At 34.8% G+C, this 144,179-nt stretch overlaps 1 protein-coding gene across 3 annotated transcripts; it reads left to right on the plus strand.

Annotated features, from left to right (window-relative positions):
- The first annotated feature begins 7,614 nt into the window (after positions 1–7,614).
- LOC149561182 (BTB/POZ domain-containing protein At1g01640-like) lies at positions 7,615–110,756 on the plus strand. 3 transcript variants are annotated; one of them, XM_089825008.1, is made up of 4 exons: positions 7,615–8,106; positions 8,188–8,662; positions 8,855–8,907; positions 110,398–110,756. In XM_089825008.1, exons 1-4 carry the CDS (start codon positions 7,861–7,863, stop codon positions 110,473–110,475), a joined length of 852 nt encoding a protein of 283 aa, XP_089681134.1. In that variant the 5' UTR covers positions 7,615–7,860; the 3' UTR covers positions 110,476–110,756. The 3 variants fall into 3 exon arrangements, with proteins under 3 accessions (XP_089681134.1, XP_089681133.1, XP_089681135.1); XM_089825007.1 differs by lacking the exon at positions 110,398–110,756 and adding an exon at positions 59,637–59,856 and having other exon boundaries at positions 7,616–8,106; XM_089825009.1 differs by lacking the exon at positions 110,398–110,756 and adding an exon at positions 46,349–46,396 and having other exon boundaries at positions 7,617–8,106.
- Positions 110,757–144,179: the final 33,423 nt, after the last annotated feature.

The following is a 144,179-nucleotide window of genomic DNA, read 5'->3' on the forward strand; positions in this document are numbered from 1 at the left end:
AAAGCTTCTAGAATTCATTCAATAAGATTTTTGAGAGTGGAAATGTAGTGCCTATCACGTTTGCAGTTTGTATCTCATTGTTATTTTGATTTGAGAGATACTTGATGCTCTTATTATATGTACTTTGAAAAGACCTGAGGGTCGGATGTTATACTTTGATTCAGTATCATAGATGCTATACTGCTATGATGTTCAGTTTATCATATTTAAAAGTTGATGCCATTTTGAGATAACAATAGACCTATGATGATATCTGATTATCTGGTATTTGGTCATATTTTCTTATTATGTTATGTAATGAAGTTTATGCTATGGTGATTTACATCATTCTTGTCTCTTTATGTGTAAGAATTTGGTATAGCTCTGATACCATGTAAGAATTTTCCTTAGGGCAACATTCATCCAAGATCGTAGAACTTGAACACAAGCACAACTGTAGACCAAAATGGAGTATGATCAATATATTAGAGTATGTCCTCATACATTGCTCTATATTGTATGTGATGATTGTACACACTAGGAGTGCCTGTAAATAAAGGCCTCTTAGGAAGCACCTAGAATGTCTCTAGAAAGAACCAAGAGATGAGATAAGCATGACAACTAAGCACGCGTCTTATCCATCATTCTAGATGATAGGATAAGAATGATGAGGTGTCTCTCAAGTGGAGATGTTGTGGACACCATGTGCATAAAAGAGGTGCGAACTCATGTGTTGTCAACATGGTAATTCACAAGAGTGCACATACTTCTAGGTGACTAAATAAATAAATATTAAAATAATGCATTAACCTAAGTAAACTTAAGTAAGTGTAAATAGTGAATAATTATTTACACGAGCACCCCCCCTTAAGTGCAACTTAGGGGAATGCCCTTAAGCTTACGAAAACTAGGATGAAATGCATGATGGGTCTTGGTTACTAGGCCATGTTAGGTACGCATGTTTATAATGATATGCAATCTCTCATAAAGTGGAGAAAGAGGCAAAACCTTATGGGAAAAACCCTCCCCCAAAAAGAGAGATGGAAAGATAGGATGAATGGATGGATGGAGTAATCAAGACCCCCCATAATGACATACATCAAGTATATACAAAAGATAAATGGGAGAAGGACAAAACCCAATAAGAGGAAAAATTCTCCCCCAAAAAGGAGAAGAAGGAGACGAGGTAGTCCCCCCCTCCCTCAAGGTAGTGTGCTGACCAGTGAGAAATGCTCCAATATAGAAGTTGATCTATGACCATTGAATGGTGTTCCTCCCCTTTGGAAGAAACAATGGCAGTGGTACTGGTGAGATGCTTCACCTGGGTGTGGAAAGAATCTCAAGATGTAAGGTATCTCTAAAACTTGTTCAAGTGTTCCTGTGTCAATACTGATGATGGCTCCTTCCAAAACTATTGAGAAGAAGTGTAGATCTAGCAAGGATTGCTGTAGAACCTGTTTCAAAAAACCAACAGTCTCCTCAAATGATAGAGAGACCTCCTACAATTGTTGTACATAAGGATCCACAATCACATCAGCCTATAAAGATTGATCATGTAGAGAATGGATATGAGGGTTAGAGTGAGCCCTTGCAACAACTGCAAAAGGATTGTCTGCATCAAAGAGAAGTGGTATATCATCAAAGAAGTCTCCCATATCTACTGTGTGTGACTCTACAAAAAGAGCTAAAATGTCTGGCAAGAAGTCATCACTTGATGCGAGAATTCGAAGACAAAGTGTACCCTGCTGTGTTGAAGTACATGAATCTGTTACTATGGCAATAGATGAAGAATTTCCTCAAAGAGAAGATGAATATCATCTAGGATGTCTCCTACATATTCAATGTGAGACTCCACAAACAGGCTGGCGATGGTTGGAAGGAAGTCATCACATGAAGGTAAAGTACGAAGACATGAAGTGCCCTGCTACACTAAATCTAAAGCATCTGTTGCTGGAATAGGATCAATAGGAGCAACATAAGCATTTGGAGGTGTGATCTTATTAGGAGTTGAAGAAACCAGAGCTAGAGTGATTGGATGTAGAAGGTCCTCTAGAAATGGAGGAACACACAGATCTCCATATGCTTCCCAAATAGACATCCAAATATCATAAGGAAAACTTGCCATTCTAAGGGGAGCAAAAGATTCCTTACTTGTACTATTATATAGAAAGCAATGAAGTTGCACAAGATGTGTCCAATTAAAATGTGGTGGTAATAAATAGAGATAAGGGAGAAATTCTTGATGGTCTCTTAGATGATCAAGTATCAAAGCACTCCATTTGTGATAGTTCGTTGTTGTCAATTGTGGTCTAATACCAAATTGACAAATTTGACAAGACTCCATGAGATCAATCAATGAACCCCCAAAGAATCAAAGAACTACCCCCCCCCCCCCACCACCACCAATGACAGATTTAGGCACTTGGTAGCCACTTGCCAATTTACGGCCTATTTCTGAAAGCAGTATTTCTGTCCACAAAACCTATAATATGATTACAGATCTAGAAAGTAGACAAAAAAATACACTTTCAAAAAAATTGAACCTGATTTAGAGTCTAGATGAACTCGTACTAAGCATTTAAGTGGAAAAAATCAAGATTTGCAAGCTGTAGAAAAATTTAGGAACGGAGATCTCAAACCATTTGCACTAATGTGTAGGTCACAAAATTCTAACCCAAAACAAAAAAATTGCTCACAAAAAGGAGTCCGTATGAGGGAGATATCACTGTTTGAAAATTGCTGCTACTGATATTTTTTTTGAATCGCCGTCGTCGCACCTCCAAAAATCAAATGAGTCTAGATTTTGCCTCAGATGTCTAATTTGGATTTTAAAAAATCCAATTTGGGGGTTTTTGGACCTTCTGAATGTGATGCAAGTATCTGATTTGCACCAGCATGCACTAATCTTCACTTGCAAAAAAATCTCTTCTACAGCTCGATGGCCAAAGAATTTCTAAAAAATAATGCGAATCTAAAAAAAAGCAGAGATGTAGATGAAAAAAATGAGGATCTAAAAATTAAATGTACAGACCTAAAGTGATCATACCAATTCTGCAAATCGGTCCTTCGGGTGTCAATTTGCAAAAAAAATTGCCTCAATTTTGACTATGCCTAGGGTAGGTGAAATTATAGTCAAATTTCATCGAATCGACGTTCCAAATGCAATGGTGAGGTCTGTTCTGGCTCTAGATGCTCCTAATGACTGCAATACTCTAGATTCGAAGAAAGAAGATGGTCTCGAACGACTATGTGAAGAGAGATTCTCCAAGAGCTTTGATACTATGTAAGAATTTGGTATAGCTCTGATACCATGTAAGAGTTTTTCTTAGGGCAAGATTCACCCAAGATTGTAGAACTCAAAAACAAGCACAACTGTAGACCAAAAATGAGTATGATCAATATATCAGAGTATGTCTTCATACATTACTTTGTATTGTATGTGATGATTGTACACACTAGGAGTGCCTGTATATAAAGGCCTCACAAGAAGCACCTAGAATGTCTCTAGAAAGAATCAGGAGATAAGATAAGCATAACAACTAAGCACATGTCTTATCCATCATTATAAATGACAGGATAAGAATGATGAAGTGTATCTCAAGTGGAGATGTTGTAGACACCATGTGCTTAATTAGTGTGCTAACTTCTATGTTGTAGACACCATGTGCATAAAAGAGGTGCGAACTCTTGTGTTGTCAACATGACAAGTTGCAAGAGTGCACATACTCCTAGGTAACTAAATAAATAAATATTAAAATAATGTATTTACCTAAATAAACTTAAGTAAGTGTAAATAGTGAATAACTATTTACACCAACATTATGCTTTATGCGAATGTGAGTGATGTAAATGGATTAATTAGGTATTTAATGCATTATTGCTTCGGCTATGATATTATTATGCAATTGCACTTGATCGTGTGTTTTAGTGTGCATGAATTATATTCCTGGCAGTGGGCACATGGAGTTAGTGATTCAACTATTTGAATATTTTACCAATGTCATTCTTGTATGGTCGACATATCCTTATTTTAATTGTTTAAATTAAAACCTTTTAGTGATTATTAAATTTGAATTCATTTGCATTCTGTGATTAGACCAGTGAGCATGTCTGTGCATTTAGAGGTTCACATTGTCGCGAAAGTTGTTTAGTGATTTATGTGATTTTGGGTTATCAGGCTTAAACTCTTCTCGAATTTAATTTCTGGCAGCTTTGCCTTAGGTGAATTCCCGTTATGAGGAATAACCTATTTTCGTTTGGGTTGATTTGGAGTCTAGCTAGTCTAACTAGCTATTTACCCTAATTGACTATTCACTCGAAAGGTGACTATGTATTGAAAAAGGGATTTTATTATTCACTTCTCACTTTTTGAAAATAGAATTTTGAGAGCTTTTTCGAGAATCCTCTTCTGGAGGATCACATTTATGTTCGTTCTAGGAGCTATGAGTGTGGGATCTTTGTGAGGTTGGTCTTTTTTGGATCTGACTCGGGTAGACCTTGCATTGACGTGATTTCTAGTAGTTTCGGCAAGCATTTTATTTTATTGTGCGGGTTTTGGTTTATGTCCCTTTTGCTATCAAGTAGGGCCTTCCCATTTTATTATTTCAGCTCCTGTTTTTGGTAGCAGTTTGTTAGGAGGTTGAGAACTAGTGTTCCCCTCCATCTCTATTTACTTGTTTTGCCTAGTTGGTTGGGTATGAACATTTTTCCTATTTTTGGGATGGGGGTTTGGTGTTTCACATTGTTATGCTAGTCATTGTTGCATACGATTTCCAAACCCAAATATTATTAGATTTTCGAGGGTTTTTGTACCCAAAGACCAAATGGATTTTAATTTTGAAGTTTTCCAATTTTTGGAGTTTTAACCTCATTTTGCGTGCCACCATGTTTTCTTGAATTTTCTTGGCATGAGTTTGGTCGTGGACTTGGATCATCCATTTAAATGTTAGTCAGACCTTTATTGCACTTTTATGTCACATTAGGATGCATGCTACATTCATCCTCTTGATTTTGTTTTTGGTTGAGTGACTTTCTGCTTTGCATTCTCATCCAGTCCTTGTATTATGGTCTTCATGATGGTGGTGCGCCACACATGAGTACATGTGCATACATTTCTCAGGTGACTTGTGAGGCTCGATCTTACATGGTACTTCTGGAAGTTATGATCATTAGGGTAGGGTTGGGAATTTGCATGCCTACGGGCACTCATCATTAGATGAGCATGGGTCGGGTAGGGTAGCATATGGAGGGGGCTTTTACCTTGCAGCCTGGTGATCATTGTACCCAGAGGGTTGGCGGAGAAATTTTTAATTAAGTGATAGCTAAATAAAACACTAGGTGGTAATAAAACTTAAGATAATAAAAAGATGTGGTGTGCTAGAGCCTTCCATCGAGGAGTTGAATTTGCATGGTTTGTGCTTGGGCTTTTGGATGCCAAGTGACTCTCCATGATGTCAGCCCCTACTTAGTAGCCCATTGAGTGTCTGACCAAGACCTGTGGTATATGCATTGTCTTTGTCTTGGTTCCAGTCATCATACTATCTGGCATGTGTATTAGCCATGGACGTTTTATTTGTGTGTATTTGTGGTTGGATCATTATCTCCATCAACACAACGGGAGTGGGCTTGCAAGTTCCACGTGGTTGGGAGGCATAGCTACCTATACCATTGCTAGGGATCGATGCACAGAGATGGTCTTTTGTCCTAGTGCGACTTTTGTTGGATGTTTTCACTTAGTACTTTGGGTTGTGAAGTATGCTTTCTTGTGACTTATGCTTTCATTGGGATGCTTGTATATCATGTTTAGATGATGTTAGTTATTGACACATTTCCTTATTGTGATGATTAGCATATGATAGATGATGTTATCTGTATTCGTAGGATTATCTTATGCTTTACTTTTAGCATGTTAGATTTCCTTATGCTTTCATTATATCATGTTTTAGTAGTGATGTCCTTATATGGTAGTGCTGACGATCTATTTGGTAGCTTGGGATGTTATGCACGGGGGTTGGCTAGGGCCTATGATGGTCTTATGATGTTATTATGGTTGGGAGGAATTGCGTACTTAGTTTAGTTGTTTTGCACATTGCAATGTTATTTTCAGTTATTGTGATGTTGTTTTAAGTACATTGCGATGTTACCTTCCTTTTTCTACTTGTTAGATGGTTAGATGCTATTTTCAACTTTTAGTATAGTATTCGGGTATTTACACCTCAAATTGTGGATCCAGTACTCCCCGGTGCGGAGAAACGCTATCCCTTAGTTTTGTTACCTTTTTTGGTTTTGGTGTGCTATTTTGGGACTTTACATGAAATTGTGCATCCTCACGCGAGGATGCAAGATCTTGCGTGGTGTGTTGGGTTTCTTCATGTGGCCTTGGCACTTTCTCACATGAAATCCAACACCAGTGTTGGGTGCTTTGGTTGTTTGGCCAAGCACTTTCTCATGCCGCATGATGCACATCCTCACACAGAAGGCATTTTCTTGCGGGGCATATTGCACATCTTTGCTCAAAATCCTGTCAGTCTGTGGTCCTCGCGTGGAAACCAGGGGGCATCTCCAATGGTTTTCGCGGATTAGCTTTTGGCATTTCTAGTACCCTTTGGGTTGACTTAAATTATCATGCTTTGACATATTTTATATTCCTTGTTTTGTTGTCATTTTAGATTTCAGTTTCCAGTTGTGTGTGTGTCAATTCAGCTAGTGGCATTTGGATATTCGTTGGTTATCGGGATGGTGGCTAAATCTTCCATTACGATCTATGTGATTCATGTATGATGTTGTCATGTGCACCCATACTTGTAAAAAAGATAAATCTTGGCTTGTATTTCATTCTTGTTCCAAGGATCTTTGGGCAGGGCATTACAGGAGAAAACCCTTGCAGAACAAGCTAGGTATGTAGATTGTCATCAAGTTAGAATCACTAGATAATAAGAATATTGCACTCATTGTTTGGTGGATGTAGCCTAGGGATTGGATAAACCACGTCAAATCTTTGTATCTTGTGTTATCTTTTTGTGCGTTTTATTCTTTTCTGATATTGGTTATATTTGCATGTAATTGTTATTTCTATTTCTCTAATCCTAACAAAGCCAACAAGTTGTTTGACCAACCTTGAACAACAAATGAACTTGTTTAGAATTTTGTTTATCTTTAATTGATACTAGATTGTCTAATGGGTCGATGTAGATGAGATTCGTAGAAATGGTCAAAACAAGAAATTATAGTATGCATTTGAACAATCTTTGATATAGCTACACATATTAGTATGCATTTGAACAATCTTTGATATAGCTACACATATTAGTATGCATTTGAACAATCTTTGATATAGCTACACATATTAAGAAATTTGGCATCCCTAATCTCTGTATCCTTAGCTCCTTCGGTAACTAGAAAATCAATTTAAAGACATCCATCAAATGAATACCATATATCTTATGAAGGTGAAGGAGGTTTCACAAGCTTTTATGTTTCACTGTAGATACAAAGTAGTGTAGAACATACTTAAGAATAATTTATTTGGGTCCTAAGTTAAGAATATTTCCTTAAGTATCAAGCCATTCCATAAATATTTATTCATTCTTTAAACATGTGGAAGAATACTATGGGCTTCACCTTGCACCTAATCCGATGCAAGCGCTTCTGTTTAAAACGGGGGAAAACTCTAACGTGCGAGCTATCGATTTTAAAGCCTACTCCATTTCTCCAAAACACTATTTCTAGCGCTACTTTTATTTCCCTTTTGTTCATCAACTAGCTGTTCTCTGTTTAGCGTTTTTCTCTGCCGAGATCCCCTGTTCGATTAAAGAAATCGCTCAGTGTTCATTCTTCTTTGCATCCGAATAATTGCCTCCATTCGTCTTTTCCGTGCGACAAATGCAACATCTACAGGCCAATTCTCATCTTTCGTGCAATTCATGCGGTCAAGAATTAGGGTTTATTAGGCGTAATGTTAATGTCGCACACTTTCTTTACTGTGACGAATGCGTCGCCGCTAAGAAATTCAACCCTGACCATGCTTTCCTACAAAATTGGGACAAAGATGTATTTCTTGAACCTTTGGCGGATTTCACCCTGGAAGGAAGCGATGGAGGAATTTTGAGGACACATAAGGCCGTTCTGGTATGTTAGAAACCCTCGCTGTAAAAAATCCCCAAATTTTTGCTCTGTTAAATGTTGTATTTATATGTGCCTTTTCGACAGGCAGGGAAGTCCAAAGTTTTCAAGACAATGCTGAGGGTAGGAATGTCTGAATCTATCAGCGGTAAAGCGAAAATATCAGATATGACATCAGGAGAATTGCGTCCATTAATTCATTTTCTGTATTCAGGCAGAGTCGATCAAAGAAACTTGGAATGTCATGGCGTTGCACTTTACAGGGCTTCTGTTAAGTATGATCTGCCTCTTTTGACGGCAATATGTGAGCGTTTTCTGGAAAGTAATGTGTTTAGAGATGTTCGAGGGGTTTTCGAGCTTGCTGTGGATTATGAAGTGGAGAAATTTCAGGAAACTGTGTTGCCGTTTATTTTCAGCGAAGGTTTTGTTGAAAGCAACGCTCCCGGTATAGTTTTGAAAACCGTACGAGCGGCTTCCAGGTTCGAATGCTTCAGAGAATATCGAAAGAATAATTTTAATACGGTTTCATTCCTTATGGAGCTCGCTTTATATCGAATGGCAGGTACACCAAATGCGTATTTCTCAAGAATGGTTTTTTATTTGTGAGAGCAACCAATATTTTTTTTTCCCTTTCGGTCTCGGATCTTCTTTCGATACCGTATTCATGGTTCATTGGTAAGATAAAACAGTTTTAGTTATGTATAAATTATTTCGTTTATTATAATTATTTTTGTTTTCTTTTTTCGGTGTGTAGATTATCTTGAGGATCCACGTAAGGGGGTGGAAGAACAAAAAGAAGTTGTCATGGTAAGTTGGAAAATCACCTTTTCTTTGATTTTTTGTGTGTAGAGTATCTTAAAATTATATTTTCATTAGATTTGAAATTTAGTTAATTTCTTTTAAACTATTTGATTTAAATTGATAATTTAAGAAATTATTTGAGGTAAAAAATTTAATGTATATAATGATTGTAATTTATATTTTAAAAAGAAGAAGAAATTAAGATCGATAAGTATTAGTAATCAGTATGTGAGATTGATATTTTAATTGATGTTTTAATAAAAAATATTACTTAGAAGATAGATGTATATCTTATATTTTAATTAATATTTCAAATTTAATGTTTTTAATACCCTTTTTTTTTTGTCTTTAGACTTATTAAAAATTAAAAATTGGAGTTTGGACAGAAATCAAGATTTTCTTATACTTGGTATTGACCTTATACTTAGTAGGATTTGGAATATGAGTTATTAATAATGGTAAACTTATTGGAAAATGTTGGAGTTTTGTAATTTAGGAATCCTTCTTAGAATCACAATTTCTAACTTATTGCTCTAAATTTGAAATTTACATAAAGTGTTTTGTTGAAAACTTTGAATGAACAATATTTTTTTGGAGTTATTTCATTTCGATATACATGTGTGGGGATCATGGCTCTTACTCTAATACTTTTCCGCTTGAAAAAATGAGCATGTGAATATCATATACTGTGGTAGTGATGAATTAAATGATTTAGGATAGAAGAACATGCTAATGGAAGTTGTACAAATTTGTATGAGGAATTTTGGGATTTTTTTTCCGATGAATTTGTGAGCAAGAACAAATCATGGGTTCATCTTTTCTAAAAATCATTTTTGTTTTACTTCTTTGAAACATCATTATAATTTCTATTGGAAAATCATGTCTAATTTGGAAAGGATTATGCTAGGGTTCTCAATGAATAATGCACCTCGACTTATCGATAAATTAAGTTCTTTTAGTACAAAAATTGGTGCAATCATTTTTCCCACACATATCACCATTTTTGTTGCTACAAATTCTAGAAGTAGAATAGGATTTATTGGATCACAAAATTGATTTTTCCCCACTAGAGTCAATTTTCTTAACTTTTTAAGGCCAAGATGACATGCCCTTAGCGTTTATTTAAAATTGTGGGCTTGTTGTTAGAGTTCTATAACATTTATCTCACAATTAGGGTTTTTATGATTTATTTTTCAAAATTACAAGAGTGCACAAATGGAAGTTTGGTGGCCAGGGTTTTAGTTATCTTTAAGTCATAAACCTCTAGCTTTGATTTTGTATGTATCTTTTTTTGTAATGTTTTGGAGCACACTTTTTTATCCATCATTAGGATGTAAGAGAGTTCAATTTTATTTTTAACATATCAACCACTCTCTGACATCCTAATCATAGATCACACAATGTGATCCAAAAATTTGTTGCAAAAAATATATACTCAAATTAAAATCATATGGATTGCGAAAATTAGATAAATTTTAGTTAACTTTTCAAAACCATCCAAATTTTTTCTTATAGATTTATGATTTTTATGTTTATTTGAAGTGAGCTTGGTGTTAGAGTTCTATAGCTTTTATATCTCGATTAGGGTTTTTATGATTTTCTTTTACAAAACAACACAAGTGAATCTATGGAAATTTAGTATTGGCTTTTATACAGGATACGAGTATATCTTGTATATGATCCTCCTGTTTTAAAAATGATATGTTGAATGATTTAGTTCCATGACTGTAAGCAATGTCCCAATGTTTATAACTTTTGCATATAATCTCTCATCACTTATGATGCGTCGTGCAACTAAGAGAGATTAATAATAACTTAATCAACCTATCATAAAGAGAATTATACAGATTAAAGCATATACTATTCTTAGAGTTATAACATAAAATAATATTAATTACATAAAATTCTTGATCAAAATTCAAGGATATGAAAAACTTATCTTTGGATTGTCTTTCTAGGCTTTGATCTCCATATCTTTCTACCAAACTGTTGAATCTTCACCTCACTTGATGAGCATTACCCACACATAACACAACTTACGTTGATTCTGTTGGCTTAAGAAAAAAAATGCAAAAACATTCTAGTCTAAAATAACCCAACATAATTATAGAGGACATAGAGACTTCATATATTTGAGCGACTCAATCAATAATATTGGAAATTTTGCTAACGTTCGAACACCTCTATTCTATAAACAAACTCGAGTGAATGTGAATAAACCACCCACATAAGACCAAGATAATTTCCTATCATGCAAATACCAAGATGATGAAATGGAAGACTGTACCCCTTTCATGAATGCAACTTGTAATCATAGGAGGACCCACTGGTTTTGAGTCTTCCAAACCAATTTTTTTCAATATTTCCTTGATGTACTTGGTTTGATTGATGTATATGCCATCTTTGAGTTGGTAAACCTACAAACCTATGAAGAATTTGATCTCACCGATCATAGACATTCAAATTCCTTCTTCATTTCTTTTGAGAATGCAACACTCATCATATCATTGCCTCCAAAGTTAATATCATCAATAGAGATTTTTGCAATCGGTAGCTGGTCTACACTTTCTACCTTTAGGTATACATTACTGTTATCACTTGTCCTTGTGAATCCAATCTTGATTACGTATGAATGTAACCTCTCATACCATGCTATGTGAGCTTGTGTGAATTCGTACTAGGCCTTCTCTAGTCTACAATTTATGTTTTTTTCTTCTAAATTTTTTAACCCTTTAAGTTGTTCTATATATACCTCTTCTTCCAATATACCATTTAGGAAAGGTGACTTGGCATGCATTTGATAGACCTTGAATCCTTTATAAGTAGCAAATGCAAACAATATTCTAATTCTTTCAAGTTTGGCTCTAGTGCAAAAGTTTCTCCATAATCTAGTCCTTCCTCTTGTGCATAACCTTTGCAAACCAGCCTTGCGTTATTCGTAACCACTTCATGTGTTTCATCCATGTTATTCCTGAAAACCTATTTTATTCCTATCACATTTTTGTCTACTAGTCTGTTCACTAGAGTCCGTGTTTGGTTCTTTTCTATCTGTTCTAATTCCTCCTTTATGGCCTTTACTTGGTCATGTTCTTTTAAAACATTTTTTACTATTTTTGGTTCAAACTGAGATAACAAACCTGTACTTTCCCTTGCTTTCCTTTTAGTCAACAAACTAGCATCTTTATCACCAATTATAACACTAGTTTTGCTGTTGGAGCTTCCTCAATCACTTGAACTAGCTCTTGTATGTTTTTTTGTTTTATGACTGGTTGTGCCTTGTCATTTTGTATAATAGGTTGCATGTAGACAAATCCTTTGTAATCTTCTGGTTGTTTGTTTCTAGACTTGTCATTCTGTTTAGAGTACTCATCAGTCCTAACACGAGCACTTTCTATCATCTTATTTGTTCTTTTGTTAAAAGACTTGTAAGATTTTCTCTTTGTGGAATAACCTAGGAATATTCCTTCATCTCCTCTTGAATCAAACTTTCCTGAGTAGTCATCTCTTTAGATTTAACATCTACTTCCAAACACTTTGAAATAACTCCCAAAAGGTGATTTGCCTTACCATAACTCATAGGGTATTTTGTTCATACCTTTCATTACTTGTAGTTGGTTTTGTGTATAGATCGCAGTGCTCACCGCTTGTCTCCAAAAAGGTTTGAGCTACAACTTTCTACAACATTAAAGTCCTTTAATTTGTTTTTCTTTCAACTACTCCATTATGCTATGGTGTCTCGAGGGCTGATATTTGTGTTCTATTCCATGTTCCTTACAGTATGCAATGATTTCATGTGAAATGAACTCACCTCCTCTCTCTGATCTCAAGCATCTTAGGTTTTTACCCATTTCCCTTTCAACTCAAGCTTTGAAAAATTTGAGCATGTAGAATGCTTCTGATTTGCACCTCAAAAAGATAACCCACATCATTCTAGAATAATCATCAACAAATGGCATGCAATACTTGGCTCCATGAAAAGTTTGAATTCCTATGGACCCACATAGGTTTGTTTGAACTATGTACAATATGCCTTCAGAAGTGTAAGTTTTACTCTTAAAGCTAGAGCTGGCTAACTTTCTAAGATGACACCCTTTGTACATAACATTTTCTGATTTTTCTAGATATTGGAATCCTCTTACTACTTTCACCTTGCTTATTTTGATAGAATCATCAAAGTTGACCTGGCATAACCTTTTATGCCACAACCAACAATCTTCAACTTTAGTTACCTATCACTCATTAATAATAGAATTCAGTTGGAATACGTTACCTCCTTTATGTTCACTAGTAACAATAACATCTCCTGATTTTCCAATGATTTTGCATCTGTTATCTCTTGAAGTCCAATCTCTAACCTTGGTTGTTTAGCCGAGCCATAGTTAACAAGTTATACTTTAGTCATTTAACAAAGAAAACATCTTCACTCTTTGTTTTGTCATTTAGAACAATTGTACATTTTCCTTTCACAATACTTGTATCGTCCATTTCAAACTTTATTGCACCTCCATCACATTCTTTCAATTCAATAAATTTGCTCGTCACTGATCATGTGATGTGGACAACTAATGTCGATTGTCCACTCATCATTATTGTTTATTTTCAATGCCAAAACCATTTTATGATTTTTTGTAGGATCTTCCTTGACCACAATGAACATAATTTCTTCTTCATCTTTTTCATTAGACTCATCATCAACAACACCTTGTTTTGCAACATAGCATGTCCTCTTGTTCTCCTTGTACTTATTTTCTTTGTCATTCTTCCTTTTCTTAGGACAATTGACAGAATTGTCCAATCCTTTTGCTATTGAAGCACTTCAAAGGTAGGATACCTTTTTATTACAATCAACACCTCTAATTCTTTATGTTATCTTTTCTCATTTAAAACATAATCTAATTCTTAAGCAAATGATGCATAACTAAAACTTTCTTGTTAGAGGCTGAGATAGAGACCCATTTCATCTTTCGCTGCTCATCCTACTATAAGATCAGAGGGAGGTTCTATTGCCTATTCAAAGAGTGTAGTTTCCTCACAACTTTCTTCATGTATACAGATTAGAGATGCCTGGCGCTCTATCTCAGGGAGGCGATGCAGTTCTGGGACTCCACTTTATAACTCTTGACCCCCCCAGAAGGTCACGGATCAACCCCTCATCACCACCTTCTTCTTCTCCCCCTTGTCTCCAACGAGGGGGGTGAAGTGGACCTCCAGTGCCAATAGTACCCCCATGGTTGGCCACTCTAGATCAATGAGACACTGCACCAGGTTTGGTACTACTACTACTCTTACTCCTCAATGACACCACTCCTACAACTACAGTGACAGACCAGAGGTCCTTCAGGCCCAGATTCATCTCTTCGATGTTGGAGTTCTTTTAGGGGAGGAAGGGCCCCTAGTTCTTGCCTCCTTGTTGGCCCATTTGTTATTTTGTTCTTGCTTGCTTTTTCCCAGACACCGTTTGGTGTCTTGTAGTCCGCTGCTTCCTTGCTTATATGATTTTGGTCCCTTATACAGTTGGTGGTCTTTTGTTGGACATTAATAGATTTATCTTATCTCCCTTTCTTGTAGGAACAAGAGTCATAAATGAATTAAAAGCACCTTCTATCTTTGGCATACTATCACCAATGTTACTAAGCTCAAAAGTTGTTGACTTCCCTATCAATGAATTCAGTGTGACTACACTAGTGCTTAAAGATCTAACCTTTTGAATAATAGATACTCTGATAATATATTTGAGGGTTGAAGTTCTTAGAATTTTGCTTACTTCATCATCATGAAAAAGAAGTCCACCAATGCTTGTGGTAGGAACAACTACATCCTTGTGTTAGAAAGTAAAGTCCACCAATATAACTGAGGTGGGGTGGGGTAAATCCGTTATATGCTTTAAACAACTTTGATCAACTTTAACAATTCTAAAACATGTAATCAAAAGATAGCAACCATATGATAACAACCATGCAATGCGACACACGTTATGTTAACTAGGGAAACCCTTGATTGGAGGGAAAACCCTGGTGGTAATGATGCCCATAGGATGATGTATTGATATAAAAGTTCCTTGTGAAAGGATGGGACCATGTTAGGGGCAAAATGTATACAATAAATACATATAAGTCCATATTAGGAGACTTTGAATCCCTATTAGAAGATTCCAAGCTTGTTGGAGCTGTGCCAACTCTGTTAGGAGTTGAAAGCAAAACAACTGAACCAACTGTCTAAATTGCTTTAGAACAGGTACTAAGACAAATGAACCCACTATCCAAATTACCTCAAACAAATCTTCAGGATATTAATTCTAATAGATGAACTGACTAAACAACAACTTCTTTTGCCAATACAATTCCTTTGAAGTCCACACTAATCATTAACATCAAACACTTCTCCGACCTTCACAAATTCGCATCCAAAGCTTGTAAAATATAACATCAATAACATATGATCTCACTGATGATTACAACCAAGGAAATATATATCCTTTATATCGAGTCCTAATAACTAATTGAGTAGGCCTTGAGGCTTTCCCAGTGTACAATGAATAATATCATACCACCATGAGATATTACAATTAGGTTCCACACGCTATGATTCAAGTTACATCAATTACACATCTTCATAGAATGATCATCTGATTTCACCTTGTTAACAATAGGTTCACGAACATGCCTTCAACCAACATCCAGTCCTGTTGAACAAACTTTGACCTCTCTAAAATGATACAAGCCAATTACCAAAGTTTTATTTCTTGTGACCTCATTTGAAAGCTGTCGCCAAAAAACTTTGCATAACTCTATCCAGTCTTTGCAATTCTCTCCACGACATTAGTGACATTATTAGAACACATTCCTGAATTCTTATATAGCTCTACTTAACATAATTATCAACCCTCTAATTGCACAAAACAATTCTTCCTATGGAACTCTGACAATACTCATCAGCGGGCTGATATGTTGACATCAATGTCAAAACAAGTTGTAAATGCAACACGTTAGCACCCATCATCTCGAAAATATTCCATACAATCTCCCATAAGCATTCATGCCAACAATCCCCCCATTTGGTAGTGATGGCAACATATGATGAAAAACATCAAAGTACCATGAATACTAAAATACATTTCTCCGTCATCTCCCTTTACTCTCCCATTCATGCTGCTCATGAATGTAAACTAACATCTTCCTATAGACAAGTTGTAAAGAGTTTGTCCTGTTCTAATCTCCCTCATTGATCAACAATGAATATCTCTCTCATGAGAATCTCTTACCCATGAGCTTGAAAAAAGGTGTTTTTCAAGTAATACTCCCCCATTGACATTAATGACAAAGGTGTCATGATGCCAACAATAATAATTTCTAAAACAAACTGAAAACACTGCAACTTGAAAATTCACTTGATGTGGTACAAGTGTCCAAAGACAATGTTTGAATACCTTTACGAAGAGTCCTCAATGATTCATCTTAAATACAAATACTCCCCCATAGGAGAAGCATGAAGTTTCCAATCCAAATAAAAGATAATGCTCTGATCATATTGGACTGATGCAATCTTGCATCAATTACTCTAAAAAGGGTTGGGGCATAACCCCTAGCATACCTTGCAAGTACTCAAATGTATCTATAAGCAAAGATTTTGTGAAAATAATTGCTATTTGCTCCTTTGTGCTAACAAACTCCAGTTTGGTTTCTTTCTCTCTTACCTTCTCTCTCAAGAAATGATACTTTATTGCAATATGCTTTGTCTTTGAATATAACACTAGATTCTTTGACATATTAATTGTGCTTGTGTTGTCATAATGAATAATAATAGGCCCAGTAAACTATATATTGATTGCTTATTACATCTGCTTCATCCAAATAATCTGATTATAATTATTTGTTGCTACTACATATTCTACTTCTACTGTAGATTGTGATGTACAATTTTCTTTATTAGTTAGCCATGAAACAAATCTTCCTCCCAAGAAGAATGCTCCACCACTGGTGCTCTTTCTGTCATCTACGTTTCTTGTCCAATTTGTATCTTTGTATACCACCTGTCTCTTTAGGATCTTGCTTGCAATGTTACTACAATCACTACTTCATTAGAGATATTAGGTGTTGTATGTGTCAAATGTTGCAATCCTCTTATCATAGTTCTATACCTTGTTTGTTTTGCACTAGGGGATTCATCCTTACTAGACAATTTGCATCATGTAACCATAGGTGTTCCTGTTTAGGGAAGATGGGAGACACTTTAATAGGATTATAGATCTACCAATTCTTGGGTCCACCAAGCCATTTAAATATGTGTGAGGGAAATAGGGGAATTTCCAAGTATGATTCTGCTTATGATCCAAATTAGAGAAGGTAGAACCTAAGGCCCCGTTTGGTTGTAGGAATTGGACGAGAATAGGAAAATCTAAATACTCGCATTTGCCAATTTGATGTTTGTTTGCAACATACAAAATTGAAATTAGAATTTGCCTATCCTAATTTGACCCCAAAATGAGCATAGCAGAATTCCTAAAAAAAGATGGAATAAGAATAGCTTATTCTTATTCCAGTTTTGAATAAACCCAGTTTGATGGGTTGTCGGGTCCGTGACTTTGCCGTTTGATTGTATTTTGTCACTCAAACGTATTTTTGGACTATCAACATTATTTAACATTTAATGTGTTTATTTTTTTAAATGATAAAAAAGATTAATATCATATTTGATATCTTTTTAAAACTTTCATAAAATTATCTTTATTAAAAATATGTTGAAAGATTATTTAAATATCATATTAATGATCTTGACTTATTTGTATTTTTTATTCTCTTTAATATATTTAAAAATAAAATAATTTTAGTTTTGATCTTATACTCATTAAAATAATTTTTAAAATTTAGAATTAAATTTATAATATACAATACAATGTCCTTTGAATTTTGATGAATTTCAAAGGTTGTGGTATATCTTTTACTTATAAAGTCAATTTTGTTTAAAAAAAAAGGCTAATTAAAATAATTTGGCTTTTTAAAAAATTAATAAAAAATGAGTTTTTATAAATAAAAAATCTTGTTTATTTAAAATATTACGAAACTAAAAGTAATAATTTAAACATTAAAATTTTAAAATAAAACTTATTCCAAATCCTATTTCAATTGTTGCAACCAAACATAGAATATGCATATTTCAACTCCTCTTGCAGGTCAACCAAACAGGTCCAAATGATATTCTAGAACTTATTTTAAGAATGCATGAATAGTAGAAGAGAGCTTATTTTAGTATAGATGAATGCAACATTCAATATTTGTCACAGCCAAACAGGGCCTAAAGGAAGAAGGGAGCTAATACTAAGTTCAGATTACAAAGAGGAATATAATACAAGGAAATGTACTCTTTGGCCCTTGATAGGATAATGTGATTGTGGAATTGAACTAATTGCTTGAATAATGTAAATCTAGATGCCATATGAAAACAATTAGCCTAATTAATATATAAATATTTGGTAAAGATAAGAAAGGAAATAAAAAATGAAAGACTCACCTTGAAATACGTAGAGGAAGATGTATTTTAGCTCCAAAACTAGCATATTTGAATTGTATTTGATTTTTTTTTTGTAGATCTTGGAATGAAACAACGAAAGGAATAAAACCCAGAAATACCCTTGAAAATGAAGATTGAAGGACTATGTCCACTTGGGAAGACGTCCTACAACTAGGTTGACGTAGTCCAACGAACTAAAACTGACTTCTCTAGAAAGCTCCTAAAAAATAGGTTTTAGATTAGTAATCTTTTCGTTGATAACCTACAAATCAACGTAGAAAAGAAAGGTTTTGGGTTGGGGTTTGATGAGTGCTTGCCTTGGTCAAGTCCTAGGTTAAGGAATTAATCATAATTGAGAAATGTAAATGTAGATGACTAAAAGGCAAAATAAATGTTAGGATTCACCTTGCTTGAAACCCTTATTTGTAAGGATTTTGTATGTAAATGTAATGCAAATCTTAAATTAGGAATGTAGGGTATCTCCACTCTTTACAATGGATCTACCTTAATCCCATCATGGTGCCATGGATGTAAAAATGTGTCAATGAAGAAGATAAATAATGTTTCAATGTAGATCTCCTCCCTTGATGGCGAACAATAAGCTAGATCTTGAAGAGGAAATGCTCACAAAGGATCCTTCAAGGCTAGATAGAAATCTCCTTGCTTAAATGCTTGAAAATCTTGAATACTTGAACTCATTGAATGCAAAAGGGCATAAATTTGGACTTAAAAGAAAAAGCTTGAGTGCTTGAATGAATGAGATGTTTGAGATTGATGAGATGAGATATGAAAATAAAGAACTAATTAAACCCCTAGGGACTTTCAAGCCCTGAGCCCTAAAACCTCTGGAGACTAGGTCGACCTAGTCCAAAATGGGTTGACCTAAGTCAACATGGTCCTAAAGATCATTTCTGAGAAGCCACAGTGAGAAGGGGCAAATACTAAAGAGATAAGGGTGAAAGAGGAAGAAAAAGAGGGAAAAGGAGATTGAGCACATGCATATCCATAGTTTGAAGAGGGTATTATGAAGAGGGAGTTAAAAGGTCTTAAAAGGCAAGTGCGTCCATTTTAAGATGGTACAGTTCACCCCTAAACTCACGGTAAAGTAGATCAAGAGAATTTTTTTTCATGATTTAGGAGGAAAAGAAATCATCAAGCCCCTAATAGACTTGGGTCTTTGTCACATCTAGAATCATAATAATAGAGACATGCGCTACAAAAAAGGGGCGTAGTTACTCTCCTAATAAGGTTTGTGTGCCTTATTATGAACCACTCAAGAAAAAGTAAAAGGGGGAAAGGTCTCTGCAAAAGAAAAGGGGATGTCGTTGAATAGTCTAACAAGTGTGTGTGGCATGCTAGTTAACCCATCGAAGATAAATCAAATGGTCTAGCAAATGTGTGTGGCATGTTAGTCTAAGTTTTACTAAGTTTGCCAAACTTTTTTTTTGAAAGATAATAACCTAACAACAATAGATATAATATAGCGGAAGCAATAACATACACACATACATAAGCAACACATAAAAATATTACATCTCTTAAGGGTCCCATGACGTTGAATCACATTTAAGTTTAATTAATACTAAATCCAATATATAACAAATCCACATCAAAGTATAACTGCAAGTATGAATCCATTTAAATAATATACAATTACAGGATGCCACTTGGCAATAATCAGAATGCACAATCATCCACTGTACAAGTTACAGGGTATGAAAGGCTGAAAGAATATACATCATAAAATAGATCACATCATCTCGTAAGATCTATGAAATCAAATACAATTGAGTATAACCATCCATCGTAGTACACAAAATCAAAATGAAAGGTAATACAAAACATGGAACTCTAGCAATGAGATCGCACTGTTGGATCTCAATGGTAAAAGTTAAAAGCACTACCACCCGACCTCGTGGTCACCTAAATGGCCCACTCCCATTGTGCTGAGGAGATAATCTCAAGTCCCATACAGGTATCAATCCAGAAAGTCAAATCCAACATCTAGGTCAAGGAAATCCTAAAAGCAATCTATCTCAAAGGTACTAAGACATAAATGACATCTAAAACCAGAGGAACGAAAGACACATAGGAAATCTACTATGTAAGTGGGCAAGTGCCATCGCAGGAGCCAACTCTAAGGTTACCCTGGTAGCCTCTTTGGATTGCGGCCCCCTAGTGTCTCTATGTGGCACCAGTATCCTTTCGTACAAGCAAAGCATATTAACGAAGCAAAGTTGCAACCAAGCATCCTCTCTACTCCCATCCTAGTCTGTACTAACACTTGAGGCATGGGCGAGGAAAAACAATGATTCTTATTAATTCATTTAAAAACCCATTTAATGAAATGTTATCACTTATTAAAACAAGTTATAATGGGTTACCTAGGCAACCACTCTAGGCTCTGACCTCCATTGCAAGCCACTTCCCAACGTACACATAGATTACCTACACTAGGCTCATAAAAGTACAAATCATAAAAGCACAGTTTTCACCTCAACCCTTTACAAGCGATTGGAAAGAACCTATAGATAAAACACAATATTCACCTCAGTGCTTTACAAGCAACGAGAAAACATCTAAAGAAATCATAACAACCACCTCAATCCTATACAAGCAATTGGAAAGCACCAAAAGATAAAACACAACAATCACCCCAGTCCTATGCAAGCAACTGGAAAGCATCAGAAGATAACTAATTGAAGAATCAAAGTTTATATCAGGAAAGACACATTATTCACCTCAGTTCTACACAAGAAAATTGGTAAGCACCACAAACATCTGAACAAACTCATCATAGAAACACGTGACACATCACCATGGCTAGGTATAAAACATCGTATACGTAACATCATCATAGAACAAAACCCTCAAACCTTTGGTAAACATCCTGATCGGTTAAAGTACTAAGTCAAACTTGAACCACAACATCAGTAAACCAAACATCACATAAAGTGCCAAACAATGTTGCTTTCATAATTAATTAGGTTTTTGAAAACACATAAGTTCAATTTTCACTATAGGTTTTCAAGTTTCCATTTCATTTTCAAGTCACAGGTTTGCTAATGTTCTCGAGTCCACACGAGCCTCAACTCTCAACAAATCATTAAAAATCTTTTAAACATAAAACCCCAAATGTGAAACCACACACATCTAATCAGGGTCTTTTAAACATTTGTTTTCATAGTTCGTTAGATTTTCTTCAAACATAAGAGTTTAGTATACAAACAAGGTTTCAATTCTTCTTTCCAAGTATTACAGTTTATAGAATTTTTGATTACAATAAGGGTTCACGTTTTCGATTGTACAATCACGGGAAAACCCCTTTTCCTTAGTTACTTTATTATATTTTAATTTTCACACACCAACTTTTGCAATTTAATAAAAATAATCTTCATTAATCAATTACTTTTTCTCTCTTATTAAATTACGAGATGTTTTATATCAAATATTTATTAATTTAAATTATTTAGAGTTTATTATTAAAATGAAACTCTTAAATAACAATTATTAAATTAAATAAATATAATTACTCCAAAATTTAAATTTTAATTAATTCTTTAAATTTAATTCTTTTATTTAATTAATTTATCTATTAATCAAATATAATTAAATATTGAATTTTCTTTATACTATTTCCATTAAATTATCTTTTAATTTGATTTAATTATAACTAAAAATCACAACAGACCCATAAGACTAAATACAACAACTCAACTGAAGACAAATAACATAATCAAACTCTAGGGTCAAAATCACGAATTCACATCACTTGATGAATTCAGACGAGCAAACAACTTAGATACTTGTCCTACTTTCTAGGACAATTGGCTTAAGGTTAGGATTTGGACTCAAGAATTATCTCCGCACTTATACCATTGAGATAATGCGATAAGGCATACTCATCTTGGCAATTCAGGGAAGTCGATGCCTGGTACCTACAATCTGCATAAAATCCAAGTATGTACATACGCATTTAATCTAAACTAAACAAAGAATGGCAGGGAGTGGTGCATCGTGTAGATCCCGACTAGTAGGTGACTACGACTCCCTCCCTCAACCAGATCAGAAATGTCACACGTAAAGTAAAACATACAAGTTCACCATACACATGCAAGTATGGGGTAAGTATCCATAGAAACTGCATATAAATCATTCCTCTAACTAACATCGTGAAATAACTAAAAGTCACTAAATGAACATACATATATCATCATCGAAATAATCATGAACACTTGAAATAACTAAGTAACTCAACACATATATCAATTGAATATGAAATACATCTAATCAAATCTGGTAACCAAGTGCCGCTAATCATAAAACATAATCATAAAAATGGCCTAAAAGACTCCGATAATACAACATGAAAAGTCAGCTAGGGGTAAGCATTACAATCCATCGAGGGATTGAACTTCAAGGGAACTTCCATGTCACAAAAATAAGGATTGAAAAGTGACCCAGGCATAAGGATTTGTGTTTCCTTAGGGGATCAAAACAAGACCAAGCTTCCCAGACTGTTAGTAGTCAAAAGAAGGGTCAAAACAATGATCGAGCGTCCCAAACTGTAAATAGTTTAGAGAGAGATCTAAAAACAAAAGAGACCAAGCCTCGAGGAAAAATTCCTAGAAACTAAAAGAAAAAGCGAGAGAGAGGATAGACATGAAATAATAATGCACAGATTTGGGTATACTCGAGAAATAATACCAAGCACTAAAGGGTGAAGTATTCTAAGTCATACACGAAATCCGTATTTGTATTCCATGGACAAAGGATGAGCGAAGTGTATGCTCCCACGTTAAAGGTATTGCAGACACCTTAATGGGAGCAATGGCTTTAACGAAAGCGTACATGCATCCACTGAATAACGTTTCCACCATGACATGCCCCCAAGAAGAGAAACATATCAAGGGAAATAAGCACATAACAAGAAAAAACACAAAAGAGATCTACTAACTTTGGGGTTAGTAAGATCATATGCTAATATATAATATTATATCAAGTATGAGACTATCATCATTCCCCAAAGGAGTTAGAAGTATGCACAATGTAGAAAAGACACAGAAGAGCTAAAAAGAAGTCTTTTTGGGCCAATAACATGGAGACCAAAAAGAGTTGGTGCTACCATATCATAAGTAACCAAGAAGGCTATACAAAACCATTGGTACAAACAATAGCACAAACACGACATAACATACAACAACATAGGGAAGAGAAGAGATACAAATAAAAGAATGTATACATAAGGACGATTACATTATCCTCTTCAGCTAAACGAAGCCACAAGATCTTCAAAAGCAATCAAACACTAGTAAATTTGGACCCAATTATCGGTGTGGGTTGGTTGAACTTTCGACCAAATCCTTCATCACTACTTTTTCATTGAAATTTTGACCAACCTATTTGACCTCATTTACCGATGAAGAATGTCGTCGAAAAATAGCCCAACTTTGCCAGAAGGAGGCATACAAAATGATTTGATTCGACAACCATCTACGTCAACATTGTTGAAAATCTACCTTTTTATGCCAAAACTTCGATGAAAATAATAGTTTTTCCAACTAGGATGCCATGTCATCGATGATAGTCCCCGTCCAAAGATCTACGATACAATGTCAACATATTGACGAAAGCCCATTAGGTTTTCAATGATGATATAGTAGAGGATGTCCAAACTTTGACAAGTTCCCTATATTATATATATATTTTGATAATGGATCCTTAGTATAAGAAACAATAAAAGACTCAATATTTCAGTAAAATAATACCTTCCTATTGTGGCTATTCTGATCCATAAAATATTAGAAAGATCAAAATATATCAGAGGAATCACTTTAAATGGTCACAAATATTATAAATGATAAAGACAATATGGTTAATGAAATTAGCAAAGAAATATCATAATTGTCCAAACAATTTACTAATCACCTTGAAAATTTTACAAACAACAATTGTTTGGATAGTTCCATCCTAATGACAACATGTAGAATTTGAAGTTAACAATTCACTATCTCTCCATTAAATTCAAGAAGGACAAGATAGTGAAGGAAATGAAGCTTTCTTTGTTTGTGTTTCTCACAAACATTATACTTGTACAATCTTCAATCTCACGTGCAATTTCAAGTGTGAATTGAACCTAAAGTTTAGTCAACTTCATCTCTAATTCTCTGCTAATTAAAAAATAAGAAGAGAGGAAATATTGTTCAATTTTGAACTAGAAATACCAATTCTTACTGGACATTTCCTTTTGATTTTGCATATCTTGCTTGGTCCTCTCCTTCACAAACGCTAGGGTCTTTGCAAATAAGAAAACATTTAAAAAACAATCATAGCACTTGTGCTAGGGCCTCCAAGTTGTACTCATATACAAGACCATTTAACTCAAAGCATGTAGAAATTTAAATCTTATACTCGAAGAACTACCAAATAGTAGATTAAAAAAAATTGGATTGTGATAGCTAGAATTGTATCAATACATCTACAATACCCCTTACTAGCCCTTTGGTTCCTGTAGGGTTGACGGGCAGTCATGCATATTTATATCAGTTGAATGCATAAAGTAATTGTAATAGGTATCAGAGAGAAAGATTGGATTTTGAACTCCATCAATTTTGTAACTAAGGGTTTGTTTGGTTTGTGGAATTTAAAAAACTTGGCTTTCTACAAACCTTGGTTTAGCCAAATCAAGGTTTTGTATATCTTCTTTCCGATTTTTGGGATTTTACTGAAAGTGTTTGTTTCACTCGGAAGATGCATGTGAAGACACATTTTTATGCATAAGCTTGGAGTTGAAGGTAAATTTCAAAAGTAGTCCAATCTATTGTTTTTACACTCCTTAAAAAACAAAACCAAGTTTTGATTTTCAATTCCTACTTTTTTTAGGGAGTTGGAAAATCTGGTTTTGAGGCAAAATTGGATGTCCCGTATGCTAATTCCATTTTGCAAATTTTAAAACAAATGCACAAATTTTCAAATCTGGGTTTTGAAAAAGCCAATTCCTGTCATCTTCCAGGAACCAAACAGACCCAAATAGTTTATTGAATGCGAAGATAAGTTTTGTTTGAATTTCCTTGAATATACTTTTCTTAGTCACATTTTTCTATTGTTATTGAGCATTTCTATATAAGAAAATGGATTAAATGCAACTTGAAATCAATTTGGAATTGAAAATCAACGAGTCTTCCTTTGAACCTAATATTGCATTGGGTCATGAGTTATGATGCAAATTTACTGAATTTTTACAAAAGTGGTTAAGAAACCTTGAGCATAGTGTTTTTGATTAAGTAAAATAGGTTTTGAAGGGTGCCTGAAACCTTGTACAAGTCTAAAGATTTTCAATAAGCACATTTGCAAAAGTACAGTAGACAAAAGAGGAACCGGTCACCCCCCAAACAAAGGTTAACCATGGTGACAAAAAAGCCTATCACCAGCCAAAACCAAACACCTAGCTAGAAGGCTAAAAACAACTGAGAGATCAACCTCCAAAAAAACCAGTCACTAGAAAGGAGCTCATGATTTGCCCTTTGATTTAGAGCCTCCCTTACATGACTAGAGGTTCATTTCTAAATGAGGAGCAGAGGGCGTAGCTTTCTTTCTTTTTACCGTGATCCAATCATCCTCTACCTTTGCTGCCTCAACAATCCAATCCCTAGAAGTAACTAAATAGTAGAACCGAGGGGAATCAAAAGCAACAACATTCTCCCTAGGAGAGCTTGTAGACGGCTGGCCCCCAACAGGACCAGGAGGAGCATCTGATACAGGGGCAGAGGCAGGAGAGGGAACAGGGTACTGACCAGAAGTCCGGACTTCCTTTGCTACCATTGGCACCAAATGATCGTGAGTAGGATGATCATCTGCAAGGGGAGAGTCATCCACAGGATCTAGAGGCGCATCCATGGACTTAACCACCGTATAGTGCTCAAAAGAAGCCCCTAACCACCAAGGAGGTGGTCTTCTTGATTTGGTCTTCACAATAGCACAACAAGTAGCAATGTGACTTGTCATATGACATTTTCTACAACGAAAATGAATACCTTCGTAATCCAACATTTGGGTCCAAGAACCCCCCTAGGATTCCATACAAATCTTCTCTAGAAGGCCTTTTGAAATATCCATCTCTACAAGAATTCATGCACACGTAGAATGGAGAATATCCAAAATGTTTGAGTCCACATATAAAAATCACCGATAACATCCCCAATAGCTTCGTAAGCATAATCTTGCCAGAGATGCATCGAGAGACTCAAAAGCGGGACCCAGATAGGCACCTTGTTAGAGGATTTTGTAAGCGGATCGAAATGCATATGGCACGGTTTGGCCATAAGTGGATATCTGTCCTGCCATGAAAAACTGTTATCACACAAAATAGTCCTCCTTTTTTTAGCAGTTTTGAAATTTACTATGAAAAATCCTTTAGCATTCAAAAAGATGTGGACATCATGGTCTAAAATTGGTTCCCAATATTGTAGTTAATGAATATTTCAAGGACGATGCTGACAAGACTAATGCTTGTGTGTAGATAATTCATCCTTGGAACAATTTCCATAATTTTTTTCAAACATTAGACAATTAGCTTCCATATCTCCTTGCATCAATGTGATGACTGATTTAAAAGTCAAATTTGTGTTTCCTTGTGGGATAAGTATAGGAATTCACTAATTCATTCATGGAAGTTATGTAAACTAGTATCCTTTTAGGTTGCTAAAGCCAAAAACACTTCCATAAGTGATGAACAATTTAGACAACCACTTGCGAGGAAAACTTTTGGAGCTACAAAAGCTTGGTGAAGGTCTATCCTAGAATTAGGATTGTAACTCATATAGACTAGATGGTACTTTTTTTCCTATGAATCAATTGAAATAAAGGTTGCAAGATACAAACAATGACTCTTATCAAATACACCCTAACATGCATGAATCTAATGCTTAAGGCATATTGACATGGTATAGGATGAATTGGATTGTAATTGTGATTCAACCTTAAGATAAGGACATCACTACCTTAAGACTTCATTACCTATGTAAATGCAATTTCTATTTTTGTTTTTGGTTCCAAGGTACAATGACCAACTTAAATATGTATAAAAAATAAATGCATCCTTGCTTCAATGCCTAATAATGATTTTTAAACTAATTTTTATGCTGCTTGTAATGACAGAGGTAACTTGCCTCAATTAGTTCATTTCGAAAAGAAATCAACATAGATAGATCACAATCATTTTTTAAATTATTGTTTAACTATGTCTTCTACTCCACTATGAGCATACATCAATTGTATTAATAAATAACTATTACTCGACCAAGGACTACCATAACTTGGGCTGATTAATATTGTGTCTAGGAATGACAATAGAATGAGATAAGATTATTTGGGACTATCAAGACACAAATAAGCATAACTAATCAAAAGGAAAAGTACATATTAAAGAATTGAAATTGTTTATTAAGTGCCACCAACTACATGCAAGGAAATTACAACAAAGAAATGAGTATGTCTGATTGGTTTTAGCTTTCATCAAGCATGTGACTGAACATTTACCATGATAATATGATATTATGACTTATTTATGGAATATCATGACTCAAAGTTGATTGAAATCTTTACCAATAAGCTGGGCATTTTCACCAACCACAATATCATTCCGTATGAGGATCTTTACTTATTGGTTCGAGTGTGCTTCGTTCTCGACCTTGTTAAACCACTATTGCAAAGCTTGATTATCCATTCCAACACATGACTAAGATCAAAGGATATCAAAGCCAAGAAGATCATAAGTGTCCCTAGTAATCGAAAAGAAGATGATACAAAGCTAAGGATGAGATTTAGTTTGTGATCAAGGATGGAGAAGATGTCTAAGACATCTAGAGATGAAGAAAACGATTAGGCATCTAAGAGGGAAACTTGGAAAATTAGACCATTGCTAGCATGTGTACCCTCCATCATCATGACAATTGAGATGTGGCACTAGAAAGAAGGTTGGGCTGAAACCTATTTGTTGGGATGGCTTAGAAGACTAAGGAAAGATGAAACTTTAAGGAGAAAAGTATCAGGAAATTTCAAGAGATCAAGCACTTGGAAGGATGAGACATAAAAAATAGAGTAACTAATGATTTCTCATCAACAAGTTAAGGGGGTATTTATCAAGTTTAAATGATATATTTGTTTTCTAAGGTGGCAATCCTATCCTCAATCAATAAAAGAATGCGAGGTGTCCCAAGGAGATGGTTTCCTAAGATGATGTCTAGGTTCACTATTAGTATGAACACAAAGACCCCTCAATCCTCCATACTCAATACTCACAAGATCTCTATTATCAAGGTCCATCTTCCAATCCCAAACTTTGATTGTAGTCTTACCTAGTGATCACACCTTCTTTGTTCGTTATCTTCAAAAAATTCCATCTGCTCACATACACCTATCTTAAATCTATGACAACATACTTTTTCCTTGATTGAGTGTAGGGTCTAATTGACCTTATCTAGTTTCTTCAACTATAATTCTCCTAATTCAAGGTCTTTGTCCACACCATTCCCTAATGTCTATAAATAGGTTCAATCTATGCTAACAATGTTCAAAATCCTTTTTGGTCATAAATGAAAGTAATGTATTTCTCTGAATAGTCACTCTGATATTAAAATTATAATCCATAATAATGTTGCTTAATTAAAACATATTAACAAAATATAGAGTTATAAAAAAAGAATCATAAACTCATAATAATCACGTAAAAAAGTTATTTATGTCGGATGTGAGAAAATGAATCTAAAGCCTTAACAAGAACAAATAAGACATACTTCCTTGCGAGATCCAGCTACCTCAAGAACACATATTAGGCCATATTGAACTTATTATGTTATATTGTCTGCACTAATTGATCTTACTTTCATCTACCCACAAAGCAAAGTTTAATACTTCAAATATGCTTTTTTAAGGAAATTGATGAGTTCCACATAAAATTATGCTACTCTTCTGATTCTACCCTATGCTCAACATGTGAGCGAAAATTCTTTACTTTTATACTTAGGTGATCGTGAGATTAGTAAAAATATTTACCCTATGCTCAACATGTGAGGGAAAATTCTTAACTTCTATAGTTCAAATTGTGACAAAAATACCAGTTAAAAAATCAAAACAAGTCCAAAACCTTAAGGAAAATAACATAATAATATGACATTTTGTAAACTTACAATTACACTAATTTTATACAAAAGTTTTACCTTCGCTGAAGAAGGGGTGGGAGGAATATCTTTGCCTCTATCGTCCGATGGATCCATGTTGCCCTTTGTCAAAGAATAAATATCAAAATATCATCATAATGAAAGAAATAGTCAACTTAGCAAAAAAACTTATTAATAAAATGGTATATTGTATATTGGAGTTCTTAATTGGATGTAAATAGTTCAAATATTACATATATAGTAGTTACAAGTCCCATGATAGTAACTTTCTTTGTATCTATGCGATTCAAATTGTAATATATTTGTAGCTCTTCCCTTGCACTTATTGATTTAATCACATACAAAAATATGATATCCCTTATGTGCCTCGAAAATGCATTTCAGTTGCTTATTAGGTGACCCAGGATGCGTACTATTTATAAAACTTGCAATGTTCCCTGTTGCTTTTGGCCTTCCATCAATGTACACAACAAGTCTTTTACTTTGATCATTTTCTTTCCATTGTAGATAATTTGCTGACAGTGCATACCTACACATACTTTTTATATATTGAACTATTTGCATCCAATTATTGTAATTTTAACAAGGTCCTACATACTCCATTAATTCAACAACTTTGTTATAGCTGACCTTTATGCCATCCATGGAAAATAGTCCTAAACCATGTAGTGATGATGAAGTTGTGCGATATATCCCCTTGTTAAAACAAAAATCAGTGTTAATTGGAGGTAATTCCTTCGGTACCCATTCTTTCTGAAGATGTGTGTACCTCAAGGGAATCTTGGTGTCGCCTTTTGTCTCATCATCATAAGAACATGACCCCCTTGAGCAAGAAAAAATTGCATGTGTTTATTGAATTTTCTTCTAATCTTTTGACCTCTAGTTCGTCTCTCTTTTGTAGACCTACTACATGTCTCACTATCCTCTTCTATTCTTGCATTTCCCTCACTCGAGGAAGACAAATTTGACAGGTACCTATTTGGTGGTACTTGTAGCCCATCAAATGAGAGATACAGTTGAAGAAGCAAAATAATTTTCTATAAAATGAGGCTAGTATTGATGAAGTTGGCATAAAGTTAATGTTGGAGGTAAAGAGAAAGCAAGCATGTAATAAATTTATACCTCTCGATCCATGTCACAGTGTAGGATCCTCGTCAAAGGGGTATAGTTTCCTGCATATGTAAATTATTTATCTTAAGTTAGTTACACTTTACATAATACTTATGCTACAAATTACATAGAACATAACATGAACAATTTGCATACATCATAATCATTTATATGTTTTAATTCGTGCACAAAAGGTGACAATCATGCACAACAAATATATTATAAGTAATCAACACTAAGAATTGAGCATCGTAACACATATTTGCAACATGTGTATCATAAATCAACAACGCTATTATTATTAGAATTCAACACAATGAAATAATTATACAATGACATAACACTTGAACACAAAATATATTAATCATGATAACTTATAACAACTTAAACAAATTCTCAATGAATATATTAATAAATCTTACATTTTATTGATCATACCTCATACATTTCTATTGATCATGTCATTGATCGTCTTCTTTGTCCATCTCATAATTAGGAACATCATTATTATTGCCATCATCATCATGATCATCACTATGACCACCATCATCATCATGATCATTACTATGACCATTATCATCATCATGATCGTCACTATGACCATTATCATCACCATCATCATTGCCATCGTCATCGACTCCCCTTCGTAGTGGAGAATGGCTATAGGCCAGTTTCCCTTATGGGACTTTCGTGCCATGTACCTACTTTGTTGGCCTGGGGTATAGGACTAGACTTTTCCCCCAAAGTTTTAGTCACAACTTGTAGGTGAGTTGATCTGTGTCTTGAGGTTTATTTCCTTGAGGTCACAGGATCGACTCCCCTTTGTAGTGGAGAAGGGCTGTAGGCCAGTTTCCCTTACGAGACTTTTATGCCAAGTACTTGCTTTGGTTGCCTGGAGTATAGGACTGGACTTTCCCCCAATGTTTTTCAGTCTTGTGATACTGTCTCCTGCTCCTCTCGTTCTCACCATTGTTTCTACCTGTGTTCTTGTAGGGTTTGAACCTGCGGCTTCTCTCGCCCATTCTCAAGTGGACAATGGGGTTGTTTGTTCTAAGGTGGTGGCCGATCCCTCTGCAGTAGATTAAGGTGTGGCTTCTGCTCCTGTGGCTCCTACTAGTGAGGTTCATGCTGCTCTACCTTGGGGGGTCGTGGGAAGATCCTCTATCTCGTATGCTGATGTGGCTGCTTATGAGGCAGGTATCGGGGGTCAAGCTGTGAAGTTGGGGCTCCGTGATGTTGTGCCTGTTGCTATAAGTAACTCGATTCTAATTCATCTAGAGTCTGAAATAGTTTGATGAAATTTCCACATGTGGAGGAATTCTCTTCTACAGCTGCTATTTTTTCGTTTTAGGGGATTTTGGCCCTCTTTGTCAGGTTTGCATGCTTGGATATCCAAAAATTGGGAGCCTATCATTTCAGATATAGTTCAGATATACCCTATGGATAGGGGGTTTTTTATTATGAAATTTGCTATTGTTGAAGATAGAAAGGCCATCCTGTGTCGTGGTTTCTCCTAGGAGGAGAGGTTCCCCTTGATGGCTAAACCTTGGTATACAGATTTTGACCCATCGACTGAATCTTTTAATAAGATTCCTCTTTGGGTAAGGTTGCCGAATCTTCCCCTTCACTTATGGCTAGATTCAGTCCTGGAGGTTGTGGGGGAGGCCGTTGGTGACTTCTTGATGGTTGATGCCACGTCTTCCAATGTGCATCGAACGACGTATGCTCGCATTCTTGTGGAGATTGATGTCTCCAAGGGGCTCCCTGAAATGATTAAGTTGGCCTCTCCAAATGGCTCGTGGATTCAACTTTTTGATTATTAGGGTATTCCCTTTAGATGCAGGAAATGCCATAAGACCAATTGTCTCGCTGCGAGATGCTCCTCTGACAAGGTTAGATCGAGGAAATCACCTTCTTTGTGGTTGGGGGTTTCAGATGATTACTACACGGTTTAGAAAGTTTCCACTATGGGGGATAGTTTGGATGCTTCTTCTGAGGAAGATATTGTTGTGGTGAAGGATTATTTTGCTGTCTTTGATGTTTCTAATGATGTCCCTATGGCGGTGACCAAGAATGTTGCAGTAGTCCCTTCTTTGGTTGTTGTAACTATTGATTCTGCCCCTCTTGCGACTTTGTCTTAGGACGGTGTTGCTGCCCCTTCTTCTGCTGTGGTCCAAAAATCGTGTGGAGGAGATGTTCCTTCTCATGCTGTGAGGGTGCTGAGGGTTGATTGTGGAGCTTATGACCTTGTGTGGCAGAAGGTTGCTGGGAAGGTGGAGGATGGATGGACACCAATAAAAGGAAAAAAAATCAAGCCCTGCAATCCTTTATTTGATATGTCAAGTTACGCTCTCAAAAGATGGGACCGAAAGGTAAATCTTGAGGCTTGGTTTTGGTATTTGGTTTGTCCTTTCAAAACTTGTTGCTCGCCTGTTGTTTTAAGGCCGTCCTTTTTGTTTGGCTCTCCTAGCCTTTTTGGCTTCTTGTTTCTTTGCAGTTTGACATCGTTCAGGACTTAATGTCTATTTCTTTTGTATCCATGGGGTTTCAGGGACCCATTTCAAAACCTATTTTTGGTGACAAAAGTGTATAGTGATATCTGTGAGGCCACGCTGGTCACCTAATTTTGGTAGGTGACATGTTTCACCTTTGTTATGTTATATCTTTAGTTCAGGTTACATTAAAAATATTTTGATTTGTAAATTTCAAGTACCCTTCAAAACTTGTTTTACTTAATCAAAAACAAAGAAATAACAACAATTTGCGAGAACAAAATATGGGCTTATTATTGTCGCAAATGCAGAATTATAAAATTCACAATTACAATATGCTAACCGACATGGGCGGCTTCATTGTTGTAATCTGCAAGGCAAGGTGCGAACCATCATCCAAAGATGTCCCAGACAATGTTCGAGCTTTTCTTAAATAGGCAATTTTATGCCGCTCAAGAAGATTGTAGACACTCAAACTTAATACTTAGGGCTAACAGACCTTAACAATACATATAGAGTTGGCCAAATACACCTTTGACATTTATTCTAGAAATTTCAAGTAGTCCAACTTTGAAAGGCCATAACTCTCAAACCGTTGCTCTAATTGTTCTATTATAAGTAGTTTTCAAAACCCTTAGCTCAGATCCATGCAAGCTCCCATCTCTCGAGTTTTTGTAGCTAATTCGAGGCCTCTAAAGCCTTGAAAACTGAGCCTGGAGTTTTTATACCAAAATTACACATCGAAAATCTCTAATAACTTCATAGATACATATAATCTGGCCATGAATCTCCACTGACAAGTTGATAGATCTAAAATGAACCTTCTCCTCTAAAATTTGAATATTCTGAGCTCGTATGAATGCCTTACTAAGTAGCAAACCTCAACAAACATCAACTCTGGATCAAGACATCCCTTATTGAAACAATCGAAAGAATTTTTTTTTGGGTGATGCAAGATTGCTTTTACACACAGGATGCTCCTAAATCACTAATGAGCATGTTGATTATGAGTAGTCTTATGAAAAATAGTCGGAGGATTAGGATCAACTATGACAGATCCAAAGAAGGAACACCGACATGTTAGATAGATGTAGAGGGAAGAACAAGTTCAGAAGTAGGAACAATAGGGAAGATAGGTGCAAGTGAACAACCCTTAGGAAGATTTAGTTCCATGATCTTGGCTACTTGATGTTGTTGATAGTTTCTATAGAGATGATGAGGACAAGTACGTTATTTTTTAGCACAAGCTGGCCAATAAAAATCAATCTTAGCACAATCTCTAGGACACAATGGCTTATGAAAATAATGGTTAATAATTATATTGTTTCCATCATGAGGAAATTTAAGAAATTTGTGAATAGGAGAAGCTACGACTTGCATGGAAGAAAGCCAAGGAATATCAAGCTTAAGTTGAAATTGATCAGAAGTAGGGAAACCAAAAAGGTTAGTAAAAACAGATTTTCCTAATAAAGTATCAGTGGAAGTGATAGAACCTTGAGGACGATAGAGAAAACCATTACAAGTTTGGATCCACACAAGAGTAGTATCACAATGATCTCTATGAAAACCTTTGTTAAAAATGTGTTCTTGTTGATAACATTCACAATAGGGGAAGGATCAACCAATGTACCACGAGAAGAAATATGAGCAACTCTGGTGGTGATGTAATGATGACTATTAGGTGTGTTAAACATATGAAATTGACTAAAGCTAATAATAGGTTTCTGTTTAGTTTTAGGTGGAGAAGAAATAGAAGGTTAAGGTGCTAACTCAACATGATTAACCACATTATTTGCTTCTTGTGTCTTCGCATCATAATCAATATGGTGATTGGAAGAACAAGGTTGATGAATAACATTCATTGTGTGAGAAGGTAAATGATTAGTGTAAATTTGCAAATGCTAATTAGGTAGTGCAATATATTTGTTTGTTTTATTAACTTGAGCATCAACAAATATATCCTTAGAATTAATAAGGTGCTAAATAGAGTTCTTCAAACCATAAAACTTTTGAGTATCATGACCTAGTTGATTTTTATATTGTTAAGATGAGCAATTAGAGTAGATCTCTCGAGTTGACTCACTTCTAAGTGGTAATGGTGAAGCACTGTACATAGATGTGAAAATGAGGTAAAATCAGTAAGGAGAATCTTATCCCTAATGTCTTTTTGTAAATTAGAAATAAAGATATGTTCAATATCATGATTAGGCACAGGATAAGAAATATGGGTATACAAATATTTAAATCTACCAATAAATTCAACAACTTTCTCTTTAACATTCTTCTAACAATTCATTAAATAAATTAAAGAAAATTTTGGACGAGTATTACTCTGAAACTATTGAATGCAAGCATTAGTAAGAGTTTGAAAAGAACCAATATAAAAACTAGGTAGAGAGCAACATGATTGCAAGGCTCTATCCCTAAAAGTACGTGGGAACAACTTAGCCATAGGCCTTCTTAATCCAACTATTAAAACAATTATCAACCTTATTAATGCTTAACCATATGAGTAATATAGTCAACAACCATAACAAGATGCTCATGGACAATAACACCAGATATGTTAATTAGGGAAACCCTTGATGAGAGGGAAAACCTCGGTTGGGATGGTACTCACAAGATGATGTACTTAAAAAAAATTCCTTCTTAGAGGATGGACCCTGTGAGGATTCAATAAAAACATTCAGTACATATCAGTCCTTGTTAGGAGACTTTGAATCCCTAGTAGGAGATTCCAACCGTGTTAGGAGTTGTGCCAACCCTGTTAGGAGTTGTAGAAGACAGATTAACCCACTATTCAAACAACTTCAAGGGCAAGACCAATGAACCCACTCTCCAAATGATCTCTGTATTATTCCTTGCTAAATTATAGAAATGAACTGTACTTGTACTTCCTCTTCTTTTGTCTTGTCAATTGGATTGCACTTTTTCTTTTGATCTCGATACCAAATCACCAAGTTGACAATCAATAAACCCTTGGATTGCTTTCTCACATATACCAAATAGTCTTCTTTTGTTTGCACTTATCGAAACATCACACTTCCTTCCAAACAAGGACAATATCCTTCCTTTATACCATGTCCTCAAAATAATTCCTTGAGTCAGCCTTGAGGTGTTCTCAATTAATTATAATAGGACTACATTAAGATAATTAATTATTTCACAATTAGACAACATCGTTGGCTCACAGACTTTAGAACTTTTCACATGTGCGACTCTAGACCTTTCACCTCACTGATGTCATCATCAAACTGTCCTTTGTCAGTGTCTAACTTCGTATATCACGATTCCATTTCTGTTGGGAGATAGAATCCATTCATCACAAACTGCTTCTTAGATACTCTTTTTGTATATTTCTCTCTGTAAATCACACATATCTTTTGTATACGTTTGACTTACCTGATGCACACTTAACCTCGTCATTAGGACACAATGTAGAACACGTGCGTAATTGCGCTTCACTTGATCCTTCGTACATTGTTCGTATGACTTCAATCTCTATTTTCTACTCTGTCAATCTTCACAGAAACCATATTATGTTGTCATCAATGGCAAACACAGTCGTGAATGCAACATCTCAATCATGTTACCAATCTACACATGCTCTAGCAATGCTTAAGATACTCCTGCAAAGAAATACCGTTAACATTCATGCTTATAAAGGAAACATTGATAATATTTGACCATGCAAATCTAATAAAATGTATAAAAGAGAGATCTAACCGCACACAAGATAGCCAATTCTAACTTAATGTAAAAGAGAAAGGGGTTCACCAAAAAGAAGGTAAACACCTAAAATAATCAATCTAACTCTAAAAAGAAAGTGGCACAAGTCTGGTTCGCCAAAATGTTTAGTGGGAAACCAAATACACTCTAATAGAACTGCAGATCTCCCAATTCGTGGGTCCACTAAGCCATTCAAATATGTGTATAAGGGAAAGAGGGGAATTTCCAAGTATGATTTCACTTATGATCCAAATTAGATGGGCTAGAATCCAAAAGAAGAAGGGAGCTAATACTAAATTCAGATTATAAGGAGGAACACAATACAAGAAAATGTGCTCTTTGGCCCTTGATAGGATAATGTGAATGTGGAATTGAACTAATTGCTTGAATACTATAAATCTAGATGCTATGTGAATACAATTTGCCTAATTAAGATAGAAATATAGTGTTAAGATATGAAAGGAAATGAAATTTGAAATACTCACCTTGAAATACGTAGAGGAAGATGTATTTTAGTTGTAAAACTCTTAGAGCCCTAGGGTAAGGAATTAATTGTGAAACCCTGCGTGAAACACAAGATAAATGTTAGGACTTAGCTTGCGTGAAACCCTTGTTTGTAAGGATATTTTTATGGAAATGTAATGTAGATCTTGAATTAGGAATGTAGGGTTTCTCTACTCTTTGCAACAGATCTACCATAACCCCATCACGGTGCCATGGATGTAAGAGTGCGTGAATGAAGAGAATAATGAATGCTTTAATGTAGATCTCCTCCCTTGATGGTGAACAATAAGCTAGATCTTGAAGAGGAAATGCTCACAAAGGTTCCTTCAATGCCAGCTAGAAATTTGCTTGCTTAAATGCTTAAAAATCTTGAATACTTGAACTCTTTGAATGCAAAGGGGCATTAATTTGGACTTGAGAGCAAAAGCTTGAGTGCTTGAATGAATAAGATGCTTGAGATTGAGTAGATGAGATATGAAAATGAAGCCTGCAAGTCTCCTTATATATTTGCAAGTCCCCTTATATATGTGTTTTTGGCTAGGAAATCAATACAATCTGACCCAATCCTTGAAACCTCTGAGAATGAGGTCGACCTAGGTCAACCTAGTCTGAAGTAGGTCAACTTGAGTTGACTTGGTTTTGGAGATCACACCCGAGAAGACATAGAGAGAAGTGACAAATACAAGAGGTATAAAGTTGAAAGAGGAAGGAAAGGAGGGAAAAGGAGATCGATCACATACATATCCATGGTTTGAAGAGGGTACTATGAAGACGGAGCTAAAAATTCTTAAAGGCAAGCAAAACCATTTTAAGACGATATTGTCCCAATTGGCTTACAGTTCCCGAATCAAAAATTCTTCAACAAATCGTTAGGATACTTAGTATGTGATATTAAAATGCCATCCTTAATTGAATTTATTTTTAATCCCAAGAAATATTTCATCTCTCAAATCATATTTATCTGAAATTCATTCTTCATTTCCTTAGAAAATTTCTTACTGGCTTCATCATTTCCTCCAAAAATAATGTCATCAACAAATACAACTATAAACAATAAGCCGTCGTCACTCTTTCTTAAATACATGTTACTGCCCGTATTACCTTTCTTAAATCCCAAATTTTGCAAATGCTTATCCAAGGTTGCACACCAAGCTCTAGGTGCTTGGTTCAAACAATACAATGCTTTCTTCAATTTGCAAACCACATCTATGTCTTCTGTTAGGGGAAATTTATCGGGTTGCCCAATGTAAACCTCTTCCTCAAGATGTACATTAAAAAATGTTGACTTAACACCCATGTGATAAACCTTAAAGTTCTTGTTAGTTGCAAATGGCAAAAATATTCTTACTGCTTCTAATCTACCAATAGGGGAAAAATATTCTTCAAAATTAATTCCTTCTTGTTATGAATAACCTTTGCGTACTGACCTTGCTGTGTTTCTTACCACTTCTCCTTGTTCATTCATTTTGTTTCTTAATACTCACTTAGTTTCAATAACATTCTTACCATTAGGTCTAGGAACCAATTCCCAAGTCTTCCTTTTCTCAATCTTCTCTAATTCCTATTTATTAACCTTATTCCTCTTCTCAATTTGTAGTCTTAGGTATAACTTGAGATATTAAACGTAATTCTTCATTCACCTTGTTTCTTGTCACCACTCCTTTGTTTGCACGTCTAATGGTTTAAATCAAAGGGTGATTCTTTGCAATATATCTGTTACGTGTTTCCTACTCAAATTTGATTTCTGGTCTTGGTTCTGGTTTAGGTTCTTCTCTCTGTTCATACATTTTTTAATTCAGTTCGTGAATAAGTGTCAATTTCATAAAAGAATTTTTGCTCAACATTCTGATTGTTAGTTCTTGCATTAGTATTTCCATGATGTAGGAGTATCTTGGGCCAATGAGAAATCTTGCATCGCTTAAGAACATTTCTAGTTTTCTATACCAATTTTATATTCACAAAGTAGCGATTGCTTCCTTGACCTATGTGCTATGTGCGGTTAACATCTTGTTTAGGACCTATTTTTAATCCTTACTCTAAGAGTGAAAAAGTTGATGCATTATATTCTTTGATTTTTTTTCCATCTTTCCAAGGTTTGTTTCTTGTAGTTTCCATCCAACAAGATGTGTTATTTCTTTTGGCACACTTTCCTATGATGACATGGTGCGTTGCGTAGTTGGCTTCTTGATTGTGTTTGGAGCTATACTCAAGAGCATGTGAACAATTGATTCCCATTGCTTAGGTTATGGCTTATAGCTCGAAGGCAAAATCTATATTATAATTAAAAGCGTTTAATAACCGACTTGTGGTCTAATTGACTAAATAAGAACTTGGATTTTTTGTAGGAAAATAAGTTCTTAGGAAGTAGAATGGTAGAAGAAATATTTGGAAATCTTTGTGTTGGTCGCAACTTGAAAGGCCTTGCAATTGAGCACATTGAATGTTTTCACATAAATTTTATCATGTGAATGTAATCAACCAACAAATCTATGAGTTCTGTTGTCTCTATGTTGCAATCTTGTGTTTTCTTCCTACACTCTTGGTAGGACTGTTAAGTGATTGGACTCTCATCCTTTCATCTACCTGCCTCGTGTCATGTCATCGTAATCACAATCAAGTATTGTTTCCTCAATTCTGAATTTTTCATCAACTTTCACATTAGCACTCTCAACAATAGCTTTCAGTCTCTGGTTCAAAGATCTATATGCTTTACTCTTTGACAAATATCGAAGGAACATACCTTCATCACTTCTAGAATCAAACTTCCCAATATCATCATCTCTCTTGAGATAACACTTACTTTCTTAGATTCTAAAGTACCTTACAATAGGTGTACGTCCAAACCAAAGTTCATAATGTGTCTTATGAGTGCCTTGTCTATAATGCACTTTTTTCATTGTGTATACTGTTGTGTTCACTCCTTCACTTCGAAGATATGTGATACATTTTTCTCAAACATCATTGCTCTAGCTGCTTCACATGTTGATCTGTTCCTCCTTTTTGCTATCCCATTTTGTTGTGGTGTCTTAGGGGTTGAACATTGTCTCTTTACTCCATTATCCTTACATAAAATGTTAAACTCATTTGAATTAAATTTTTCTCTATCTGATATGAAACATTTTTTCTTCAATCCAGATTCATTCTCTGCTCTACTCTTAATTATCTTGAATTTCTCAAAAGCTTCAAATTTATCTTTAAGAAATGCTACCCAAATCATCCTTGTAAAATCATCAATCCGAAACATTTAGTACCTTTCTTCATGAAATGCTTATGTTCTTGTAGGACCACTCAAATCTGTGTGCACAACCTTCAAGTTCACTGTAGTAATAAACTTTTGGCTTGGAAATAAACTCTTCTTTTGCTTTGTTATCGCACATTCCTTACAAACCATGTTAATAGGCTTAACAATGTTAGGCAAGTCTTTTATTGCATGTGTAGTTCTTTTTGTTCCAATGTTATCAAAGTTAATGACAAAATCTCTTATGCCATAACTAGCTATTATTGACCTTTTCAGCCAAACATGTCATCTTAGTAGGATTTGATTGAAAAACGTTACCACTTTTTCTTGTGCCTATACCCATCAACTTACCATCCTTATCCTTTATAATGAAAGTCTTTTCTAAGAATTGTAATAGATATCCTTTATCCACAAGCTGTCAAACTCTCAAAAGATTTTGTTTCAAACCATAAAAAAAGTAAACATCTTCAATGTTAGTTTTTCCATCAAGTCTAATAGGTCATTTTCCTTTAACTTGACATTGTGCATTATTTCCAACTCTAACTACTCCTTCATAACTATTAAAATCAACAAACTTATTCATAACTCTAGTCATATGATGAGCACAGCCACGATTTATAATCCAAATAGATTTCTTGTTTCAACATATGATGCTAAAGCATTCTCTTGTATTACCTCCTCTTTCTTAGAACTTTCTTCTTTAATAACAACAAATCCAAGTTCATCATCTTCATCGTTACTTTCTAAGAAATTTACCATCTTAAAATTGAATTCATCATCACCACCAACATAGAAGCAATCTTGTGTAAACTTTGACTAATAAGGGTTCCTAGGTTGTCTTCTTTACTCTCTTAGGACATTCATGTGAAAAATGACCAAAATCTTTGCAAGTCCAACACACAAAAGCTTTACTACATTTTGGTTCTCTCTTTATGATCAGTGCAAGTCCTTCATCAATCTTCTTGTTTTTTTCCTGTTTAGTCACCCAATCTATAGTATAATCTCCATTGGTGCTCCCACTCCTTGTGACTTCAGTTCTATCTTTTGTTACACTAAAAGTTGTCTTTGTCCTTGTCATTCCTTGATTCTGTTTCAAATATTGTTCAAATGCTTGTAACTTTCCAAGTAATGTCTCTTTTGTATAATTTGGTATCTTAGAGATAATCTCAACTTTGTGTGCATACTCAGGTGTCAATGATTTCAATATCTTCCATTGTAGTCCATCTTTAGTCACAATTCCTCCACAACTCTTGATCCTAGTAACAATATCACCAATCCTACCAAAATATGGTCCAATAGATTCATCTTTTATCATCTTAGCATTATCCAACATATTCTTCCAAATCTGTAACCTAGATTTCTTTGCAAATTCCTCTCCTTCAAATAAACGTTGTAATTTAATCCAAATTTCATGTGCAAGATATAAACCTTTTACCTCAACTTACTTTGTCTCATAAAGAGCTGAATGACGATGCATCTCTAGCATATATATTGTACGCGAATAGATATTTGTTATCTTGTGTGCAACTCGCCAATTTGATGCAGGAGCATCTCGGGTCATTGAGCAATCTTGCATCAACCAATAATATTTCTAGTTTTTTGTACTAGTTTGTTTTTTGTGAAGTAGCCGTTTTTGCTTTTGGTTTCAGGTTATGCACAATTGATATCAAACTGAGGACCTATCTTAGAGCCTTGTCCTAAGTTTGCAGATTCTGATGTATGATATTATTTGAGTTCTCTGTCTTTCTTTGTGGTCCTTGTTTCCTGCAGTTTTCATCGAACGAGAGGCATTGTTTTGTTGCCCTTTTTTCTACGATGACATGACGACTTGCGCAATTGGGAGCCGACTCCTAACCAATTCCTAATAGCGTATTATCTTAAGTTGTCATTTGCTTGTGTTTAGGTTTACTCTTCCAAGATTGGACCTATAATGTAATTAAATGCCCAACTAGCCAATTTGTGGCTTAGCTAGCTATAAAAGAAGCTTGGTTAGATGTAGGACAAGATCACCTTAAAGAGAAGAAGATAGAAGATGTGAGCTTGAACTTTGATTTTTTTTTTTTTATAATAATAAGGCCACAATCCGGATGGCCTTACAACCAACCATTATTTGTTATATGTGAAGTAAAATAATTTCACCTATTGAAAAGCAACGTATAAACTCTTGTTCCTTGTTGACTTTATGAGTAAAAATTCTTTGTGTAGCTCTTAGGAAGAGGTGTTAGTAGGTTTAAGTTGGGCTTATTCCAACTTATCCCTACCTAATATCGTTCTTTGTGTCAGGGTGTATTAGAGCTGAGTTTTTTTTCTTGTGGATTGGATTATGGAGAACCTTATTGGATTGGTTTTAGGTTGGCATATCTAAAATCTGACCTATAACTTGCAGAAATGGTTAGAGGTAGAGGAAATGCTGATAATGCTATAATGGCCATGTTGAGGCAGATTGCAATGAGACTTGAAGTTGTTGAGACAACTTAGAAAAGGGGTGTTAATCTTGAAGATGTTAGTGATGATGAAGAAGTGACACCAAAATTCTAATTTTGAACTTGAGGTTGAGCAAGATGAAGAAAGACTTTTGAGAGTTTTGTCTAGGGCCAATGCTAGACCTTATGTTGAAGTTGCCTTTTGTGATGGAAGGCTTGAGACTAAAGCATTATTGGATTGGATCTCTGAGATGGACAAGAATTTCGAGTACGAAGGCACTCCTCATAACAAGAAGGTGAAGATACAAGTCACAAAGTTTAAGGTTTATGCTTCACTTTGGTGGGATCATTTGCAAACTGAGACACATAAGAGAGGAAAAGAAAAGATCAAGACAATGACTGAAATGATTGGGAAGATGCAGAAAAAGTTTCTCCTTCAGATTACCAAGTTAATTTGTTGAGGAAAATGTAGAATTTGACGCAAAAATACACGAGTGTGAAAGAATATATTGAGTTATACAAATTGGATATCATAATTGGACATGGGGACGACGAATTTCAAAAAGTGGCTAGATGCTTGCATGGTTTGAGGACATCAATTCAAGATGAGATTAACTATGTTTAGATGGATGATGTGGAAGAAGCATATTAGTATGCTTTGAAATCTCAAGAAAGATTGACGAAGAAACTTGAACAAAGACAAAGAGGTAGAGGTGGCAGATTTCAAAGAAGTAGAAACATAAGCTATGGAGAAAGTAACAGATCTAACAATGTAATGCAAGATAAAAGAAAAATAGAATGGAAAGAAGAATTTACTGGGAAAAGATGGAACTACATTAGAAGCAGCTATTATGATTACTCTAGGAATAATAATGGTGGGAAGAGAGGGGAAAGATATTGGTTTAAGGGCACTTGTTTCAAATGTGGAGAAGGACATAGAGCTTTTGAATATACTAACTCTGGAAAGAAGACTGGAGGTATAGCAGAAACACTTTGACTTGAGAAGAAGTTGGTGAGACAACTAGTGAACCTGAAATTGGCAAGGACCTAATGTTGATAGGGATCTTGTGGAATGAGGAAGTTGGTGAAGAACTTGTTTCGAGAATAAGTTTGTTCAAGACCAGATGTAAGATTGGTAGAAAATATTGTAAAGTAATCATTGATAGTGGAAGTTGTTATAATATTCCTTGTGAGGAGTTGGTTAACAAATTATAGTTGCAGAGATTGAGACATCCTAGAGCACATCATGTTGCTTGGATCCAAAAGGAGCATAATGTACTTGTAAGTGAACAATGCCTTGTTAAATTCAAAATTGGGATTAATCATGATGAAGTCTGGTGTGATATTATGCTTATGGATTGCTGTCATATTCTCTCGGGAAGACCTTGGCAGTATGATAGATGAGATTTGGATGATGGTAGATTGGATCAATATACTAATTGCATTGTTGGAAAGGACATGTATTGTTGCCTTTGGTTGAAAAGATTGAGGAGACTCACTGTACCTCAGTAAGAGTATGTTTGGTTGAAGCAAAACAATTTGCTAAGGATATGAAGGAACAAAATGTTTGTTTTGCTTTAATTTCTAGAAGGACTGAGAAACAAGATGAACTAGAACATGCACCTGAGATTGAATCTTTGTTGGCAAAGTTTGAAGACATTATTTTTGATGATGTACACGATGGTTTACCTCTTGTGAGATGCATTAGTAATTGTATGGATTTGATACCTAGAGCTAGTTTCCCTAGTAAAGCACCACACATGCTTACAGTTATTGAAAATGTTGAGTTGAATAGACACATTGAAGAATTGCTATAAAAGGGTTTGATTAGAGAAAGTTTGAGTCCTTGTGTAGAGCCTGTTGTAATAACACCAATATAGAATGAAGAATGAATCATGTGCATTGAATCTAGAGCTATAAACAAGATAACAGTGAATTATAGATTTCCTTTGCCTAAGATGGATGACATAATGGATTGTTTGAGTGGAGCGAAGTGTTTTACTCAGATTGATATAAAAAGTGGCAATCATCAGATCAAGATTAGAGATGCCCGGATGAATAGAAAATTGCTTTTAATAATAATGAGGGTTTGTATGAGTGGTTGGTTATGTCTTTTGTTTTAACTAATGCTCCTAATACTTTTATGAGGTTGATGAATGATGTTTTGAAGAATTTCTTGGGTAAGTTTGTAATTGTGCACACACACACATGTATATGTACATATACATATACATATACATATACATATGTATATATGTGTGAACATATACATATAGGTATATGTTATGTATAACATATACCTATATGTATATGTTCACACATATATACATATGTATATGTACATATACATGTGTGTGTGTGTGTGTGTGTGTGAGAGAGAGAGAGAGAGAGAGAGAGAGAGAGAGAGAGAGAGAGAGAGATATTTAGTAAAACTAAAGAGGAACACCCTTGAGAATATTAGACAAATATTGTAGAGATTGAAGGAGGATAAAATTACTGATTAACTTGAAGAAATGCTCATTTATGAAGGAAGAGATTGTGTATATGTTTTGTTATTTCAGTTTATGGTTTGAAGATGGATCTTGAAAAGGTAAAAGATTTTATTTGATTGGCCTACACCTGAGAATGTTGGAGAAGTAAGACCATGTGATGTATTGGCAAGTTTTTATAGGAAGTTTGTTAGAAATTTCAGTTCTATTTGTAATGCTATGACTAAGACTATGAAAGGGGATAAAAATGATTTCAAGTGGACACATGGAGCACAAAAGAGTTTTGAGACAGTGAAACAAAAGATTGCAGAATTACCTACACTTGCTTTGTCTTTTTTTGGTAAAGTTTTTCAAGTTGAATGTGATGCTAGTGAAAGTGCTATTGGAGTTGTTTTGAGTCAAGAAGGAAGACTTGTAAGTTTCTTTAGTGAAAAGTTGAATGATGATAAGAGAAAATATTCAATTTACGATAATGCATTCTATGTTATTGTTCAAGCTTTTGTAGAAATAGAGACATTATTTAATGCCTAAAGATTTTGTGTTGTACACTGACCATAAAGTTTTGCAATATTCGGGAGGCCAGAACAAGTTGAATCAGAGACACTTGAAGTGGGTTGAATAATTACAAAACTTTTCTTTTTCATTGAATTGTAAAAGTACATAGTCAAATAAAGTGTTTGATGCTTTGAGCTGAGGAGTTTGCTGACAGAGATTATAGTTAAGGTACTTGGTTTTGATGATTTGAAGTACTTGTATGAAATTGATCTTGATTTTGCAGAACCTTGGAGAGCTTGTAAACATCAAGTGGTAAGAGATAGATATTTTGTTTAAAGGAATTCTATTGTGCATACGTAGAGGATCTATTAGAGATAACATGATGAAGGAGAAGCATAGTGGTTGACTTGCTGGACACTTTGGGACTGATAAGACAATAAAGTTGATTTCTGATAGGTACTTTGGGTTGCATATTTTTAAAGATGTGCAAAAGTTGGTTAAAATTTGCGAAGTTTGGTAAACAACGAAATCAACTAGTTAGTATTTGGGATTTTATTGACCATAACTTGTACCTAATAAGCCTTGGGAAGATATCAACATGGATTTTGTTCTTGGTTGCCTAAAGCATAGAGAAGGAATGATTCTATTTTGGTAATAGTTTACAACTTTTCAAAGATGGCTCATTTCATACCTTGTAAGAAGACATCTGATGCAGTACATGCAGCTCAAATATTATTTAAGGAAGTAGTAAGATTGCATGGTTTTCCTTAGACTATTGTTTTAGATAGAGATACTAAGTTTATTGCTTATTTCTAGAGGACAGTTTGGAAAAACTGAATACAGAGTTGAGGTTTAGCTCTACATTTCATCCACAAATAGATGATCAAACTGTGGTTGTGAATAGAAGTTTGTGAATCTTGTTAGGATTTTTGGTTGGAGATAAGCTTGCTAATTGAGACTTGGTTTTGGCACAAACAGAGTTCACATATAATAATTATGTAAATAGAAGCACTAAGAGGCACCTTTTGAGTTTATTATTGGAATAAATCCTAAGGAAACTACCAAGTGAAGGGATCTGAGCATTGAGATAAAAATAAGTGCTAAAGGTGAAGAAATTACAGATTTGATGAAGACATTGCATGAGGAAGTGAAGACAAATTTGGAGATTTGTAATTTGGAATATAAACAGAGAGCAGATAAAAGGAAGAGACATATATCTTTTTAAGTTGGAGATGAGGTTATGATTCATTTGAGGAAGAACATATTTCCAGTTAGAGTATATGGCAAATTAGAAATGAAGAAATTTGGTCTTTGTAAGATCATAATGAACTTTGACAGTGGAAGTGCCTTTGAAGTTGAACTAGTAGAAGATATGGATATTTTACCTATGTTGAATATTGCCAAAATCTTTGAGTATTTTGAATCAGATGATGAATTAAAAGATAACCACAATTATCCTAAGAAGATAGACAACACTAAAAGGATCTTGAATAGAAGAGTAAGAGTACCAGAGGAAAATACTACATGGAATACTTGGTTCACTGGACAAAAAAACCTATTGAGTACAACTCATGGAGTAGACAAGCTTAGTTAGATCTTTATGATTCAGGTCAGAATATCAAGAGTGCTTGATGTGGACATCATTTCTTTACTAACCCCAAGTGTTTAATGTAGGAGCATCTTGGGTTTTTGAGCAATTTTGTATCAACCAAAAATATTTCTTGTTTTCTATACCAGTCTGTTGTTCATGAAGTAGCTATTGGTTCTTTTGATTTATGGTTATATATAGTTGATATCATGTTGATGACCTATCCGAGATCCTTGTCCTAAGTGCGCAGATTCTGATGTTTCATATTATTCGAGTTCTATGCTGTTCTTTGTGATCCCTATTTCATGCAATTTTCATCTAGTGAGGCAAGTTTTTTTGTCGACACAATTTCCTATGCTAACATAACATCTTCCATAGTTCGGAGCTGATTCCTAACTTTGTGTTTGGACGTATTCCTAAGATAGCACGATCCTAAGTTGTCCTTTTCTTGGGTTTTGGTTTACTCTTCCAAGACTGGACCTATAATGTATATAAATGCTTGAGTAGCCGACTTGTGGCTTAGCTAGCTATACAAAAAGCTTGGTTATATGTAGGAAATGATCATCTTAGAGAGAACAAGAGAGAAGATGCGAGCTTGGAATATAATTTTGTAATTATTCTTTGTATGAGGCCGAAACTTGGAAAGCCTCACAACTAGGCATGTTGTTTCCTTTATATGTGAAGTGAAACGATACATCGATGGAGTTGTCGCATATGGCCTCTTGTTCCTTGTTGATGTTCTGAGTAAAGCTTCAGTGTGTAACTCTTACCAAGGGGTGTTAGTAAGTTTAAGTTGGGTTTGTTCTACTCTAGCCTTGCCTAATATATTTCCTTGTATCACAAATCTTTCTCCTCAATAACAATCTTTTTTCCCCTTGTAATTAACAAATAATCCCCTGCCATACATAACAAGTGAGTTTTCATCTTATTCTTCTAGTTTGCATAGTTAACACCATCAAACCTCAGACTCTCTTTCTTGAATGTAGCCATGAATCTCTGATGCAAGAGCATCACGGGTGTAAGAGCAATCTTGCATCACCCAAAAATATTTTCTTTTCAGTCTTTTCTATTTTAATAAGGACTAGTAGATAGGGTGGTTACTATTTATGAGAACTTGCTATTTTTATTAAGTTTCTCATACAAGCTCAGAATGTTCTCATTTTTTACATGAAGGTTCATTTTAGAGTTATAAGCCTACCATAAAAATCTCAATACTCTAGCTTAAGTAAGAGAAATTATTGCGGATTTTCAGTGGAAAAATTTGCAGAAAAATCTTTAGGCTCACCGTTGGAGGTCTTAGAGTGCCTTGATAAGGTCCAAAAACTTGACGAAAGGGCACTTGCAATAGGAGTTGTTATGCGCCAAGAAGGTAGACCTGTTGCTTATTTTAGTGATATGTTGAATGATGCAAAAAGAAAATATTTTGTTTATGATTAGGAATTTTATGCAATAGTTTAAGCATTGAAGAAGTGGAGACACCATCTTCTACCTAAGGAGTTTGTTTTATATATTGATCATCAAGCTTTGAAATATTTGAATAGTCAAGGAAAAATAAACCAAAGTCATTCGAAGTGGGTTGAGTTTTTGCAAAGTTATACATTTGTTTTGAAACACAGGAGTGAGAAATCTAACAAAGTTGCAAATGCTCTAAGTAGAAGACAACTTTTGCTAACAGAAATGCAGATAGAGATGGTTGTGTTCAAGAAACTCAATACTTTGTATCTAGATGATCTTGATTTTGTGAGGCATGGAAGGCTTGTACATAACCTGTTACACTTGGCTGGACAAAGTGGTTGGATTTTATTATCTAGGATAGTATGTTGTTCAAAGGAAGCCAGTTGTGCATTCCAAGAAGTTCAATTAGAGAGAATATTATCAAGGAAAAGTATAGTGGAGGGTTAGCTGGACATTTTGGTAGAGATAAAACCATTGCTTTGGTTGCTGGGAATTATTACTGGGCACAATTGCAGTAAGATGTGAAGAAGTTTGTAGAAAGTTGCAGAGTATGCCAAATTGGGAAATGAGTGAAGTAGAATACAGGGTTGTATCAGCCATTACTTGTACTAGAGAAGCTGTGGGAGGATGTTAGCATGAATTTTGTTCTTGGATTACCGAGGACACAATGTGGGCATAATTCTATTTTTGTGGTGGTTGACATGTTTTCAAAGATGACACATTTTATTCCTTGCAAGAAGACTAGTGATGATGTTCATGTGGTAGAGTTGTTTTTTAGAGAAGTGGTAAGACTACATGGTTTTCCAAAGAGTATAGTTTCAAATTGAGATGCCAAATTTGTTGGGTTATCTCTGGCATACATTATGAAAAAAGTTGAAGACATATTTGAAGTTCAGTTCATCAGATCATCCACAGACTGATGGACAGACAAAAGTTGTGAATTGTAGTTTGGGAAACTTGCTGAGATGTTTGGTTGGAGACAAGCCAAAAGGATGGGATCTGATTTTACCATAGGCGAAATTTGCATATAATAATTTTGTCAACAGGAGTACTGATAAATCACCATTCTAGATTGTATATGGGAGTAGTGCCATAAATGCTTCTGAATTGTGACAATTGGATAAATGAGAGATAATTTGTGTTGAAGCACAAGAATTTGCTGAATATTTAAAGAACATCCATGAGGAGGTGAGGAAACACATCATAAAGATGAATACATAGTATAAAGGTAAGGAAGATGTGAGAAGGAGGTATAAGGAATTTCAAATTGGAGATGAAGTCATGGTTCATTTGAGAAAAGAGCATTTTCCAATGGGTACATATAATAAGTTGAAGATGAAGAAGTTTGGACCATGCAAGATAGTGAAAGACATAATTCTAGAAATGCTTATGAAGTGGAGTTGCCTGTTGAATTGAATATTTCACTAGTATTTAATATTTTAGATTTGATAGAGTATTATGGAGGCGATGGAGATGAATTTGTATAAGGGCAATGGAGTATTCCAGCAGTTAGGCCAACTACAAAGGAGATTGAGGATATACTGGACAGTCGTGTTGGCAAAAGTACAAGGAAAAAAAACTTACGAGGAATACCTAGTCAAATGGAAAGGGAGGCCAATAGAGGATTCATCATGGCTAGCAAGGGAGGAGGTTAACCATCTTGGCTTTCCTCTAAACACCTGAGATGTGATGGAGTCACTTCTCAAATTAGCTCGGGTGTCTCATGTAGGAGCATCCTAGGTGTAAGAGCAATCTTGCAACAACCAAAAATATTATTTTTCCAGTTTTTTCTAGTTTAATAAGGACTAGTAGACAGGGTGGTTACTATTTATCGAAATTTGCTATTTTTAGTGAGTTTCTCATACAAGCTCGGAATTTTCTCATTTTCTACATGAAGGTTCATTTAAGAGCTATTAGCCTACCATAAAAATCTCATTGCTCCAGTTTAAGTATTAGAGAAGTTATTGCCAATTTTTAGTGGAAAAATTTGTAGAAAAATCTTTAGGTTCACCACTGGAGGCCTTAGAGTGCTCAGATGAGGTCCAGAAACTCGATGGAAGGGGGCTTTCGCGATTCTTACCCTATAGATCAAGAGCTTGTGTTTTCGAAAAGTGGTTATAATAGCCAATCAGAGCAACGGTTCGAGTGTTATGGCCTTTGGGAGTTGGGCTACCAAAATTTCTAAAATAATTTTTTAAAGATGTATTTAGCTGACTCTATATGTATTGTTATGGTCTGCCAGCCCTAGGTTTTAGGTTTGAGCATCTAGAATCTTCCCGGGCGACATAAACTTGCCTATTTAGGAAAGGCATGAACATTGTCTTGGATAGCTCTGCGTGGTAGTTCATAGCTTAGTCTTGTAGATTACTGTAATGAAGGCACCCATGTGGGATAGCATATTGTACTTATGAATTCTGTAATTCTGCATTTGCGATGCAAATAAGAAGTCCATATTTTGTTTTAGCAATCGCTGTTGTTTCTTGGTTTCTGTTATGGTTTATGGTATTAAGGGGAGCACCCTTCATCAATCTCCTTAGGCTATTAACCATTCTCTTCAAGAACTTGATGCTCTGATGTTAATTGTTATAAAGTAAAGTTCACCAATACAATTGAGAAATAGGAGTAGGGGAGGGGGATTTGCTTTGAACAAGTTTTATGAACTTTGACAATTCTCAAACATGTAGTCAAAAGATATAGCAACCATAAGATAACAACCATGCAGTGCGACACAAGTTATGTTAACTAAGGAAACCTTTGATCTTAGGGATAACCCCGGTGGGAATGATGCGCACAAGATGATGCACTAATATAAAAGTACCTTGTGAAAGGATGTGACCTTGTTAGGGGCCAAAAGAATACAATTTGTACATACGAGTCTATGTTGGAGACTTTGAATCCCTGTTAGAAGATTCCAACCTTGCTAGGAGTAGTGCTAACCTTGTTAGTGGTTGAAAGGAAAACAACTGAACCCACTGTCCAAATTGCTTCAAAACAGGTGCCTAGAGAAATAAACCCACTATGAAAATTGTGTTTAGCAAATCTTCAGGATGTTAATCCAATAGATAAATTGACCAAAAAACTACTTCTTTTGCCAATATAGTTCATTTCAAATCCACTCTAATCATCAACATCAACCACTTCTTCTACCTGCGCATTTACATCTAAATCTCGTGTAACATAAGATCAATATCATTTGATCTCACTGACGATGACAACCAAGGAAATATCTTTCGTTTATATCAAGTCCTAATGACTAATTGAGTTGGGCTTGTGTCTTTCCCAATGTACAATGAATAATATAGGGCCATCATAAGATATTACAATTAGGTATTACATTCTACAATACAAGTTACATCAATTACAAAACTCGGTCGACCTCCAAGGAATAAGTCATACATATCCTTCAGAAGTCTTCACTAAATAATCATCTGCTTTTGCTATGTTAACAATAGCACCAGTAACTTGTCTTTGACCAGCATCCAATCCTACTGAACAAACATTAACCTTTGTAAAAAAATACAAGTCAGTTACGAGTACTTTTTGTGATATCCTCTTAAAGCCGTCACCAAAAAACTATGCATAACTCTGTTCAATCTTCACAATTCTTTCTGTGGCATTAGCTACAACATCATAACACATTCCTGAATTTTAATATAACTCTACACAACAAGGCTATCAATCCTCTAATTGCGCAAATCTAATCTTCCTATGCAACTTTGACAATACTCATCAGAAGGCTTATATATTGACACCAACAACAACCCACGCCATGAATGAACCACATAAGCACTCAATCATCTTCAAAATATTGAATACAATCTCCCATAAGCATTGATGCAAACACCTTGATCCTTTGACTATATTGCTCAATATTCTTGTCCTGCATCATCTTCATCTTATCATATTTTCCTTTTAGACTCTCCACCTTTTCTTTCATAACATGTGCATCTCCATAAACTGTCTTACATTTCTACCACATGTCATAGTTTATATTTATCTCTTTGACATCAACATATAATGCATATGAAAGAATACTCGAAATGACAACCATTGCATCTATATACTCTTGTTGTATCCTCAACTAATCTGGATTAAGAGTTCTTGTAGGAGTGATGTATTGTGTGACAAAATGATTTTACTATTGATCTGCCATAGCCATGAGGTATAACTTCATCCTGCAAGACTATAGTGAATACTTTGGTCTTGAGAACTTAACATCCTCCTTCGTCATCATCTTAATATCTACGTCAATCTATTAAACTCTCACCACAACTAAGGGTCAGAACTTTCATACCAATTATTGGTCCCAATTCATTAGATTATTGAAAGGTGGGGGGCGGGGGGAGGGTGAATCAGTAATCAATAAAGAAAATAACATTTTCCACCTTTCAAACAGTTAAATAAATAATCAATTAAAACATGTAACACTTGAAATCTTCAATAGATTTGACATAGATATTTTCGTTTTACAGAAACCCAACTTCCATAAAAACTGCGATGAGATTTGTATTCACAAATTATTTGCACTTTCAAGTACACTCTATTAGGGGTTGACCCTTTTAGGAGTTACAAATACATAGTAAGGTGCCACCTTGTTAGGGGATTTACCTCTAGCACAATCAAGAGCTATACCTTGTTTGGGGTAGTTTTGTTAAAGGACTTTAAACAGTAATAAAATTGACACCTTGTTAGAGGATTTCGAATGAGGACATGTTAGGATCCATCCAGTTAAGGGATTTCACTTGTTGTAAATGTTAGGGAACTATTAGAATAATCTTTAATGCTCACTCTTGTAGCTTATTGTAAATATTAGAATGTTTCTAATATTTAGGTGTAGTCTAGAATAGAATGTTTCTATTCTATTCGATTCTCCTTTTGTATATATTGATCATGTTGATCTCTGTTTAATATAAAGTACTCCACGATTTACATTTGTAACATGGTATCAGAGCCCATACTTGAAGTTTTTTTAAAAATTTAAAATTTCATTCGAAATTATTTGCTCGATTTTTTGAATCCTGGCTAGGGTTTTTGTTCGGTTTGCAAATTATGATTTTAAAGTTTTCATGTGCTGGGTCTGCAAATTGCAGCATTTTGTCAACTCACGTGTTTTGTTAAACTCGTCTCACGTTGTTTTATCCAAATGACGACTTTCATCAACTCACGATTTGGCTGCTGCATCTGTGATTGGACACAACTTTCGTCATCTGCAAAACGCGTGAAATCGTAGGTGATTTCATCTGCAACTCAAGTTTTTTTGGAAAGAAATCGCAAGTTTTTTCTTTGACAAATCCCGTGTCTAAAACTCGCGTCGGGTAGATGTTGCTTTAATAATCAAGTCTGCAAAATGTCTGGGCGTGTGGACAACTTTCTGGACTTGTCGCAATCTCAGTATTTGCAAATTTTTTGTTTAAATCTGCCAGTTTTTGCAGATTTGACTCTGCAATCCAACGGCTAGGGTTTTACCTGAAACCCTATTTTTTTGGGGTCAAAATTTTTTTCTGATCACATATTCTTAGTGGGTTTTTCAAAATCTCAAATGGGTCTTCATCAAATTTTTGTGGGTGCCTTGTTTTTTGTGCTTCGATTCTCGAGCCAACGGATCTAAATTTTGACAAAATTTTATTTTTGGGTTTTTTGAGCTCTTTTCTGGGTACTTCTCCAATTTTTTTGGGTCTTTCATTTTCTCACCTCGAAGTTTGTGCCATTTGAGCATCTGTATCAGCAACATAAGAAGTTAGACTCATTTAAACAACAAGCCCGTGCTGCCCAACACTCAGAGCAGAAAGAATCTATCTACCATGCCTTTATGGCCAGCATACCTGCAAATCATGTAAAATCTTCTACCTAGTACATCGATTCTGGTGCCTCCCGACATTTCCCTCATAGGCGTGATTGGTTTGTTGAATTCACTCCCTATTCTGACTCAGTAATCTTTGGAGGCGGCGAAGAATACAATATTATCGGCAAGGGAAATATTCAGATTCAATCTGGAGGAAGAAAACTCATGTTCCTCAATGTATGTTATGTTCCTGGCATGAAACATAATCTTCTGTCTGTTAGTCAGATTATGAAGCACTCTCCTTAGTTAGATGTCATTTTCAGTGCAAATAAGTGTTCGATTATTGATCGTGCTTCTTGCACTACCCTTGCTGTCGGTCTTCAGGATCATGGTATTTATAGGGTTGTAGATTCAGGTGATTCCCTTGAGCATGCTTTCGTTGCTGGATCATCCGTTCTCAGCAGTCTCTAGCATCAGCGATACGGTCATCTGAACATTCAGTATGTAGCACAACTTGCTCGGGATAATTTAGTCCATGACCTACCTAATATTCAGACCCAAAACCATTACGTTTGCGAAGCTTGTCAAGCAGGGAAGCAACATAGGACACCATTTAAGAATGGTGAATCATTGCGGGCATCTAGAGTGCTCCAGCTGGTCCACGTTGATGTATGTGGTCCTATGAATACTCCTCCTATTACTGGGAGCAGGTATTTTTACTCTTTGTGGATGATTTTAGTCGCATAATGTGGGTATATTTTCTTAAGCAAAAATCATATGCTTTTCCTATATTTTAGCAGTTTAAAGCTCTAGTAGAAAAAGAGTCTGGTTCCTCCATTCGTACTCTTAGGACCGATAATGGGGGGGAATTATGTTCTTTTGCTTTCTCTGCCTTCTGTACTACTCATGGCATTAGACGTCAGTTCACCACACCTCACACCCTTCAGCAAAATGGTGTTGTAGAGCGTCGAAACCGTACCATGACAGAAATGGCTAGGGCTATGCTAGAACATAGAAATGTTCCCAGAAAATATTGGGCAAAAGCAGTATCCACAATTATCTACCTCCTTAACCGGTCACCCACCCTTGCAGTTAATCATAAGACTCCTGAGGAAGCTTGGTCTGGTCGGAAACCTAGGATCAACCATTTGAAAGTTTTTGGCTTTCTGGCATGTGTATGGATTCCTGATGCCACACGCACTAAGTTGGATTCCAAAAGCCAAAAACTTATGTTTACAGGATACAGTCACACACATAAGGCCTACAGATTGATTGATGTAAATACTGATTGTTTAATCTTCAGTTGTGATGTTGTGTTTGATGAGGAACTTAGACCATTTCCGCTCTCTGACTACCCACCGCATTTTGAGATTCAGTCTTCAGCAATCTCTTACTTGGGTTCTTCTATTTTATATGAGTCATCTAATGCTACTGATACACCACCTCAGCCACTTCTAGATAATACAGCTCCTGCTCCTGGTCCTCATCCAGCTATTCTGACTGCATCTGATATTGGCTCCTCGAATCTTCAGCCAAAATGGTGGGCTCAAACGATTAGTGATCTTCGTCCTAATGAACTCATTGAGGGTAGAACCTCTAGAAATAAGAGCATTCAACATAACACAGTTAATATAGCTATTATGGCCAACATCCACAGTATCCCTAAGCCCCAGACATATGCAGAGGCCAAAGGAATTCCAGAATGGGAACAAGCAATGGATGCTGAGCTTCAGAGTCTTCAAAAGAAGCACACCTGTGTTCTTTCAGATCTCCCTCTTGGGAAGAAACCCATTAGCTGTATATGGGTCTATAAGGTCAAGTACCATGCAGATGGTACCTTGGACAAATACAAAGCTAGACTTGTTGCTCGAGGTTCACCTAGCGTGAAGGCATTAACTAGGAGGAGACATTTGCTCCGACAGCCAAGATGAGCACTATTCGCATTCTTCTTGCCATTGCAGCTCAGTATGGTTGGAAAGTTCATCAGATGGATGTGAAGAGTGCCTTTCTCAATGGTGAATTACAAGAAGAAGTCTACATGACACAGCGCCCAGGTTTTAAGGTTGCTGGTTCAGAACCAAAAGTATGTATACTTCAGAAGGCCATCTATTCTCTTAAACAGGCTCCTAGGGCTTGGTACATAAAGATTGATCAATACTTGGTTAATCAGGGATTTTAGCGCAGCCCGTCAGATAGTAATTTGTATGTTAAAAACTCTAGTAATGATATTCTTTTGCTTGTTGTCTATGTGGATGATTTGATCATTACTGGGAGTTCAGAACATTTGATTTCAGATATCAAACAAGATCTATGCAGAACTTTTGATATGACCGATGTTGGATTGCTTCATTATTGTTTAGGTATTGAGGTTTGGCAGACTGACAATAGTATTTTTTTGTCTCAGTCCAAGTATGCCAGAAATTTGGTTGACAGGTTTCGAATGCAGGATTGCAAACCTTCCTCCACTCCTATGGAGACTAGTCTGAAATTGTTCGCACAATCTGATTCTCCTCTTGTAGATGAAACACTCTTCAGGCAGCTAGTAGGTAGTCTCATCTACCTCACCACTGCTAGACCTGATCTCAGTTTTGCAGTCAGCTACATCTCACGGTTCATGACGAACCCCAAGACTGATCATTGGATTGCAACGAAATGTGTGTTACGCTATGTACATGGTACTTTAGATTATGGTCTTCTTTACACAGGGAGTACTACTCCTTAGCTCCGTGTATTCACCGATTCCGATTAGGCCGACTCAGTTGATGACAAGAAATCTACATTTGGTTATGTGTTCAGTATCGGATCTGCAACAGTTACCTAGACTAGGAAGAAGCAACGGGCACATGCACTCTCCTCTACAGAAGCAAAATATAGAGGCGATATCAAGGCAGCTTGTGAAGCAGTTTGGCTTCGTCAGATGCTTGCAGATATGCATATTTCTCAAGCAGGTCCCACTTCTTTGTTTATAGACAATCAAGCAGTACTCAAACTTGCCAAAAATCCAGTGTTTCATGAACGAACTAAGCACATCGAGCTTCATTGCCATTATATCCGACACTTAGTAGAAGATGGATCTATTCAGTTACTCTATGTCCCTACCTCAGAGCAACCAAAATATATTTTTACAAAACCCCTTGGTCTTGACAAGTTTGTTAAATTCAGGGGATCTATTGGTTTAGTAAATAGATTGAGCATTAAGGGGGGGTAATAGAATGATCTTTAATGCTCACTCTTGTAGCTTATTGTAAATATTAGAATATTTCTAATATTTAGGTGTAGTCTAGAATAGAATGTTTCTATTCTATTCGATTCTCCTTTTGTATATATTGATCGTTATGATCTTTGTTTAATATCAAGTACTCCACCATTTACATTTGTAACAGGAACAACAAAAATAATGATATGTGAAATAAGACTTCCTTTGCTTGTTCATATCCATTATAGGTCTCTTTCTCTTTTCTCTTTGTTTATCTCATCTCTGGTTGGCCCACTCTTTCCACTTCTTTAGACATAGTTGGATCACGATCAACAACAAGAACGATTGTCCTTTTACTTGTTATACTAGTTTTTGTTTGCTTCCACCTACTTAACACAATTTGAAACACATTATCATTATAAAATTCAAACATCTCGCTCCAATCCAATTGCCATAAAATGTTAGCTTCTTTCATTAGTCACCTTTCATGACCACACCAATAATTTATAGTATTTTGTGCTAAAAGACAAACATGTTTTGACTTGTGACGAGCTTGCTCTAGAATCTTCTCTATAATATTTGATCTCAATCATTGTGATACATGACATCACCTCTACATGTATGACTACATCATACAATCGTGAGACCTTTTATTGATTCTATTTAATCGATCGTTACACAAGAATTCATTCTCTGTCAACCCATCTTTGATAGCTTCACCGATCACCTATCCTTAACCTAAAATTGTCTCACATGTCATCGTTCCATCCTGGAAACACTTTACTTGTAATGATAATAAGTTGCCATCGCAATTGAATCAACTTCACTGACCAATGAATATCCTCTTGTGATTGATCTACTCAATTCAACATGAATTTGATGAACCAATCAAATTACCTATTGATTGTCACTAAATGCTCGTAGTAGTTGAACTTTTTACTTTACTGGTCCTTTCATTTTTTTGTACACCAACTGTATTTAGTCAATTATGCTTGGCAGCATACTAAGAAAACTAGGTCAATACTTGACATCAATGACAACACAATAATTGATTATCAGATCATCATTTGTTCTATCAATTCCATTTTTTATGCCAACAATCATTATAGAAAATATATGATGTTATTAGAATGTTGGAAAGAGTGTTTTGAATCCCAATTTAAAATTTTAATATTTTGATATATTTTCTTAGATAATAATAATCCTCTTATCGAATGACAATACTTCCAATATGATATTTATATTTGAAATTTTCCTATTATAAACAACATGAAAGATCCTAAGGATAAAACTTTGTAGTTCATAGGAGAAATAAACATTTGATTTTTTTGAACATAGTAATGACATGCATAACTTTTTAAACAATATAAAGAAGCAAACCAATAATCCTCATTTAGGTTTCCAAAAGGGGTTCGATGCATCAAATGGGTGTCTTTATTTACATATACATTCTATTAAGTTTATTTATACAATTTCGAATATTTGATTATTTTATATTGATTTTTATAGTATGCATTTATTGGTTAGTCTTATCTTATTCTTTTTGATAGAAATTGCATAGCCATTACAAAGAAGATCAATTAAATCTGATGGAAAAAGATCTACCAAAAAGTAAGGATGATCCGTCATGTCAAAGACATGTTTTCACACCGAAAAGGAATCCATCGAATGATATTGATTTTTCAATATGATGATTCAACTTTGTATTTGCGAAAGCAAACATTGTAATTATTGAGATTATTTTTAAAATTATATTTAAATTAAAAAGTATATTGAGTGTATTCATTTACATAATATAGATTTTTTTTTAATCAAAGAAAAATATATAATACTATATTTGCAAGAGGAAACTAATCTAAAGACATAAATGTATTGAAAAAAATATATTTAAATTGAAAAGCAGAATGAGTGTCAATTTACATAAAATTATTGTCCTTTATAATAAAACCCAAATATTAAATGTTATATGTACAAAAGGAAAACAAATAGAGAGATCTGATGATGTTTTTGAATAATAAATTTGTGTTGATTAGATTTAGTTTTAAGAATGTAATGTTTTTAAATTCTCTTATTGTTGGATAAATGAATTTTCCTTTCATATCATTAAGTTAAAAAAAATTCAGATAAATTTAGATATCATCTCAAAATTTTTATAGATAAATTTAGATCTGATCTTTGCAAAGCTGTATTATTTAGATTTTTTTGTTTTTAGATTAGTTTGTGTGAAGTTTTTTATCATTAACGTTTTAGATTATGCTGCATGGTCTATCAAGATGAAATACTAGCAAGAGAGAAAGTCTTGTTTTATTTCTTGTGGTTTCATTTTGATAATGAATCATATAGTTTGATTTGAAGTATCGGTGATGAAGGGCTTCACATAGTTTAATCGAAGAATACAAAAAATTTAACAACATGAACTACAAAAACTACATGACTCTAAATTTGCATAGTTCTTCTAGACATATCATACATGCATATTAAATAATTTAAATGATATAAAAATAGACAACAAATAAATTGAAATAAGTAAAGTAAGAATTTAAGAAAAGGCAAAATTAAATATTGTAGTTTCTCAAGTTAATTGCATTACTGTTTTATTAAATTGTTATGGACATACACAAATATGCATATTTGTGTCTAAGGACCTCAACTCTTATGTAATATGGAGATGCATGAGGTTGACCACTAGATGGATATATTAACCTCATATGTTAATGTAACTTTGAAATAATTTATTTGATTGTATGAGGAAATGTACACTAATTTATTATTAGAGATTGATAGTGGTCACCATGCTTGTACATAATAGTCCAATTATGACTTTATAATATTTTATTCATAATGTGAAATTAAGAATAGAATTTTAATTAGTTGACGTGTAGTATTAAGCTATAATAAGCAACTTTTAAAAATGGATAGAGAATACAAATATTGAGAATGGAATATTATTAACCTAGACAAAAACATTTTTAAAAAATAAGTAGAAAATATTAATTTAGGTATTGAAAATGTGTTAATAGTAAAATTTCAATTGCATGGATTCAACTATGTTGAGCCACAAAAATTGGGTCGTCACAAGAACCCAATGAGATAAAAGCCTTAGACTATCTCAATTGTGATATATTTAGCCAATAGGCTATTATGGTTAGAAAACCATCGGAATTCATTATTGTTGATGCCTGATTATTCAATGAGAATAATTCTGACCTTATATCTGTTGTCATTTTAAATGCACAATTTTTGAAATATGATTGAAGATCTTTTGTTGAGTCTCGCAATAGAGGAATGCCATGAACAACTGAGTAAAAATCTTTCAAGTGTTGCTTGTTTTAAAATACTACTAGGTATGGATGCGTTTGTTCCATTTATGATTGATGAGTGGCTTTGATTTATGTATGAAATATACTCGAAGAATGTTAAAAAATATAGAAAAAATGACATTGCTAAAAAGATGTAGAGTAAGAACTACTTTGACGTGATTTTGCATTTTTAATGTACAAATTTCCATCCACTTAGAAATACAACTCCCACTATTTTTACACTTCTACTACATATATTTAAACAAAATCCAATCTAAACCCTAGTCACTTCATTTCATAAAAAATGACCTCATTAAATCTTAATATCCATGATATGGATACTACATTTCACATATAAGCAGCCTCAGGCCATTGACCAAGCATTTTGAGGTTGATTTTTTTCCATAATACAACAGTTGGGTGTTGTTGGAGCAGTAGCTTGGCATTTGGGTTTTGTTTGTTGCTATTATGTTAGGTAGACAATGTATTAGGTGATTTGGGAAGGTCATGAACACATTCATTTATCATATGCATGTAGCTATTGGGTACCATTGAAGGGAATGGGTTTAATTTTGGGGAGAGTGTTGTGGTTGATCCAAGACTTGTACTCCATAATCCAAGGCTTGGGAATCCTTGCATTACTTTGCAAGCATGGAAATCTTCTATTTTTTACTTCTATCGATTCTTCCAATGTGACTGACAATTGGGTTAGAGTAAACATGTGTAGCTATGATGATGTATTTTGTGCTCTTGTACTAGACTAAAATGACATTCAAGTTGTTGTTGGCCTTGATCTGAATCACAAAAACATTACAAACTATCTTCCAAATGAGTTTGGTCTGTTCATAGATCTTGCCTAGTTTGATATCAATACCAATAGGTTTTGTGGTATTGTGCCTAAGTCCTTGAAGAACATTAGATTGTTGTTTGAGCTTGATACCAATAACATATTTATCAGAATATTTCCCACTATACTCATCTTATTGCATTCAATGATTAGTGCAACATGGATGTCCACATGGTTGGTTCCATGAAGGGATAAAGGAGGATCTTCAGTGTCTGTTAGAGGAAGAAATCAATGACAAGGATAATGGGATGGATCAAAACCTACTTTTTAGCATTTTAATTGGGCATTCAAGGAGCGACTATGGTTGTTTGTTGGAAAATGTGCAAATATCTCCCCAAGTGACATAAGGAGTTATGAAGGAAAATTCATAGCGCCGAGGTGGATTGTCAAATGTTTTTGTTCCAAAAACTTGGCGAGCATATGTGCAGAATATACATGAGAACACAAAAAACTATGAACTGTCTTAAAAATTGTCTAATTCTTATGAATGTAAAATGTGTAAATCTGTAGAAGAGTAGGAGAGAGGACTTAGTGCTTGAACACCTGACTTCGCACTTATGAAAACCCTACGTAAAAATTTCAAATCGATCCTAGTTTTTTACAGTAGCTTACTTGGCAATTCGTCTACTTATAACTAATGTTTCAAGTCCACGTCACCCATTATGATGCCACATTGACATGCTTTTTGCCAAGTTGTTCAAAAAAACCCAAAAAGAAAATGAGACCAATGGTCATGCATAAAGGGCACCCATAGTTGAACAGTTGATGTGGCATCACATCATTGGTTAATTTTTATAACTAAGGGTATGCTTTATTCAATTTTGTGTAGTTAGCATTGTACTAACAACTTTAAAGTCAAAAGTATTGGTACAATGTTGTCAAAAAAATGGATATTAAGTCAACAATTGTAGGTATTAAGTGGACAACTCCTATCACAACTATTGGAACATCTTCAAGTACTGGGTCCTCTCCCCTACTACTTGGAAGACTGGGTACAATTTTTATATGGATTTGTTTTGCTGCCCCTAAATCCTTCATCTAGCTTACTGGGTACAATTTTTATATGGATTTGTTTTGTTGCCCCTAAATCCTTTGTAGCAAATGCATGTGCTAATTGGCGTTTCAACCCCTTAATCTGATCCATGTTAGTCCCAGCTACAAGCATATCATCAACATATAAACATAAAATAATGTAGCTTTCATCATCCAACCTCTTAAAGTAAACATAATGATCTGAATGACACCTGCTATATCCATATTTATGCGTAAACCTGTCAAATTTTAGATACTATTATTGCGGTGCTATCTTCAAGCCATGTAAACTTTTGTTCAATTTGCACACTAAATTCTCCTTACCCTTGACCTCAAATCCTTGTGGTTGTGCCATATATATCTTTTCATCCAAATCACCATGAAGGAAGGCTGTTTTAACATCAGACTACTCTAAATGCAAATCTTCAGTAGCCATAATACTTAAAACAATACAGATAGAAGTCATTTTAACAAGATGAGAGAACATCTCATCAAAATCCTTTCTTTTTTTCTATGCGAATTCTTTTACAACTAACCTGACTTTAAATCTTTTCTTAACTCTATCCTCTTAGTTTAACCTGTAAACCCACTTATTCTGTAAAGCCCTTTTACCTGCAAGCAACTTATATAAATTCCATGTCTTATTTTTTAGCAAAGAGTCCATTTCATCTTTCATTGTAGATTACCACTGAAGCTTAGTATCCACTTGCACAGCTTCATCATAATATTTCATATTCACCAACATCTGTTAGTAAAATAGAATACAAAGAAGGAGAAAATCTTTCTGGAGGCCTAATTAGCCTTGTTGACTGGCTAACATTCACTGGTGTGTGTGGTATTTGTTGTTGCAGTTGTTGCAAAACATGAGTAATGGTTGGAACATCATTTTTTGGAGCATCATCCAACACTACATAATCATCTTCTTTTTTCTCATGTTGCTGCAATAGATATTTGTACAACACTTTCTCATTGAATATGACATCTCTGCTTCTTACAATTTTATGATTTTCAAAATCCCAAAACCTATAATCAAATTCATTAATGCTATATCCAACAAATGCACATTTCTTTGACTTAGCTTCCAAATTGGTTCTATTTTCAAAATCTATATGAGCAACAACTTCACAACTGAAGGTCTTAAGAAAAGAATAACTGACTTTCTTACCAGTCCATGCTTCCTTTCGAATACCACAACCAAAAGCAATAGAGGGGCCTCTATTAATCAAATATACAATAGTATTGACAACCTCTGCCCACATGTGTAAGGGCTACACAGCATGCAACCTCATGCTCCTTGCACACTCCATTATAGTACTATTCATGCGTTCAGGCACTCTATTTTCCTGTGGAGTTCTTGGAACAATTTTCTGTCTATGAATACCATTAGTGGAGCAATAATCTTCAAATTCATGACTGCAATACTCACCACCATTATCAAATTTGAGACATTTTAATTTCTTACCAGTCTCATTTTCAACCAAACATTTCCATTTCTTAAAAGTTTGAAGTACATCTGATTTCTATTTAACGAAATAAACCCATACTTTTCTAATTGCATCATCAATGAATGTAACATAATAATGAGAACCACCAAGGTAAGATACCTAAGCCGGTCCCCATACATTTTAGACTTGGTAAAAATTTCTTTGAATGAATTACTTTCATACCTTTCTCACTCATGTGCCCAAGTCTATTGTACCACAACGTTGTATCAGAATCTATAGCAGCTATTTTTTCTCCCTGCTCAACTACAACAATTGTTCCTGAACATTCATTTTCCTTTGAAACAATTAAAGTAGAAGGAACAATATGACCTATACAAAGATATAAGGTGCCTACTTTCACAGCTTTTTCTACTACAAGGGAACCTTTTGAAACCTTCCAATTTTTATCGTTAAAAGCAACTACACAACCCTCATCACCAAGTTGTCCTGCTGAAATTAAATTCCTACTTAGCCTTGGAATAGGTCTTACCTCATGTAGTAGCTAATGATTCCCATTTTGCAACTTAATCTTAATTTTTCCCTTTCCAAGAATTTGACAGGGTTCATTATCCCCCAAATAAACAAGCCCAAAATCCCCTTGGACATAATCAATGAAATAACCTCTATGAGGTGTAGCATGAAATGAAGCAACAGAATTTAAAACCCATGAATCGTCAACACTTTTTAAAGACAGAAGCAAAACATCCTCTTCAAATTTGTTACTTACCACATTTGCCTTCTTGTCTGCATTTGGTTTATCTCCTTCATTTTTCTTTTGAGTCAAACAATATTTCTTTTTATGCCCTGGTTTCCCACAATACCAGCAGCTGTTCAGTCCTCTCGCTTGAAACCTCTTCCCCTTTGACTTTCCTCTTGTTTTCTCACGATTTCCAAAATTACTTCCTCTCTCGATCATTCTGCCTCAACTTTGTGCATTCAAAGCACTTCTTGATGTAGATTCACTTGAGGTTTTCCTACGGGTTTCTTCACTCAAAATAACACCAATCACATTATCATATTTTAGGGTACTAGATCTCAGAACATAATTATTCACAACCATTACCAAGCCATTCTTTTTTTCAGGCAAAGAACACAAAATCAAGAGAGCTCTAATTTATTTATCAAAATATATACCCACGGAAGATAACTGACTACTAGTAGTATTAAACTCATTTAAATGGTTTGCATCAGATCCACCTTCTGTTATTTTCATATTAAATAAACGCTTCATGAGAAGTACCTTGTTTGAAGCAAAGGGCTTTTTATACAGTTTCGCTAGGGTTTGCATCAACTCTTCTGTTGTCTTTGCTTTTGCAATATTAAAATCCAATGATGGTGCCAAGCATAATCAAATGCTTCCAAGTGCCTTTCTATCCAAAAGATCTTAGTCATCATTTGACATAGATCCTTGATTCTTCATTTTGCCTTCCAACGACTTCTATAAATCCTTCTAATAAAGATAGTCTTCCATTTGCATCTTCCATAATTGAAAATTCTGTCCATTAAAACTGTCAACCCTCGACTTACCCTCTTTTGGCATTGCTCCCACTCAATGATGAGACTTTCTTGTACAGGATAACTAAAAGAACAACTTCACTTTGATACCACTTGTTTGGATTAAACCACAGACAAAAATAATAATTACATGCAAATATAAAAAATATCAAAAAATAATAGATCACATAGAAAAGAACACAAGGCACCAAGATTTAATATGGTTCACCCAATCCTTGGGCTATGTCCAGCAAGCAACAAGTCCGATATTATTATGATTTAGTGATTACAAGTTGATTACAATCTGTAAGCACTTATAACTCAATACCACCACAAGAACCAATTTTTGCATCACCTTATGAAACAATCCCTAACCCTAAACCCTTTTACACAAGTATTAAACCACTTTAGAGTTATAATTAATAATTACATGTATGTACAATCCGTAACCCTAAGCCCCAAGGAATTTATGAAGTATGTACAGTACTTCCTTGATCAGTCACGACAAATTAACAATCACTTCATAAGGTCTCTTAGATTAATAAAAGTCAGAATTTTATTGTTGAGGAGGATGCATGGATTGCATTTGATATATGTGAGCATAAAGATAGGATTCTTTGTGAAATAATCCCAATGCATGCACACAATTTAATACTAGGTATGCAATGACAAATTATGATGGAGAGAAAAACACCAACGTGATCACCAAGAATAGTAAGAAGTTCAAAATGGATCCTCTACCTCAACAATATTGTAAAGAGAATGGTTCAAGATCTCTTTGATGTTAGTAGGGGTAAGGATTTTTTAAGTATGTCAAAGGAGGAAGATTGCTAGGGTTACGTAGTAGTTTTTAAGCGCATTGATGATATGAAGAAGCAGGAACCATTGCCCATGGGGGTAGACAATCTGCTCAAATAGTTTCGTAGTATTATTGCAGGAGAACAATTAGTCATTGGCATCAATTAGAAGCATAAGTCATCAAATTGGGTTAATACTAGGGGCCAACCTACGTGATAAGGCTTCCTATAAGATAGCACCCCAAATAAAACATAGATAAGTTAGAAAGTGTAGGAATTTATAGACAAATGATGTATAAGAACAACTTTAAGTCCTTATGGAGTGCCATCAATTTTAGCCCCTAAAAATGATGAAAATTGGAGTTTGTGTGTGGACTGAAAACCCAATCACCATAAAATACATGTTTCTAATACCAAGGATAGATGACCTATTATACAACTTGGGTGGAACATGCTATTAGTGAAAGATTGACCTCAGATCTGGTTACCATCAGATAAGAATTAGACATGGGCATGAATGGAAGACAACATTCTAAACCAGTGAGGGGTTATATGAACGACTTGTTATGCCCTCTGGGTTGAGCAACATTGCAAGTACATTCAAGAGATTGATTAATGAGGTATGACTTTAGTTTATTTGTAGTTGATATCTTCGTGTTTAGGAGGTGAAAGGAGGAGCACCTTTAGAATTTGAAGTTGGTGATGCAAAAGCTTGAGGAGAAGTTGGTGATGCCATTCTTAATTGGCCAACTCCAACTTCGGTAAGAGCAGTTAGAACTTTTCGTGGACTTGCTACTTTTTCTAGGAAGTTCATTAGTGGATTTGTTGGGATATTTGCTCCTATTCTTAAGAATATCAGAGGTGGTAAAATGTGCAAGTTTCAATGGACTAAGGAAGACAAAATTCCTTGGGAATAGGGTGGCAGAGTAATCCACACTTTTTCTTTCCTACTTTAGGTATGGTGTTTAAGGATGAGTGTGATATTGGTAAGCAAGAATATGGGGCATTATTAAGTAAGCTATAGTACATATACATATGTTGTTGAACTTTATGCAATAGTGCATGCTTTGAGGAAATTGAGGCATTACCTCATGCGAAAGGAGTTTGTTGTGTTTACTGATAAATGTGCTTTGAATTTCCACAACAGGAAGAAGAAATTGAGTTATAGGCATGTTAAATGAATGCAAAACTTTAGTCTTTCTTCTTCACAATTAAACATAAGAAGGGGATAGAAAATAAGGTAATTGATTCCTTAAGTAGGAGAGTGTTGGATATCCAAGAGATTCATTTGTAGAGTGTTGGGTTGGAGAAGAGTAAGGATTTATACAAGGATGATGATGATTTTGAGGAGGCCTACAAAGTTTGCTCTAACTTTTCTAACAACTTTCATGGTAAATTTTCTAATTTTGTGCTGCAGGAGGGGTTTCTTTTTAGGAGAAGTAGATTGCACATTCCCAAGTCATCCATTAGAGAGAACATCATTAAGGGAAAAATAATAGGCTACCTAGTGGACATTTTGGAGTAGATAAGACCTTGGAGTTTACTATTGGTTTGGTTTCCAAAGGGAAGCTAGAAAGTATGTGGAAACTCTTGGAATATGTCAAAGGGCTAAAGGAACCTCTTCTAATTTAGGGCTATATCAATGTCTTACCTTTCCTAATAAGCCTAAGACTATCAGGGAGCAAATATGGTATTTGTTGTGGATAGATTTAACAAGATGGCTCACCTTATGCTATATAGGAGCAATCATGATGTCTCTCATATTACAGGCCTATTTTTCAAAAAATAAAGTTATGATCCATGGATTTCCACTGTCAATAGTGATTGATAGTTGGGCTCTCAAACCACATTTTCTTTAGGCTACCATTTATAAATAGATGACCAAACAAAGGTTTTTAACAAGACACTTGACAATCTCATAAGATGTTTGAATAAGCAATATGGAGTAGTTTGGTACATGGTTTTGAGATAGGAAGAGAATGAATATAATGATTTAGTGATAGATAAATTGGGAGCAACGTCCTAAGATGTTTGACAAAGCAACATGGAGTAGTTTGGGATTTGATTTTGAGCCAGGAAGATAATGCATATAATGATTCAATCAATAGGTCAATAAAAAAGATCTCGTTTGAGGTACTTTATGGATTTCACGCTAGAGTTCCATTGGAGCTGGGGAACATTCATAACATGTAGGGTAGGAGTGTTATGGGAGAGACCTTAATTGCAAATTCTATCAAGTCAGCTCATGAGGAGGTAAAATTGAGCAGTTGGAAAAATCAGTGGCAAAATACAAGGACAAGGCTAGTATTTGAATCACACCAAATATTGTTGTTTCAACCTATTTCATAAATTGGATCATAGTATTACAAATAGCGGCTGAAATCTCTCCATTTAAGAGTATCTTTTCAAGGATTACTAATTGATGAAGACCAGGGTTACAAGACTTGAATAACATGAATTCGTAAGTGAACACCAAAATCAATCCTATGGACATCTCAAGGTTTATCAAAAAATAATGTCAAGAACCTACAAAAAATAACAAAACCAAGAGAATTCCAAGTTAGTGACTTAGTCTTTGGAGAAAATCCAAAGAACTAAGATGAATGATAAAAGAAATAGAAAGGAGAAGCGAACTTGTTAGGTCCTTTTATCATCATAACTTCCTTTGCAATGGCGACCTATAAGTTAGTCAATTTAGATTGGGAAGAACTAGATAAACCCCTTAACATAATCTATTTAAGGAGGTTTGTCACAAAATTAGACAAAAGAACGAATGGATGAGTTTCGTTGATACAAATATTGATCTTGAAAAAAATGATGTTCTTCGTGAAAACCTCGCAAGCATGTGCCTTGATACACCACAAAAGGTGAATAAAATGATAATCATATTGAAAACCTAGTAAATAGGCACTTTTATACATGAAATTAAAAAAATGAATAAACATAAAAGAAAAGAAAAAATTAAAAAAAGAAAAGAACATTAAAAATAGAAAAAAAAAGTTGCCTTGCTAATAACCTAGTAAACATGTACCTTGGTAGAAAAAAAAGAAAATCAAGATAAAAAATGCAATGATTTCAAGTGGTGAAAACCTGGTAGTTGTCATTTTTTCTTAAGTTATTTCTAAGTCAAGTCACACTTAGTTGCAATTTTCATTTATATTATTTATGCAACCTTGTATGTATTCTTTCATTTGGCCATCATTTGTATATAGTCACAATAAAATATTATATATTCGTTTGTATATAAAAAGCTTTTGTCATCATGTTAAAAAGATGCTAAATCAGATATCACTATATCAAACTAGGGGCAGCTTAGAAATTAAGTGATTTGAACTAATAGACATTAATTGACATGAATCAATGCAACAAACCAATAAATTTTTACACTTTAAATACTTTTGTCAATATGAATTTCCAATCCAAAAGTTGATCCAAGAGTGGTGATTGTGATCCTTGAACCACACAATGGCCTTATTTAAGGGATTAAAGTTTCAAACGAAAAATAAAAAATGGATTAATTTTTGTCACCATTTGGGTTTGAAAACAAAATAAATAATGATCATTTTGTTACTTGATTTTTGGAGTCTTGGATTATTTTAGAAAATGGATGACTTTTGACTAGAAGAGGAATGATGAGAGCATGAAATTTTCTTCATTTGCCCGACTAGTTTGAAGTTCATTCATTAAAGTATAAAAAATTATCTTAAGGACAAGATCATCAAAGAATGAAGAGGACATTTGTATGTGGAGGAATTATATAAATTTTTAAAACATAAAAAGCATACCTTTACCATTTAGAACTTACGTATATTAATAGAAAAATCCATTTGCAACATAAATATGATGATAGTGATATTCATACCATCATGGTTATATAATATGACTAGTGAGGGTTGCACTGGCTTCATGAGAAATAAACCATAGGAAACTATATTCATATTATCATGGTTGAACTAGTGGTAGTTGTAGCTTGTCCATGTTTTAAATATCCCAATGATGAAAATATACCATAATCTTATGAATAGTGAGAATTAGTTTTGCAATCATTTAGCTTAATATTTCATGTCATATCTATTGGTCCCAATTGCTATTGCGAATGGGATGAATCAATATGCTCAATTCTACAAAATCTACCAGTTAATGCAAGTAGCTTAAACAGAAACTTTATCACAAACACCTTTACTGTTAACGAAATGATAAAAGCTATGCAAACAATAGAAGTTTACACACACACATACATCAATGCTACATATATTTTTATGTGGAAACCCCTAGTGTGAGGGTGAAAACCAAAGTGGGGTTAATATACCCACTAGCCTTTCCATGAAAGTAAAATGGTGCCCTACCTAAGGATTGCATATGTTCCTTGTGAGAAGACAACATATTAAGAATATATATAATATGTTAGGATTACGATAGCCTGTGAAGGCTACTTTAGTAAACGACTTTGAAATGTTTTTGAGAGATACGTTATTAGAGGATTTTGGAGACTTTTTACAAGTATTTCCTATCAAAGGCTTACAACAATTACAATGGTTAGAAGGCAAGCTAAAGAATAGATCTAAATGCTTGGTATTGTAGAGCCCACTCAGAGATCCTTGGAACAAGGATTCAATACAAGCCAAGATAATTTTTTTATAAAAAAAGTATGAATGTACATGACACTCCACATACTGGGATCACAAAGATCGCAATGGAAGACTTAACCACAATCCCAACAACTAATGAATCTCCAAACGCCACTACCAAACTGACACACTCAAGCATACACGAAATCCAAAGAAGACAATAGAACATAAAATCTTAGGCTTGTCGAAGCATGGAAGATTAAGCAATCCCAAAGGGCACTTAAAACACAAAATTGCGTTCTTCGAAAAATAGTAGAGATGCCCCTTGTTATCCACGTGAAAAAATGCAACTAGCAGTTATGCATGAGGAAGTACTCCTTTGCGTAAAGAAGTACAACATGCCATGTGGGAAACTAGCCTCTTGCGTGAGGAACTATTTTTCGCACGAGGAAATGTACCAAATGATGCGAGAAAACACTTGACCTAGCAGCGAAAACGCTCTACATTGGTGTGGAGTTTCGCATGAGGAAACACTATGAGCTACGTGAGGAAACTCAACACACTACGTAGACTTTTGCACTCTCGTGTGAGAAAGTATAGTCTCGTGCAAGGATTGACAAAAGTAAGCTAGAAAAGCATAAAATGAGAAGGGAAAACAATTTCTACACAGTGGGGAGTATTGGATTCACAAATCGAGGCTTAGACACTTGAATACCATAACTACAAGATGAAATTTAAATCTAGCCATTAGTGACATAGCAGTAAAAGAAATGTACTAAAAGCAACATCACAATATACAAAAGCAACATCGCAGTGCACAAGAATAACAAAACTCATGTGTGGTTGCTGCCAACCATAATAGCATCATGAGAGCTCGAAGGTACTAGCCATTCCCCACGTGTGACATTCCAAACCGCTGACTGGATAGGACAAGTTGTCTTATGAGGGTGTTACTACTAAAATGTAATAACATCATAAGACCAAGGAAATCTAACATGCTAACATGTAAATCAATAGATATTCCAACTAATAAAAACACATCATCTAACATATGCTAAATATCATAATATAGAAATGCGTCAAATAAACTAACATCATCTAACATGATATGAAAGCATTCCAATGAAAGCATAAATCACAAGATAACATACCTCGAAAACCGAAGTACCAAGTGAAACAACAAGCAACGGTTGTATTGGGATAATAGACCGTCACTGTACACCAGTTCCCAGTAGTGGTGAAGGTAGCTATGCCTCCCAACTATGTGGAGCTTGTAGGTCCCCTCCCGCCATGCTAATGAAGATAATGATCCAACCACAAACACACATAAAGAAAATGTCCATGGCTAACACTCACACTAGACAATAAAGATGACTGAAACCGAGATCATGAGAGAATGCAAGTACTACAAGTCTTGGTCAGAGATTCAATGGGTAACTATGTAGGTGCTGACAATATGGAGAGTCGCTTGGCATCGAATAGCCCAAGCTTGTTTGGCAGTTCACACATCCCAATGGAAGGAGTAAATCCAAAACCTTTTTATAATCTTAGTTTCGTTACCAACATAATATTTTATTTAGTTATCACTTGTTTAAAGCTCCTACACGAAAACCATCGGGAAATAGTCACCAAGTTGTGAAGTTAGAAGCCCCCTCCATAGTGCTTCCTTACCTGATGCGGGAGCATCTTAGGTCTTGGAGCAATCTTGCATCAACCCAAAACATTTCTTTATCAGTCTGTTATTTGTAAAGTAGCATTGATGCTAGAGGTCTATTTTTTGTATTCTGCATACCTGTTGTAGGCAATGTAATTAATTTTGTGCAATGATTCAAAGGTTTCAAATTTCAAGGATTGAAGAGGGCCTAAATTAATATCTATGGTTAAGAGTGCAATTCCTAATTCATTATGAGTTGGGAGATATGGTCATTTGGCTAACGCATCAATTTTCTACTAGTTGTTGTGACAATTTTCTATGCGTGAGGTTCGGGATGGATGTACACTTATCCTTAATGAATCAGCCTTTGCACACTTAGGGGGTTGTAGAGGACATAAAGTACTACTATTAGTTCAAAGCACATGTTCTAATTCAATCAGAGCTAGGAGATATCGCTATTTTTCTTGAACATCGATTTTCAGGCAATTTTTGCAAAAACCATGTGGAGTTTACGTCCTGTGCAATTTTGTATGATGAAATGAGATCTCTTTAAGATAGGGACATGTTCTTGGATCATGTGTGGACTTATATATGACTTGATATTAAGTTTCATTCATATATGTGATGGTTTTGGTTTACTCTTCCAAGGTGGACCTATAATGTAATTAAATGCTTGAATAGTCGACTTGTGGCTTAGTTTTCTGAATAAGGAGCATGCATTGGTGTAAGAAATCATTATTATGGTATGAGGTAGAAGGAGATCATGAGAAGGTCCTAGAGAAAAAGATAGTATGCAAACTTGGATTTGATTTCATAATTCTTTATATATGGCCGCAACTTGGAAGGCCTCATAGTTGGGCATGTTTGAATCTCTATTATGAAAGTTAATTGATTACATTCATATGGATGCGTAGAATCTAGTCTCTTTTTCTTTGTTGTTCATTTAACTTGTATGTTGCTTCTGTGTGTAACATTGAGTAGGGGATGTTCGTAGGTTTAAGTTGGATTAATTCCTCTTGAATCTGCCCATCCTTGCGTCAGGTGGTATCATAGCACAGTTCTTTCTTGTGGATTAGATCATGGTGAACCTTATCAAACTGGTTGTAGGGTGGTAGATCTGAAATCTGACCTATAACTTGCAGAAGGTTACGATCTTGCAGGAATCTAATTGTCAAGATGGGTTGTTGTAGAGAAAATGCTGATAATGCTATGATGGATTTGTTGAGATAGATTGCAATAAGACTTGAAGCTGTGGAGACAACAAAAAGAAGAGATGTACATCTTGAAGATGTTAGTGATGAAGAAGAGGCAACACCTAATCCTGAAGCTATACTGGAAGCTGAACAAGATGAGGGAAGACTTTTGAGAGTCTTGTCTAAAGCTAATTCCAGACCCGTTGTAGAAGTTGTGCACTATGATATAAGACTTGAGATTGATACATTGCTGAATTGAATCACTGAGATGGAAACATATTTTGAGTGTGAAGGTACTCCTGATAATAAGAAGGTTAAGATTGTAGTCAAAAAGTTGAAAGGTCATGCATCTCTTTGGTGGGATCATTTGCCAACTGACAGACAAAAGAGAGGAAAAGAAAAGATCAAGACATAGATGAAGATGCTTGAAAAGATGAATAAGAAGTTTCTTCCAGTAGACTATCATGTTATTTTGTTGAGGAAATTGCAAAATTTTTGAGACAAAAGGACATGAGTGTGAAAGAATATACTCAAAAATTCCACAATTTGGATGCAATATCTAGACATGTTGAAGATGAAGTTGAGAAAGTGGCTAGATACTTGAATGGTATGAGAGCATCCATTCAAGATGAGATCAGCTATTTTAAGATGGATAGTGTGGAAGAGGCATATCAATTTTCTTTCAAAGCTAAAGAAAGGTTGTTAAAGAGACATGATCAAAGGCAGAGAGGAATAGGTGGTAGATTTCAAAGAAGCAGAGGTAGAACCTATAGAGAAAGTAGTAGATTTGATGGCACAATGCAAGATAAAAGATGGAAAGATGAACTGACTAAAAGAGGTAATTACTCTAGAGGTAGCTATATTGGTTACTCTAGGAGTGATAATGTTGGAAAAAGAGAAGAGAGATCTAGGTTTTGAGGTAGTTGTTATAAATGTGGTGAAGAAGGACATAGGGCCTTTGAATGTACTAACCCTAGAAAGAAGATTGGAGGTAATATCAAAAATACTTTAGCTTGTGAAGAAGTTGCTTAAACACCTAATGAACCTGAAAATGGTGAAAAACTAATGTTAAGAAAGATTTTGTGGAATGAAAAATTTGATGAGGAACCTATTTTGAGAAGAAGACTGTTTAAAACTAGATGAAAGATCGTTGGAAAATTTTACGAAGTAATCATTGATAGTGGAAATTTAGATAATTTGGCATCTGAATAGATGGTTAACGAATTGCAGTTGCAGAGATTGAGACATCCTAAGCCTTACCATGTTGCTTAGACCAAAAAGTAGCATAACTTATTTGAAAGTGAACAATGCCTTGTCAAATTTAAAATTGGGAATTATCATGATGAAGTCTTCTATGATATTATGCCTATGGATTGTTTTCATATTCTTTTGGGTATAGCTTAGTAGTATGATAGAAAAGCATTGCATAATGGTAGATTGAATCAATATACTATTTAGGTGGAAGGAAATAAACAAATATTGTTGCATTTGGTGGGAAAGTTTGATGAAAGTCATTGTACTACAGTCAAAGTATGTTTGGTAGAGGGTAAAAAGCTTGCAAAGGAAATGAAAATACATAATGTTTTCTATGCTTTGATTCCAAGAAAGACTAAGAAAGAAGAAGAATTGGAACATCCACCTGAGATTGAACCTTTGTTGAGTGAATTTCATGACATCATTTCTGATAATGTACCTGATGGTTTTCCTATTATGAGAAGTATACATCATTGTATGGATTTGATACTTGGAGCTAGTTAGCATAGTAAATCACCATAGATTGACACCTGGTGAAAAGATTGAGTTGAATAGATAAGTGCAAGAATTACTAGAGAAGGTCTGATTAGAGAAAGTTTAAGTCCTTGTACAATACCTATTGTTTTAGCACCTAAAAAGAATGGAGAATGGAGAATGTGCATTGATTCCAAAGCTATAAACAGGATGATAGTGAAGTACAAATTTCCATTGCCTAGGATGGATTACATAATGGATAGTTTGAGTGGAGCAAATTATTGTACAAAGATTGATTTGAAAACTGGTTATCATCGGATTAGAATCAGAGAAGGAGATGAATGGAAAACTTCTTTTAAGACTAATGAAGGATTGTATGAATGGTTGGTTATGTCTTTTTGTTTGTATGAGGTTTTGAAGAAAATCTTGAGTAAATTTGTGATTGTATATCTTCATGACATTTTGGTATTTAGTAAGAGTAAGGAAGAACATCTTGAGCATATCATACAAGTATTGTAGAAATTGAAAGAAGAAAAGTTGCTGATTAATTTGAAGAAATGTTCATTCATGAAGGAAGAAATCATATACCTTGGTTCTATAATTTTTGCTAACGGACTGAAGATGGATCTTGAAAAGGTGAGAGTTATTCTTGATTGGCCTGCACTAGAGCATGTTGGAGAGGTAAGATCATTTCATGGATTGACAAGTTTTTATAGGAAGTTTATCAGAAATTTCAATTTTTTTTTGTAATGCTATGACTAAAACTATGAGAGGAGATAAAAGGGATTTCAAATGGACACGTGGAGCACATAGAAGTTTTGAAACATTGAAAGAAAAGATTGCAGAATTGTCTACACTTGCTTTGCTTGATTTTATAAAGTTTTTCAAGTAGAATGTGATGCTAGTGAAGTGCAATTGGAGCTATTTTGAGTAAAAAAGGAGGACCTGTAGCTTTCTTTAGTCAAATTTGAATGATGCTAAGGGAAAGTTTTCAGTTTATGATCAGGAATTCTATTCTATTGTTCAAGATTTAAAGAAATGGATACATTATTTGATGCCTAAGGATTTTGTGTTGTATATTGACCATAAAGATTTGCAGTATTTGGGAAGTCAACATAAGTTGAATCAGAGACATATGGTGTGGGTTGAGTTTTTGCAGAGTTTTTCCTTTTCATTAAAGCATAAAAGTGGACAATATATAAAATTGCTGATGCCTTGAGTCGAAGAAGAAATTTGCTGATAGAGATGAGAGTTGAGGTACATGTTTTTGATGATTTAAAGAAGTTATATGAGACTGATATGGAGTTTGCAGAACCTTGGAAAGCTTGTAAGGAACAAATAGTAAGTGATAAATGGGCTGATTATTTCAATCAAGAAGACATGGTTTTTGAAGGAATTCAATTATGTATACCTAGAGGATATATGAGAGAAAATATAATGAAGGAGAAACATAGTGGTGGACTTGTTGGACATTTTGGCATTATTGAGACAGTGAAATTGAGTTTATAGAAATACTTTTGGCCACAAATTTATAAGGATGTGGTGAGAATGGTAAGAAGTTGCAGAATTTGGTGAACAACAAAAGGAACTAGTTAGAATTTAGGATTGTATTCACCTTTTCTTGTACCTGATAAGCCTTGGGAAGATATTAGTGTGGATTTTGTTCTTGGTATACCTAGAGCTTAGAGGAGTAATGATTCTATCTTTTTTGTGGTTGATAGATTTTCAGAGATGGCTCATTTCATACCTTGTAAGAAAATATCTGATGCTTTACATGTAGCTGAATTATTCTTCAAGGAAGTGGTAAGATTGCATGGTTTGCCTAAATCTATTATTTCAGACAGAGATACTAAGTTTATTGGTTATTTTTGGAAAATACTATGGAAGAAGCTGAATATAGAGTTGAAGTTTAGTTCTACATTTTACCCTTAGATAGATGGACAAACTGAAGTTGTGAACAGAAGCTTGGGTAACTTGTTGAGATGTTTGGTTGGGGACAAACCTTCTAATTAGGATTTGGTTTTGGCACAAACAGACTTTGCATATAATAATTCTATGAATAGAAGTACTAAGAAAATGTCGTTTGAGATTGTCACTAGATTTCATACTAAGGGAACTACATAATCGAGAGACTTGAGCATGGAAATAAATATAAGTGCTTAGGCTGAAGAATTTGTTGATTTTATGAAGAAACTACACCAAGAAGTCAATGATAATTTGGATAAATGTAATTTTCTATATAAGGAAAGAATGGATCAAAAAAGAAGACATAAATCTTTTGAAGTTGGTGATGAAGTAATGGTTTACTTGAAGAAGAATAAATTTTCATTTGGGACCTACACAGAGCAAATAATGAAGAAATTTGGGCCTCGTAAAATTCTAAAGAAATTTGAAAGTGGTAATGCTTTTGAAATTGAATTACTAGAGGATATGGATATTTCAGCCATATTCATAATTGCAGATATATATGAGTACCATGAATCAGATCATGAAGCAATTGATAAACTAGATAATCCTAAGAAGAAAGCTGATGGAATCGAAAGAGTTTTGGATACTACGATAAGAAAAAGCACTAGAGGAAAAGATTATTTGGAATACCTAGTTCAGTGGAAGACAAGCCAACTGAAGATAGTTCTTGGATTACACAAGCTAAGTTGGATCTTTATGATTCAGGTTAGAATATGAGTAGTGCTTGTTGTGGAAATTAGCTCTTTATTAACCCTAGATGCCTGATGCAGGAGCGTCTTGGGACTTGGAGCAATCTTGCATCAACCAAAAACATTTCTTTATCAATTTGTTGTTTGTAAAGTAGCATTGTCGCTGGAGTTGTATTTTCTATATTTTGCATTCCTATTGCGGGAAATATAACTAATTTTGCACAATGATTCAGAGGCTACAAGTTTTATGGATACAAGAGGGCATATACTACTATCTATGGTTAAGAGTGCAAGTCCTAATTCATTATGAGTTGGGAGATATGGCCATTTTGCTAACGTATTGATTTTCGACCAATTTTTGCAATGGTTTTTTGTGTGTAAATTTTGGGATGGATGCGCACTTATCCTTAATGAATGATCTCGTGCACACTTAAGGGGTTTTAGAGGACCTAAAGTAATACCTTCAGTTCAAAGCACAAGTTATAATTCAATTGGAGCTAGGAGAGATCACCGTTTTCCTCAGACATCAATTTTTATGTAGTTTTTTGTAGAAACATGCGGAGTTTTCATGCTGCACGATGTTGTATGAGGAAATGCTATATTTTTAAAATAGGGCCATGTTCTTGGATTATGTGTGGAATTATATATTACTTGGTATTAAGTTTCATTCATATTTGTGATGGTTTTGGTTTAGTCTTCCAAGGTGGACCTATAATGTAATTAAATGCTTGACTAGTCAACTTGTGGCTTAGCTGGCTATATGAGGAGCTTGGATTGATGTAGGAAATCATTATCATGGTATGAGGTAGGAGGAGATCATGAGAGCTTCTAAAGAAGAAGATGGTATGCGAGCTTGGATTTGATTTTGTAATTCTTTGTATATGGCCACAACCTGGAAGGCTTCACAGCCGGGCATGTTTGGATCTCTATTATGAAAGTTAATTGATTAGTTTCATATGGTTGTGTGGAATTTGGTCTCTTTTTCTTTGTAGTTAATTTAACTTGTATGTTGCTTCTATGTGTAACTCTAAGAAGGGGATGTTCGTAGGTTTAAGTCTGATTAATTCCTCTTGAATTTGCCCATCCTTACATCACTAGCCTACCCATGCTCATCAAATGGTGAGTGCCCATAGGTATGCATATTCCCAACCCAACCTCGAATGATCATAACTCTCGCAAAACCACAGAATAATGGGTCTCACAAGTCAGCAAACAAATGCACTTGTATGTGCTTGTGTATATTGCACCACCATCACAAAGATCATAATATAAGGACTAGATGAGAACACAATGCAAATAAAACACTCAACCAAAAATAGACTCGGGAGGACGGATGCAACACACATCCCAATGCAACATAAAATTGCAACAATGATCTGATTGACATCCTAGGAATGATCCAAGTCCAAGACCAACATCATGCCAAGAAAACATGAGAAGATTGGGCAACACACAAATCGAGGTAAAAACCTAAAAACTTTAAAACTTTGAAATTAAAATGCATTCGGTCTTTTGGAAGTAATGCCACAAAAATCCAATAAAATTCAGGTTCGGACACCATATGCAAAATGACTAGCAAAATAGTGCGAAATCCCAAATTCTCATCTCAAAAGTTGGAAAAATGTTCATACCCGACCAACCGGGCAGAAATAGCAAACATAAACGGAGGGGACCACTAGTTCTCAACCTCCTAACAAACAATTACGAGAAACATAACCAGATTTGGAGCTGAAACATGAAAACAAGAGAGCCGTAGTTGACAACAAAAGGAGCAGAAATAGAAAACAACTTGATAAAATAAAAATGCCATGGAAGCTACTGAAAATTGTGGCAAAACAAGGTTTCCTTGGGCTGGATCCAAAGAGACCAATATCGTGATGATCCCATGCACATTGCTCTCATAACGAATAGTAACATGATCCTCCAGAAAAGGATTCTTTAAAAAGCTTTTAATTTTGTAATTTGCAAAAGTGAGAAGTGAGGAATAAATTTCCTCTTTGGATACTTATTCAGTTTTCGAGGGAATAATCAATTAGGGCACATAACTAAGAGTAGTAAGATCCTAAATCATCCCAAACGAAAACAAGCTATTCCAAGCAATTGGAATTCATCTATGGAAAAGCTACTAGAAATTAAATTCAATAAAATTTAAAGCCCGAAAAGCCAAAATTACAGAAATTCCCTTAACAACTTTCATGACAATGTGAACCACTAAATGCACATACACACTCATAGGTCTAATCACATAATGCAAATGAGTTCATATTTAATATTCAACAAAAGGTTGAATTTAAACAATTAAATGAGGATACGTTGACCATACATGGACAACATTGCTAAAATATGAATAATTGAATCACTAACTCTAGGTGCCATTGCCAGGGATATAAATCTTGTACACTAAAACACACGATCAAGTGCAATTGCATATACTAACATAACCGAAGAAATAAATGCAATAAATACCTAATTTAACCATTTATTCAGATCTACTGAAATAATCCATTTACATCAGTCACATTCACATAAAGCATATTGAAGCAATAATGAAATAACTAACCATAACCATAAATCCACATATAACACAATCAGAGATATGTCCAAATACTGGATAACCATGTATCATCAGAAAATATACTGTTATATCAAAATGCCATCAACATGCAAATATGATTAACGAAACATCATAAAGATCTAACATCTATGATATTGGAAATCAAATTATAACATACGACCATTAGGTCATCTGAAAAAACAAATAACATGAGTACAAGTATCTATCGAATTAACATACAACAAGGTACAAACTGTAAACATGAGAGTCAGTACATCCTCCCTCGCTAGGCATAAGCTTACGCTTGGAAGATCGCAAATAGATAGGGTGACAATCCTCTCAAATGTGTAGCATCTTTTCAAGTTGTAGAGGTTTCAGTGCTTTGGTCACATTGGACCCTTACCTACTTTATGTCCTGGCCTCTCAAAGTGAGTCTTCGATGTTTAAGGATATGAATGGGCTCCAAAGAAAGCTGCCCGTCCTCCACTTGTGAAGCATCCCAATCAAGAACATGGGTCACATCAGGAATATACTGTCTCAAAATAGAAACATGAAAAACATCATTGATGTGCGATAGGCTAGGTGGCAATGCTAGTCAATAAGCAATAGGAGCAATCTTCTCAAGGATTTGAAATGGTGCAACAAATCGTGGTGCCAACTTAGAGCTGTTCCCATAACAAATGGGGCTCTTCCTTTGACGCACTCTCAAAAATACCCTATCTGCAATAGAAAAGTGACGATCTAACCTATGGGCATCTGCATACTTCTTCTGCTTGTTCTGAGTAGTATCCAAATGCTTCATAATACGAATGACTTGCTACTCCATATCTTGAAGCATCTCTGGACCTAGAAGAACTTGGTCCTCCAAATGATCCTACCTTAAAGGGGTAACGAATGGTCTACCGTACAAGGCCTGAAAAGGTGACATGCCAAGAGAACTATGATACTCGTTGTTATATGAAAAATCAACAAGGTACAAATAATCCTCCCATGTCACCTGCTTGTCCATCACATATATGTGAAGCATAAATTTTAGAACTTGGTTCACTCTCTCTATTTGACCCTCAGTGTCTAGGTGATAAGCTGAACTAAAATTGAGTTGCACGCCCAAATCATGTTGGAGAGATTTCCATAGTGCTGAAGTAACCACTGGAGCTCTATTCAAAATAATCTGACGAGGAGTCCCTTGCAAACGAATAATATCCTCGAAGAAAACATGCACAATCGAAGAGGCTGTGTAGGATGTCGTCATGGGTGAAAAATGTGTAACCTCGAACAATTTGTCCACTATCACCATAATACAATCATGTCATCATGATGACATAGGAAACTCAGTGATAAAATCAATAGACATCGCACCCCATTTCCACTTTGGAATGATATGCGACTGCAAAAGACCCACCAGATGTTGATGCTCTAGCTTCAATCTCCGACACTTGAGACATCAAGCAACAAAATCAGCAACATCACACCTCATCCCTACCCAAAACTACAACTGTTTAAGATTAGTATGCATCTTCTTGACACCTGGATGTGCGGAATATGGTGCATGATGTGCGTCCAACAAAAGCAAGGTACAAAGATCACCAGACACTAGTACATAAATACGCCCCTAGTGTCATAGTAGTTCATCAAACTCGAGTGAATAACCTGAAAACCTGCCCTCAAGGGCACATCCAGACATGATCTCCACCCTCACCTCCTCATACCAAGTGTCACTAGGCAAAGGCTCTACAATATAACCTAAAAAATCCACTCTCAATGACAACATTGATATCTCATGTCGCCTCCTACTCAAGGCATCCGTGACGATATTCTTTTTCCCTTTAATGTAGTGAACATCAAAGTCATATTCACACAAGAACTCTATACAACAACACTGTCGTGCATTCAGGTTTGGATGAATAAATATATACTACAAGCTGCTATTATCGCTATGCAACTCAAACTCGTGTCTCAAAAGGAAATGCCTCCAATGAACAAGAGCATGCACCATGGCCACACATTCTAAATCATGAGTGAGGTGGTCAAGCACATGGTCCTTGAGTTTTCTAGACTTATATGCAATCACATGACCATCCTGCATCAACACCACACCTACGCCTTCCAACGAAGCATCCGTGAACATCATGAAATCACCTATAGGGTTAGGCACTGGAAGGACTAGTGCACTGGTCAAACACTCCTTAAGAGCATTAAAAGTTGCTTCACACTGATATTGCCAAACATACTTCTTCCTTTTCTGTTGAAGAGAAGTGATGGGATGAGCTACTCATGAGAAATCCTTCATGAAGTGACAGTAGTAACCTACCAATTCCTTAAAGCTACGAACATCTGAGACATTAGTGGGTATCAAACAACCCATGATAGCTCAGATCTTCTTGTGATCCATTGTAATACCATGACCAGTGATGATATGCCCCAAATACTTTACCTTAGACTGGAAGAATCCGCATTTACCCAAGTTGCCATGCAACTGATGATATCTCAAGCACTGCAATACCTAGTGTAAACAGATCTCATGTTCCTCAACAGTCTCCGAATAGATCAGTATGAGCGAAATACTCCATTCATGAAACTCATGAACACCGATGGCACATGGGTTAACCCAAAGGGTACAATTGTGAACTTGTAATGCCCATATCGTGTACGAAAAGCTATCTGACGAATGTCAGCCTCCTAAATTTGAAGCTGATAGTATCTTGAATTATCAATCGTGGAGAAAACTCATGCTCCCTTCATCTGATTGAACAAGTCATCTATCCTTGACAAAGGGTATTAGTTCTTCACCGTCACCTTATTCAATTGGTTGTAGTCAATGCATAAAAGGAATGATCCATCTTTCTTCTTCAAGAAGATGATTGTGCACCCCATGGGGATACACTAGGATGAATATTGCCATTGGCCAACAATTCCTCCAATTGCAATCTGAGCTCACTCAACTCTTGAGTAGTCATGCGGTAAGGAGCTCATGAAATCAACTCTACTTTTGGTACAAGATCAATAAATAAATCAATGTTACACTGCGGTGGCATATTGTGTATCTGATCAGGAAACACATCTGCATACTCATGAAGGAGTGCATTATCATCAAGTGTCACCGTATGATTCTCGGCCTCCTCAAGATCACTGACATAAACAACAAACATCTTGCAACACTTCTGCACACTCTGCTTCAGCTGATTAGCTAAGATTATCTGAAGTGAGATTGGTCTTTGAACCCCTAAAAGTTCCACCTGCCCACCTGTGTCGTCAACACATTTTACTAGCTTATGATGAAATTTTAAATTTGCCTAATGGGTGGCTAACCAATCCATGCCCAACACAATGTTGTACGATCTTAGAGGTAGGATATGAAGATCCACTATCGTGGTTAAGGTACCCAAATTCAAACTACAACCTCTGACTAGGGAGTCTACAACTACTTTAGGTCCTGTAGCTAACTCAACTTGGCACCTATTGACCTAACATGTTGCCACTAGCCCACATCATTGAACAAGAGATGGTGAAATAAAATAATCTGAAGCACCAAAGTCAAATAATATTGAAGATGAAATACCATGCAGCGTTTTGGCAACCTCGACTATAGTACCTTGATAATTAGCTTGACAATTGTCAATCGCTGTAAAGACTCGATGGTTCCTTTTTGTATTTCCCATAGTAGCGTCTGATCTAGTTGCACTCTTACTAGGTCCTGGAGAAGGTTTAATACGACACCTAAAAGATTTATGGCTGGTCCTGCCACAAGAATAATAGTTTCCTCAAAGCTAGAACTAGTTCCACGACCACCTGAGTAGCATTGGGATATGGTGCACTACCCTTGCTAGAGTTTTCCTGACCACTTTGAGGAGGGTGATCTTGTTGAGATTTCTACCCACAATTTTGGCCATGTCCTCTCTCCTTGGAGGTACCTAAAGGTTGTCCACCTTTGGTCCAAACCCCATTTTGATACTTGTGATGATGTCCACCCTAGGAAGGTGTTGACTGGGCTTTGCCCTTTCCTGAGGATTGAGTAAATTGTGCATCCTACCCTGAGTTCCGTGTGCTTCGGTTTTGAGAACCTAATTTATTACTAAACCCTCTGGCCACATTGCTATTAAGAATTCTTGCCTTCTCTATGGCATGTGCAAGCATCCTAGGTTGGTGAACATGAACATCTCCAATGAATGAGTTGCTAAGGCCCCTAACAAAATGTTGAGTGCGGAGTGCTTCATCATGTTGATAGCTCAAATACCGCCTCAACCCAAGGAACTTTGTCTCATATTGATTCACTTTTATATTCCCCTGCTTAAGCTCATGAAATTCGTTAGTATGGGCCTCACAGTACTGTGGAGATAGGAATTTCTCCTTGAACCTCTCTTCAAAGATTTCCCAAGTGAGCTTTTCCACATCTCTATGGAGCTTCTCGCTCTCCATATCCCACAAAATAGACCCATGGTTTGTCCATTGCATGATCGCACAAGGGGCCTTCACGTTGCTTCCATAAGGTAACAATGAAAAGCAATGCCCTATATCCAATAACCAAGTCTAAGCCTTGAGTCTTGTCCCATGGCCATCAAAAAATGGTGGTTTGGACCTCTGAAGTTCCTACATTATCTCCACCTGAGTAAAGTCATCATCATTCTGACTACGACCTCTCCATCCGTGCTTCTACGACTGGGTGGTGTACGAGAATGTTTTCACTCATGGCCGCACTCCTCCTCTTCCCTGTGATCTAACATGTGAGAATGTCCATGATGAGATCCCTCTTCCTAATCATGGTCCCGTTGAGATTCTTGTACATGAGGCCCCAACACATCTAGAATTTCTTGAAGTAAATGCGTCAAAACTGCAATGCTATTTCAGTCATTATTACATTGTTCTCCTTCTCTATCCTGACATTCCTCTTCCTGATGTTTTTCTTCACGGTTATGCCATCGATTACCATCTTGACCACCAGGTCTATGTGTAGGAGGCATCATTAAGGAATCAAAGGATGGGCGTCAAAAACATACATCACAATCACAAGAGTCGCAAGCATGCACCAACAAGATATCACAATATTAAACATAAGATAACAATACAGACACTAAAAATGATAACATAGTGGAAGATTAACACAAAGATCCCAATATTGCAATGTGGGCTTTGATACTAGATGTAGTGCCTCGCCCAGAGATCATTATAACAAGGATTTAATACGAGCCAATATAATCTTCTTTAAAAATAAGTATGGATGTACATGACACGACATATGAGGATCACAAAGATCACAACAAAAGACTTTACCACAATCCCAACAACCAATGAAAGTCCAAACTCCACTACCAAATCGATACACTTAAATAGAAGCAAAATCCAAAGATGAGAATAAAAAATAAAATCTTAGGTTTGCCTAAGCATGGAAAATTAAGTAATTCCTAATGGTGCTTAAAAGACAAAATTATGTTTTCTGAAAAACAATGGAGATGCTCCATGTTTTTTGTGCAAGAAAACACAATTGATAGTTTTGCGCTAGGAAGTACTTCACACAAAGAAGTACAACATGCTACGTGAGAAACCACCCTCTTGCATGAGGAACTATTTTTCGCATGAGAAAATGCAACAAATGACGTAAGAAAAGCCTTGACCCAGTAGCTAAAACACTCTGCATTGGTGTGGAGTTTCGTGCAAGGAAACACTGTGAGCTGTGGGAGGAAACTCAACACACCATGCAAAAGTTTGCACTCTCACTCGAGAAACTACAATCTTGCACAAGGATTCACAACATCAGGCCAAAAAAATATAAAATGAGAAGGGAAAACAATTCCTCCACATCGGGGAGTATGAGATCCACAAATCAAGGCTTAGACACTTGAATACCATAATGGCAAGATGAAATCTACATCTAACCATCTGTGACATAGTAGTAAAAGAAACATACTAAAACCAACATCACAGTATATAGAAGCAATATTGCAATGTAACAAAATATCAAAACTCATGTGCGGTTCCTCCCAACCATAATAGTACCATGAGACCTCAAAGGTCCTTGCCATCCATTGTGCATAACATCCCAAACCACCAACTGGATAGCCAGAGCTATCTTATGAGGGTGTTAGTACGAAAACGTAATAACATCATAAGAACAAGGAAGTCTAACATGCTGATAAGAAAAGCAATAGATATTCTAGCTAATCAAAACACATCATCTAACATATGCTAAATATCATTATACATGAATGTGTCAAATAAAATAAATTCATCTAACATGATATAAAAACATTCTAATGAAAGCATAAATTGCAAGATAACATACTCCCGAAGTACCAAGTGAAACAACAAGCAATGGTTGAATTGGGATAATATACCTTATCTGTACACTGGTCCCTAATAGTGGTAAAGGTAGCTATGCCTCGCAACCATGTGGAGCCTGTAGGTCCACTCCCACCGCGCTGATGGAGATAATAATCCAACTACAAACACACATAAAGAAAACGTCCATGGGTAACACTTATGCTAGACAGTAAAGATGACTAAAACCAAGATCATGACTCAATGCAAGTACTATATGTCTTGGTCAGACACTCAATGGGTAACTATGTAGGTACTGAGAACATGGAGAGCCGCTTGGCATTGGATAGCCCAAGCTAGTTTGGCAACTCACACTTCCCAATGGAAGGAGCAAATCCAGAAAGTTTTTATAATCTTAGTTTTATTAGCAACCCAATATTTTATTTATTTATCCCTTGATTAAAGCTTTTGTATGTGAACAATCAGGAAATAGTTATCGGGTTGCAAAGTTAGAAGCCCCCTCCTTGGTGCTTCCCTACCCTACCCATGCACATCATACGATGAGTGCCCGTAGGCATGCATATTCCCAACCGTAATCCAAATGATCATAACTCCTAGAAAACCATGAATATCGGGCCTCACAAGTCACTCGATAAATGCATGCATACATGCTTGTGTGTGGTGCACGACCATCACAAAGATCATAACACAAGGATTGGATGAGAACATAATGTAGTGAAAATAGTCAACCAAAAAAAGACTTTGTAATTAAAACCCATTTAGTCTTTGAGCAAAAAAGTCACAAAAATCCAATAAAATTCAAATTCTAACCGTATGCAGGAACAACCAACATAACGGTGCACAATCCCAAACCCTCATCTCGAAAATTGGGAAAATGTTCATACCCGACCAATCGGACAAAACCAATAAACAATAACGGAGGGGAACACTAGTTTTCAACCTCTAAACAAGCAGCTCCCAGAAACAAAGATGAAACATGAAAATGGAAGAGCCCTACCTGACAACAAAATGAGTAGAAATAGAAAACAATTGGATAAAATAAATACCCAACGAAAGTTGTCAAAAATTGCAGAAAAACAATGTCTCCATGAGCTGGATCTAATGAGACTGATCTCACAATGATCCCACTCCCATAGCTATAACAACGAATAGAAACATGATCCTCCATAAGAGGATTATGAAAAAAGGTCTGAATTTTGTAATTTGCAAAAGTAAGAAGTGAGGAATTAATTTCCTCTTTGGATACTTATTCACTTTTCATGTGAATAATCTATTAGGGCACATAACTAGGGCTAGTTAGATCCCAAATCAAACCAAACAAAAATAGGCTATTCCAAGTAATTGGTATTCATCTATGGAAAACCTGCGAGAAATTAAATTCAAGAAAAATTAAAGTTCGAAAACCCAAAATCATAGAAATTCTCTTAACAACTTTTGTGACAATGCGAACCACTAAATGCATAGACACACTCACAGGTTTCATCACATAATACAAATGTGTTCGAATTTAACAATCAGGGAAAGGTTTAATTTAAACAATTAAATGAGGATACATTGACCATACAAGGACGACATTGGTAAAATATGAACAAGTAAATCATTAGCTCAAGGTGCCATTGTCAGGGATATAAATCTTGCACACTAAAACACGTGATCAAGTACAATTGCATATAGTAACATAGCTGAAGTAATAAATGCATTAAATATCTAATTTAACCATTTATTCAGATATATTGAAATAATCTATTTACATTACTCACGTTCACATATAGTATAATGAAGGAATAATGAAATAAATAACCATAACCATAAATCTACATATAACACAATCAAAGATATCACCAAATACTAGATAAACATGTATCATCATACAGCATCGTCATCTCAAAATGGCATCAACATGCAAATATGATCAACTGAATAACATAAAGATATAACATCTATGATACTAGAAATTAAAGTATAACATACAACCATCAGGAAATCTCAAAATAAAAATAACATGAGTACAAGTATCTCTTGGATCAAAATACAAGAAGTTACAAACTTCAAACACAAGAGGCACTGCAGGTACACCTTGCCTGATAGATCGTCTACAAAAAACTTCCTCAAAGATCATCTAATCTCCTTCCTTTGTTCTGGCTTTTGGAACTTGCTCTATTCACTTCCTCTTCCTGCTTCTGGTGCTTGCATATTAGTCTATTGTTACTCTCTCTTCATTATTATTCTAGTGTGCATTTACAGATCCATACTCAACATAGGTATTGAAACAAATATAATGACCACGACAAAATCTTCAAAATGATGTCTATGGAAACTTATATCACTCTCACTATTCATGAGTAGAAATCCTAAAAGTTATCGCAGTCAAACTATAAATTTGAATCGCATAGTAAGCATAGTCACAAGACACCCATGACTACCTATCCATAGATGCCTATACTTGTAGGACTTCCTATCCATCTGTAAGTGTACTTGTAAACCTAGGTTCTTGCATGCTTCGACCACATTCTACCACTTCTCTTTGCCTATATTTCGTGTTAGTTTTAGACCTTCTCTAGTTTTGTCACATCAATGATGATCATGTAATGTAAGGAGGGTTGATAATTAGGGCTAGAGGCAAGCCTAACTGTCCAACCACCTCATTGAAAAAACACAATAGAAGAAAACATTGAAGAACAACACAAAGGAGAGAATAAACAACAAATACTTTATTGATTCATCAAGTTGTCAACACACATGCTTAGCTGTAAGGTGTTCTATGTTACAAGCAAATACAAAATACAAATTCAAGATTCACAATCCAACTCTAAACTCGCTCGTCCAGGAACATTTGCTTTCAACTCTTTAAGTGATCTATAACCTAAACACCCCTACTTATACATGAAAAAATGCCTTAAAAAAGATTCTAGATCATTACATAATAGAAGATTGACCTTAAAACAGTCTACACACACACCAAGACAATATCCTTACATTAAATTCACAATCCAAATTAATTACAAAAGTTGGCTCACACAAGGAACGAATCACAGAAAAACTTGGTCAAAGAAGGAATTGAGCATCAACAAATATTAGGCTCACTCGACACATGAAATAATGCTTAGCAACCAAAGCACCCAGTCAACACTAAGCAAATTGACCAACATTGTGCAACTCGGCAATAGTTGTAGCTCGACAAACACAGGAACTCGACACAAATAGGTAGAATGAACAAAGATGAGCAGGATAGCAAGGCAACTAAGGATGCTACTGCATTAGACAACCAAGGTTGAAATTGATGTAGGATCATCTTGGGTTGCACTACTATCCTGCATGTTTTTTAGTTTTTTCCTAGTTGTGTCGAGTTGCAATGTCTTGTATTACCGAGCTTTTAGTGGTTTCTGAGTGTTTAGTTTATTCCGAGTTCTTAGTTGCTACCAAGTGATTCCTTTGGTTGCCAAGTGATCCTTTGGTTGTCGAGTTCTCCGTAGTTTCTAAGGGTTGGAGGATGCCGAGTTTGTAGTTTCTACCAAGTAATTCCTTTGGATGCTGAGCTTGTGTGGTTACCGAGTGTTCGTTTAGATGCCGAGTGCCAATATTTTGCGAAGTCTTTGTTTGTCGAGTAATCTGTGTGTAGTTTCTACCAACCTTTCACATATTTAATTTTTATATAGGTAGTTAATATTTGATGTGAGCCGACTTTTGGTTGTGCATACATTTAATGTAAGGTTTAGTTTTGTGATAGGCTGACCTGTGGCCGTAGAAGTATTAAAGGAACTATAGGATTGAGTTTTGGGAGAGACAGAGAAGATAGCACTGACATTGTTATTGGAAGAAAAGGATATGTGCCTGGGAATGCAAATTTATGTTTTATCGTGGATCTGAGGATTGTATTTTGTATCTAGCCGCAACCCAAAAGGCCTTACATCTAGGCATGTATGTTGAATATTTGAAGAATCAATAGTGTTTTGCTTCTCCCTCCTTTGGTTGTTTTTCGTTGTGTCGTGTCTCCACTATGTTAACTCTTGTAGGGTGGTCTAGATAGCTGGGTGTGGCTTTGGCCCTAGTTATTTTGATCTCTCACTATGTTAGGTAGTATTAAAGCTTGAGGTTCATCCTTGTGGTAATTGGATCTTGTAGAACCTTGAGTGAATTGGGTTGTAGGGTTACAAATCTGTAGATTTGACCTATAACTTGCAAAGGGTTACAATCTTGTAGGAACTTAATTTGTAAAGATGGTTTGAGGTAGAGGAAATGCTAATAATGCAATATTGGAGTCATTGAGACAAACTGCAACTAGATTAGATGTTGTGGAGATAGCCTAGAGGAGAGAAGCACATCTTGATGATGTAAGTGATGATCAAGCAGTAGCACCAAACCCTAATCTAGAACCTGAGGAAGATCAAGATAAGGCAAGATTGTTGAGAGTGTTGTCTAGGAAAAATTCAAAGCCTACTGTAGAAGTTGTTTCTTATGTTGTAAAATTGGATACCAATGTTGTGTTAGATTGGATCTCTAAAATGGAGAAGTTCTTAGAGTATGAAAACACTCCTGATAATAGGAAAGTGAAGATTGTACTTACTAGGTTGAAAGGACATGCCTCAATATGGTGGGAGCATTTGCAAACTGAAAGACAAAGGAGAGGAAAGGAAAAGATCAGAACTTGGGTGAAAATAGTAAACAAAGTGAAGAACAAATTCCTTCCTATTGATTACCAAGTTAGCTTGTTGAGAAAGATGCAAAATTTGGGGCAAAGAGACAAGACTGTGAAAGAGTATACTGAGGGATTCTATATGTTGGACATCAGATATGGACATGTGGATGATGATATTTAGAAAATTGCAAGATACATAAATGGATTGAGTTGTGGAATTCAACATAAAACAAGTTTTGTAAAATTAGAAATTGTGGAAGAAGCATTCTAATAAGCCTTGAAAGCTGATCTTGAAAAAAGAAGCATGAACAAAGGCAAAGAGGTAGACGTGGTAGATTCCAGAGAAGTAGAGGTAGATCTTATAGTGATGGTGGTAGATTTGAAAATTCTATACAAGAGAAGGGAAAATCTAAATGAAAGAGTGATGGCAGAAACAAAATTGAATGGAAAGGTTGTAATTCTTACCGAGGAGGTACTAATTGTTACCAAGGAAGAGGTAATTCTTATCCTAGAGGTGGTTTTCATGGTAATTTTTTAGGTGTGGAAAAGAAGAGCATAGATCTTTTGAATGTAGGTCCTCTAAAAGTGGGCAAGGTAATAGAAATGCTGTAATTCAAGGAGATATTGAGGGTTCACCAAGTGGACTTGAGGTTGGAGAAAATTTGGTGGTGAGAAGAACCGTATGTAATAAGGGAAGTGATGAGGAACCTATTTTAAGGAGAAGTCTTTTCAAGACAAGATTTAAGATTGCTGGAAAATGTTGCATAGTGATCATTGATAGTGGAAGTTCTACAAATTCAGCATTAGAAGAGTTGGTTACAAAATTACAGTTGCAGAGGTTAAAGCATCCTAAACCCTATCATGTTTCATGGATGAAAGATGAGTATAATATATTGGTAAGTGAGCAATGCCTTGCGAAGGTCAAGATTGGACATTACTTTGATGAAGTTTTGTGTAATATTATGCCTATGGATTGTTGTCATATTTAATTGGATAAACTTTGGTAATACGATAGATATGCTATACATGATGGGAGATTGAATCAATATCCTCTTTGGGTGAATTGGAAGAAGCAAATATTGTTGCCTTTGATCGAAAGTCCAGATGAGGTTAATTGTACTACAATAAAAGTTTGCATGGTCAATAGGAAACAATGTGAAAAAGAAATGAAAAAGAGCAAAGTTTGTTTTGCTATACTTCCTAGAGGACCGAATTTTGGTAGTAATGGCTAAGTGACAGCAGGTAGTATTGTTTGAGAACAAGAAGAAATTGCAAAATTGCTGAATGAGTACAAAGAGATCGTTGCAGAAGATATGCCTGTTGGTTTACCTCCAATGAGAAGTATGAATCATTGTATGGATCTGATTCTTTGAGCTAGTTTTTCGAACAAAGAACCATATAGATTACACCTATAGAGAATGAGGAATTTAATAGACAAGTGCATGACTTGTTGCAGAAAGGTTTGATCACAAAAAGTTTGAGTCCACATGCTGTACTTGTTATATTAGCACCTAAAAAGAATGGAAAATTGAGAATGTGTGCTGACTTCCGATCTATTAACAAGATCACAGTGAAATATAGGTTTCCTATGCTGAGGATGGATGACATAATGGATTGTTTGAGTGGAGCAATGTATTTCACAAAGATTGATTTAAAGAGTGGTTATCATAAGATTAGAATTAGAGAAGGTGATGAATGGAAGATTGCCTTCAAGAAAAAAGATGGTTTGTATGAATGGTTGGTTATGCCTTTTGGTTTGGCTAATGCACCTAGTACTTTCATGAGATTAACGAATGAAGTTCTAAAAAGATTCTTGGGTAGGTTTGTAATTGTTTATTTGGATGACATTTTGATATTCAGTAAAACTAAGGAATAATATCTTGCACATTTTAGAAAAGTATTGCAAAGATTGAAAGAGGAGGAGTTGATGATTAATCTTAAAAGTGTTCTTTTATGTAAGAAGAGATTGTGTATTTGTGATTTGTGATTTCAGTTGATGGTTTGAAGATCGATCCTAAGAAGGTAAAAGCAATTTTGAAACAGTGTACACCTGATAATGTGGGTGAGATAAGATCATTTCATGGTTTGGCTAGCTTTTACAAAAAGTTTTAAAATAGTTTCAGTTTTGTTTGTAATGCTATGGTTAAGAAAATGATAGGAGATAAAAAGGAATTTGAGTGGACACATGGAGTTGATAAGAGTTTTGAGAGTTTGAAACAAAAGGTTCTTAAGTTTCTTGTCTTGGCTTTGCCTGATTTCAATAAGGTATTTCAACTTGACTATGATGCTAGTGGTAGTGCAGTAGGAGTTGTATTCAGTCAAGAAGGTAAACTTGTTGCTTTCTTTAGTGAAAAGTTGAATGATGCTAAAAGGAATTATTCTGTGTATGATCAAGAGTTTAATACTATTGTTCAAGCCTCGAAGAAGTTGAGACATTATTTGATTCCTAAGGAGTTTGTGTTGTATACTAATCATAAAGTTTTACAATACTTGGGAAGTAAACATAAATTGAATCAGAGACATATGAAGTGGGTTGACTACTTGTAGAATTTTACATTTGTTATCAAGCATAAGAGTGGAGTTACTAATAGAGTTGTTGATCCACTGAGCAAAAGACGTTCTCTATTAAGAAAGATGAAGGTCGAAGTTCTTGGTTTTGATGAAATGAAAGCATTGTATGATATTGATCTTGGTTTTTCTGAGGCGTGGCGAGAGTGCAGAGCACCAAATTTAACAAATCACATATGGGTACTGAGTTGAAGTTTAGTTCTATATTCCATCCATAGACAGCTGGATAGACAGAGGTTTTGAATAGAAGCTTGAGTTATTTCTTGAGATGTTTAGTTGGAGATAAGCCAAGTAATTGGGAAGTAGTATTAGCACAAGCTGAGTTTGCATATAATAATTCTGTGAATAGGAGTACAGGGAAGACGCCTTTTCAAATTGCTACTGAAATGAAGTGTAGAGGAGTATCAAATTTGAGGGATGTTACTAGTGAAGAAAAGAGAATTGCTGCAAGGAAAGAATTTGCTAATTTTATGGAGTCTTTGCATAAGGAAGTAAAGTTGAGGTTGTAACAAATTAATCAGAAGTATAAAGAGAATGCTGATAAATGTAGAAGACATCATGATTTTCATGTTGGTGATGACGTGATGGTTTATTTGAAAAATAAAAAATTTCCTATTGGAACGTACAGTAAGTTGAAGATGAAGAAGTTTGGACCTTGTAAGATCTTGAAGAAGTTTGATAGTGGAAATTCTTATGAAGTTGAGTTACCTGAGGACATGGATATATCTCCTATATTGAATGTTGTTGATTTATATAAGTATCATGAGTTAGATGATGAAGTCATTGTATCTGAAGATCATCCTAAGAAGCAGATTGAAGAAGTTGAACAAATATTGGATTAGAGAATTGGTAAGAGCACAAGAGGAAAATATTACTATGAATAAATAATGAAGTGGAAGAACAGACCCGTTGAAGATGCTTCATGGATTTCTCAATCTGAGTTGGATTCATCTCGGGTTGTGACATCTAAATGATTTAGGAGAATCATTTCTTCCAACCTTGGTTGTTTGATGCAGGAGCATCCTAGGTTACACTGCTATCCTGCATGTTTTTTAGTTTTTTCCTAGTTTTCCCGAGTTGCAATGTCTTGCATTTCCAAGCTTTCAGTGGTTTCCAAGCGTTTAGTTGATGCCAAGTTATTAGTTGCTGCCGAGTGATTCCTTTGATTGTTGAGTGATCTTTTAGTTGCAGAGTGATTCCTTTGGATGTTGAGCTTGTGTGGTTATCAAGTGTTTGTTCGGATGTCGAGTGTCAGTATTTTGCAAAATCTTTGTTTTTTGAGTAATATGTGTCTAGCTCCAATTCAGGCTGACCTTTCACGCATTTAATTTTGATATAGGTAGTTAGTATTTTATGTGAGCCAACTTTTGGCTATACATACATTTAATGTATGGTTTAGTTTTGTGATAGGCCTACCTGTGGTTGCACAAGTATTTAAGGAAGTCTATGATTGAGTTTTAGGGGGAGACAAAGAAGATAAAATTGAGAGAGTTGTTGAATGAAAAGGATATATTCCTAGGAATGCAAATTTATGTTCGATCGTGGATCTGAGGATTGTATTTTGTACCTGTCTGTAACCTAGAAGGCCTTACAGATGGGCATGCATGTTGAATATTTGAAGAATCAATAAAGTGCTTCACTTCTCCCTCGTTTGGTTGTTGTTCCTTGTGTTGTGTTTCCATTGTGTTAACTCTTGCAGTGTGGTCTAGATAGCTGGCTGTGCCTTTGGTTGTAGTTATTTTGATCTCTCACTATGTTGGAAAGAAATGATTCTCCTAAATCATTGAGATGACACAACCTGAGCTGAATCAAACTTAGATTGAGAACTCCATGTACCATCTTAATCTGTTTTGTTCTTCTATTTGACCAAATATTCATTATTGTCTTATCCTCTTGTGCTTTTACCAACTCTCTAATCTAATATTTGTTCAACCTCTTCAATATATTTCTTAGGATAATCATCTAGTACAACAACTTCGTCATTTGACTCTTGATACTTATGCAAATGAGCCACATTGAATATAAGAGATATATCCATGTCATCCATCAAATCAACCTCATAAGCATTACCACTGTCAAATTTCTTCAAGATCTTATAAGGACAAAACTTCTTCATCCTCAACTTACTATATGTTCCAACAAGAAATCTACCTTTTTTTAAATGAACAATCACCTCATCACCAACTTCAAAAACATGATGTCTCCTAGACTTATCAACATTCTCTTTACACTTTTGTTTACTTTGTTCCAATCTCAACTTCACTTCCTCATGCAAATACTTAGTAAAATCACCAAATACTTCCCCTTCAACACTTCTTTTCTTTTCACCAATAACATCCCTCAATTTTGATACCCTTCTAGGTTGCATTCCAATAAAAATCTCAAAATGTGTTTTCCTTATACTCCTATTTGTAGAATTACTATTTGCAAACTCAACCTGTGCCAATACCATATCTCAATTACTCGGCTTATCTCCAACCAAACATCTCAACAAATTACCTAAGCTTCTATTTACAACCTCTGTCCATCCATTTGTCTGTGGATGGAATGTAGAGTTAAACTTCAAATCAATATCTGTCTTCATCCATAGAGTCCTCCAAAAGTAACCAACAAACTTACTAGCTCAATTATAAATAGTCCTTCTTGGTAATCCACACAATCTAACAATATCTTTGAAGGAAATCTCAACAACATGCATAACATTTGATGTCTTCTTATATGCTATGAAATGTGCCATTCTAGAAAATCTATCCATAATAATAAATATTGAATCATACCCTCTTGCTGTCTTAGGTAATCCAAGAGAAAAATCCATGCTTATGTCACTCCAAGGTTTCTTAGGAACATAAATAGGTGTATATAATCCAATATACTTACTTCTTTTGAAACTTGACAAATTCCACAACTCGTAACAAACATTTGAACATTCTTATACATATGTGGCCAGTAATACTCATCTTTAAGAAAAATCAGTGTCTTATCAATACCAAAATATCCAACCAATCCACCACAATTCTTTTCCTTAATCAAATTATCTCTCGTTGAACTTCTTGGTATATAGAACTAAATTCCTTTGAACAACATACCTTCTTGAATGAAATACTCATCATACTTACTTAGTTGATTTGATAGATTTCATGCTCTACAATCTCTCCATGTCTCAGATTAATTAGGGTTAGTATCATGCAACTCCATCTCATCAAAACCAAGGACTTCAACCTTCATCTCGATCAATAAAGAAAGTCTTCTACTCAATGCATCTGCAACTTGGGTAGTAACTCTACTGTAATGTGTGATCACTAATGTGAAACTTTGCAAAGATTCAATCCACTTCATATATCTCTGATTCAAGTTATGTTGACTTCCAAAATACTGTAAAGCTTTATGATCAACATACAACACAAATTCCTTAGGAATCAAATGATGTCTCTACTTCTTCAAGGCTTGAACAATAGCAAAAAACTCTTGATCATACATATAATACTTCGTTTTAGCATCATTCAAATTCTTGCTAAAGAAAATAACATGTTTAGCTTCTTGACTCAACACAACTCCTATTGTTCTTCCACTTGTATCACGTTCAACTTGAAATACCTTATTGAAATTAGGCAAAGCCAATATAGGTAACTCATCAACCTTTTGTTTCAAAGTCTCAAAACTGTTATCAGCTCCATCTATCCACTTGAAATCCTTTTCATCTCTCTCATATTTTCAGTCATAACATTACAGATAGAACTGAAATTCATTATAAACTTCCTATAGAAACTATCCAAACCATGAAATGATCTTACCTCACCCACATTATCAGGTATAGGCCATTACAATTTTTAAAATTTTTTTCACAAGACCCATTCTAAAACCATCAGTTGAAATCACAAATCCCAAATACACAATATCCTCTTGCATTAAAGAACACTTTTTTCAAATTAATCAACAAATTTTCCTCTTTCAATCTTTGCAATACGTGTTGAATATGCTTTAGATGTTCTTCCTTTGTCTTAATAAATATATTTATCATCCAAATAAACAATCACAAATTTACCCAACAATATCTTTAGAACTTAATTCATCAATGTCATGAAAGTACTAGGTGCATTAGATAAACCAAAAGCTATTGCCAACCATTCGTACAAACCGTTCGTAGAACAAGTTGGAAAGTGGTAGAAGATAAGGTTGACAACTAAGGACACTTCCGCAAAAAGGTGGAACATGCTAGAAGGGAACAAACTCCCGTGTTGTCAACAACTCATCACTACAACTATTAACTAAATGCATTAACCTAAGTAAGCTTAAGTAAATAGAATAAATAATTAATAATTAATTATTTACTCTAACACCCCCCCTTAAGTGCAACTTAGGGGAATGCCTTAAGTTCACAAAACTAAGATGAAAATGCAGAATGAGTCCATGCAATGAGGCCATGTTAGGTACCCATGTACAATGCAAAGAGATGCAACTTTTGAAAACGGGGAAAGAGAGAAAACCACATGGGAAAAACCCTCCCCCAAAAAGAGGTAATAACCTAGTGAAGGACTGAAGAAGCCTATGACTAGGGGAATGTTCCCTAAAATAGGAACAAAAATTGATAATGAAGAGCATCACTGAAGCATGAAGAAGCTACAAATTCTACCATCAGAAAGAAACTGCTGATCTGAAGAACCTCTATGGAAGAAGAAGGCACGAACCGAGCGTGTCTATAGGGTAGATGATCCATCTCACTGAAATGCATAGGTAGCCAGCCACTGGAATCACCTCGTATATAGGATCAACCACTGAATACATAGCTCACACTATTGAACTGTCGACCCAAGGATGCATTAGAACAACATAAACCCCCCTTAATGTAGATGGGGTGAGATGATAGGCAACTGATAAGGTGGGCCAAATTTCTCTACAGATAGAACCAAGAACGACGAGAGAGGGGAAGCAGTACAAACACCTATAAAGACATGGTCACACCAACGCTGCATGGGAAAACAAAAGGAGAAAGGCTCAAAACAACAAACAACTATCCCCCCATGGTGCTTTATAAAAATAGTGCAAGTACAACTGTCTCAAAATAATGTTCATGAACCCAAAATGCAAGAGTGGCACTTTATCTCAATGTGTATACATAAAAGTGCTTACAAATGATAGCTACAATGATCAGAAGAGGAAAAAAGCTGATACAAAAGATAGTACAAGCCAAAACAAAAGATCCAATGCCATGAAAATGATCCTCAGACCTAGAACACCCAAGATATCCACCATAGAGCAAAAATGCCAAAAACATGATAGAAAGAGCATGGGCCAGAATCAAAAGTAAATGATAACATTTCTAAAAAGATGACAAAACCAGCTTGCCAAAAATATAACGTTTTCAAAAAACGGACATGGGACGCAAAAGATATGCATGCCAAAGTCAAAAATAGATTTTTGGACTTCAACTACAAAAATGAGTAACTAAATTGCATCAAAACCTAAAAATATTTGCACCAATGTCTCCGTCTCGAAACCAACTTTCTAGCACTTCTATCGGATCGGGAAAATACCTTCGTATGCTCAAGTTATGGCCAAAAGATCGCAAGTAGATAAAAAATGACCCTCGAGAGCCTGGCTGAGGTGACGGGTGACATGGTAGGGTCCATGTGGCAGTGCCAACATGGCAACCGTGCCACATGTCACCCCCAAATGACTGCCAAGTGTAGAAAAATCCACTCGGGCACTGTTGACTATGTGAGGCTGCAGATTGGTGGTAGAACCTTGGCAGAGCAGAGGAAGCCTAGTGGAGTGGTGGAAACGGTGGCTCTGTTGCGGAGAGAACAGGGGGCACCGTCGGAAAGGAGGGGGGAGGGTGGAGGCGAGGGTTGAGCACTTCAAGGGTAGTGCGACTTGTCGTGGGCTGAGTGCGGGCGGCCCTATGGTGGACGCTAGGCGGTGTCGTGGTGGTGCACCCTCTTTAGTATGTTTAAATTTTTTTTGATCGTACGTACGTACAATTCATACGACAGGGTTGCACCTTAAATTTTTTTGCCTCCCGGAGCTCCACCAAAATTGACATATTTTATATGAATCTTGACTGTAAACGACCTTCCAGATCCATTGGCAACATCCGTTTAGGCCCAAAGTGCTTTGAAAAAATCCTCTTCCCCCTGATTGAAAAAAAAATCACAAACAAATTAGGTTTTGTGTCTCTGAATCGCAACTTCAAAAAATTTTCAATCCAGAAGTAGTAGGGAGGCTCTGATACCATGTAGGAGTTGATAAAATCCAACTCTACAACTCATCAAGATCACCTGCATGAAAATAACCTATCGAAGGAAAACCAAAGAAGGAAGAAGTGGAGCTTGGAAAAACCCTAAACAGACTTGAGAGAGAACATATTGCAAAACAATGAAAATGTATTTACAACGAAAACAAGTTATGAGATACAATGAGAGAGCCTAAATATAAAGGCCTCATGGAAACTTATAGAACAAGCTGGAAAGTGGTAGAAGATAAGGTTGACAACTAAGCACACTTCCACAAAAAGGTGGAATATGCTAGAATGGAACAAACTCTCGTGTTGTCAACAACTCATCGCTACAACTATTAACTAAATGCATTAACCTAAGTAAGCTTAAGTAAATAAAATAAATAAATAAAAATTAATTATTTACTCTAAATTGTATAAGTACGAAGCATTAAAGGAGAGAGTAAAGATTGAAATTTGTTAAAAGGAGAAAATTCATCAATTCATTTCACTATAAATATATAGAGCTATTAGTGAAGCGAGAATTTAGAGCCCCCAAGCAATTTAAGCAGTTGCTATTGAAGATTTATTGCGTGTTCAAAACCCTATTGCACAATGGAATCTTCAAGCAACAAGATTAAGAAATGATTTGAGATGTTGGTTCATCGAGTCAATTGCAAGGCTCCCACATTCAAATTAAGTCTAGCGATTATAGAAGCACTTGACCCTAGTGGAGGACAAACTTAGATTCCACTTAAGGTACTCCTTGTTCCTGATATTCAATCATTTTATCACTATTTGATTGAGGATCTTGGAACCTTAGACATGAGTGAGTCATACAAACAACTATGTGTGGATGGAGTTTTGAAGCTTGAGCAAAAGCACTTCGAAACTAAGGGTTTGATGCATATTTTACATATGCCAAGGGAATTCCAAGTGAAATGGATCAGATTTATCCTGAGTCATGTTCATGAGATGTAGTTGTGGTTGGATCACCTTGTCCAGATCACTAAGAAAATGATTCACAGATTCTCTAGGTTTCCTATGTTGGACAAAGACAAGATGACTAAAACTCTAGGTTAGGTTGAACTAACAAAAGGGACTCTTGACGAGTGGGATGGTAGAGGAATGAAACTAAGTGGAGTTAAAAACATGGAACTAAAGTTTGGCATTCTTGTAATAGCACATAAAATATATTGTTTGAGAAGACTCAACATTGTTTCTTGTGAAGAAGTGGACTTAGCACTGAAGGTGGTAAAGAACAACTTATCATTTGACCTTGTCGAGCTACTGTTGAACCAGTTGGGCAAAAACATGCAAAGTACTTGAGTCTCCAAGAATAATTTGTGTAAGTTTGGCTTTTTACTAACTTGTTTATTCTTCTATGTTCAAAAGTATTTCCCTTCTAAAGGCACTATAGTATGGAAGAAAGATACTTTAGTATTGTACCCAATCAATGAATTTATAGCAGAAATGGGAGAAAATTTTGACAGTATTATGGATAACTACTTTAGATATAGGATTCGTAGGAAATTGATAAAAGACTATGAGGAAGACATCTATTTTCTAGTGGACCATGATGAGGTTTACATTCAAGTAGTAAGACCAAGAGTGGCATGGGTAAAACCTTCGAGTTATGAAGTTAACATTGATGACACTAGAGATATTGTTGAGGCTCTCCTGAATGAGCCCATGGATCTTAACGGAGCATACTTTGGAATATATGAAGAGGCTAAGGCTAGAATTGAGCTTGAGATCAAGTTTCCCCAGGGAGTAAGTAGGGGAAGGAAAATAATTAAGAAGATGATGAAGGAAACCAAGTTATCAAGCTCTACTCTTATATTGATAGAAGGCAAAGGGGATGATATAGTGGATGATGAAGATGGAGAGGAGAATGTAGAGGAATTTGAACCTGAGAAAGAGGAACCTTCCAAGAAGAAAGGGAAGGTAATAATAATAAGACCTGCAATGTCTTCCACTGCTGTATTCACCAGGAGGACTTTAAGGTGAAGAAAGGAGATGAAACTGGGTTAAGATGAAGTAGAAAAAATCATATTTTAGAAGAATTCTACTAACTTTGAGGAGAAATTGAAAAAATTAGAAGGAAGAGGCATGGGATCCTTCAAATTCCTAAAATATGATACTACGAGTCCAATAGAGAAGAAGTAGATTGAGTATGCCCTACTGGAAAAGATGATAAAATGGAAGTACTCTCCATATGAATTGGTAAAATAGGTTCCTGATGAAATTCTAAAAGAAGTTACACCAGTATGGGAGAATGCACTTAATGTTGAAAAGGAAATTAGAGAGAAGACATTGAAGAAATTGATGCCTAATCCTTTAGCCAAGGAAGTAAAGGATTTATTGAAGAAAAATTAAATGCATTATTGATACTTGGAAAGGACATTGAATCTATTGCAAATTTAAATACTTTTGCATGGAAAATATCTATGGGTTGCGCAAAGCTAATGAGTTTTTTGTGCAAATAGATTTCAAGAAAGATGAGGAAGAGAATGTTGAAAAAGATAATGAGGATAGTGATGATGAGGAAGATGACAATGTAGAAGATGATGTTGATGAGGAAGAACATGAAGCTGGAGGAGAAAATCCACCTGCAATACAAAGCATCTAAGAAAATGATGTAGAGAAGATAGCAACAGAGGTTAAGGGCTCCCTTCCTAACTCACTGAGCAAACCCTTAGTACAATCAGGTTTTGAGAAGTTTTTTGCCAAATTGGTTATGGTTACAACTGGATCACCTAGCATCCAACCAATCTTTGTAGTTACTCTATTGAGTGTTACAATGACTAAAGTGTTAACGTCTTTCGAGCAACAAGTCCTTCCAGCATTAGGCTCTACCAAGAAATTAACAGGTATATCAAATATTCCATTTGTTTCTACATTTGTTGTTGTTCCAACTTTTTCTACTATTGCTACCATACCTAGTATATATACAATAAGTGCAATGACAGTTGAGGTCAAGCCTATAGTTGAGTTCAAGCCTCAACTGAGCACAGAAGTCAAAAGTAAGGGAAATTAAATTGTTTCTTCTACTTTGATAGAGAAAGGGTATAGATGAAGAAATTGATTTGAATGAGGAAATTGTTATTCCAAATTGGGATACCTCTGACCTTAGTCTTGAACAAATGGATACCCTTGGAGAGTCTTTGGGGAGATCAAGAGCATATTTGTTAATTCTTTGAGCATTGAAGTTGATGAAACTTAAGCCATTCTAGATCTGTTAGTTGATATTGTCCACAAATACAATGAAGACCTTAATGGACAAGAAAAATTGTTGCAGAGAGTAAAGAGAAAATTTGAAAACAAAATTTTGGAGTAGGTAGCATAGAATATTTCTATTGACCAAGTAGAGATATCTACTGCTCTTACTACTTTGGAAACATATGTAAATAATGTTGTTTCTTTGTTTATCAAATTAAGTGACACATCTATCTTCACAATGGATGTAAAAGACAAATTATCAAAGATAGATGAGGATTTAGAGGTGGATGCACAACATCTGCCACTTGATCCCAGTTGTAGTTTTGGACACTTCAGAAGGATCAAATACTTAATAGATCTACAAGAAGAGTTTTTAAGGGAAGAAACCTAAATTAGAGCTACACTTGTAGATATCCAAGGCACGATTCTGCCTAACATGGATGTACTATAGAAGAATATTGCACATGTAAAGGCATTGGGTCATGACAATAATTTCTCCATAGCAAATCACATGATGTAACTTTTATCAAAAGTTTAGATAGCCTTGCATGCATCAAGGTATTAGAAGAAAATTGGGAGAAGACCATGGAAATCATTTTGAAGGTACATTTCAATTTCTTGTCACATGTTGGTAATAAATTGTAAATATTATGCACCTTTAGCATTTATGTCAAAAAGGAGGAGAGGATGTATAAAGAGGAGATGATTATATGTATAAGAGGGAGAAGATGTATAAAAAGGAGAACATTATATTATTCTTCTAATATATAATAAAGGAGATATATGTATGGGAGAGTAGTAATATAAGAGGTAACACATGTATAGTTAGCAGACAATATGTTCACAAAAACAATTTTGGAAAATCAACAAACAAAGTAAGAAGTTACTGAGTTAAAGACACAGAATGATGATAAAGGAAAGATTTTGACTTGTAATTTTGAATTCAGATGTTTTGGATAATAAGTGTTTTTTTTAACTAATACCAAAGGGGGGATTGTTGAACTTATGATTAAATCATTTGTTTATAAGTCACTTAACATGTTGTCACATGGTTTCAGTTGCTACTAAGCTAGACAATCAGATTGCAGTTCATGCCAAGCTTCACAACATCTACAGAGCATTTGAGATAGGTTACAATACTTGCCAAGTTTTACAGTGTTTACTGAGCTTCAGAGGAAATGTACAGTGTAAACTAAGAGTAGAAATGGTTTTCGAGCTTGTTAACCAAGCATATTAGTGCCTACTGAGATTGCAGTGTTAATGAAGTGAATCTAGTGTTGACTAAGCCATAGAGTGTCAACCGAGTGATTCAGTATCTATTTAGTTTCTCATTGTTTACCGAGTCACACAATGCTGACCAAGTTCCTACAACTCAAAGTGATTAGTATGGATCAAGATTCAACGTCAACCAAGTGCATAAACTTTCTGAGTTTTGACAGTGTTTCTCGTATGTCAAAACATCACCGAGTTATCATCATAACCTAAGTGACAACAGCTGGGATTCGTGTTGTTATGTTGGTCATTTTAGCATACAGACTCCAAACCTAGATTTTATTTGATATTTGTGGCTTTTGTACCCAAATGCATAATGGGTTTTAATTTCAAAGTTTTTGACTTTTTGGGGGTTTGCCTCAATTTGCGTCACCCTATTTTTTTGGGTTTTCTTGCCACTGTAGTTGGTGATGGATATAGATTATCTATAGGGATATATTTACAACCCTTGAAGTATTTTTATTGCATTGGGATTCATGCCAAATTCGTACTCCTGGATTGATGTAGGTATGCTCTGCTACCACTAACAAAGGTATGCTCTGATACCACTAATGAAGAGCCAACCACCACCAGTACCAACTCACAACCAAAAATGCAACAAGATGGAGATAGAGAGATGACAAAAATGCTTCATAAAGCATCCATTAATACTTGAAATTCATTACAATATTCTCCACATGGAAGAACTTCAAATTCTTACAATATAAGAGAGATTCCTCACTAAGGACTTCCAACTAGAAGAGCTTACAACAAAAGAACTTCTTCTTAAGACTTCTACTTCCCAAGCTTCTACTTTTCAAGCTTTCTTACCAGAGATTACATTCGAAGAGCTTTACTACAAGAGCTTACACTTGAAGAGCTTGCACTTGAAGAGCTTGATTACAAATGAACATAAGCCTTCCTTAAATAGGCACTTACCACCCAAGGCATGATTTATCCACAACATTCTAGAATTTCCACAACCTTCTACAATATCCACAACCTTCTAGAATTTCCACCTAAATACAACTAAGCACCACCATGTGGCCCAATTACAAAATTAAATTTGCTTTATGGATCACAACAAATATTAAATGCATGATTTAAGGAACTTTCCAAAAACTTCTAAAATGCCACCTACACACCTCGATTAATTGAATAACAACTATTTTTATTATTTTTCTATTTACGCCACCTATGCATCTTGAAAATAGAAATTCCTCGTTTCTCCTTTTTTTCCTTTTTTTTAATTTTTTATTATTTTCTTTCTATTTTCGTCACTTTCTCTCTCCTCCACAATTTATTTATTTATTTATTTTTTTGTTTAATTTTAATTATTCCATGCAAGATGCTCCTACATCAAACTCTCTTGGTAAATAGAAAAGTGTGTCCCACACTTTGACGCCAAAAGAAAGATATACAACCATCTTCATCTTTACTAAAGGCTTCCACATTTTTTTTTTCTCTAATCCATGATGCTCCTGCATCCGACTCCCATGGTAGGAAAAATTTTGTGAATATAGATTCACAAAATGAAGTAGCCACTGTTGACATTTTTTTTTCTCTTCCTCCAACACATAGCTGGAACAAGTATCTGATGCCGATATATTTCCTTCTTTATTCTCTTCCAACACCTAGCTGGAACAAGTGTTTGTTGCTGAAATCTCTCTTCTGCAATGAACTTTGTACAAGTATAAATCTCATCCTTATCCAATCTTTTTTGAATTAATCACACATGTAATGAACCCGACAACACCATACCAATCTTTCTTTGCATACCACACAAGACTAACAAGATCCTCATGAAAACCATTATCAATATCTTTCAAACTCATCTCAAATTCAACATCATATAATTCATAGAAATTTACCTCTTTGACATAGTCATCTTTGCTTGCCTCTTTCATGTCGTCAACAATGCATGTAACTACTTCACCTGCTTGATCTCCAATGAAGGCACTATATGTTTCCTCCATTGCTGCAATCTTAAAATCATCTTGATCTACTTCAGGTTCATAAATCTTGTCATCTTGATGCTCTTACTCTTCTTGTTCATCTTCTTCAACTTTAGGTTCGCAAATAATTTCCTCTTCATCCGCTTGCTCTTCCACTGGATCATCTTTCTTTTCCACATCCAAGGAATTATCAACATCCCTTTTCTGGTAATGTGCTCTTCGTCTCCGCAACTCAGCTTCTAATTCATTCACTTGCTTCTGCAAATCAACTAGCAATGCCCCTTGATTTCTTGCCCTAATTTTCTCTAGTCGAGGAATCCTTAGAATCCATCCAATCACAAAAGTCATCTTCTTCTTTCTCTTCTCCATAATCAAGTCTTTAGAAGACAAATCTAGTGCAACACAATAACCTTGTGCAAACTGCCTCACAATAGACGATCTATCTACACAATCAAGAACTTCTTGACAAACTTTACCCAACTCAAGGTCCTGGTGGAAACTGCCTCACAGTCGGTGCTCTGTCTACACACTCAGAAAAACCAGCTCTGATACCACTTGATGGGGACACAACCCAAGCATAGAATGGACACAACAGGAAAAGGGAAATTGTATTAACTGTGAAAATAAGCTAGTACATTCAGTACAGAGAAAATAGACTTCATAACATGCCCTATGGGCTTACAATAACATAAATCTGGAGATAATTCATTAGGAGCATCATGCATCATGGATATAGGCTGGTTGAGTATTTTTTTACTTGTGTCTTTATTTTTCTCATCTAGCCCTTGTTATTTATGATTATTGTGCAGTTGGTGTGCCCACACACAATACTACAATATTTGGAGTCAAATTGTTATGATAATTTTCCACAACCATGTAATTTGTGTTGATTTTCATTCTTTTTGAAATTTTCCATGATGCCATCATAATACTGACATAGGCATCCTAATTGCGACACCCGCGCAAGTATAAACAAAAAAAAAAGAAACACAACATAAATCATTGCCTATTTATTTTGATTGTGTTGAGAGCTACTCACAAAAGAAGGTGGTGAGCTCTGAACAAGGATGGAAAGCTCTGAATGGCGCCATACCCTTGTGCATGGTGCATTTTGTTGTTGTGCCCTTGCTGTACAATTTCATTGCTATGGATATCTTTTCATTTTGTTTTCCTTCCTTTTCTCTATGATTTTGTTTCTATGCCCTTGTCATCTCTGTGTTTCATTGCCATGCCCTTGCTTTGTGATTTTGCTGTCATGCCTTTGCTTTGCGAATTTGTTGTCATGTTGTGCCCTTGCTTTGTGATTTTGTTGTTGTGTTGTGCCCTTGCTTTGTGATTTTCTTCAAGGGTATGTAAATGTTGGTTTATTTTCTTCCTAAGAAGGTATCTCTTTATATCTCCTTCTGAACATTTATATTTAGAGATTAGGGTGCTTATTACATCTTAGCACAACTAGAAAAATTGATCGATGTGCATACATATTCCAGAATCTAGAAATAAAATAAAATAGAATTTACTCAACCTGTACTAAGTGACTTACCTCAAGATCGTCCACAAAAATAATGCGGACAAGGAAAAATGGGCAAAGTTCACAAGAAGTTTTACAAAAACATATTATAGTAGATATTTTTAGAAAGAAACTAGCCATAACCAATTAAATGGATCTAGTTGTTGATTAGTTGGGTTGATTACAAATTCTTGTAGAACTATCATCAAATTAGGTAGAATAAAATGAATAACAAACTATTCCTAGCTAGTAGGATCAAATACAATTTTTCAAGGTGATAAAATTGCATATGCAAGGAATTGAAGAATAAATTTAGTGAAGAGTTGAGTGTAAGGAGTTGAAGAAGCAAGTTCAACTTCTGTGTAAATTATATAATCATGAGACTCATTCACTTGTAGAAGCCTCTACTACAATGACATTACCTCTAAACCATGCAAATGATTTTGAAGTGGTTCCCAACCTTGAAACTCTCTTATATGCATTTTATAATTGGTATCATTGCAAGGAGACTATGCCAATACTTGAAACACTCTTGTAAGCATTTGATATTTGGACTATAAATTCTCAAAGACACTTGCAAGTGATTCCAATGTCATAGTACCTACTGCAACACTTTCTTGGATTCTATCCAATGGCTCCCATAATATCCTCTATGTTGTCTAGTTGTTGTTATTGCTATACGGTCTCTTTCTAAAGCCACTCCTTCTTCTTTTTCTAAAGTCGCTCCTTCTCCTTCACTCCCGTGCCTTAAATTTTGATCATCAAACTTTTGAATATCTAGCTCTAACTTAGCTGAAATTAAATTCACATTGTGTTGTAACTTTGGCATAGGTGTTTGATCATCAATAACTTTCATTTCAACATTCAAGTTTTCAAGATTGGTCAACACCCTCACTTGCAGACCTCTCATGTCAAGCACTTTTTGTACCATTTTAACACCATGTTCTTGCTTCTGAGCTAACAGTTTTCCAGGTGCATCTTCTTGTAAAACATTAATTTTGTTAAACAATTGTAAACTCTTAGAAATTGCATTGTTGTTTTCATGTATGTATTTGTATATAATAAAAAATAATAATAACGTTTTCATGTGTGTCAAATTAATAACTAACATTACCATTGGATTATATAATAATGAAATAATCAACCCCATTAATCAACAACTACACCAATTTAATTGTTGTTTCCAATGTCATAGTACGTTTAGATGCATTTTCTTGTAAAACATTAATTTTTTTGAATAATTGTAAATTCTTAGAAAGTGTAATGTTGTTTTCATGTATGTATGTATATATGTATATATATGTATGTATGTATGTATACAAAGAGATCTTGTGGATTATTGATTAATCATTCTCCATTTGTTTTGATTGATTGTGGACAGCTTGGCATGAAAGAGGGTGGAAAGCTCCAAACGACGGTGGAGAGTTCTGAACGTTGGTGTAGATCAGTGGAGCTCTAGGATTTTGTTGTCATTCCCTTGTGATCATCATTATCAAAATTTTGAATATCTACCTCTACCTTATCTAAAATTAACTTCACATTGTATTGTAACTCTGGCATAGGTGTTTGATCATCGATAGCTTTCATTTCAGTATTCAAGTTTTCAAGATTGGTAAACAACCTCACTTGTGGATCTCTCATGTCAAGCACTTTTTGTACCGTTTCAACACCATGTTCTTACTTCTAAGCTAACAGTTCTCTAGGTGCATTTTCTTGTAAAACTTTAATTTTGTTTAACAATTGTAAACTCATAGAAGGTGCATTGTTGTTTTTATGTTTGTATGTATATATAATAAAAAATAATAATACTATTTTCATGTATCTTAAATTAATAACTAACATTACCATTGGATCATATAATAATGAAGTAATCAACCTAGTTAATCAATAACTACACCAATTTAATTGCAGTTCCAATGTCATAGTACCTTCAGATGCATTTTCTTGTAAAACATTAATTTTTTTGAAGAATTGTAAACTCTTAGAAAGTGCATTGTTGTTTCCACACACACACACACACACACACACACACACACATAGAGAGATCTTGTGGATTGTGGATTATGGATTATGGATTAATCATTGCCTATTTGTTTTGATTAATTGTGGAGAGCTAGGTGCGAAAGAGGGTGAAAAGCTCCAAACAATAGTGGAGAGCTCTGAATGTTAGTGTAGATTATTGGAGATCTAGGATTTTGTTGTTGTTCTCTTATGATCTCTGTGTCCTTACTCTATGATTTTTTTCAAGGGGAGAAGAGGTATGTATGTAAATGTTCTTTTCTTTTCCTTCTAAACATGTATCTTTTGTTCATATATAATAGCTTTGGTCAAATTTAAGGATAACTAATTATGATGATTGTATGTATATGTGCATGTATGTATGTTTATTAGTTCACTATGTGAACTACTTTACATGCATACATATACAGTTACATGGTACTTGTGCTAACTTAGATTAGTAATTCATGTCTAAAATTCACATAAGAAATTATCCTTGCATTCAATTGAATTTATTCATACCAAACTAAGTATACAGAAATTTATACTTATAGATTATATTATCTCTCGGTGATTGAGTAAAGATCTCATGCATAACATTGTCCAGGCAATGATTGGATGCATTCACATTAAGTCATAATAGGATCGAGCAGATGATTCATTTATGTCACGTCATACTTGTTTTATTAAACATTTTGTTTAATATAATCAATGATACTAGAATTATACAGCTACAACTAGTACTCTTTTTTATTTTATTTAATCATACGATTTAATACTATTATTTTTCTTAAAATTAGACTGTATATTTGTTATCACCAAAACACAAATATAGATCTCTGATAGTTATCTTTTTTAATTTAAGGATCTTCATATTTAATGTGAAGAGTTTCCACTACTAGACAATGGAATAGCCACAATGTGGAGCCACATAGCTCATGGCTTTTTCCACCAAATTATATAATTTTTGTTATATCTTTGTCCTTCAAAAATATTATAGGTGAATTTTCTTTTGATTTTCCATATATTTAATAATTTTTTTCTTGTCATTTGAGATAACTTTCTATTATGAGATAGAGACATCTATCATAAGGATGAACAAGCCAATTTTTATCATCCCTCTTTCAAAGCTGATTCCCTTATCAAATTAATGAAACTATTTGCAACCGACACCTTAATTTTTTGCAAGTTGTCCAATCAACCATTCACACAACCATCTTCCTCCTACCCCATGATCTAATCTTCTTTAAGTCTCTCTCCTCTAAAGACCCAATACATGGAGCCATTGTCATCATGAGTAGACTCATTCTCCTCGGACAGATTCAAGCAAAACTATTCATACCAAACTAAGTATATAGAAATCTATACTTACAAATTAAATTATCTTTTGGTGATTGAGTAAAGATCAAATACAATTTTCCAAGGTGATAAAATTACATATGCATATGCATGTATGTATGTATAACTATATGTGTATGTATGTATGGATGTATGTATATATGTATCTCTGCATCTCATTGTCGTGCCCTTATGATCACCTTTTAGGGTAAATATAAAGAGATACATGTTTAGAAGAAAAAGAAAAGAACATTTACATAGGTACCTCTTGTCTGCTTGAAAAAAATCATAGAGCAAGCAATACTATATTTGGGCTCGAATACCAAAAATTGCACCAGTGTCACAAATTGTTGTTGTAATTCGACCACAAATGTTGTAGTGTTGCAAAGGGAACACAAATCACAAGGGCATGATACATCAATGAAATTATAGAGCAAGGGCATGAAGATCACAAGGAAACAACAATGAAATGTAGAGATCACAAGGGCATGACAATGAAATCCTAGAGGTCCACTGATCTCCACGAAGAGCACAACAAAAAAATACAGAGATCATAAGGGCATAACAAGAAAATGCAGTGATCAGAAGGGTACAACAATGAAATCTCCACCAATATTCAGAGCTCTCCACCCTCATTCGGAACTCTCCACCCTCTTTTGCACAAAACTCTCCATAATCATTACAAATGGGGAATGATTTATGTCATTTTTGTTTTGTTTATATCTAAAATCAACTTCACATTATGTTGTAACTCTACCATATGTGTTTGATCCTTGATAGCTTTCATTTCAACATTTCAACATTCAAGTTTTCAAGTTTCTTCTTCATTATATAGTCCTTTCCACCCTAAAAACCACTTTGTTACTTCATTAAAATCATGTCTTGAACAAAGTCAATGATAAAACAAAGCCCATATTCTAGAATCCAAAGAAGAAAACAATAAAAATTACTCAACCTGTGCTAAGTGACTTAGCTCAAGATCTTGCATAAAAATAATGTAGACTAGGAAAAATGAGTAAAGTTCACAAGAAATTTTAGAAAAACATATCATAGCAGATATTTCTTTGAAAGAAACAAGCCACAACCTAGTTAAATTAGTCTAGTTGCTGACTAGCTGGGTTGATTACAAATTCTTGTAGAATTGTCATTAGATTAGGTACAAACAATAAGCTATTCCCAGCTAGCAGGATTAAATACAGTTTTCCAAGGTGATAAAATTGCATATGTAGATGTATGTATGTATGTAGGTATGTATTTATGTATGTGTATGTATGTGTGTGTGTATGTATATATGTATGTATGTATATGTATGTATGTATCTATAGAGAGATCTTGTGGATTATGGAGATCAGTATAGATCTAGAATCTTGTTGCTGTGCCCTTGTGATTGCTACATTTCATTTCATTGCCCTTGTGATCTCTGCATCTTGTTGTCATGCCTTTGTGATCTATATATATGTATGTATATGTATGTATGTATGTATATGGATGTATGCATACACACACACACACACACACACACACAAAAATATGTATATGTATATATATATATATATATATATATATATATATATATGTGTGTGTGTGTGTGTGTGTGTGTGTGTGTATGTACATAGACACACATATATGTGTGTCCATGTATGTATGTATATATACAGAGAGATCTTGTGGATTGTGGATTATGGATTATATTAAAAAAAAGAAAAAAAGAAAAAAAAAAGAAACAATATTAATCATTCCCCATTTGTATGTATATAAATAGAGAGATCTTGGCACAACATAAAAACAATAAAACTCACTCAACTGGAAACATGTCCACATATGCGGTGACAACACTTATTGGTAAGTAGATTCATCTTTTCTCTCACATTTTTTATGTGTTTATTTCACTTGAACTATTATTTTTAGGGGGGCATTTTGTAATATTGGATCATTTTATGCAAGATGCGATGAGGAGATTCCTGGATGTGCCTAGTGTACCCAACTTTTGAAAATAGAAGACTAAACTTTAGTTTGAGCATTAACTTGTCTAATCTATTGAGACCCATTGATTATCGTCACAAGAATTTAAACATAACTATATAAGGACTGAGTTAGGACATATATAGGTTAACCTTATATTAACTATAAACTACAAAACACAAAGGTTACACCACGGTATTATAGTATTGTAATTATAGAAAATTGCTTGATTTGCCTGAGTGTATGATGGTGAAGATATGTATTAGGTGAGTAAATCTCACTAGTGGTTATGTGAATAAAAATACATCAAAAAAATTAGAAACCGAAACTACATATTCGTCAGAGTGAGTAGTTCAAGGGTTTTGATCCCATGGATATGGGTATGTAGGTATCTTGGTAGGCAGAGTATGCCTCTAGTGTGTAGACGCCTTTGACATAGTTAGGTAGCACTTAACCATGTATGTATGCATGTATGTATGGATGTAACTATTCTCTACTTAATAGTGACATCCACATTGGGGAGGCAGTTGAGCTTTCACCTTTTGTAATACTTTATTTCCATTATTTGCACTCTCCAAATCAAAGCTATATAACTTTATCACTTATAACTATAATTTTAAAATAATACAAACCACAATAGTTTCTTATAATTCTATGGTTCTCTTTTTAAGTTTGTAAAATTGAAGTTTAAAAATTAATTGCATTTATGTACATCTTTTTCAGGTCTTATATTTCTCTTTTTCCTAACTCACGCTCCAAGAACAATTTTTCAAAACACATACTGACTAGTTGGAGATTGAGCCAAAAAATTGTAAGAATGATTGTACCAAAAGAGCCAAAAAACATGATTGGTGCATGATAATCATATTTTTATGTTCTTTTTGGGACAATTTTTCTTACATTTTATGATTTTTGGTGAAAACAAAATTCCAAACTAATTAGGTAGGTGATCCAAAATTAAATCATAATTGGTTGAGGCATGTTTAAATACCTTATTTCACATGATATTGAATGTTATGTATTTATGTGCTACTATTAATGAATGTTAACTGATGAACTAATGTTATATGTTAGTTTTGAACATTATGAGATTATTTTATGGATGCTCAATTGTTTTTTTACTTCATGTGATAATGAATGAATGCTATATTTTATTAATGAATGAATGTGAAATCCATCTACAAATTTCACCATATAGCAGTGCATTGCAAGTTCACATACATTCTTAAGTAGATATTTGTGAGCACTAGGTGTGTGAAGGCTCCATGCAAAAACATGTAGAAGAAAAAAAGGTCATGATGAACATTTTCGATGACATGCCAAGAGAATACACAAGTTCCTTGAGGTGACTTCAAATTAGTAAATCTTCATTTTTTCCAACATCACTGCTCTTGCTCCATATCTTGCACAAATAAAAAACATTGTCTCAAACACTGCGACCACATGATAAATGAGAATAACACGTGCCCGAGCCATAACCTAGTTAAATTGGTCTAGTTGCTGATTAGTTGGGTTGATTAGAAATTCTTGTAGATATGTCATCAGATTAGGTACAATAAAATAAATAATCAGCTGTTCCTAGCTACCATGATCAAATACAATTTTTTCAAGGTGATAAAATTGCATATGTAGATACATAATTTGAATGCTAGGCATGAAGCATATTCCCCAATTCATAACAAATGGTTGGATATAAAGGCTCCATACGTTGGCCCAACAATGGAAGCCAAGGATGTAACCATGCATGTATTGGAAGTGTTAATGTCATTATTAATGGGCATTATATTTCCCCTACACACACACACACACACACACACACACACACACACACACACACACACACACACATTGCCCATTAACAAGCTACATTATTTTTGTGTAGAATCTTGTGGTAAGTCACTTAGCAAAGGTTGAGTGAGTTTTATTGTTTTATTATTTGGTCTCTGGAAAATGTATGCAATTGGATCAATTTTTTCATTGTGCTAAGATGTAATAAGCACCTTAAAAAATATCTCTTTGTATACATACATACATGCATCTATATGTATGTATGTATATGTATGTATGTATGTATATATGTATGTATTTCTGTATGTATGCCTGTATATATACCATGTGGAGATCTAGGATTTTGTTATTGTGCCCTTGTGATCATTGCATTTCGTTGTCTTTCCCTTGTGATCTCTATATCTCATTGTTGTGCCCTTGTGATCTCTGCATCCCAAGTATCTACTGCTGCTATTAATTTGGGCATCACTATATGATCTATAATGTTATGAAGTATTGAAGCCTATAGTAACTTCTCCCATGTCTCTAGAAAATGTAGCATAGGTTCAAGGTCCCTTGGCTCCCATGTATTTGTAGCAGCTATTCTCACTATTAGAAGAATAAATTTAGTGAAGAGTTGAGTGTAAGGAGTTGAAAAAGAAAGTTCTACTTTTGTATGAATTCCATAATCATGAGGCTCACTCCCTTGCAGAAGCCATAAGTTCTACTTATTTCTTTCTAAAAATATCTACTATGATATGTTTTTATAAAATTTTCTGTGAACTCTGCCCATTTTTCCTAGTCTATATTATTTTTGTGGAGGATCTTGAGGTAAGTCACTTAGCACCTTATACATACATACATACATACATACATAGATGTATGTGTGTATATATGTATATATGTATGTGTGTGTGTGTGTGTGTGTGTGTGTGTGTGTGTGCATGTGTGTGTGTGTGTATGTATATATGTGAGCTTGTGATCGTTGCATTTTGTTGCTGTGCCCTTGTAATCTTTGCATCTCATTGTCGTGCCCTTGTGATCTTTGTATATATATATATATATATATATATATAAAAGTATGTATGTATATAAACAAAGAGATCTTGGCACAATAGGAAAATAATAAAACTCACTCAATAGGTAAGATGGCCACAGATGCGATGGCATCGCCTATTGCTAAGTAGATTCCTCTTTTTCTCTCTTATTTTTCATGTGTTTATTTTACTTGAACTATTATTTCTTAAGGGGCATTTTCTAATATTGGATCCTTTTTATGCAAGAGGTAATGAGGACATTCTTGGATGTATTTGTGTGATGAATTTCTCATGAGCAATGAAGATGGCCTTCCCCTGAGAGTAGCATGAGGCAATCAGGACATTCCAAGTACTTTAAAGATTGATCATTTCTTAAATATTTTAGATGTTAATGAGAAATTTAGATGTTGGGGGTGGGGGAGGGTGTGTGGGGGGGGGTGTGTGCAAATGGGCTTCCACCTTCATGCGGTTGGCTCTGATTGGTAGAGAATATTAAACTATTCTCAAAACCAAGTCAAGCTCAACATTAATCTATGATTGTATGATAAGTAATTGTGTGAATCTCTTGGTTTTGAGCAATGTAGAAGGATGCCATAGTTCAATATGCAATGTCAATTCATATGCATACGACAAAAAGTGGAGCTAATAAACACAACATGAGGTTTGCATTTTTGTTAGAGGTCTTTAATTAGGTATTTTAAGTTATGGACTATCACAAAAAAATTGTTCATGATGGTCTATAGTTTTAAAAACTTAATAGACATATTAAATAAATCTAATTATGTTGTGTTTTATCAACTCCACCTACTATTCATGTATTTGAACATAGCTGCATAGTAAGGTGTTGTATAGTAGAAATGTTATTTTTAGAGAGCTAACATCTTCTCCTATTGTGCTACAACCAAATGAAAAAGAAAAGGAAAAATATTTTGTTCAGTTGCCTCCTACCCCTGAGAAGACTGAACAGAGAGACCATGTTGGGTCTAATGATGAGGAGAGCTCTTGTAGCTCTGATAGTTCAAAAGAAGAGGAAGAAAAACCTCAACCTCAGCCCTTGAGGAGATCCATGAGCGAAAGAAAGCAACGAGAACGGTTTGGTTATTCTATGTTAGATTCCAGTTGTGCTTTTGCTTTGATTACTAACACTGATGAGCCTAGATCTGTGAAAGAGGCTTTGGGCATGAAAGATGCAGGTTCCTGGATTGAGGCTATGGATGATGAAATGGCTTCATTAGAGAAAAACAAAACATGGGACCTTGTACCTTTTCCTAAAGGGAGAAAATCTGTTGGCTGTAAATGGGTGTTCAAGAAGAAATTTTGTGCAGGTGGCAGCGTTGAAAGGTACAAAGCTAGATTCGTTGCAAAGGGGTATTCACAGGTAGAGGGAATAGATTATGGTGAAATATTCTCTCTTGTTGCAAAGTTGACATCCATTAGATTTCTGTTATCTCTTACTGCATTATATGATTTAGAGATAGAACAGATGGATGTGAAGACAACTTTCCTTCATGGTGATTTGGAGGAAGAGATTTATATGTCACAGCCTGAGCAGTACATTGTTAAAGGTAAAGAATCCTTAGTTTGCATATTAAAGAAGTCTCTATATGGTTTGAAGCAATCTCCTAAGATGTGGTAACTTAAGTTTGATGCTTTTGTGTTGTCAATTGGATTTATAAGATCAAAATTAGATCATTGTGTTTATTTCAGAATTGAAAATGATCGCCTTCTTATTGTTGCATTATATGTTGATGATATGTTGCTGTTTGGGAAGGGTAAGGGTATGATTTCTGATTTTAAATCTTAGTTGTTAGCACAGTTTGAGATGAAAGATCTTGGGGTAGCTAGGTACATCTTGGGTATGGAAATCAGTAGAGACAGGTCTAACAGATAACTTTGGTTAAGTCAGAGTAAGTATGTGAAGTCTGTGTTGGACAGGTTCAGCATGGCAGATTGTAGACCACTATGTGTTCCTATTCCTGTGGGAAAAAAGTTATCTGTAGATGATTGTCCAAAATCTCCTAGTGAGGTGGAGGACATGAGTCGAGTACCTTATGCTATTGTAGTTGGCAGTCTTATGTATGCTATGCTCTGTACTAGACCAGACATTGCCCAAGCAGTGGGAGTCCTGAATTGATTTACGGCTAATCCTGGATGAATACATTGGGATGCAGTTAAGCGAGTATTTAGATATTTGAGGGGTACATTAGATTACTCCATATGTTATCATGGTAACTCTTCTGGATCTCCGTATTCAATTTGTATTCATGGGTTTGTGAATTCAGATTGGGCAGGTGATATTGATTGCAGGAGATCCACCAGTGCTTATGTGTTCACTATGTTTGGTGGTGCCATCAGTTGGATGAGCAAGCGACAACCTGTGGTTGCTTTGTCCACTACAAAGGTTGAGTACATGGCTACTACTCATGCTTGTAAGGAAGCCATTTGGATTAAGAGATTGTGTTCTAATGTTGGTGTTGATGCAGAACATATTACTATTTGGTGTGACAGTCAGAGTGCTATTTGCCTTGCGTAGAATCCAACTTTCCATGCCAGAACGAAGCACATTGATGTGCAGTATCACTTTGTGAGAGATATGGTGGAAGATGGAAAGGTAAATTTGGAAAAGGTAGATACTGTGAAGAATGTTGCAGATGCATTAACAAAACCAGTGGGCACTGAGAAGTTCAGATGGTGTTCGAAGTCTATGGGCCTTTTAGCCTATAGCGGTTAGTCCCTGTTATGTTCCTGTTGCTCTTACAAGATGTTCGAAAAGTGGGAGAATGTTAGGAATAAGGTGTCTCAACCTTGTATAATTCCTATTCTTATTATTTGTTTTGTAAAATGTATTTATTGCAAATAGTGTTGATGTGTCGACATCTTGAATTGTGTGTATGGAGATCATGGCTAAAACGGCTATGACGGATTTTTATGACACATAAGAGCTATGTTAGGAAGATTCAATGACAGGTGAAGACATGTGGCAACTAAGATATTTGAGTACTGTACACTCTACCCCAATAGTTTTTTTGGGGTTCCTATTTTCTTAGGGAATGGTAAAACCCTAATACGATTTATATTTGGGAGTAGCCCTAAAGGTGAAGCGCATGTTATAAGCATTTTTAGGGTTACGAAGAGAAGTGATGTGAGAGAGTGTAGTTTTGGTATTGTGAGTTGCTATTGGAGTCTTCTGTTGCCGCTGTTGAGCTTGCACTGCAAGTGTATTGTAACCTTTTGTTGAAGATAATACATTGTGCAGGTTCTGGAGGGGTGGGGTTGTTTTACCAAAAGGTTTTTCCCCACCGGCAAATCATTGTGTTATGTGTTTCTTTCTCTGCCTATTTTCTTTATGCTTGCTTGGCTGAAATATTGTTGTTTACATGATATTGAATCTGTAAGTGCAAAATATTTTAATAGGATTTGCACCATACTTCTCTTAAGAGATTAGTGTAGGAAGCTATTTTTGCACCTGAGTTTCCTTACAGGTATCACACATTTTAGAGACAAATATCACGCGATGCTGGATAGTATCGCACGACAGTAGTGAAATCTATTATGCGATACTAGTAAATTATTGCATGGTAGTAGAAGGTTCTAAAAGGTTCTATTCTGATGGTAAAGTATCTCATGGTAGTAAAAAGGTTTATAAGGCAATACTAGATAATATTGCTTAGTAGTTATAAGAAGTATCATTTGATACTGGAAAAGTATCACTTGGTAGTACTAAATAGTGTCATGTGACACTGGAAAAGTATCACCTAAATTCTTGCAAAAAAAACCTTCTCAGGCAAACAATAGGTATCTCTAGACTTGTTGAGTGAGAGTCGAAGGGTTTTTGGGGTACCCTCTTGGGATGAGTCCCTTCCTAAGTCCCAACAAGTCAGGGATCATTGGTTTCTTGTTTGCATAAACTTTCATTGTTGGTTTTGGACACGTTAGGAAGTAGTGACACTTGGAGATTCCTTGGTTGTCTGGATTAGGTGGTTAAGTCTTTTGTTGTGATCTTTTGATCAATTTCTTGTCACTGTTGTTTGAATCCATCATTATTACTTAAAGAAAATGTATTTGATTTTATTTATCCTTTTTCTATTTATCCTTTTTCCAAGGATCTTTAGGCAGGGCATTGCAAAATCAAACATTGTACATGTCAATAATTGGAAAATTGTAATATCTTGTACATACTAGACTTGGCATTGTATTAGAAGTTGGTATTTTTGCTAGATTTTCAACTAATCCTAGAGAAAATCACATGATGAATGTGAAAAGGATACTAAGATATTTGAAAGGAACAAAAGACTATGGATTATGGTACAAGAAGAGTGACAAGTTTGAAGTAAAAGTTTAACGTAGATGTTAATTGGGATGGAAACATTGATGACAGAAAGAGTGCAAGTGGAGGAACTTTCTTTCTAGGCAAGAGTCTAATTTCACAAACAAGCAAGAAGAAAAACTATATTTCTCAATCTTTAACAAAGGCTGAGCATGTTGCTACAATAGTCTAATGTTTAAATATTGTGTGGATCAAGAAATTGTTGAAAGATATGAAGGAAGAAATTATTGAACCTATTGTAATATATTGTGATAACACAAGTGCTATAAACATATCAAAGAATCCTATGATGCACACAGGCAAAACACATTTCTATCAAGTATCATTACCTGAGAGATTTGGTACAAGAAAAGGAAGTGAGATTAGAGTATGTGAACACAAAAGAGAAGATAGTTAACATATTCACTAAGGCATTACCTAAGGATGCATTTGAACATCTAAGAGGTAAGTTGAGGTCATTCCACTATTTGAAGAAAACTGAGAAGAGATGCTAAATTGCATTAAATGTTGTGATTAGAATATCTTACACATTGATGCAGGGGGTTACACTTTAGGAGCTTCCTAAAGATTATGAAAATATGAACTTAAGCATGGAGAATATGAAACTGCAAGGACTAAAGGTAAATATGAAAGAGTAAGTGATTTTGAAATATCAACTAGATAGTGATATAGACAGCATGTGTATATGTGAATGGATGATATCTTTTCCATTTTTGTCAAAGAGGGAGAATATACACAGTTACCATTCGATATCTATAGATAAAAGAGGTGAATGTATGTAGTTACCATACAAGCTACATATTAGAGCGAGAATATGACCAAAATGTGAAGCCAAATGACAAGAAGAGATATGACAGAGAGAGCTAATACAGTTGGTATTACAATTGGTTTTAGCATTACAGATATACAATTGGTATCATAGAGGGAGAAGTGTAAGTGAGTGCAAGATGAGAATCATGGTGATACTAAGGATAGTGATGAAGATCTGTATGAAATCATAGAGGGAGTTGTTATTGTTAAATCCTAGAATGTCTTGGCATTTTCACGGTAACTAGAGGTGTTTGCATCAATGCCACAGAGGGAGATTGTTGGAAACTACAATTGGAAAATTCTTATGTTTTGATTGGTGTCAAAACTACTAGAGAGACATTTACTAATAGTGCAGAGTTCTATATTAGTTGTGTGATGAAGAGGATTTGAAAAGAGAAATAACTGGATGAACCAGTGAAGTTGTTGAGTGAAGATGAGTAAGTATGATGGAATTAAGATGGTCACTTGATTAGTTAGTCTTTGATGAGATAATGTATCATTTAGTCATTATATGAAGTGAAGAAGAAAATTGAGTTGATTTTTGGAAGAGAAGACGAGCAATTGAGTAAAATACTAAGCTTGATCAAGTAACAACTTCACATGGTCAATGAAGGATAATAAAGTAGAAGATTAAGAGACTTAAAGATAGTTGAGTAAACAATATTAGTTGAGTGATAGTTATGGCCGAGAAAAATGAAGAAGGACATGTGGTAGCGAGTGACTGTAGTGAAGATTGAGCAAGCCAATAAAAGTTGAGTGAGACACAACAATTGTGACCGAGAAGAAGAACACAACAATGACCGAGTGTCAACAAAATAATAGTTTGTGAAAGAGTCGAGTTTGAGGCCAACATAGTTGAATTTTTGAACTAGTCAAAATGTGTGGATGATGAGGATTGATAAGCTGACATATTAAATGCACTAATTGATTTTTTATGCAATCAAGGACAAGGATTTAAGGAGAAGTTTCTACAAGGAAAAAATGATGGACAAATTTGTTAAATCTGACCTAACCCTAAGATCTAAAGTAATGTTTAAGTGGAAAAAGATCAAAGATACCTATTTAAAGAGGCATAACAGACATTTTCTAGGTTGGTTTCTTGTTGATTAGAAATACTAAGGGGAACCTATGAAGAATAGTGTAGTAGAAGAAAAGTGAGAAGATTTGTGAAGTGTGATTGCTTGAAGGGTTACCAAGTAGATTAATGAAGGATGGGATAATGAAGTCTAGTGAATGAACCAATATGAGACAAATGGAGCTATGAATTTGCAAAGTGAGTCATATTTTATAGATCAACCCTAGTCTTACATTCTCACCATTGTGGTAGTCAAAATCCTTTAATCATGGTTGACCTAATGGTTATTTTGTAAATCCTTTAATAATGATTAACCTAACAATAATTTTGTAAATCCTTTAATCAGTATGGAATTCTAATGAAATGATTGAAAGTCCTCTAACTCGGCTACTTCTTACAGGGTGATTAAATCCTTTAACAAGATTGTTGGCTCTTGATTTAACAATAATTTTAACCACCAAATAACTGAAAAAAATACATCTAAGGGCTGCAAATTCCTATGATGGACACACTTGAATAGAAGTGGACCAATTATAAGGCTATAATCCTTCACCTTAGGCTCTTCAAAACCTAGGTGGATAGACCTCAGTTTCATCCATATGGTACTAGATGCTAAAACATAAATCTAAATTTGGATAAAGAAGATAAAACTCATAATTATTCTATACTTATGCAATAAAGGGGTATGCAATAGCTAGTTACATGACCTATGGATTCACAAGTTAAGTGAGGGTTAACCTTTATACTCTTCACTATAAAAGGGAAAAATGATTTGATTATAAATTGATTTCAACATATCTCACATATTTGACAAGAAAAATATGTAATCTCCCACTGAGATCAATGCCTAATCCATTGGATATACAATAAACTAAAACTTACATCAAAATATTTGTGATCTATCCATTCACTTTGTGAATCAAACATCAATTTTCATAATGCCTCTCATGCTTATCAAAATCCTTCCATGAAAACTACAACCCTATCAAAATAGATCAAGAATTTACTTGATCCTTTGAATCAATGACAAAACACATTAAGACATACAAACCTAAACAAGATACAACTAAGATCTATGTTTATTGTCCATAAATCACAAAATATTTCAAACAATAGATATAGGAGACAAGAATCAAGATAAAACTCTAATTTCATTCGTCTCTTTGTATTCATTTCCTTGAAGCAAATACATTCAAGATGCATGAATGTAACTCATAAAACACCAAATAGACCAGATCTCAACACTATAACTTCATTATTTCCATTCACACAAGAGAAAGAATGTTGAGGAAAAATAGTGGAATCATAGCTAGAGCCTTACTCAATAGACTGGAACCAACCCCATACAATGAGAGAAGGAAGATAGATGTAGAAGAATGAATAATTCTAGATCTAATCTATAGATGAAATGTGCCCACTTGAAACCTCATCCTACTATTGCAAATAATCTCTCATCTATCCTCTTCTAACTGCATATATCAAACCTTCATCATTTGCCTCAACAAACTGATCCAAATATCTCCAAATAATGGAAGAATCAACTACCAAAAGGATACCAGATCTAGCACTAAAAATTGTGCCAAAACTTCACCTAATAGTTTTAATAGAAAAATAACACTACTAGAATCATTCATGCTAAATCTGGAGAAAACCCAGTTGACAGTTAACTCTAAAACTGAATATGAAACTTCTATGGCAAAGACAAGAAAAGTTGCTTCAGAATGCCCCTGTTTTACAAATCTGCAAATAATTTGTTACTAGTAAGACCTGTACACAATCTGATTGCAAAAAAGAAAAGTTCATTCTCTCCTCCCTTTTCCAACGGTGTATTATAGTCATATGTTTGGACAAAAATGATGTCATGGGCATGCACTTGAAATCGCAAGCTCTTGGAATGAACAAGCCTTACGATATTTTAAAAATATTCCATATTTTCATATAATTTGAACTATATAATTAAACATAATCTCAAGTCAGTTTATTTAAAAATGTTGCACATGACCTTTTGGATGAGAAACCCATTGCTTTAATTAAACTTGAAATTTTCCTTTTACATCCAAACTCTAGTCAAACCTCGACCAACTACCCAACAAGCACCACATGTCAATCTTTGATTGGTTCCTTCAGAATACATTACTGTTATCCCATCATCTAGTCATTGCTACATGTCACATTATGATTTGATCCCAAATCACCATTGATGCAGGGGTATTTGAGGATGAAGGTTGTTGACTTAGATATGGGTTTTGGTGAAGATTTACTTCTAAGGGTCATAATTTTTTACTCGGATGTGGGTTTTGGTTGAAATTTCATAGGTTATTTACTTCATTCTTTCTTTGAGATGTTTCATGATGTAGTGAGTGATTTAAATATATGATTTTAATAGGATAAAACAAATGGTTATTAATGTGATTTAATGCATTCATGGCTTCAGCTATATTACTATATGCAATTGCACTTGATCATGTTGTGTAGTGTGTAGGATTTATATCCCTGACAGTTGCACACAAAGTTAGTGATTTGACTATGTTTACCTAGCCAATGTCATCCCTGTATGGTTGACATATCCTATATAATTGATCAATTAAATATGGACTCATTTGCATTATGTGATTAGACCAATGAGCATGTTTGTGCATTTAGAGGTTCACAATCGTCGTGATTTTTTTTTTTGAAATATCATTATTTAATAGTTTAAGGGAATTTAATATTTGATTTAGTTATTTGAATTCTCAACAGCAAAGATATGGACTCATTTGCATTATGTGATTAGACATATGAGCATGTTTGTGCATTTAGAGGTTCACAGTCATCTTGAATTTTTTTTTGAAATATCATTATTTAATAGTTTAAGGGAATTTAATATTTGATTTAGTTATTTGAATTCTCAACAACTTTGCTGTAGTTGAATTCCATTTAATTGGAATTGCCCAATTTTCTCTAACTTGAAAAGGGTTATTTTAGTGAGCCAGTTAATTTTCTAATATTATATTTCACTTTCAAAAAAGTGAATATATATCCCAAAAGGGAATTATTCCCTCACTTCTCATTTTTGAATTAGAAAGTTTGAGAGGAAAACCCAAATCATCTTTAGGAGGAATTATTGTTTGATTCATTGTGGGAGCTGTGAGAATGGGATCATTGTTAGGTTGGTCTAGTTGGATCCAGCTCGGGAAGACATTGGTTTGCCAAGCTTTTGGATGACCTCCACGGAGCGATTATTTTATTGCGTGCATTCTTGTTTCGCCCTTTTGGCTGCCAGGTGGGGCTCTCTTGTTTTTATTTTTCAGCTCTATTTTAGAGCATGTTTTGGATAGTAGTTTGCTAGGAGGTAGAGAACTAGTGTTCCCCTCTATACCTATGTGCTAGCTCTAAATGGCTAGGCAGGTATGAGCATTTGATTGCTTTTTGACTTTAGGGTTTAGAGTTTCGTATCGTTATGCTAGCCATTTTTGCATACAGACTCTGAACTTGGATATTTTATTTGATATTTGTTGATATTTGTGGCTTTTGTACTCAAAGAAATAATAGGTTTTAATTTCAAGGTTTTTGATGTTTTGGGTTTTTGCCTCAATTTGCATGTCACCCTATTTTTAAGGTTTTGTTGGCATTGTAGTTGGTTGTGGTACATATTATCCATAGGGATGTTTTTCTAACCCTTGATGTATTTTTTTTGTATTGGGATTCATGCCGAGTCTGTAGTTCCAGATATACTTTGGTTGAGTGATTTATTTACTTGTGTCTTTATGTTTCTCATCCAACCCTTGTTATTTATGATCATTATGTATTTAGTGTGCCCATAGACGAGCATGTGAGTGTGCACTTATCAAGGTCTTGCGAGTCCTAAGCTCCTAGTTTTTTGTTGGTTGAGTTATGTTTATTGGGGTTGGGTTGGGAAACTACATTACCTATGGGCACTCATCATGTGATGAGCATGGGTATGTAGGGTAGGTTGGTGTGGAGGGGCCTCTCTCATAATCCTAGGTCATGTTGTCAGCAAGGTATCCATGAAGAAGTTACTAATTAAGTGATAGTCAAATAAATTCATGGGTAATTAACTAAGATAAGAAAATACATTGCCTGCACAACTCATCCAGAGACACAACATGTTGGCTTCCTGATGGAGTACCAAGGGGAATGTTTTGTAATGATGTTTACCTTGGGAATACCAAGAAACATACTCTCCACCAGGGTCCCTACATAGTAGACCCATAGAGTGTCTGACCAACACTTGTATTTTATTTTCTCATGATCTTGGTTTCAGTCCTCTGCACTACTTGGCATGAGTGTTAGCCATGGATGATTGTCTTGTGTGTGTTTGTGGTTGGATAACTATCTCCATTTGCATGATAGGAATGGGCCTACTAGTTCCACATAGTTGGGAGGTGTAGCTACCTTTACCATTTCTAGGGACTGACATACAAAGTTGACCTTCCTCCATGTTTAGTTCTAGAGTTGGATCTTTACATGGTTCTCTGTCTTCCAGAGTCTGTTTCCATGTGATTTATTTTATTTTAGTCCATAGAGATATTGAATTTATGCTCATGTATATTCACTGCGATGTTGCTTTCCGCATGATTACAGTAGATGCTTGTATTAGATGTTATGGTTGAGAAGTTAGAATTTTGCGATCCTCCTTATGCTTTTGAGTGTTTACACCTCGACTATTATGGATTTGGTATTCCTTGGTGTGGAGTTTCTAACTCTTTTCCCTTTCTGATTGTTTGTTAGGTTATTTGTTTGCAATCTTGGTTGACAGAAGTTTAGCATTGCATGATACTAGAAAAGTATCACACATCTTAAAGAGAAATATCGTGCGATATTGGAAAGTATCTCATGACTTTAGTGAGTTCTATCATGTGACACTACTAAAGTATTGCATAGTAGTAGAAGGTTCTATCATGCGACACTGGAAAAGTATCACACAATAGTAGAAAGCTTTATTGCATGATACTAGAAAGTACCGCTTGGTAGTTATAAGAACTATTGTGCGATACTGGAAAAATAGAGCATGGTAGTGCTTAATAGTGTTGTACAACACTAGAAAAGTATCACCTGAATTCTTACAAAAGAACTTGCTTGAGAAAAAAATAGGTATCTTTAGACCTATTAAGTGAGAGTCAAAGGTTTTTTTGGGTACCCTCTTGGTATACATCCCTTCCTAGGTCTCGACAAGTTAGGGATCATTGGCATTTTATTTGCATAAACTTTCATAGTTGGTTTTGGATGTGTTAGTAAGTAGTGACACTTGGAGATTTATTGGTTGTCTAGATTGCACGGTTTAGTCTTTCATTACGATCTTTTGATCAATTTATTTCCAATGTTGTTTGAATCCATGCTTATTACTTTTTAAGAAAAATGTATTGGCTTTTATTTATGCTTGTTCAAAGGATCTTTGGATGGTGCATTACAGAATAAATCATTGTACATGTCAATGATTGGAAAATTGCAATATGTTGTACATAGAAAACTTGGAATTGTATTAGTAGTTGGTATTTTTGCTAGATTTTTAGCTAATCCTAGAGAAAATCACATGATGGATGTGAAAAGGAAAGTAGAATATCTGAAAGGAACAAAAGACTATGGATTATGGTATAAGAATAATGACATGTTTGAGATAAAATTTTAAAATAGATATTGACTGGTTTGGAAAAATTGATTATAAAAAGAGTGCAAGTGGAGGCACTTTATTTCTAGGAAAGAGACTGATTTCATGGACAAGTAAGAATAAAAACTATATTTCTCAGTCCACAAAAAAGGCTGAGCATGTTGCTACAACAGTCAATTGTTTATACATTGCAAGAAATTGTTGAAAGGTATGAAGGAAGAAATTAGTAAGCCTATTGTGATAGATTGTGATAACACAAATACTATAAACATATCAAAGAATCCTATGATGCACACAAGAAAAAACACATTTCTATCAAGTATCATTGCTTGAGAGATTTGGTACAAGACAAGGAAATGAGATTAGAGTATGTGAACACAAAGAAGAAGATAGCTAATATATTCACTAAGGCATTACCTAAGGATGCATTTGAATATCTAAGAGGTAGGTTAGTGGTCATTCCCCTATATGAAGAAAGCAAAGAAGAGATGTTGCATTGCATCAAATGTTGTGATCAGACTATCTTACACATTGATGCAGGGGGTCACACTTTAAGAGCTTCCTAAAGATTGTGAAGAGATGAACTGGAGCATGAAGAATATGAGACTGCAAGGACTCAAGGTAAATATGAAAGAGTAAGTGATTTTGAAATATCAGCTAGATAGTGATATAGAGAGCATGTGTATATGTGAATGAATGATGTCTTTTCATTTGTTGTCAATGAGGGAGAATATATACAATTACCATTCAATATCTATAAATCTAAGAGGTGAATATATGTAGTTACCATACAAGCTACGTATCAACGGGAGAATATGACCAGAAGGTGAAGCTAAATGACAAGAAGAGATATGACAGAGGGAGCATATACAATTGGTATTACATTTGGTATTAGCATTGAAGATATATAATTGGTATCATAGAGGGAGAAGTGTAAGTGAGTGCAAGATGAGAATCATAACGAAACTAAGGATATTAATGAAGATATGTATCAAATCATAGAGGGAATTGTTATTGTTAAATCCTAGAATGTCTTTGGCATTTGCATGGTAACTAGAGGTGTTTCCATCAATGCCAAAGAGGGAGATTATTGGAAACTACAATTGAAATAATTGTTATGTTGTCATTGATGTCAAACCTACTAGAGAAAAAATTACTAGTAGTGTAAAGTTTCATATTAGTTGTTTGATGAAGAGGATTTGGACAAAGATAACTAGAGGAACTAGTGAAGGTGTTGAGTGAAGATGAGTAAGTATGATGGAATTAAAATGGGAACTTAATTAGTTAGTCTAAGATAATGATTTATTTAGTCATTATATAAAATGAAGAATAAAATTGAGTTCATGTTTAGAAGAGAAAACAAGCAACTGAGTAAAATACTAAGCTTGACCAAGTAACAACTTCACAAGGTCAATGAAGGATAATGAAGTAGAAGATTAAGGAATTTAAAGATAGTTGAGTAAACAATATTAGCCAAGTGATAATTATGGACAAGAAAGATGAAGAAGAACATGTGGTAGTGACTAAGTGTAGTGGAGACTGAGCGAGCCAATAAAACCTGAGCGAGACAGAACAATAATGACTGAGCAGAAGAGCACAATGATGACCAAGTGCTAGAAAAATAATAGTTTGTGAAAGAATCAAGTTTGAGGCCAACATAGTTGAATTTTTGGATTATTTAAAATGAATGGATGACAAGGATAGATGAGTTGACATATTAAATGCATGAATTGAGTTTGTTATGCAATCAAGGACAAGGATTTAAGGACAAGTTTCTAGAAGGAAAAAATGATGGATAATGTTTAATTGGAAAAAGATCAAAGCTATCTATTTAAAGAGGCATAAGAGATATTTTCTAAGTTGGTTTTTTGTTGATTGTAAATAATAAATAAAGCCTATGAAGAATATAGTAGTAGAGAAAAAGTTAGAAGATTAGTGAATTGTGATTGCTTGAAGGGTTGCCAAGAAGATGAATGAAGAAGGTGATAATGAAGTCTAGTCAATGAGCCAATATGAGAGAAATGGAGATATGAATTTGCAAACTAAGTTATATTTTATAGATCAAGCCTACTGTTACATTCTAACCTTTGTGGCAATCAAAATCCTTTAACCAAAGTTGACCTAATAGTTATTTTGTAAATCCTTTAATCATAATTGACCTAAAAGTCATTTTGTAAATCTTTTAATCAATATGAAATTCTAATGGAATGATCCAAAGTCCTCTAACTTGGCTACTTCTTACAAGATGATTAATTCCTTTAACATGATTGTTGGCTCTTGATTTAACAATAATTTTAACCACCAAATAACTACAACAAAATGTATCTAAGGGCTGAATATTCCTATTATGGATGCACTTGAATATAAGTGGGCAAACTATAAGGCTACACTCCTTCACTTTAGGCTCTTCAAAACCTAGTTGGGTAGACCTTAGATTCATCCATATATATGGCACTAGATGTTAAAACACAACTCTGAATCTGGATAAAGAAGATAGAACCCCTAATTCTTATATACTAATGCAATAAAGAGGTATGCAATAGCTAGTTACATGACCTATACATTCCAAAGTTAAGTGAAGGTTAACCTTTGAGATCTTCAATGTAAAAGGAGAAATGGTTTGATTATAAATTGATTTTAGCATAGCCCACATATGAGACAACAAAACTATGTAATCTCCAACTGAGATCAATGCCTAATCCATTGGATATACCAAAAACTATAACTTACATCAAGATATCTATGATCTATCCATTCACTTTTTGAATCAAACATCAATTTTCACAATGAATCTCATACTTATTAGAACCCTTCCATGAAATATGAAACCCTATTAAAATACATCAAACACTTATTTGATCATTTGAATCAATGAAAAAACACATTAAGACATACAAACCTAAACAATATACAACTAAGATCTATGTTCTTTGTCAATAAATCACAAAAGATTGCAAACAATAGAGATAGGAGACAAGAATCAGGATAAAACTAATTTCATTTTTCACTTTGTATTCATTTCCTTGATGCAAATATATTCAAGATGCATGACAATAACTCATAAAACACGAAATAGACTAGATCTTAACAATATAAATTCATTGTTTCTATTCATACAAGAGAGAGAAAGTTGATTAAATGGGTGGAATCATAGCTAGAGCCTTGCTCAATAGACTGGAACCAAGCCCATACAATGAGTGAATGAAGAAAGATGTAGAAGAATGAGTCATTATAGATATGAGCTATAGATGATATATGTCCACTTGAATCCTCATCCTACTATTGCAAAGTATCTCTCATCTATCCTCTTCCAACTGCATATCAAATCTTCATCATTTGCCTCAACAAATTGATCCAAATATAAATAATGGAAGAATCAAATACCAAAAGGATACTAGATCTAGCACCAAAACTTGTTCCAAAACTTCAACTAATAGTTTTAACAGAAAAATAACATTGCTAGAATCATTCATACCAAATCTGGAGAAAACCCGCTTGACGGTTAGGTCTAAATTTGAATTTGAAACTTCTATGGTAAAGAAAAGAAAACGTACTTGAGAATGCCCTTGTTTTATAAATCTGCAAATAACTTTTTACTAGTAAGACATGTACACAATCTGACTGCAAAAAAGAAAAGTTCATTCTCTCCTTCCTTTTCCAATGGTATATAATAGTATTATTTTTGGACAAAAATGATGCTCTGGGCATGCACTTGAAATTGGAAGCTCTTGGAATGAACAAGCCTTAAGATATTTCAAAAATATTCTATATTTTTATATAATTTGAACTATATAATTAAACATCATCTAAAGTAAATTTATTTAAAAATGTTGCACGTGACCTTTTGGATGAGAAACTCATTGTTTTAATTAAACTTGAAATTTCCCTTTTCCATCCAAACTCTTGTCAAACCTTGGTCAACTACCCAACAAGCACCACATGACAATCTTTGTTTGGCTCCTTCAGAATACATTATTGTTATCCCATCATCTAATCACTACCACTTGCACATTATGATTTGATCCCAAATCACCTTTGATGCAGGAGCATCCGAGGATCAAGGTTCTTGACTCAAATATGGTTTTGGTTGAGATGTACTTTCGAGGGTCATAAATTTTGACTCAGATCTAGGTTTTGGCTGAAATTTTATAAGTACTTGCATGAGGAGGAACTATTTGGATATTTGATAGAGCTAAAATTGTTTGGTGGCTATTGCAACATATTTTTGGGAGTTTAAAATGTCATCTTGGCCTTCGAAATTGGATTTTTGTGTTTTTTTCTTCAATTTTTTAGAAAGTTGTTTTTGTAGTAAATCTGAAATCATATTCTTGATTTCATAGATTAGTTGGAAATTCATCTTGCCTTAGTTGGGGGTTTTCCTAGGAAAAATTAGGATTCATAGGATGGGTTTTAAAAATTACCAAAAATGGAAAAATCAAAATTTTTGAAAAATCTACCAAATATGGTAATTTTTGGAATTGTAATAAGTAGTTTTTTTTCTTTCATTGTAGAGGCATAATAGATTTGGAAAAGTTTATTGAACAATTTGGCATTCTAAAACATTTGTGTTGTGCAATTTTCTAAGTTATTATTTTGAAGGGTTTGTGCTACATCAACCTTGCCACATGGTAGACTTGTGTGACCTCACATCTCCTATGGTGGGATCCTCTCAAAATATGGAGAAGTGGCACTCATATGTTAATCACAACCTCTAAGTTTATTTGCTTAACTATGGAGATGTTGTGATTGCCTTGGTCCTAGCCTCACAACACTATATTCTAACCACGCATGATGACTTTCAAAGTCACAATTACCTTGATTGTGACTTCATTACCATTTGGCATAGACCACTATTGAGCAATGTGAAGTCATTCTTTACATGCGAGTGCAACTTCATAACCCATTTCTCTAATCATGTGCCTTCACTTGCAATGTTGCACACACCTCATTTTTTTGTGCCTATTGACCTTCTCACATGACATGTGTCACATTTCCATGTGCCTAGCTAGCTTCATCAACTCCACCTTGAGGTTCAAAATTTCCTTTGAGTCATGTTAAACCTAGCTCTAATCAGGCCCCGCATGTGTGTAGCTTAATGTGTCATCTTTCACTTTAGGCACTTTAAAGGTGAGGAGTGTTGTTTAAAAATAACTAAAACCACTGCCCCACTACCAATGTGAGATTAAACCTTTGGAAAAAAACAAATTAAAAAGGACTTGCTACATGCTTTTTCAACTGCGAAGTTTTTGCATCAACGACATTCCCTTGTTAGTAATTGATGATGAAGAAGTCAACAAGCATAATCATGGGACTCCCCTATACTCTCAATTCCATCCTTCATTTCTGACCGTAGATATCCACATCCCACCTCATTTTCATCTCTTTCATGCGAAGGATGGTCATGATCAATTTTGGAAACAAGTAAGTAATGAAGACTCTCTAACTCTTATCAATGCCATGGTCAAGGTGACTGCACAACTCCTTGGGTTCTACTTTGATTCATTTAATAAAGATCTCATAGCATATAAAATCTCATTAGAGAATTTTGATATTGCTATCACAAGAAAAGCCATCATAAAAGGCGTAAACTAGTATGGGCTTTCAGACCTCCTTTGATGTTCATTGGGTATACAAAAACTTATACATCCACTTAATCAAGAATAACAATATGTGCAAACTAAAAATAAATTTGATTGTCACCATGTGTGTGAAACTTGAAACAATGCTTAATTCAAAAACTCTTGCTAGTACGCTTCATTACTCCTAGTGAAATTTCATCATTTCCATATGCTCTCATTTACTATTGACATGGAACTATGATCTTGATGTCAAATATGTTCCTTGAATATACCTTGAAAAAGATTGATCATCAAAATATAAATAAAATGTTTCCTTAATTTACTCATGAATTACTTCTCATCCTTGTAATAAAATCATATCTTAAATAGAAACAAGTATACATTTTCAAACTCAAATGACTAAGCTTAGGAAACTTATCCCACAACATCTTTATACCAATTATAATTGAATTTGATCACTAGATTATAAATTAAAACTCATTTCTTATCTTTTCTGAGATGTGCCCATTCTATATTGATTGGTCCTACAACAGGCATTAAAAACTGACAAGATCACTTGACTAAGCCTTGAAATTGTGTAATGATGTTCTCTAGTGCAAACTCTTTTAGTCTACAAAATCTTATGTTATAACGACATATGGGTCAAAATTTATTGGCTATCAAAGTTTCCTTCTCCAAATTATCCTACAAACGAACAAGTTAACAATAGATAATTGCATTCAGTTTTGGCTTTGAAAATCAGTGAAATGATCACTTGGGGAGATGAAACTTGGAACATTGGTTCATTTTCACATGGATAATAGGGTTGGCTCTTAATAGAGCTCAACCTAGAAGAGTGAAAAGTGGTAGCATCTTACTTGGTTTTTCTAAAATTGGGTTTCCATGTTAAATCTTGGTGTAATATATGTGTGATGCATGTTATTTACTATTGGTCAACATATGTACTGAACAAAGAGTTAAGTAATGAATAAATATGTTAAGTTATTCATGAGTTGCTATATGGATTGAGTGGTTTTATGTATTTGAATAAGTTTTTTAAAGTTAGTAAAAGTTGAATTGGTACATAAGGACCTGAGGATTATTGATTCATCCCCCTAGTTATTCTGAATATTCTAACAAATTTCACCACTCTTTAGGCTCATCTATCTTTTATTATGTTCAGGTATTTTTTTCTTTCCATTGAAGAGACTTCATGCAAAATGTATCCACAATAATGACAATAAGCTCATTTAAAAGTGATATTTTTATTATTTCAACTGTATATATATATATATATTATGAATGATTCAATATATGAGGGTGATCAAACTTGTATTACGAGTGATGAGGAGCTATCTAGAGTTGATCATAAAAATGACAAAAACCATATAGAATAATTCAAGTATGATCTAGTCCATGCCACGATAGGTTCAAAGTAGTTTGAAGCTAACATGAGTAAGAAAAACCAAAAACTATGACAATATCATTTATTAGTATTTTTCACACCATACTAATTTGCAATTTTTAGGGTCATCAAAGTAGAATTAGATGTTGGGATTGTTTCTAATCCCTTAGAGAAAATGTCAAATGTAGATATTTATAATTATATTTATATTTTCATTTTTTCCTAGAGTCTCTTCACTTAAAAATTGTTTTGATTCGAAAGACTATTGGGATTCCATCCTTGTTCTTAAAAATCCTTTTGAATAAATCTCTTAATGGCTTATGAGATCCATGACTTTGGTTTGCTGTAGGATTTGAGAAAATATACAAATCAAATCCATGGAGCTCTTGAATAACTACATGCAGAAAACCTATCACGGATAAGAAAAAAGACAAGAAGAGGCAAGGGTTTGATTTCAAAACATGCATATTGTATATTTAGAATAAGAACTGATTATCAAATACAAAGAGATCAATCCTTATAAAAGGAGATCAAAACCCGAAAAGGGTAACCTAATAAGTTACTAAAGGTAACCTAAAGGTGAAAGCTATTTAATAATTATAAAATAATTATTACATAGAGAAAGCTTAAAAATGCATAAAGTGAAATCTTAAGAAGGGAGAAAAGGTAATTTAATAAATGAAATTAAATTATCATTTTTGTCTAACACCCCCCGTTAAGATGAGCAACAATGCAGCTACAAACAATGTAGAAAGAGAAGGGAACTACAATGCAATGCTAAAAGAAAACTTGGGTCTCGACAATAAGGCCCGATGAGGTACCCAATCACAATGAAATCTCCGTGAAACAAAGAAATAGAGAAAACCCAATGGGAAAAACTCTACTATGAAAAGTGATAGCTAAAAATTCTAGGGAAGGACTGCAGAAGCCTCCAACTAGAGGAATGTCTGAGAAAATAGGAACAAAGAGTGATCATGAAGAACATCACTGAAGCATGTAGAAGCTATAAAGCTCTGTCGAAAAATAATTGCTGATCTGAAGAACCTCCAATGAAATAGAACCTGACTAGGTAGAGAAGATTGTAATCTGCATCAAATCAGGAGGAAAACAAAGGGAAACAACTGAACTCAAAAATGTAGATGGCATAAAAAATGAAAGCCTGAAGAGCTGATCAATTGAACTAAGGAAGGATGTAACCAAAATAGGAACGAAAAGAAGAGTGTCTATATGGTAAATGGTCCATCCCACTGAAATACATAGGTACCCAGCCACTACACTTGCCTAGTACATAGGATCAAATATTGAATACATAGCTCACTCCAACGAACCATAGAAGCATGAGACACAATAGAAGAATCCCCCTAATGTAGACAGGGTGAGGTGATAGGCAACTGAGAAAGTGGGCCAAAAAGAACTGCAAGTCAAGGAACCACGATCAAGATGCTCAAAATAGTACATAAGTGTGTACTGAGGTGATCAATCTCAAACACATCATGAGGCTAATGTCACAAAAGGGACACTCAATAGACAAAGGAAGATGGCAAAATAAGGCAAACATCAAACCCCCCATGACACTTTATTAGATTAGTGCATGTACAATAAGGCACAAAATATAGTGAATCCCAAGAATACAATAATCTGCATGAGTGTGCTGAGATGACACTACTTGAATCAGAAGATAAAACAAGGCAAACAACTGAAACAAAAAATATAGATGTAGTATGGCACTTTATCTTAGTGTGTTTGCAAGAATGCATACAAATGATGTCTAAATATACTAGAAGAGACATAATACTAATACAGTAGATAGTACAAGTCATAACAAATCATTTGAAGTAATGAAATTGATCCTTGGACCTTAAACAACCAAGATATCCACCACAATGCAAAATACAGAAGACTGAATAGAATGTGCTTCGAGTATAATCTAGAAAAACAACTAGCATCACTAGAAAGAGCTCAGAAAGATCTTTCTAACAATATAAAGAATTCCCAAATTGAAGATTAGATGCTCAAGATATGTCCCCCATAGTGCAAAACGGAATATCTGGCTTTTACTACCAAAATAGGAAAGCAAACTACATGAAAACCCAAAAACACTTAACCAATGTCTTCGTCTTGGAACCACATTTTCAAAAAAAAAATTCGGATCGAAAAAATACATCCGTATGCTCAAGTTACGACCAAAAGCTAACAGTAGGTCAAAAAAGGACCTGAAGGGCTTGCAGGGGGTGTTGATGCAGTGCTGATAGTCAGGGGCCCGTCATAGAAAAAAAGACTCCCACGTGGCTGCCAAGGGGCATCCACGTGGCAATGTGAGCTCGTAAATAAGTGATGTGGTACTTGACACGTGGTAGGTGCTGATGTGGCACCTTTGCCACGTGGTAAGTACCTTGGATGCCATGTGTCTGAAACAACGGTGGGGATGTAGAGGTGGCAGTTGGTGGCATCATTGGTCATTGGCAAAAGTGCAATGGTTGGCAAGAGGCCACAGTTGGTGGAGGTGGAGGTGTCAGAGACGACATTGCTGGCTAAGCGGAGCTGACAATGGTCAAATCATACTGACCGAAAAACCCTACTGATGGGCCAGGAAAATGGTTGCGGTGCCAAAAAATGGTTGCTGCACCAAAAAACCTTCCTTGCACCCAAAAAACTACCCGAAAATAGCTAAATTGCTCGCAAAATGGTTGCGGACCCATTTTTTAATTTTTTTTTTTTGAAAAAATTGCCTCAAAACACTTACAAGAGGCCGTACAACCTTCTGGGAAAAGTTTTTTTCCTCCTGGATCAATGTTGTCCAAAATGGACAAACTTTATATGGAAAGCGAGGTTTTGATGTCTTTTGGATCCATACGTGAAGTCTGTTTGGCTTCAAACTGCTTCGCAAATTGGTGACCCCCTTATTTTCTCCAAAAATACCTTAAAAAATTCTAGATCTATTCTGTCAAATCCTTGTTCTCTTTTTTCTCCAAATAATAAACGAGCTACAACAGATCTGGCTTTGATACCATATAGGATTTGAGCAAATATGCAAATCAAATCCATGAAGCTGTCAAATAACTGCATGTAGAATACCTGTCGTGGAGAAGAAAAAAGACAAGAAGAGGCAGGGTTTTGATCTGCAAACACGCAAATTGTATATTCAGAATAAGAAGAGATTATCAAATACAAAGAGATCAATCCTTATAAAAGGAGATCGAAACCCAAAACAGGTAACCTAATAAGTTACTAAAGATAACGTAAAGGTGAAAGCTATTTAATAATTATAAAATAATTATTAAATAGAGAAAGCTAAAAAAAGTGAAATCTTAAGAAGGGAGAAAAGTTAATTTAATAAATGAAATGAAATTATCCTTTTTCTCTAACATTTGCGAATTTATACTATTGTCAATAATTTTTTTAATGCTTGTAATTTTTTCTTAGGTTGTATTGTTTGATAAATTACTCATTCAATTTAAATCAAGGGATTAGGCAAAATGTTTTTCTCAAATGGATGTTATCACATATCTTTGTTTGAAATATAAAAATTATTCACATGAAATGAAATTATTCAAATAAATACTAGAAGATTGAATGAGACAATTGTCAAATTAATAAAAATGTAAGAAAAATAAGTATCTAAATTGATACTAACATATTTTCTTATATTACTTGGTAAAAAAGTAAGTCTTGATTAATTCTCTCTACATAACATTATTAGTTTGAAAGACTTTATCATACTTCTAAAATAAAATTGAGATTCTTTGTAACAATGTATCCTATCATTGTTTGATGGAGAGAGATTCATAAAATAATTCAAATGGTTCCATTGATAATTTCCATGAGCATCAACAAGACACCAATCTCATGTATTTTGTTATAATATACATGCTTGAGGCTTTAAGTTCTTAAATTCAAAAGAGTTAGAGGCCTTATCGAACATGATCATTTTGTGTTAAAGTTTGTAGCTTCGGTTAGACAATATCTATAATCAATATCAAAATCTATACATATGGATTAATACATCAATATGATTGTATACTGGTACACAAACACATATTCTAAATTCTATTGATTTTGTATTTCTTGATCTCTCTATCATAACCGATATCATATATTCTATCACAATAATATCTCATATTTATTGATCCTTGTTTTGAATAAACACTACTTTGAATACTTCAAGTTGAGTCGTGATCTCACTATATTGGTTATCGATATTATTATCGATGGTAAACATGTAATTGTTGATTACTGCTTGTTAACTCCAATCAGGTATGATCGTGAATGGTCATGTCTCCATTAAGAGACATGCCTATTCAAAATCACACCTTTTCATGATGAATACATAATACCTCTACCCAATCTTGCTAAGCATCAAAATCTATTAATGTAAACATATCAAAGAAACGTAAGCATCACAAGTACAAGATCATATATGTTATTTCTGTAGTAATATATACAAATTTTAAAGCAAATCAAATTCAATGGCATCAATGTTTAAACTTGCAAACAAAATCGTGCATCAATCAACCTTATATTGAAATCTGGTCAAAAACTTCACATGGTATCAAAGCCTTGTTAAGGAGAGATCTCATTAAGTTTATGAGATTAGTTTACACATTAAGTTGTAGTCTCTCATTATTCTTCAAGATGACAAACATGTTAAGATTTGAACACCACCTTACAAGTGCTAACAACTTCAAAACCTAGAAACTTTGTATAGTGATGCTATTAAAAGAGAACAAATTAGAATCATTTGTAAAAGAAGAAAAGGAAGAACCTAAAGATGATCCAGAGAAAAATCTATGGATCAAGAATAATGAGAAGGCTATGAAAATAATAGTGGATGTTGTTCAAGATCACTTAGTGCCTATTATGGCAAAACATGCAACAACATATCACAATTTTAAAGCTCTTGAAAATGCATTCATAGTAAATAACACCAATAGAAAATTTTCTCTTAAAAGAAAAATGAATAATATTAGCATGAATAAAGGAGAAATAGTAAATGCCTTCTTCATGAGAATCATAGAATTGAGAGATCAACTATCTTCTATTAGTTATGAGATTGACAACCAAGGGTTATCCCTAATAGCATTAGGAGGACTGCCAAATTCTTGGGAGTTATTTGTACAAGGTATAAGTGCAAGATCTAAAATTACAAAAGATAGATCAATTAAGATCTGATCGTCTTCAAGAAGAGTTGAGATTAATGACTAAAGTAAAACATAAAACTTTAGATTAAGGCATTCATGTTCTTAACACCAACTCTCATAAGAACAATAAGAAGAAGAACATCAAGAGGAAAATAAACTTTCATGGAAAAGGAAAGTCAAAATAGAAGAAAGACTTGTCTAAAATTCAATATTTTAGATGTGATCAATATGGACATTATTCAATAAATTGTCCTGATCGATCAAAACTTCAAGCATCATTTGCCAAAATTGATAAAACAATCGAAGGTCAAGATTATGAGAAATATGCCTTCTACCCAACCTTGTCTAGTCAAATATCAACCAAGTCCAACACTTGGATAATTGACAATGGATCTTCAAGACACATCACTAGATATCAAGATAACCTAGAAAGCATGCAAATAGAAAAAGATGAAGAAGTTACAATAGGGGATGATTCTGCACATTTTGTAAAAGGAATTGAGACCTGCACCATCAAATTAAAATCCAAAAAATCTATTCATCTTTCTGGAGTTCTATATGTACCAGGTATTAAAAAGAATTTAATATCTATATCAGCACTTGAAGATGATGATTATAGAATTACATTCATGGAAGGAAAAGTACTAGCATGGGCAAAGAATTCAACTATAAAGAAGGCTCAAGCAATAAGAGTAAGAAAAGGGCTATTATATGAGCTTTGCATTAAGACAAATCTTGCACTTGTTCATGACACTTCAAATTCAAATGAAATTTAGCATTGAAGATTAGGTCATATCAACTTTCATGCTCTAACATCTATGGGGAAGTTGCTAACTAGAATGCCCAAATAAAGTCAAATTCATAATGAATCTTGCAAAGCTTGTTCCTTGGGGAAAAATACAAAAAAAGTCATTTCCTCATAGTTTGAGAAAACTAAAGATGTGTTAGAACTAGTGCACTTTGACCTATGTGGACCCATGTCTACACCATCCATAGGAGGGTTCTTGTACTATGTGATATAAGTTGATGATTTTTCAAGGAAGACATGGATATACTTCCTTAAAAGAACATGAAAAGATTCTTTCTAAATTTGAAGAATTCAAAACTATCACTGAAAACTCCTCAAAAAAGAAAATTAAAATTTTAAGAAAGATAATGGGAAATAATACATGAGTAGAAGCAAGAAGTTGGGTCTCAATTCCGTGGAAGTCCTCTGATTGAGATCATGCTCTTTTAAAAATGGGCACCCATTTTTAAAAACTGGGTACCTGTATTAGGCTTAGGTGCGCGATCTAAAATTCAAAAAATGGGCACCCATTTTTAAAAAATTGGGTGCCCATTTTTTATTTCCAAAAAATAGGTACCCGTTTTTGAAAAAATAAAAAAATTGATTTTTAAAAAAACAGACACTTGTTTCCTAAAAATAAAAAGAAGTACCTATTTTTCAAAAATCAGGTGCCCATTTTTCACTTTTAAAAATCTAGTGCCTGCTTTTTAAAATTATTTTTTGGGGGACTTTGATTGCATTTTAAATGTTGATTTGAATTTTTCAAAATAGGCACCCATTTTTTAAATTTCAAATAACGGGTGTTCATTTCTTACAATATGGGGTGGGATTTTTTTCTCTTGCCTCTGTTTTTGGTTTGGGATAGGCTTGGCTTGGTGAGACCAAGCCTATGCCTTGACCTCTCAAGTTTTAGCTAAGGCATTGAACTGATAAATTCATGCCTTGCCATAATTTTTAGAGGGTCGTCTCAATTAATTTTTTTAATGAACAAAAACTCATTAGAGTTCTTACTGTCCTGATTTTAGAAATATAAACTTTATAGTGTTATGAGTTTATTTACTATTTTTGCATTATTTTTTAATCAAATGTGATACCTAAATGTAAAATAGCGAGGTTCACTAAAACTTTAATAACTTTTTATTTTATGATTTTTCTTAAATTAATTTATGTCATCAATCTACATTCAATTGTTTTGAAGATATATTTTTTTTTGAAAAAAGTAAAATTTGATCAAATTATGGTGTCCGTATACAAGAGGTTTAAAAATTTACCTTTATAGCCGATTAAGAATTAATAATAATAAATCTTTAGTGGGTTAGGTAACTCCTTTAAAAGGACTTACAAAAAATCATTTATTTGTTTCAAATTATGGTGTCCGTATACGAGTGTGGTATGGTCCTGAAATAGATATTTTGAAAAGGTGATTTTTAAAGATCAATACCCCAAAAAAATCTATCAAATGGGTAAACAAATAAATTGCATATTCAAAACGTAGATTCCAAACACTACATTTTTTATATTTGAAGTTTTTCTATATTCAATTTCTAAATGCCTCAAATTTTGACATCAATTGACAAAATATTTCAAAAATAGGAAAAACACTTCCAATTTTTTCCCAAAAGTGAGACCCAGCTTCTTTCACTTACTCACACTTTTGAAATATTCAAAGAATTCTACAAACTTGATGGGATTAAGAGGGAGTTTACAATTCCCTATAAAGCTCAAAAGATTGGAGTTCTTGAAAGGAAAAATAGAGCCATTGTAGAAGGTTCTAGGGCTCTGATATTTGATCAAAACTTGAGCATGTCATTTTGGGCTGAAGCATCTATTACAACAATCTATATTCAAAATAGATGTTCTCACTCACATCTGGACAACAAAACTTCTGAAGAAGCATTTTCATGTATGAAACCTAACATTAGCCATTTAAGGATATTTAGATGTCTTGTATGTTCATGTACCTAAGGAGAAAAGGAAAAAGTTAGAACCTACTAGGAAGAAATGAATTCTTATTGGGGTTAGGGGAGAGGACCTAGTACTTGAACACCCTAACTTCGTGCTTATCAAAACCCTGTGTAAAAATTTCAAATCGCTCCCAATTTTTTACAGCAGATTATTTGGCGAGTCATCTACTTATAACTAAGGTTTCAAGTCCACTTCACTTGTTATGATGCCACATCAGCATGCTTTTTTTCATGTTGTTTAAAATAGCCCAAAAAAAAAAGTGAGACCAATGGTCATGCATAAAGGGTACCCATAGTTGAACAGCTGATGTGGTGGTTGATTTTTATAACTCAGGGTACATTTTATTCAATTTTGGGTAGTTAGCATCACAAGTATTGGTACAATGTTG

This window comes from Cupressus sempervirens, chromosome 4 (assembly GCF_028749045.1).
Source record: "Cupressus sempervirens isolate cs-2001-9-10 chromosome 4, ASM2874904v1, whole genome shotgun sequence".
Lineage (NCBI taxonomy): Eukaryota > Viridiplantae > Streptophyta > Pinopsida > Cupressales > Cupressaceae > Cupressus > Cupressus sempervirens.

Coding starts and splice junctions, on each gene's coding strand:
- LOC149561182 (XM_089825007.1), top strand. CDS start 7,861: ATGCAACATCTACAGGCCAATTCTCATCTTTCGTGCAATTCATGCGGT. Junction 8,663..8,854: donor CGCTTTATATCGAATGGCAG/GTACACCAAATG, acceptor TTCGGTGTGTAG/ATTATCTTGAGGATCCACGT. Junction 8,908..59,636: donor AACAAAAAGAAGTTGTCATG/GTAAGTTGGAAA, acceptor TCTTTTTGATAG/AAATTGCATAGCCATTACAA.